This window comes from Ovis canadensis, chromosome 23 (assembly GCF_042477335.2).
Source record: "Ovis canadensis isolate MfBH-ARS-UI-01 breed Bighorn chromosome 23, ARS-UI_OviCan_v2, whole genome shotgun sequence".
NCBI classification, from domain to species: Eukaryota; Metazoa; Chordata; class Mammalia; order Artiodactyla; family Bovidae; genus Ovis; species Ovis canadensis.
Genome location: NC_091267.1, coordinates 73833538 through 73948697, shown reverse-complemented (window position 1 = coordinate 73948697; position 115160 = coordinate 73833538). Strand labels below are relative to the sequence as shown.

Here is a 115160-nt window from a genome sequence, read left to right as displayed (position 1 = left end):
TTCCGACTGTCAGCAAGCCCACGGACTGCAGCGCGCCAGGCCTCCCTGTCCCTCCACTGGCGGAGGGAATGGAAACCACCCCAGGTACACTTGCTGTGAAAATCTCCTGAACTATCATCAGAGTGCATGCTGTCAAATCCAAGTTCACGTGCCTGACCCAGAGGCCAAACAAACCGAAACCTCGGAGTCTGGAGCAGAAAAGGTTTACTGCAGGGTCAAGCAAGGAGAACGGATGGCTCATGCTCAAACCCCCAACTCCCTGATGGGCTGGGGAGAGAAGTTCTTATAGGCAAAACTTGGGGTGAGGGCTGCGGGGTGTCTGACTTTCTTCTGATTGGCAGGCCTGGTGCTGGGCGTGAGGTCATCAGCCTCCACTGGGTGCGGCCTGAGCTCCCTCGGAGGCTCAAGGCTGTTGTTGACCTGCCCCCCTTGCTGCTCTATTGTTTCTGGACCGCTCCTCCTTTGCTTAAGCGTTCCCTCGTGTCCTGAATCAGCCTTTTGGAACTCTGGAAGGTGTAGGAGGCTGAAGGAAGCAAGCCTATTTTCTATAAACAGGAAACAGGGGAATGTGGAAAGGATTTGTACCTGGAGGGCTTCACAGGGTTTCCTGTACAGAAGGTAAAAATGAGTCTAGTTGGAGAAATCTGAATGAGCTTTAAAGGGACAGGGGGTCACTGTGAGAAGCAGCAACGTAAACACCCTTCAGTTCAGTTCAGTCGCTCAGTCGTGTCCGACTCTTTGCGACCCCATGGACTGCAGCACGACAGGCCTTCCTGTCCATCACCAACTCCCAGAGCCTGCTCAAACTCATGTCCATCGAGTCAGTGATGCCATCCAACCATCTCATCCTCTGTCGTCCCCTTCTCCTCCTGCCTTCAATCTTTCCCAACATCAGGGTCTTTTCCATTGAGTCAGTTCTTTTCATCAGGGGGCCAAACTATTGGATTTTCAGCTTTAGCATCAGTCCTTCCAATGAATATTCAGGACTGATTTCCTTTAGGATGGACTGGTTGGATCTCCTTGCAGTCCAAGGGACTCTCAAGAGTCTTCTCCAATACCACAGTTCAAAAGCATCAGTTCTTTGGCACTCAGCTTCCTTTATAGTCCAACTCTTACATCCATACATGACTACTGGAAAAACCATAGCTTTGACTAGATGGACTTTGTTGGCAAAGTAATGTCTCTGCTTTTTAATATGCTGTCTAGGTTGGTCATAACTTTTCTTCCAAGGAGTAAGTGTCTTTTAATTTCATGGCTATAGTCATCGCCTGCAGTGATTTTGGAGTCCCCCAAAATAAAGTCTGTCACTGTTTCCATTGTTTCCCCACCTATTTGCAATGAAGGGATGGGACCGGATGCCATGATCTTAGTTTTCTGAATGTTGAGCTTTAAGCCAACTTTTTCACTCTCCTGTTTCACTTTCATCAAGAGGTTCTCTAGTTCTTCTTCCCTTTCTGCCATAAGGGTGGTGTCATCTGCATATCTGGGGCTATTGATATTTCTCCCAGCAGTCTTGATTCCAGCTTGGGCTTCACCCATCGTGGGCATCTCACATGATGTACTCTGCATATAAGTTAAATAATCAGGGTGACAATATACAGCCTTGACGTATTTTAAAACAGGTGATTATGTGACCTTGCCAAACTGCTGCGGACACTGTGAGGCGGAGCTGGTGCGGGGGGTGGTCAGAATGTTGCCCACATCTTGGCTCTCTGTGCACCAATGCCAAGCAGAAATACAGAGAAAGAGTGGCTTTATTACTTTGCCAGGCAAAGGGGAAACACAGTTAGCTAGCACCTCAAGAACTTTGCCCCCTCCCTGGTGAGTAGAAAGAAGTTATACAGTCAGGCAGGGGTATGTGATAAGGATCAAGACAGTAGCAGTCTCCATTTCTTCTGTAGTTTCAGAAGGGTGGGGTTGCTGACAAGCTTCCCAGGTGGCGCTAGTGGTAAAGAACCCGCCTGGCAATGCCGGAGACACAAGAGACGTGGACTTGACCCCTGGGTAGGAAAGATCCCATTGGTGGAGGGCATGGCATCCCACTCCAGAATTCTTGCCTGGAGAATCCTATGGACAGAGGAGCCTGGAGGGCTGGTCCATAGCGTCGCAGAGTCAGACACGACTTGGCGACTGAACAACAACGAAGGGATGCTTTACTCCAGCAACCGCTCCAGCACAGTCCACCCACGGGAAGAGAGGGCGGTAACAGCAGACGACGTGCACGAAAGTAAGAAGAGGTAAGAAGTACTGAAGAAGGTCCTGTTTGACATCATGCTGCACTGACCTCTAAAGCTCTGACCTTGGGAGACGTCAGAGGTGCCGTCGCTCCTCCTGACCACTAGAGGGTGCTCCGACTTGGTCCTCCGGCTCCAGGAGCAGAGAAACACGTTTGGGTCCTTTGAGTTTGAATGGTTGGGGCAGGAGGGGGCTGAGACCAGAGCCTGCGGGAAGAAGAGGGTGGGGGGCCGGGTCTGGGCCTGCGGCGGGGGCGGGGGCGCCAGGCCAGCCCTGGGGGGACGCAGGCGAGGACAGAGGAGTGGGTCCTGGGGGTCTGGGCAAGGCCCTGGATCCAGACCTGGGCCTTGAGAAATGGTGATGGGACTGCTCTGCTCTCGTCTTCCTTCCGTCGCACAGCTGCACGTTCGCATAACTGCAGCTGCAGCGGCAGGGTTAGCGGCCACATGAGCGGAGGAGCCAGATGGGTGCCAGGAGCCTTACAGCCGAAGGAAGAAAAGGCAGGGGAGGAGATGGGACCGGCCCGGATGGCGGAGAGGAGGGCGCGCGTGGAGGGAGAGAGCACAGGACCATGACGCGGGTGGGGGGCGGGGACGCGGAGGGGGCTGCCCTCGCCTTGCCTTTGCCGGCTGATCCCACCCGCCAGGCAGTGAGGAGTGTCTCACGTCGATGGTACGAGGAACGGGGTCCAGTTTATAATGACGTCCCTCTGCCATGCTTACAGCAGAGACATTGCTGACTTCCTGGAGGAAGTGAGGATCCTACTCAATCCCAGCCTGTAAATAGGACTTTCCCGTAGCTCAAACGGTAAAGAATCTGCCTGCAATGCAGTAGACCCGGCTTCAGTCCCCGGGTCAGGAAGATCTCCTGGAGAAGGGAACTGCAACCCACTCCACTATTCTTGCCTGGAGAATCCCATGGACAGAGGAGCCTGGCGGGCTACAGTCCGTGGGGTTGCAAAGAGTCGGACACGACTGAGCGACTAACACACAACCTGTAAATATGATGAGAAAGCCGCAGATACCGCGGGTGAGGAGGGGTCTAGAGGCCCGGGTTGTTACTGGCAGCTGGCACACTGCCAGGACACACTGAAATGGCCATATTGTCTACGACCGTCATCCAGATACACTAGCGGCTGCCTGTAGCTGTCGAGTGTCACCCCTGCTGATGGCCACGTGATTCTCGCCAGCAGGCTTGGAATGTGCATATTAAAGACGAGGCTAAGCAAAAAGATGGCATTGTTCAACCCATTGCACTGTTAGAAAAGCAGTCTGGATATTTTCTTATGAAATCCTTTGGAGTTTTTAGAATGCTTCAGTTATTTCATTCCAGATGAGGCCGCGTAGTCCATAGATTATACCTGGTTCTACATAAGTAAGAGATTAGACATTGTTTTCAGAGAACACCTTGCTGGTGTAATTAGTCTGTTGAGATTGGTTTATGTACAGCCCCTAAATAAAAATCAGTCCTGAGATGTGCACTAACTTTACAATCATTAACGGTAAACTATCTTAGACTATATGTACTTGAAGACTGTTTTCTACATTTTTAAAAAGACTATGTATACTCTAAGGTGGCGAGAATCACACAAGGGAAAAGTAAATTTGCAAATTCAGAGGAAACACTCACTTTTCCTGGGTGTTTCTCCTTCCCTCTCACTTAGAACGCCTCACTTCTGACACTTCCGGTTGCCAAATGTGTGGGCTTTTTCCTCCAAGACAGTAATTCTCTGACATCAGCTGAGCATCAGCTAGCTCAGTTCTGACATATCTACCTGGAGATGATGTCAGATCCCGGAAGTGAGGGGATTCAGTCCTGGGGGACTGCAGCCCTTCCCAACTTCAGACGCCAAGCGCAGGTCCAGATTGCTGCCTGAGCTTCCCACTGGGACCCCGCGGCTACAAATCAACCCGAGGTTCCTCCTCGGGTTTGATTCGTTTGCTAGAGCAACTCACAGAACTCAGGGACACCGTTTACTCACTGTTCACCAGTTTATTATAAAAGAATACAGAGAAGGAGGCAGTTAGACATTCAAATGGAAGACATGCAGGGGACAAGGCATGTGGGAAGGCGGCGGAGCGTCCACGTGCCCTCTAGGCCCGCCCCTCCCCACGTGCTCACCGTTAGAAAGTTCTTTGAACCCTGCGCTTTGGCAATTATACGGAGGATTCATCAGGCAGGCATGATCCATCAGTAGCGGCATTTCCAGCCTCTCTCCCAAAGTTCTTTGGGGTACAAGGAGTAGGGCTGGAAATTCCAAGCTTCTGATCATGTCTTGGTCTTTCTGGTGACCAGTCCTCATCCAGGAGCCCACCCAGGGTCACCTCATCAGAACAAAAGACACTGCTCTCACCGTGATGTCAGGAACCAGCACCAGAGACCAAATGTTAGACCACAAGATGCTCCCGGTGTTCGTATCACTTGGGAGCTCTGTGCCAGGAACTAGAGGTGGAGACCAATATATACTTTTCCCTAGTATTTCATCCACGTCAACTTGGTTCAAACAGTGATTAGGAAGGACGATGATATGTTTGGTTCAACATGTCTCTTGGGGTTATTTACAGCACATGAAAGCAGTCTGAACGTGGCTCCTACTTCAACGTTTTAAAACAACATTAGGTATAAAGTATGCACCATCCTATCTGCTTGTTTTAAGTGCACAGCTATCACCATAGTTCAGTTTCAAGATGCGATTTTAATATGTAAAACTCAGACATGCTAAACAAAAACCTCACCCTCACTATCGGGCTAGACTGGGATCTTTAGGGGCCATCAGCACCTGGGAGGGTCTGTTTCCCAGTGCTATTTCATCTCTGCCTCCCTCTTAGCGTGTCAGGCACTCAGGGAACAAGCTGAAATATAATCTCTGCCCTCGAAGATCAGGAAGACAGTCATGAAAAGGGATAAAAAAAGATTATTGCATTGCTTGTGGAAGTATCTTCCTGATAGAAAGGCTGTCCTGGGAATCACGGGGCCACATTTATCTCAGCCCCACCCCATGTTCTCGGAGATTTAAGGGTTCAGCTCAATAAACATTTATTGGATATCTGTGCTTGATGCTGTGGGTACAAAGATGAATAACTCATCCCTGCCTGGATTTTAGCAGCGGTAATTCAGCCTCAGGTGACTAAGCATCAGTGTTATTGGTCTGACTGACCTTGTAACCCAGTCCCAGTATTTCAGCCTCCACCCAGGGAGTCGGGTGGCGGGCTGGGGGGTGGGTTACAGCCCCCTTCCTGCACCCTGTCTGATAACAGGAAACCTTTGCTCAGATCCCTCTTCAAAAGCGTTTTCTCAGGGGGCCCTCGCAGCCACCAAACTAAACTTTCAGCTTTCACCCAACGCGAAATCTCCACGCCCCTCTTCTGGCTTGATCTGCCCCCTTCTGCTTTTCACTCCCCAGCACATAATTTCTTGTCCTTGTTTATTATCTTGTGTGTTCTCCGCTTCCTCCATCAGTATGACAGTTCTGTGAGGGTGGGGGTTTGGGTCTGTTTCCTTCTCTGTCCTGATGCGAGGGCTGGATTCTGTGGACAAAGGCCAGCCATCAGGAACATTTGTTGAGTGAGCTCGGGAACATCTGATCCTTACCTGACTCCCCAGAGCCAGGGCCTCATCCTGATAACCGTGGATCTTCAAGGTTTGGGATCTTGAAGACCCTGGTCGCATCTCACTCCCACATGTGGGCAATGCCTCTGTCTGGGGTGTGATGCCTTCCTGAAGCTTCGCCCACTCTGCCTGCCGGCTCTGGCTCTGAACCCCGCACCCCGCCTGCTCCAAGCTGCTTCACTCTCGCAAGCGTCTCACTGAAGAGCCCTCTCTGACATGTAGTTGCCTGTGTCTCCCCTGCCCTGGTGCTGGCCCCCAACTAATCTTAAGAACGGCCTATCCCAGTCTGCCCACAGTTACTTAACCCTCCCTGTGTGACAGCTCTACAAGGTTGGACAGAAGGCAGAACACCCATGATGCAGCGTGAATCCAAAGACCAGCCAGTGGGAATGAATGAGCAAGGGGGGAAGAGTTTACCGTACAACGGGCTGAATGCTTGAATCCTCCCAAAGGATTATTTGGAAAGCAGCTGAAAAGAAAGATTTTAAACATTTTGGAAGAATTACCCACCCCTGAAAGTAGCTTCTTCAACGTAGCTTTTAATGTCACTTTTGTATAACGATAATATTTCTAGGCTAAATTTTTCTAGTAAAATCTTGCTGTATTGTCACTCACCATCCTATTTGAAGCTGCTGGTTAGCATTAGAGCTTTCAATATGCTCATTAGCTTCTCATTAAAGCGACAAAAACAAGGACAAAAAAATTGTTTTCAGGCTCCTGAAGTTGAGCCTGGAAATAAAGACTCCTGAAGCTTTCTGCTGCGAAGATATACGTCTGCTCTTAAAACAGACACACTGCTTTCACTCCTGCCAGGTGTACAACAGAGGATGTAACTTCAGGGAATAGAAGGACGTGCGTCAGCCAGGAGAACGTTTTAATTGGGACCCTAGGGCTGACACCCGTGAAGCTTTATGCTTCTCTTTGACCGATTTCTGCCTGTGCTGAGTGACCGCACATTTGGAAACACTATTAACAGGTTTCATTCAACAGACAAGAAGGGTCTGTAGAGCGCATTGTGAATTTTAGTAGGTCACATAGGGTGCGGCGCAGGCTGTCCATTCCATCCTCTTGGCAGGAGCACTTCAGTGAGATGCGGGAGAGGTCCTTGCCCCCTGGACAAGACAGTAGGGCGTAATGACATCTCTATTCCAGCAGCCGGCAAACCCCAGCAAGCCTGCTTCGCTGGACGGCTAGGGAGCACTCAGCTGAACCCTGGCGAGGGAGACCTAGGAAAGCTGGCGAGAGTCACCGAACAGACTTCGGGATTTCCAGTCTGTGTAGACGTCTCTCCCAGCGACCTTCCTCCTCGGATCTCCTATTCTGAAATCAACACCAGAGGCATGCCTCGATGTTCTTAGAGGAACTAGACATGCAAAGCTTGTCCCTAAGGTAGGAGTTACGTTTCGAGGTGGAGACATAGGGTGGACCCCCAGTTCCCAGGTCCCGCTGGTTCCCACGGCCCTAGCGTGCCCCTCCCCGCTACCCCCGCCCCTCCCCCCACCCCCGCCCCGAATCCTGGGGAGCCAGGTGGCGGGTGTCATCCCGGCTTCTGTGGCCGCATCCTCTCCTCCACCAAAGCAAGGGCCCGCCCCGCCTGGGCCGCAGGAACCCGCAGGGGCGGCCAGAAAGGACCAGCACCGACGCGGACCCGGACGCGCAGTTTCTGGGAACGCGACGGCCTCCCGCCCCGCGCGGCCCGGGCCCGCGCCGCGGACCGGCCCCCGCCGCCTCGCCCCGCCCCGGCCCGCCCCCGCCGGCGGAGCCCGGCCTCCTTCACACCTGACTCGGGCCAGCCCGGGTCCCGCGCGCGCAGGGCAGGGGCCTCGACGCGTCCCCGCCGAGGTTGGGCCCCTGGGGTGCGGCGGGGGAGGGCGGGCAGCTCTTCAGCGCGGGGGTGGCCGGCGATTCCGGACAGACAGGCGGACGGTGCGGGCCCGCGGGGGGTGGGGCCGCCGGGGAGGGGCGGCGCCACGGGGAGCGAGCCGGCCTCCTGGGGCCGGAGCCCGGGCGGGGACGCCACACGCTCCGGCTCGGAGCCGAGCGCTGGCGGCAGCGTCCGGCCCGGAGCGCGGAGGGCGGCCGGGCAGGTGGGGCGCCTCCCGAGGGGCCGCGCCGGGAGCGGGGGCTGCGGGCACCGCCGCCGCGCCCCCCGAGCCCGCCCCGCACCCGGGGCGCGCGCGGGGACCCCGGCGATGCCGCCGCCGCCGCCGCCGCCGCCTCTGAGGCAGCGCCCGAGCCCGCCGCGGGGAGAGGTCGGTGAGTTTCGGTTTGTTCCTCCGCTCTGTCCCTCCGGGGTCGCGGGCGGCGAGGGGAGCGCCAGGGGATGTCTGCGCCCTCGCAGCGGCCGTCCCCGAGCTGGGCCAGCGGGAGCCGGGAGGCGCCTACGGGGACGCGGCGGGGGGCGTCTTCTGGACCCTGGAGCGGGGGGCAGAGCCGCGGGGCGCGGGGGAGGTGCCCCCGGAGTGCGCTTCTCCGAGCGCGGGCGGAGTCGGGCCGGCGGCCGAGGCGGGGAGCGGCGCGCCCGGCGGCTCCGCCGAGTCCTCGGATGCCCTCTGGAGCCCTGGTCCCGGGAGCTGGCCTCGGGCCCGCGCCGCGCGCCCCTGGGTGCACGTGCGTGTGCGCGCCCCGGCTGCGCCCCGACCCCGCGCCCCGACCCCGCGCCCCCCGGGGATGCGCCCCTGGGGCGCCTTTGTCGAGCGCCTTGCCCGCCCCCTGAAGTTGTCGCTGCGGATCCGGCCCCTCCCGGGAGGAGAGGCGGCGGGGAAGGGCCAGATGTTAGGGGTCTTTTGTGCCGACCCCGCGCCCGGAGCGCTCGCTCCGGGAAGGGCAGCGGCAGGACAAAGGCGGCCGGACCCGCGGGCCGCTGCGCGGGAGGCGGCCGGAGCCCCTCCCGCCGAGGGTGGGCGTGGGGCGGGGAGCGCCGCCCGGGGTGGAGAGAGGAGAGACCCAGAGCAGCGGGACAGTGAGCTGGGGAGGCGGCGGACGCGGCGCGGGGCAGGATGCTCGCGGCCGCGGCGCTGGAGTGTCGGCCTGGGCGGGGGCGGCGCGCCCCGCGCCCCCGCGTACCCGGGTTTACCTAGGGCCTTTTGCTCGTGCTCCGCGATGCTGTCCTGCGCCTTCTCTTGTTTTTCTTTCCGATGGGTTGTCGTTGCTAGTTGAGGCTCTAGCCCCGGAGGATAACTTAGGGGCGGGGGAGACTGCAGAGGACCGGGGGGCGGTGGTCACTGATCCTATGAAGACAATTAGGACGCGCTTCGCCCCCTCGGCGGCCCAGCCCGCCACACCCCCGCCTCCTGCACCGGCCCGGTGCCCCGCTCCGCCGCTCTGCCCGGGAGGACGCTTGCGTTTCTTTGCTGCGCGGGTCTAACCCTTCCTGCGTGTATTTCACTGCAGGCTGAACAAAGCTCGGGCTCAGTTGTGATTCCTGCTCGTCAGCCTCTTGCCTCCCAAACGCGTGCCATTTCCACTTGATGTCATCACGCAGAAGGGGGTGAAAGGGCCTCGGGGACGGATGCAGGTAAACCCCGATAATCCGGGTAGGCGCCTGGGTGTCCCCGGGTCGTTTGGGTCAGCGGTGTCTGCAAGGGGCAGCTCGGATGGTTTCCGCGTCACACCATCCATTCCTGTCTGTGTGGAGGAGAGGGCACCGCCGAAACTCCTGGTCCAGAGAAAGAAATTGCAAATGACTTTAAACCTTCCTTTTGAAGAAGTCATTGAGGGCAGGCTGCCTTTGGAGTTGTATAAATTCCACCCGGTTCCCTTTAGGGCAATTTTGATGCAATCGGCGGTTGTATGGGAATGTGGGGTTTGAATGTGTCCGCTTTCCTATCGGTAGAAATTCATTTTGGCTTCAGCCTGTAAACGGAGTGTCCTGCGTTGGAAAGGTATCGTTGTAAGGCTGATTATAAATTTGGCCAGCGCTCTGTTGGAGCATTGGTCACCTGTAGTAACCTTCTTATGAAACGCTATCGCTTCCCCCATCTCTTCTTTGTAATTCCGTTTGAACAGCAGGAGGGATGTGCCAGCAGTTAAGTTACTGGGAGGTGGGTGGGAGGGCTGTTGGGAGAGCAGAAAGAGAAGGGAAAATGGAGCTTCAGCGAAGTTTCCATTTATGTAGCCATGAACCATTAGGCCCTCAGTCTGCTTTTATCTTTAGGTTGTTGGTTCTTTCCCAAAAACTGTGGCCTGTTCTTTTCTTTCCAAGGATAGTTCTGTTTTGATGGCAACCTAACCAGACCTGGGGTTATCTTGATAAGGCTCTGTGAAAGCCTCACCTTCAGATGGCTCAGGACACAGTGGTGCGGGTATTGTGTCCTGGAGAGCAGAGTTGGGGCGTCCTCCGGAAGAAGCAGAGAAGAATGGTTAGGAGTGGATCAGGATTTCTTCTGTAGGCGGAAGGGGTGGCGAGGACTGCAGTCCCCACGCGACATCCGGGGCTCATTCTCTCTCCACCTTCCCCCCGCCCCCAAATCCCTTAAAAAAGTAGAATTTAAAAGCTTCAAAGATCTGCCGTTGCCCTCTAGGGTAGTTTTGTTTGGAAAGGTGACTTCAAAAGGTGTTGGTGATCCTGGCATTTTTTCCTTCTGCGCAGAGCATTCGGGTGTCTGGGAAAAGCAGATGAGTTTCCACCCTGTCCCAGCTGACACAGAGACCTGTGCTTTGGAAAGGTCAGGGGTGTAATGGGGCTAGGGTAGAGGTATTTTGACAAGTGATTTTGATGTCAGCAATAATGCAGGGTGTGTGCCCAAGAGGAAAAGCCACGTGATGGGATAATAAGGACTGTAATAATGCAATAGAAACAGAGGGTGTGGCTTTTTTTTAATAGAAAAAATAAATACCTCACAACATAAAATTCCACGTGGGAAAAACAGCCGCCTGCACATGTAAACGCACGTCCAAGAACAGAGAGCCATGGCTCAGGGTTAGCTTTCACGCTGGTTTTCAACTGAGTCTGGTAATAATTCCTAATCAAGCGTTACATTGATGTTTGACTTGTCCTTTTGAGCGCAGGCTCCCCGCTCCCAGATGTGGGCAGTGGTGCATTTTCGTTTTTAGGTTGGAGGAGCCCTAGAGGTTATAAGACTGGCTTTGGCCTGCAGAGCTGAGTTCTTCCTACATATTCATTGACTTCATTTGGGAGATGTTTATCGAGTACCTGATGGGTGCTGGGCTCCGTGACAGCTGTCAAGGGCCGGCCTGGGGTGGGGTGTGGAGCCGCAAAAGCGAACCACCACCAGGGAGCTTCCGGGGGGACGCAGGGCTGCAGACCTGACTCGAGGCTCAGGGGATGCTAGCGATGGGGGACCAGAGTGGGGTCCTGGGCCTCCGAGGAGGCGGCCCCTGCGGCCGTCCAGCCTCTGCCTGAGTGTTTCTTCACGAGGGCGCTCACTGCCTCGCATGCGAGTGGGCCTGTGGTTGGAAGGGGACCTTTTCCTCACAGTGTTGCAGCCCTGCTGAATTCCGTGCGGACGGTTGAATTTCCCCTGTGTTGGTGGCCATGCTGTTCTCATTGCTCGCTCTCTCAGAGGCTGTTAGTTGCCAGTCTGTGCTGCTGGCAGCCTTTACATTTCAACGTGTTATTTGGGCCCTGCTGCACTTGAATTTTGAAGTAAATTCTGCTTTTCTATCTTAGAAAATGGGGGGAAGGGGGACCTTGGCAGGCTTCAGTCGTTTTGAAGCAGTGAGGTATCAGCAAGACAGATTGGGTCGCACGGCCGTGACGAGTGCCTTCCGGATCTCACGGCTGCACACGGCTCTTTCCGTCCCACGCTGCGTGTCCAGCACGCTCAGCAGCTGGGCCTGCTCTTGGCAGTCCCTCGAGGACCCGGCTTCGTGGGGGGTGGTCCTGGCGGGACCCAGATGAAAGGTCCCCGCGACAGGGCGGGGAGCCCTGGGGACCTCGCTCCCACCAGGAAGTGACTTGACACTGCCTCAGCGGACTCGTCCTGGGACCCCGTTTAACCGGAACCGGCTGCTCCTTGCACTGAACAGGGGGAAACGGGGTCTAGGTGAGCGGCACCAACGACCTTCCTCAAGTGGCCTCACGTGTTCCTACAGGGTCCAGGCTAGGGTGTTGAGAGTTACATGCGTGTGGATCGAATGAACAAAGGTGTGTCTCTTAAAGAATCTGACCCTACCCAAACCTGTTTTTACTAATGTGTTGACGTTCTGTTTGCTAGTAGGATTGCACATTGGTCATCAAATACCAACGTGACAATTGTCTTATCTTTTTGCCCGTTTTGAGTCGTGGTTTATTCTGAAGTGATGGGCCAGGAGGTGTCCCCAAGGCTGGTTCCGGGAGGTTTCTGTGCTGAGCGTTATGTAACAGAGAGGCGTAGCTCCCAGACTCCCTCTCCCTCACCATCTGCCTCTTGTCTAAGCCTTCCTGAGCTTGTTTGGAGCAGCTGAGGGTCAGAAAAGAGCAAGAGTGGGCCTGAATGAATTCATCAGTTAGGATGTTTAGGGTTTGACAGATCCCTTTAGCATAAGTCTGGGACTGAGTGAGATAGTGCTGCTTCTGGTCACTAATCACGTGCTCGAGGTCGTCTTTACAGCCGGCTCTCCGTAGCTGTGCTGCTGTCCGTGAGCTGCAAAGAGTCGGACGTGACTGAACGAAAGCCACTCTGCAGACAAGTGGTGTGGTAAACTGGCCGCTGGCCCCTGAGTCACAGTGACCGGAGGACCTTGGTGTTGACTGAAAGTCCAGAGGCTGCTCTCCAGTCCAGCTCCCTTGAGGGACAAAGGAGCGCACCCACCAGGGCTTAGAAGTGGAGATGAGCAGGTGAGAAACCCGTGGGAGATCGGTGCAGATTCACCCGAGACCCCCAGGACCCAGCAAAGGGCAAGGTGCAGAGTGAGCCAGGGGGGAGTGAAGCCCTCGGGACCAGTCTGGAAAGGTCTCTGGGAAGCTCTGAAATACATGTCTCGATCATGTTTGGCCTCTGAGTTCCTACTGTTTTACTTTCACGGTGAAGTCGGCCATCCAGGTCGGAGACGCTGGTGGAGGGCGTGTGGCTTCTGGCACAGTGGGCCTCGATGTCGTGGAAGCTGGAAGGGAGGAGGTGCTGGGGTTCCAGACCCTTCTTCAGGGCTTTGGGAGCCGCACCGCGTATTCCAGGATGAAATAAGTACTTGTTACATGGTTTAGGGTTTTCTTTTTCCAGTTGACTTACTGCCATTTTTAAGGACAGAGTCCTCCTCTGTAAATGGGACTTGCATTTCCTTTGGGTAGTTATTGAGGCCTGGGATTTCCTGGTGGAGCCCTGATGTGTCTGCTGCGGCCTTGGAGCACATTCTTTGTAGAGGTGTGTGTGTGTGTGTGTGTGTGTGTGTGTGTGTTAGGGGGGCAGTGCTGGGGGATGTCTGTGGTCTGCTGAGAGTGCAGGGGTGAGTGGAAAGGATGCCTTATTTTCCACTTGATTTATAAATCCCTGCATGGCTGAAGCTCATTGCAACATCCTTCGTGGTAAAGGTTATTCTAACACCACATGGGCTTCCTGGGGGAGCAGCCTTCAGGCAAGGGAGGGGATGATCAGATGCAGGTGGGCTGCTGGTGGGAGCAAAGTCACGATGGGGTGGAATCTACGGACACTGTGTTCTGTGCTTGCCTTGTCTCTTTCTATGCCCCCATCCCCATCTTATTCCTGCCTACCAAAGGAAGTGTAACTTTTCTGCCTCACTTTCCGTTAGTAAATCCAGATAACCGCACTTCATGTACTCCTCACTGAGGTTCTACAGGAACTGATGAGATTTGGGTAAAAGCTTTGCGAGATACTGTGGAAATACGTGCTGTGCAAATAGGGTCATTGGTGTTCTGCTGTTTAGCAGATGAACTGGGCGTCTTTAGTGACAGTTCCCACATCTTCCTTGATTTCTCCCTCCCAGCTGAGAACTCTCACGCCTGGCTTTTCCACCCCCAACTTCCTGTCCAACTTTGACTGTCGCTCTGCCTGGCTTGAAAACACCACATTAGCTGGAGTGGTTACCCTACTAGTCCCCCAAATGCTTTCCATAGCCTGTTTCTTAATTCTGGAATATTCTGTGGCCTGCAACGTCCTCTCCCACATGATACCCCATCATTAAAGGTGACTCAGCTCTTAACTCCCCTAAAAGGTTTAACGCCATCATTTCAGTTCACGGTGGTCGTTGACCCCTACAGTGCCCTTTGGCAAAATGGCCTGCCTCTCATCTCACTCAGTATTCCCTCATCCATTCTACAAAGGGCGCTTGTCACGATTGCCCTGTACCATCACCTAAGATTGGAGTGTCTTTTTCTTTCTGTTTAATTGCAGAGAACAGAGGCCCACTCAAGCTAGTTTGTATAACGGGAGATGTGTTGAAAAGATGTCCCAGGATGCCTTTTGTCATCAGACCACATATCACAAGTCATTGCTCAGCTGGGGGAGAGGGTTAGGGCGCAGTTCTTTCCAAGGGGTCTGTGGGCTGGCAGGCATAGAGACTGAGACAGCAGAATTTCAATTTTCTTATAATTTCCTTGAAGATGAAGAGTCAATGAAGTTTGACCCTATTTTGTATTGCCCACCATGTTTGCAGAAAGTAAGGGCTCAATAAATATTAAATCACTGATAGCAGAGAAATGACTTTGACTTATTGGGATAAAGGAATTATAGATGCTTTTGGCCTGTAGAATTAAAGGAAGTTAAGAAGAGGGAAACTAATTTTTAAGAGCTTCCCCAGCTTGCATTAATAATGAGTAAGTGCTGAATTGGATTAGAGCTGCCAGCCTGCAGTGTGTGCGTCCCAGTGGTCGGGAGGCGAACATTCTCACAGAGAGTCATCATTCTAACAAAACAAATCGTCATTGGTGGCCTGTTTTCAACGTGAGTTGGCCTGTTTCTTCCAAAACAACAATAAAACAAACCAAAACACTCTCTTCTTTGGTGACGTACAGTCATAAGCATTAGAACTCGACACCCTCGCAGGCCGGCCCACAGTCTCAACGAGACTGGGTCTGAGTTTGACATGAGTGGGTGGCCCTGGCCCACAGCTGGCTACTCACCTGGCTCCTAGCTCACTTGTGGCCATAAGTGCCTTTGGGAGCGGCATCTGGCTTCCCTCACCTCTTTAGGTTTTGGAATACTCATTCACATGAGAGGAATGCTTGATCATTATGGAGTATGTTATTGTGAAAGAGGAAATGTGTTCAGCTGCTTGGAGGAAATGGCCAGGAATACATTAACGTTAACATGGTGTTCTCCGTGTGACGGGTAATGAATGGAAGGGAGACAAATGTCTCAAAGCCAAAGTGCTTAGTGTGACATTCTTCTGCAGTTGTGCTGCTCTGTAGGTGTGCAGATTGCTTCCTTTGAGGTGAAATGAGGTTGAAAGTGGTTGGCGATCGTGAGGATAGATCTCTGCACTGTGTTTAGAGAATTTCCCCTTTGTTGTGTGAGCCATGAGGATAACCACCATTCTAAGTGAGTGACAGCTGACTCAGCCATGCAGCAGGGAGCCCTCGGGGACTGGGGGAGTGCCTGCCCCTCTCCTCCTGTTCCGTCACGCTCCGCCTCGAGAAGCTTCTGGTAGAGGTCCTTCTAGTCACCTGTGGTGGGGGGGTAAAGTAGCCTTGGAAACACTGAGCAGCAGTAACTGGAGCCTTATGTTAGGTGTGGTCCTGTTTATTACATTCACCCGAATGCTGAGTGTCTGCTGCTTGCCCGGCACGGCGCTGCTCTTCTAACTGAGACCTTGCCTCAGCTGCATGAACGAGCTTCACTCATAACTGGCTTGGTTTTCTGCCTTTTTTTTTCTCCTTGCAGTGGCAAAACTAAAAGTGGAGAGAATAAAAGAAACGTATCCGGTACTCTCCCCTCAGTTCTTGGTCTGTTACTACATATATATATATATGTATACCCACCTTCAGTTCAGTTGAGTTCAGCCGCTCAGTCGTGTCCGACTCTTTGCGACCCCATGAATCGCAGCACGCCAGGCCTCCCTGTCCATCACCATCTCCCGGAGTTCACTCAGACTCACGTCCATCAAGTCAGTGATGCCATCCAGCCATCTCATCCTTTGTCGTCCCCTTCTCCTCCTGCCCCCAATCCCTCCCAGCATCAAAGTCTTTTCCAATGAGTCAACTCTTCTCATGAGGTGGCCAAAGTACTGGAGCTTCAGCTTTAGCATCATTCCTTCCAAAGAAATCCCAGGGTTGATCTCCTTTAGAATGGACTGATTGGATCTCCTTGCAGTCCAAGGGACTCTCAAGAGTCTTCTCCAACACCACAGTTCAAAAGCATCAATTCTTCGGCGCTCAGCTTTCTTCACAGTCCAACTCTCACATCCATACATGACCACTGGAAAAACCATAGCCTTGACTAGATGGACCTTTGTTGGCAAAGTAATGTCTCTGCTTTTGAATATGCTATCTAGGTTGGTCATAACTTTCCTTCCAAGAAGTAAGCGTCTTTCAATTTCATGGCTGCAGTCACCATCTGCAGTGATTTTGGAGCCCCAAAAAATAAAGTCTGACACTGTTTCCACTGTTTCCCCATCTGCTGGGCCATGATCTTTGTTTTCTGAATGTTGAGCTTTAAGCCAACTTTTTCACTCTCCTCTTTCACTTTCATCAAGAGGCTTTTTAGTTCCTCTTCACTTTCTGCCACAAGGGTAGTGTCATCTGCATATCTGAGGTTATTGATATTTTTCCCGGCAATCTTGATTCCAGCTTGTGCTTCTTCCAGCCCAGCGTTTCTCATGATGTACTCTGCGTTTAAGTTAAATAAGCAGGATGACAATATACAGCCTTGACGTACTCCTTTTCCTATTTGGAACCAGTCTGTTGTTCCATGTCCAGTTCTAACTGTTGCTTCTTGACCTGCATACAGATTTGTCAATGCCCACCTTACTTGAACTAAATTCAGTTGAAGTGTTGAAAACATGGAGCTTTTGAAGCAAAATAGTTTGGGTTCAAATACGAACTCTGCCATTATGACCTTGAGCCTTGGTTTCACCTGGAAAACAGGTCAGCCAACCTCATTAAGTAACTGTGAGTATACATGAGGCCATTCCTGTAAAGTGCTCAGCGTGTCGTCCTGCACATCCGAGCACTGCAGTGTGGCAGCTATTGTTAAGGTCTGTTCTATTCAGTATTTACCATCCCCCAGTCGTTGCTGGATTCCAGAAATCTTGGGATGAATAGTTATGGTATAAAGTCAAGGAACTCTGAAGCTAGCCAGGGAAGTACCCCCATCCCTATAGCTACAGCGTTTATATGAGGACTTCTTGTGTACGTCATGTTATTGGAATCTTGTCATGGGAAAGTCTTTGTAAAGCTTTGCTTAAATGGCGTGGTGTTTAAAATGACAGACCTTCTCAGGAGGATGTTGAGGAGGCCACGAGGATCTGAGATAGCCCACAGGCTTTCCTTACAGGGCACCAGCTAAACGTCTTTCCCCGCTGGCCTCACTCAGGCAGTTGAAGGGCCTCCGGTAACATCTGTACCTTCTTTTGCTGGGGTCTGCTTTCTTGGGGGTAGGGAGACCCACCGACTCGTGTCCAGGACGAAGAGGGTACTTGCGTGGAAGGACTTATATTTTAAAAACCAGAACCTGGGGCCAGTTGGTCACCCTACTTCGGGTCCTGTCCTCGTTCTGCAGTCGTCATCTGCATCCTGAAGCAGGCTTTGTTGGTCTTTCACGTCGTTAGAGACACGGCCGTCAGAAGGGAGTGGGCAGGAGAGAACCGGACGGGGGAAGGATGGAGAAAGCCGCGTGGCTGGTCAGCCTCTTTATCCAGGCATCTGCTCTTTGGATAGACTCTTATTAGCGTTAGTATTACTTTAAAGAAGAGAGCGCTCTAATAAAGCCACGAAAGCTGGACAGTGTAAACTGTAAAGTTAATGGAATCTCTAAAAAGCTCCCCCTGGACAGTGGTGTTTGCTGTGCCCGGTAGGGCTGTTGCCCAGAGCTTGGTACATAGTCAACGTTCAATAAATACTTGCTGGAGGAATGCTGCAATCAATGTAGTCTTCAGAAACAGCTTTGAGAGCTGGGTTCCAGTTCAGGCTGGATTTGAGGCTGGGCCCTAACGCTCTGGCTTCCTTATCGCGCTGATATCCCGAGTGCATTTGTTACACCTAGGAGCTTAGGCGCCTCTCAATTTGTCTCTTTTTCCTCTTGGTGGACATGCCGGACACCGGCAGGCCAGCTGCCTTGTCTGCTGCTGCAGCGGGGATGCTTCTGGAACGTGCCCGTGTGTAACCGTGATGGTGGGGTGGGCTGTGATGGGGGCATTTGTGTACACAGAGCTTTCCTCCCAGCGATTGGGAGGGATCTGCTGCTGAGTCTGTTAATTCCAAGCGGGGGTGGGAAGGGGATCAGGCCTGGCTCCGCGGTCCTGGGTGGCAGTGTCCAGAGCGGGGCTTCTGTTGGACGGTGTCCCTCTTTCGGAATCTTCATGACTCATTTGGAGAGTTGGTTGGTGGCAACCTGATCAGGCTCTTAGATAAGCCGTAGATTTTTCTAGTTTTTAGCTGCAGCTTCAAGTGGTAATCCTTTGTTTTCTGTTTCTTCTTGAGAAGTGTTAACTGTTTATCTGGGGATGTTAGGACCTGCAACAAACTGCCAGAAACAGTAATTAGCTTGCTGGTTGCCAGTTCTGTCAATCTCAAGCACAGAGCACCCAAGGGCAATCGTCAGACATTTACATCACCTTCCCATCAGACTCCCGTTTCATCATTGTGTGCACTGAGAGCTCATATTCCCTTATGGGCCTGATAAAACAGATTTCTTCATGGTTTCTTACTTCACCTAAGAAGAAGGTAAGCAGTTTATCTATGGGAGAGGAATCTTTTGGGAAGCAGAATTCATTTATTACAGTTGTGTCTATTTCTACACACAAAATGCTGAATATTAGTTCAGACAGTTAGCGTGTCTTTGCGGAGTCTATAGTTTACTTCTTGTTTCCCCAACAGTGGAGTCAGAGCTCTAAAAAATTAACTGTTCATACACCCTAAGTTTATATCAGAATAATAAATAAGGTCTTTGAGAATTGCATCTCAGGCCAGTCATACTTCCCTACAAGAAGTTCATTGACGTACAAGGAGAAATGTTTCTACTAAGAAGTTAAAAAGAACACTTCGGATTTGACTCCAGACGGATTACACCTTGTTTGTGAAATCTGTCCGTGCAGATGCCAAGCCTCTCTTTAATGTACTCCTTAGAATAGCATCCTCTCGGGGTCAAGTCCAGTCTGCAGTGGAAATTGAAGAAGATGCTGTCCAGACAATTTAGAATTCCTTGTAAATTAGGAGGGCAGTGATAATCAATTTTGAAGTCTAAGCGTGATTCAGCCTCAGTCTTCAGTTGGCTCAGCTTTTGTTTTATCCCTTGTTCCTGACTGACTGCAAAAGGCATCGCCATGCACTTCTGTTTCCACCTTTCATGAACGTGGTCGGCATCGACTTCGCCTGGGCCCGAGGTGCCTCCCCGCAGAGCAGGAGGAAGCGGTTCTGCACAGGCTGACTCTCCTCCGGGTTCTGCAGGCTGCTTCCTTCCCATTTTAACTTCTCTTGGAAAGAAGAAGATTCTGACTTGAAAAGAAGCAGATATCTTCCTTCTATGAGGCTTTTTAGTGCTAGGTGACTGGTGTCGTTCAGTATAATCTGTGGTACAATTAGATACGCTTTGTTTTCCCAGAGCTGGTTGCAGAAAAAAAAGGAGACAGCAGTTTGAGGGAGGAAGAACGTGAGTGAAAAGAACAATGAGGGTGAATGATTGGGTTGGACTGTGGTATTCTTAAAAGTTTAATTTTAGCTTTAAAAATAAGAGCCACCATTGTTTACATGGTGGTATTGGTTTGTGATTAATAGCATCTTGCCCAAGCGAATTGAAGTTGCTGTTAATAATATATAGAACAACATGAAAATCCATCAGGTGCTTTTCTTCCCAAGCTCGGCTGGATTCTACAATGTGTTTTATGACAATTGAAAGGCAGTTTTGGTTGGGGGAGGAGATGGCTACGGTGGATGTGTTTATTATCTGTTTCAGGTGAAGTGCTAAGAGTTTTAAGCATATTATTTGGGAGGGAAGTTTCCTAAGATTCCGGAAACTTATGTAACTTCTTCAAGGCCACACAGTGAATTTACGCCAGAGCCGGGATATGAACCCGGGAGACTGCTGGGGAGCTGGGAGCCACTTCGCAACTGGGATTAAAGATGGGAGGAAGCAGCGCTTTTCTGTTTGTGCTGGGGAGCTGGGAGCCACTTCGCAACTGGGATTAAAGATGGGAGGGAGCAGCGCTTTTCTGTTTTAACCCAGCAGGCTCAGTACAGTGTGATTTAGGAGGGGAGCCACCTTCTGCCCTGTCCTTGGGAACAAGGATGGACGCGTTTGGTCAGCCATCTGCCTGAGTCAGCTGCATGTTGGCTTGGAGGCAGCGTGGTTTGGAGGACTCCCCGACAGGTCCTGTTGGGAAATTTGCAGTGAGGTTTCCGGCTATTACCTGACTTTACCCTGTGCTAACAAGTTCCTATGGAGTCTGACGGTGGGAAGTGTTTCTTTAAAGACCGCTTGACTGACAGCCAGTGCGTGTGGCTGGGAACTTGAGACTTTCATGAACACATTGCTAAAAAACATTGAGCAAACAGGCATTTTTTACTCACCTTCCTCTCCTAGTTCTTATTTTCCCCCCAAACAAAAAGGGAATAAATCATATCCTTTCATATTGGCATTCCTTTGTTTTTGCAGTTCCCTTTTTCCTGGAACCACTTTTTTTGTCCACCTCCCCCTGCCAATAAAAACACAGCTTTCTGATGGAAAACCATGAGTACACGCTTCCTTCAAGACATCTTTCCTGTTCCATTTGCCCTATGGATTCTCCTGCAACTCTCTCAAGCAAAATTGAATTTTCCTTCCATTTTTTCCCTTAAATCCCACTTATCCCCATGTCTGATCATTCTACACATGCTTGCCTCACCTCTCTTTGACTGTAGGACTTTGTCTTGTTTAGGAGCTTGGGTGAGTGAATGGAGGGGCCAACAAGCAGCGGATGGGCAGGCTGTGCGTGGATTGGCTGGGACTGGTGAGAGTGTGTGGTAGTGGGAAGTGGCAGGGGAGGTCCAAGCACTGATGTGTGTGTGGTTCTGGCGACTGGCTTGATGCTTAGCAAAACCTCAGCATTATTGCCTTTTGGGGCTGGTTAACTCTCTGTTGTGGGGAGACCGTCCTGTGCCCTGGGGGACGCATCCCTGCACTCTGCCCACTAGGTGCCTGTTGCCCAGTTATGGCAACCAAGGACGTCTCCAGATGTTGCCACGTGCCCCTTGAGAGTCAGAATTGCCCCAGTTGACACCTGCGGTCCTGGGTTAGTTTCCGCATTGAGGTGGGGCCCCATGACTGGTTCTCACCAAGAGGACGTGTGTGGGAATTAGAGGCGTCGAGAGGTGGGGTGTTCCTGCCCATCGGCTCTCTTCCTGGCCTGCTGGCCAGCTGCAGGGGGCCTGGGGAGAACCAGGAAGCCCTGGGGTACGGGGCAGTCACGGGGGAAGGAGCCTGGGTCCTGAATGACCGTGTGGAGCAAAGCCTCGCATGCCAGGCTGCACTGGGCTGCAGTGTGAAGACGTTAAACCACACGGCGTCAGCCACGGAAGCCTGGGGGCACGTGTTTTGACAGTCAGTCTACCTTCCCTGGGGAATTTCCCCAGTGGCTCAAGGGTAGAATGGTCGGCCTGCAATGCAGGAGCCGTCGGTTCAGCCCCTGGGTCAGGAAGATCCCCCGGAGAAGGAAGTGGCAAACCACTTCCGAATCCTCACCTGGGAAAGCCCAGGGCCAGAGGAGCCATGTGGGCTGCAGTGTGTGGGGTGGAAAGAGTCGGACAGGCCTAGCGACTAAACAGCCGTACCCGCTGCCTCCCTAACCTTCCCTGCCGCTTGGGATTGTGCTGGGGCAGCCGTGCCAGTATTCCAGGCAGTGAGTAAAAACAGAAACTCTAACCGTGGATGATGAGAGTTTGTTTGTTCTTGTGTAGGTAACATCAGTCTTACTGCTAAAATTCTTTTGCTTTCTAAAATTTATCAGAAAATAAGAGGGTGATAAACGTGGATTTATTATTCCACCAGTCTAATAATTCTGACCTGTGAATAACAAGCAGCCCTGAGCTGTAAATATTTTCAGTAAAAAGTAATAAAACATCAGATGTCCCAGCAGTTCTCATTTCCCCAGGTAGGAATATGTGTCTGCAACACAAGTTCAAGTTCAAATGTTTGTGGCAATTTATGTTCACTGCATCTTCATATTGAGGGGCGGGGACTGACAGGTGCTGATACCCTGCAGTCCCAGCTGTCCCCACACCGTTAGTAAGTGGATCGCTGTCTGCTGCGATGGACTTGGAGAACGGACTCACATGTGCGTCTGTGCTGCTCAACACAGTGGAGTCGTGTTCTTCAGAAAGCTGACCCCAAAGGCTCGCTTATCAGACCAGAGTCAGCGCCTCGTACTGGGTTTCCTCGGAAGCCGCTGATTGTATTTGTGGTGTGTCTACGTCGAGCCGCTGTCCGGAATGCGTAAGTCAGACGGTTCCCTTTGGCACTCGTCTGGATGACAACAGCAGGCTTGTTTGCAGGAGACAGCGGCGGATTGTGGGTGAGCCCTTCGTTGGCTGCAGCCTTTGTGTTGGAGTCAGTGGTCTCCGTCTCTTCAGTCCACTGTACAAAGAGCCACCCCTGGTGAATGTCACGTTTCCTGTCAATCAAACACTCCCACTCAGCAGATAGAGCAGATTTGGCTTGTTGACTTTAAGTTGGTAAAGTCTCTCTTTTTTCTAGAAGAAATCCTGCTAGGCATCTTAAGTACCAAATATTTTTGATTCTTCTCTTTTTCATCCCATATAAAACATTTTCACAATAATAAGAATAAGAGTAGCTAATACAGCGTTTTGGTCATCTGATGCCAACAGACGACACATTGGGAAAGTCGCTGGTGCTGGGAAAGACTGAGGGCGGGGAAGAGGGTCCAGAGGACGAGACGGCTGGACGGCATCACCGCTCCAGTGAGCATGACCTCGGGCAAACTCCGGGAGATGGTGAGGGACAGCGGGTGAGGGACAGGGAGGCCTGGCGCGTGCAGGCCATGGGGTTGCAAAGAGGTGGGCACAACTGGGCGACTAGACGACAGGCTGATACAGCTGGCGCCAACTCTGTGCTGGGCTCTTACGTGTCTCGCATACAGTATGTGCCTCATTATTGCAGTAGTCTTAAGGGGAAGCTACTATTAATATCTCTAATTTAATTTCTCCATTTTCAAGAAATTGGGGCTCAGAAAGGCTAAGTGATCTACCCAAGGTCACAAGAGGAGGAGTCAGTGCCAGAGCTGGGATTAGAACCCTGCCGCCGGTGGCTCCAGGGTTTATGTCATAAGCTACTGCGGCACGCTGCTGCAGATTTTCCATTCTGTTAAGATGACTCACTTTCTCTGAGATGTCCTGTATTTTTATGACTTCAACTAACATCTGTATATGATAATTAAAAAGAGTTATTGATGTTATTGCATTATTTTTTGCATGGATTGAGCATCATTTCCTTGCTAAGCTGTCAGCTGATGGTCTTGTGTCTTCCATAACTCTTGGCACAAATGCTTCCTTGTAAGAAAGTGCTAATTTAGAGCATCGTGTTGATTGTTTTCATGTAGGAGGTGGGGCTTCCCTGATGGCCCCACCTGCCAATGCAGGAGACATAAGAGACACGGGTTCCATCCCTGGGTCGGGAAGATCCCTGGAGAAGGAAATGGCAGCCCACTCCAGTATTCTTGCCTGGAGACTCCCACGGACAGAGGAGCCTGGTGGGCTACAGTCCCTAAGGTCACAAAGAGTCGGACACGACTGAGTGACTAACACACACACAGGAGGCTACCTCTGTAGGAGGAAGGACAGCGTGTATGCAGGGGACTCAAATGCCGGGTGGTAACTGGACGAAGTGGCCTTGGAATTCAGAGGGGGACAGATGGCTTCCTGCCAGAGAGTGGCTTCCTGGAAGAAGTGGCATTTAACGATCCCTGGGAAGAGGGGTAGTCGTTTGGACAGGCGGGCAGGTGCCGTGGAGTTCTGCAGCAACAAGGTGTAAGAGAGGGTGCATCTTCTCTTCTGGACAACAAAAGATGCTTTCTGACTGAAGTGGGGAGTAAGCAGGACTTGTAGGGGAGGATTAGAATGGTTGATGGAGAGGCGCTTTGGGATTTATTTGGCAGGAAGCCACTGATGACGTGGGGCCGGGGAGGACGAGGTGTGGAGCTGTGCTCTCAGAAGCTTAATCTGGCCGCGGTGAGTGTGGATCCGGGGGAGGACAAAGGTGGGCAGGCCAGTGGGGGCCAGAGCAGAGTGGGCGGGACGGGTGGACACGGGAGGCGTTCCAGAGCCAGAATCAATAGGATTTCGAAGACCGACTGAATGAAGGGTGAGAGGGAAACAGGTTTCCAAGTTTGAGGTCCTGGGTGAAGAAGGGTGGTAACAAATGTAAAAACTGAGGGGAAGGACCGACGTGGGAGACATCAAGAGTCCACTGTGGAAAGTCAGCAGCGAGGTCAGAGTGCCGCTTGGAGGGTAACCCACATCCACGTGGTCGTTACCAGTCTGAGGTTGAACCATGTCGCCAGTGGGAGAGAGACCCTCTCGAGGGCTGGCTGTGAGAGGACAGAGGTCAGAAGAATGGTGGGAACAAGGGAAAGGTTACCTGGAGCGGAGGATGCTTGAATGTGTTGAAAACGGAAAGTGGTTTGTGACTCTATGTTAGGTAAAGCATCCGCCTGCAGTGCAGGACTTCAGGTGGTGACACAGCTTGATTTCTGTTTATTACTCCCAGACTGGTTACGATTTCTTCTCGATTCAAGATGTTTTACAGACTGTGCGTGAGGATTGCTATCTGTGGGACCCTGCCCGGAATACAGGGAACCTGGTGGAAGACCCTCTCCTCATCTGAGCCGGGTCGCTCTGGCCCCCATGCATGACCCTCTGTGACCCCATGGACTGTAGCCCACCAGGCTTCTGTCCGTGGGACTGTCTAGGCAGGAGTCCTGCAGTGGGTTGCCATTTCTTACTCCAGGGGGTCTTTCCAACCCAAGGATCCTGCGTTGGCAGGTGGATTCTTTACCACTGCACCAGCTGGGAAACTCACCAACCCCTGGCTTGGGGCCAGCCAACCTGCTTGCTCCTGTATTCAATTCTGTCCTATTCTATTCTTCTGGGCTTCCCAGGGGGCAGTAGTGGTAAAGAGCCCGCCTGCCAGTGCAGGAGATGCCGGAGATGTGGGTTTCACTCCTGGTTGGGGAAGGTCCTCTGGAGAAGGAAATGGCAACCCACTCCAGCATTCTCACCTGGGAAATCCCATGAACAGAGGAGCCTGGTGGGCTGCCGTCCACGGGGCCACGAGGAGTCGCACACAGCTGCGCGCACATGCTCTCTGTTCCTCTATCCTACTCCATCCTGTCATTCAAAGTGTAAGTCTTCCTTCAGACCCCTGCTCAGACCCCTTCACGGGATCCCCAGTCATTACTCCAGTGTGTGTGCTCAGTCCTGTCTGACTCTGCGACCCTGTGGATGGGAGCTCTCCAGGCTCTTCGGTCCATGGGATTCTCCAGGCAAGAGCCCTGGAGTGAGTTGCCATTTCCTTCTCCAGGGGATCTTCCCAATCCAGAGATTGAACTCGTGTCTCTTGCCTCTCTTGCATTGGCGGGTGGGTTCTTTACTGATTGCACCCCCTGGAAGCCTTGATAATGGCCCCTAAAAATGACCTTTACTGCCTTCTGTGTGCGTCAGACCTTAGTGCAGGTCCTGGGCGTGGTCAGCTGGGGTCCAAAGGTGAGTGTGGGCTCTCTGAGGGCTGGGTCCACCTTATTCTTCTTTGCACTCTGATGACCTAACTTATTATTTTTTTGACCAGTAAATATGAGTGTGAACTGTTACGCCTGAAGGCAATGGCACCCCACTCCAGCACTCTTGCCTGGAAAATCCCATGGACGGAGGAGCCTGGTGAGCCCCAGTCCATGGGGTCGTGAAGAGTCAGACACGACTGAGCAACTTCACTTTCACTTTTCGCTTTCATGCATTGGAGAAGGAAATGGCAACCCACTCCACTGTTCTTGCCTGGAGAATCCCAGGGACGGGGGAGCCTGGTGGGCTGCCGTCTGTGGGGTCGCACAGAGTCGAACACGACTGAAGCGACTTAGCAGCAGCAGCAGTCTCCTTAGGGAGCAGAGCTCCAACTCTTTTTTGTATTTCCCATGCCCTTTTGGATATCTTCATGGATTCTGGTCGATTAAAGGCAGTGTCCTCAGAAAGTCTCCTCTCTGGGAACACTGCATCTTGACAGCTGAATCTTGTGTCTGCACTCAGAAGTGTAATATGTTAGTCACTACCTTTGACTTCGTTTATACTTGTCTAGTATTGGAAAGACGTAGTGACTATCTTGATACATTCTTCTCTTGATGTGGTGTTAGGTTGTGGCTGCAAGGACAGTCTCAGGGCACATGGCCATGAACTTTTTGTTCAACCCAGGGGTTTTCCCTTTGGGTTTAAGGTAAGATGTTGAGTTAGGTTTTCCGGGAACAAAATAGACTCAGAGCCCAAGTGGGTGCAAATAGTAGTGGAAGCATGAAATTCATTTTTATATTTTTATAAAATGAACGTAATCCGACAAAATTCATTTAGTATGGTATGAAAAATGGTTGTGGATAAACAGAATGAAACTATGCTTATTAAGATAGATTAGGAAAATACTTTGGGGAGCAAAGCAGCTTTAATTTTCCTTTCCTGAGGTTTGTTTACTAATAGAATATTGGCTCCGTCAGCCTCAAAAACTCCTAGCAGGTAGCACTGATTAACTGGAATCTGCTGGTCCGGGCTCTGGCCTGTCTCATTTTCTCAGAAAACAAGCCCGCTTTCTCTGGGTTCCGGAGAAAGAACTTTTACTCCTTCAGAGAGTGTTCAGTGGGCTGCTGATCGTAACTAACTTGTGAACAGTGAGAGTTTGGTATGTTGGAAGAGAAAGAAGCAAGTGAGGGCATTGGCCCCGGTGCTGTAAGAGGTAAGGCCTGCCAGTCTTTAAGTATGGAGACTGCAGAATTGTGGGTAAAGTATTAAATATTTTTGAATTGGATTTGTACTCTTACAAGTGAAAAAATTGCTACTATATACTTCAGTTAGATTCAGTCTCTCAGTCGTGTCTGACTCTTTGCAACCCCATGGACTGCAGCACGCCAGACCTCCCTGTCCATCACCAACTCCCGGAGCTTACTCAAACTCATGTCCATCGAGTCAGTGATGCCATCCAACAATCTCATCCTCTCTTGTCCCCTTCTCCTCTCGCCTTCAGTCTTTCCCAGCATCAGGGTCTTTTCCAGTTAGTCAGTTCTTCGCATCAGGGGGCCAAAGTATTGGAGTTTCAGCTTCAGCATCAGTCCTTCCATGAATATTCAGGACTCATTTTCTTTAGGATGGACTGGTTGGATCTCCTTGCAGTCCGAGAGACTCTCAAGAGTCTCCTTCAACACCATAGTTCAAAAGCATCAATTCTTTGGTGCTCAGCTTTCTTTATAGTCCAACTCTCACATCCATACATGACTACCAGAAAAACCACAGCCTTGACTAGACGGACCTTTGTTGGCAAAGTAATGTCTCTGCTTTTTAATATACTGTCCAGGTTGGTCATAGTTTTTCTTTCAAGGAGCAAGCGTCTTTTAATTTTATGGTTGCAGTCACCATTTGCAGTGATTTTGGAGCCCAGAAAAATAAAGTCTGACACTGTTTCCACTGTTTCCCCATCTGTTTGCCATGAAGTGATGGACCGGATGCCATGATCTTAGTTTTCTGAATGTTGAGTTTTAAGCCAACTTTTTCACTCTCATCAAGAGGCTCTTTAGTTCTTTTTCACCTTCTGCCATAAGGGTGGTGTCATCTGCATATCTGAGGTTATCGATATTTCTCCCGGCAATCTTGATTCCAGCTTGTGCCTCATCCAGCCTGGCATTTTCCATGATGTACTCTGCATATAAGTTAAATAAGCAGGGTGACAATATACAGCCTTGGCGTACTCCTTTCCCTATTTGGAAGCAATCTGTTGTTTCATGTCCAGTTCTGACTCTTGCTTCTTGACCTGCATACAGATTTCTCAGGAGGCAGGTCAGGTGGTCTGACTGTGTACTTGGCAGTCACTGTCTGGTGTCTTGTGAAACTCAAGTCACCCAGTGTAATCCTTACAGTAATTTAGGAACAGGTTTTGTCCCCATTTTTTGGATGACCAAACTGAGGCACAGAGAGATCGAGCATCTTGCTCAAAGCTGCGCCGTCACTGGCAGGATGGACGCTCGGGCAGCGTCGGCGCGCCAGTCCACTGCAATACAGTGACCTCGCAAAACTCTGCAGTATTGGAAAATACCAACAAAAAGCAGCTGCTGTCGGGACTTCCTGGTGGTCTGGTGTTAAAGTCTCCCAGGTGAAGACTTTGCCTTCCAGTACAGGGGGATCAGTTCCTGGTCAGGGACGTAAAATCCCACATGCCAAAGAAAAACGAAATGTGAAACACATTACAAGCAGTGTTGTAACACATTCAATAGAAACCGTAAAAATGGTCCACATCAAAAAAAAATCCAAAAAAAGAAAAAATAACCGCTATCAGAAGCAAAATATACTGACAACAAGCATCTTCAATGAACATAATATTACATATGAAATGCTAAAAATCTAGTTTTCATTTCAGTTACCCTGTGCTCCGGTCAGGATAGAATTGTAATTTATCTTATTATGATAGAATTTATCTTATTATGGCTATTTTGTTTCTATATCAGCAATTCATCCGAAGATTATAGTGCAGTGAGTAACTGCTGAATTATGTGACAGTTTAGGATATTGAGGTTATTTTGAGGGAAGTCTCCTCTGGTGGAATAGTCAGTGCTTTTCCGACATAGGACAAGCTAGAGAGAAAGGAGGCCTGATTATGGATTTGTAACAATTGATGGAAATGAGTAGGTTTTCAGCAGTGTTTTGGCGATTAGAAGTCAGACTGCTCAGAGTTCATTCAGAAATGTACCCATATGTATCAAGGTCATTAGCAATATTTTTTGGCTCTGGTATTACGTTTTTTAAATAAACGTTCATTTCTAGCATGCTGCTCTATGAATCCCCCTTCTGAATGTCGGGAGTGACGGACACTAACTGCTTTGCTGCCCTCCTGACCTCAAGGCCCTTTTCTGGAAGCTCCCTCATGAAAACTTTTGCCTTTTGCCACGAACACTTCACGGTGAAAGGGGCTTATGCCCTCCCGAGTAAACCGTTTCCATTTTATACTCAGGAGAATCTGGGTCTACACGGGGTGAGTTGATAGCCTGAGGTCGCTGCGCTTCAGAGGCGGCACGAGTGAGCCCTGATGGGACCTTCAGCCTGTGCGGCTCCGGCCGCGCTGCGGGAATCGCCTGATGCCCGCTCTGGTCGTCCAGCCTTCCTTCTGGCCGTCTGCCGCCGGCGCACCGCAGAAGCCGCCAGCGCACGCTCACCCCACCACCTGCCGGCCTTGGTTAGGGTTAGGGTTAGAGATTCAGTCCTTGTGGTGTGGAGAAGACGGCATGACCTGGCTCCTGTGGACTCAGAGCCGTATCCCTGCTCTGCTCTTTGTGACCAGCCTTGGGATCCTAGCCAGTCAGTCCGCGTCCTCATCTGGCGGGGTCGCTGCTGTGCAGGTTCATACTGATGACCCAGCGCGTGGTCCACGTGGGGTGCTGGGCGCTGTTTCCAGGGTCATGCACATGTTAGCTCCCCCATTCTCAGAACAAGGCCGAGGGAGGAATCTGAAGTAGGCAGAGACATTTAATGATGTGTTTGAGACCGACAATCAGTATAAATTAGTTGTTTGTTCCTTTTGGGTTTTATGTCCATGAAAGTGAAGCTCACTCAGTCTTGTCCAACTCTTTGTGACCCCACAGACTATACAGTCCATGGGATTCTCCAGGCCAGAAAACTGGAGTGGGCAGCCTTTCCCTTCTCCAGGGGATCTTCCCAACTCAGGGATCAAACCCAGGTCTCCCACATTGCAGGCAGATTCTTTACCAGCTGAGCCACAAGACCCTTTGCTAAAACGTGAGTGCCCTTGCGTAGGGTTACACATTCACCTCCGCAAGGGTGTAGTAGCTAACCCTGTGATTCAGGCTTCTACCAACCCCTCTGAGAAGCGGGTGCAGGGCTTGGGGAGGAGAGCAGAGGGGACAGACAGAGGGAAGGTGAGAAAGAGGACGCAGGGAGTAATGTGAGGCGGCTGGCACAGGCTCTGCTGAGACTTGAGGATGGGTGGTGGGAGGAGTAAGGGGAGCTTCAACACAAGGCAGATACGGAAAGGCCGGGGGCGCTCAGCTCCAGCTGGGCCTCTCTGCCTGGGGTGGAGCTGGTCCCTTACTTTGGCCTGACTTGTTTCTCTCTTAGATCTGAGTGAGTGAGGCCTGCAAACTTTCTGATGGGAAGATAGGACTTTGATCCTTTCCGTTTCTTGGTTAAACTTAAAAGAAGTCTTCTTCTTCCCACATCCTTAAAGGAGAGACAAGTGATGTCCTGAAGCAGAATCTCCAGGCAGTGGCTCTGGGGAGACACACGGGGCGTGACTTTGGGGGGATGGCAGGGGCATGAAGGGGCCTTGCCAGTGGTGAAAAAGCAGGGGTGAGGAACAGCTGGGTCGAGGGGGAGGCTGTTCTCGTCCTTGGGTGGAAGAGACCAGAGCAGGTGAGAGCGCTTGGTGGAGACGGGCTCTGTGGGAGGCGAGCACACACACAGAGGAAGATTTTTTAAACTGCCGTTGCTTGTGTGTGTTTGCAAGAAAAAATCCCATCCTCAGAGGCTGTGATGGTAAAGCTTGTTTGGAGTGCAGAGGCCACGTCACAGCTGCAGTGAAATCTGGCCACTGAAGGCTTCCTGCTGTGCTGTCTACACCCCACCCCACCCCAGCTGTATGATCGTGAAAGCAGGGCACTCGTGTTAGCTGCGGGTCCAGTAAGGTGCTGCTTCCGTATTTTCAGTTCTTTCTTTCCAGGAGAGGCTTGAGAGGGGTGGGAGGATGTGGTAGGAAGGACAGATGGCGAGGCTGGACTCGAGCTGGTGGGACTCAGCTTTTCCCCCGAGTTGAGCTGAGAAGGAACAAGCTCAGCGTGTAAGTCTGTATCACGGAACACAGATGCTCGCCGTGAAGCCCAGTTACACAACTGTTGTCGTGGCTTCCTGTCCAAAGGTGCCTCTGCTTATACACTTTCTCATTTTGTCTTTATTTCATTGTTCCTTGTATTGTTAGCAGCTGAAAATTTGAGAGAAGTTTCACGTTTCTGTGGGTTTCCCTCATTAGAATTTTGTGGTGATGGAAATGGTTAAGACTGGAGTTCCTTGAACTAGTCCTTCCTACAAAGAAATGGAGAGCTTAGGATATTCCTAGAACACACAAGCTTAACCAAGATGTTAGAATGTTCTGAAAACCTTTTCTGAGAACCTGACTTGCTTATGGAAGGTTGCTTTTATGAACAATGGATGCTTTTCAGGTTTTCATTTAATCATTAAAATGGGAACCCTAAGAAGCTCAAGAATGGGCAACTTTGCCTGCTTTTCAGTCCCTTGGGAAGAGGGCTGTGGGCCCTTGCCCTTTCTGTGGAACCGCCTGGAGCGCCTGGTCCTGACCGTCCTGCTTCGCACCCTTCCTCTGCGTAACCGCAAGGCCGCGTCACTTCCATCTCGCGGACAACTTGGAAGGTGCTTCTAAAGCCCATGCTTATCCTGGTGACCTGAGGTGGCCTCTCTGGATGCCCAGGGCAGTGGGTGCCCTGCAGGGTCAGCTAAGGGTGTCTGGGCTGGACTGCCCTCTGTCCTGAGGTCTCCAAGCTGACTCTGAGCAAGCGTGGCTGCTCTTGAGACATTGAGTAAACGGGGAAGAAAAGAGACAAGTTAGAAAGTATTTGGCAAATGCTTCTCCCTGGGAGCAACACCCCTGAACAGAGCGCAGAGAGTTGCTGTGAACCGAGGGGAACACTTCGGGGAAGGCCGACCCGGAGGGCCAGGAGCTTGCTCTGGAGGCCTGTGCTGGCTGCAGGCGAGGTGGAGGGGAAGGGAGCGCAGCACCGCGTGACCCTGCTACCAGGAATCTCCTTGGAGGGGTTCATGGAAGAGACCCCGGGGCATCCAGAATGCCCCCCAGGGGCTCCTTGAGTTCTGAGAAGGTGAGGGAAAATGATTTAATGTAGTGTTTGTTTTAGCTAGGGTATGAGCTGAAGGTTACATTTACATAACGGTAGAGTGTATTTGTGTGTGTTTTCACAGTACCTCGGAGAAATCGCATGCACTGGACATTTGCAGCTAGTCTACAGGGTTGAGGAACGTGTAGGAACATTATAATTAAGCGACGACCACGAGTTGCAATTGTTATTTTCCCTCTCTGTGTTGTCCTGGCATCGGGGTTCATTTGAGCCAAGTTCGTGGTCAGGAATGAACACCTGAATGGTTGGGACCGGTGCTGTGGGGAGTCCAGGCTGCTTTACATCAACTCACCCTTGCAGAAGGGTCAACAGAGGAGCTGTGGGGAGTGGATACACTCCCGCCTTAAAAATGCTGACAGCTACAAACCCCTTGCTTCCAAGTATCTCTATGCCCTCCCTTCTGCTGCCAGGAAGCAACAATAAAAGCCAGTTGGAGCTGGGGATTGTCATCTCTTTGCTTTTGTAACACATGGGTGACTCTTGAGTTCCCCCTCTAAAGACTATCGCTTGCCGATTTAAAATCGGAAACAGACTTGCTTCATAAACCCATTAGCTAGTGAGCAGACAGCTAGGTGTTCTCTCCATCACGTGGTTGCCATGTTTGAATGCTTGATGGAAAAAAAAAGCTCCTTGACAGGCAGAGCTTTGAAAAAGTGCACAAAACCCCTTGCGCGTCTCTTCCTCCCCACTCGTAAGGGTCCTGAGTCAGTTTGGCCCAAGCCCCTGAGTCTGTTGTCTGCTTTGGCTTTGAACATGCTCGTCATGGCACATTCGTCAGTTCCAAAGGTTTAGGGACCACCTTTCGGCGGCCCTGCTGCGCGTGCGGGGGTCGGTCATGGAAGAGCCGGAGCCGTTGCCCCGGAGCCGTTCGTGGATTCGAGGGGGAGACCCACGTGTGCCCCCAGTGAGAGTGAAAGTCACTCAGTCGTGTCCGACTCTCTGTGACCCCATTGACTGTACAGTCCCTGGAATTCTCCAGGCCAGAATACTGGAGTGGGGAGCCTTTCCCTTCTCCAGGGGATCTTCCCAACCCAGAGACTGAACTCAGGTCTCCCGCGGTGCAGGCGGGTTCTTTCCCAGCTGAGCCACAAGGGAAGCCCCAGTGTCAACAGCAAGTCGTGAAAGCAGAAAGTGGGCTCGGGGAGGAGATACCCAAGGGGTCTCGGGGGCCCTCCTGGGAGGAGAGGCGGAGAACAACAGGTGCGTAGTCTGGAGAAGCCAGAGTGCGGGGAAAATGGAGAAGCTGGAAGTGGAACCAAACCGCCCAAGTGTCTGCAGACCTCGGCAGGCGTGCGTGCCCTACTGCCTGGTCATAAGGAGTAAGTCGGATATTCGAAGCTGAGGGTGGCGTGATCAGAGAGACCACAGCGTGGGAAACTGGGCAGAAAGTGTGGTGTGAGTCCTGGCTCTGCCGTGTTCTTGCCCTGTAACTTGGGCAAGTGCATCGAATGTCTTTGCTGACTTGCCTTGTCCTGCAGTACGGGCACCCTGAGGACGCCTTCCTTGGATTGCCCCCGGGTTAAGGCAGCACCATATGAAAGCCCTGGCGTGGAGGAGCACTCCTGAGGGCGGCCTGGGGTCTGACTGGCCGCTGAGGACCAGCATGCAGGGTGGGGGGAGTGAGGGGAAGATTGGAGATGGGGGATCCAGTTTTCGGGCTTTCAGGGTGGTCTGGACCGCGGTTCCCAGGGAGATGTGCCCTGTGGGACCTTGGTCTCTGAGTTCCTTTGGGGGCACGTGGTCAGGAGCATCCCTGCTTCTCCACCCTGGTCAGGGTGTGAACCCTGGTGCTGGCTGCAGGGGCAGACCCAGGTGACATTCTAGGAGGCAGCATAACCTGGGCTGCAGGCAGCTTTGGAAACTTCATATTATCTTGTCTTTTGGACCACAGGGTTTGTTCCAGCTCCCAGTTGTTCCAGCAGGGAGATATGTAATTGACTCTCAGCTGGCCAGCCTTCCTTGCAAACTAAAAGAAAGCTCTCATTTTTAGAGTTTTATGCAGGTTTCTTCCAGGAGGACATGGACAGATACCACATAGATATTTGCCTTAAATTTAAAAAGAGTTGCCTTGGAAATTCATCGGACTGTACGTCTAGACTCGAATGTGGAGAAAAGTCTTTTTTCCGAGGCACCGAAGTATTAGTCCATCCTGAACCTCTCTGAGGCAATAGAGATGCTAAGAACTAGATTCTGCAATGAAATGGAGGCGGCTGGCAGGGGATTATTTAGGACTTGGGTTTAGACGGTTTGCAAAACAATTCGGCAAAGTCTCTGAGGCAGTGGGGGAAAAGAGTATTGCTTTTTTGTGCTGCCAACCAGGTTTGCCACATGGATTAGTAATTTAGATAGGAACAGCCGTGAATCACCGCTCAGCGTTTCACATTTAATTTTATCCTGGAAGCAATTTCCCTTTCAAATTCTCGAGCTGTAGTTATCATTAATGAATTAAACATTATGAAACCCAGAGAACTACTAATTCATTTTGAAATAAGTAGACATTTAAATCTGAAAAAGAAACCTTAAATTTCCTTCAGTGGTGTTTAATATTTTCAAGCTGACAAGATGGGGAGCGAAGGCACTTCGCAGAGGAAATTTCTCAGGGTGGTGAGTGGTGACTCCTGAGGGCTCTGCCCGACATCTTGGCCATGAGTTTGGAGGGGGGAAAGGCACGTTTTCTCTGTGACCAGTGACGGGTGTTTTCCAGAGGGGGAGGATTATAATATATGGAAGAGTCAGCTGATTGGAGTCAGAGCTCTCCATCCAACTCTTCTCCCCAGTGCTTTGTGGCCTAACCCTTTCAGCCCTGTCGTTTCCTGGGGTGCTGCCAGCCCGCTCTGTCCCTGCCAGCTCTGCTCTTGTTCAGTGATGCTTTGGGGAAGGGTCCGGTCCGTCCCATCATCACAGGTTGTTGGACACAAGTCTGCGGTCCTCCAGCCTCTCACTCCCGGAGGTCTGGCTTGCGCAGGGTGATGGTTATGGAAAGGTCCTCTGCTTGCACAGACGATTCTGCAGACGGGGAAACCCCGAATGAGACAGAAGGCCAGGGTTCTTACGTGTTTGGGGTTTCTCCTCAAAGACACTTGACCGATCTGGTCAGAGAATCAGCACATCATGTCCACAGCAACGTCATCTGAACGACTGAAAAAGATAAAGGTCTACTTTTCAAGGCCAACAGATCTGATTCCCTTTGGAACTTTTGTTTGACTTCATCTTTTTTCTTTTTAAGATGAAATTTAGAGCTTTTTTCCTCCCCATTCCCCATGCCTCACTCTCGTGCCTTCTGCTTTGTTAACTGACCTTTGTTGCAGGATGGTCTTTGCATCTGTGATCTTGTGTGAGCCTCAGTTTCCTTGTATGTAAAATGGGAGTGATAATACTTTCCCTCCTTCCCTGTTGTATGAAGATTACACCAGATCGTGGCTGTGAAAACACCCATTCGTGTCCTTCTGTGAGCATGCGAGCACCGAAGGGACTGAGGGCCAGGATGCAGGAGGCAGGGTTTTGGATTAAGTGGGAGGAGTAAAACCTTCCATTTCTGTTGCTCCCACCCCTGCCCTGCTCCTTCCCCTCCTTGGCTCCTGAGTTAGATGGTCTAGGTTCTTAGGGGAAGGAAGGCTCCTTCCAGGGATGCTGGGCCATGTCTGTCTTCCTCCAGTTCAGCCAGGTAGGCGGCCACACTATGAAAGGTGTTCCTGGTCACAAACACGTACAACCAGGTTATATCCCAATCAACCCATCATACGTCAGAAATATCATAGTAAAAAGTGGTTTGAATACACCCAATCTGCTGAACACCGTAGCTCAGCCTCGCCCACCTTAGACATGCTCAGAACACTTCCACGAGCCCACCGTTGGGCAAAACCATTTAACACAGAGCCATTCCCCTCTCCAGAGCATCTCCCCGACCCAGGGATGGAACCCAGGTCTCCTGCACGGCCGGCAGACTCTACCATCGGAGCCACCAGGGTAGCCCCACACAAAACCTGTCTGTAGCGAAGTGTGCCTGTCTCCTGTGATGTCCTGAACGCTGTACCGAGAGAAAGACAGCATGGCCGTCTGGGTACAGGGTGGCTGTTTGCCCTGGTGGTCGCGGCTGACGTGCAGCCGTGCTCAGCGCCACTCGCCACTGCCTGGCGCCACCAGAGAGGACCGGGAGTTGCTCGCTTGGGGAAAGAGCAAATCCAAAATCCAAAGTTTGGTTTCTCCCAAATGCGCATTGCTTTCACTCCCTTGTAAAGTCAAAAACTCCTGAATCGAACCGTCCTCCGAATCCTATTTCCTCCTTCCTCCTTGGTGCTGCGTCTCAGTCAAGAGGTCTGTGAGCCCCCCGTCGTTCGCTTCCCCTTTTGCTTTCCTTTCCTAGGGCTGTTGTAACGAAGTCACACACACCGGAGAGTCTTGTTGTCTCGCACTTCTGGGGGCTGGGAGTCCACGCTGAAGGTGTGGGCAGGGCCACGCTTCATCTGAAACCTGTAGAGGGGCGTCCTTGCTTGCCTCTTCCAGCGTCTGCTATCGCCAGCAGTCTCTTCCTCTGTTGTGTCATCGCCTCCTTTCCTCGTGTGTTTCTTCCCTTAAACACATCGGTGCTCTTGGATTAGGGGTCACCCTGATGCAGTGTGACCCCGTCTTAGCTGATGACGCAGGCAGCATCCCTGTTTCCCAGTGCAGCTGCATTCTGAGCTCCTGGGCTTCGGACATCTTTTTTGGAGACACAGTTCAACCCAGAACATTGCCTTCTCCCCCAGCAGACAGCCTGATGCTCATTCAGGCCACAGCTTCAAGCGTGTTTCAGAGGGCAGCACATGCCCCCCTGGACAGGGACGCAGCTCAGCTTGCCAGAGCTGGGAGCTGTGATGGAGCGTCTCTAATGACTGTGTCGTGAAGCCCCTGGGAACACGGTCTCTGAGAGGAACGCAGCACTTCGGCAGCAGCTTAGGGTTTGAATCAGCACCCAAACAGCCCTTTCCTGCTCTGTTACCAATTTCACTTAAGTCAACTAAGCCTGAAACCCGGAGCTTAGATGGTGCCAGTGGGAAGTGCAAAAGCCCTTCCAGTTTTATTTGAAACAGTTGGTTTTACCAGAAGTGCTCAAGTGGGAATTTGAGCAAATGCCTACCCAGGACTGCTCTGCAAGGTGAAATGAGCTCGAGACGGCTTCTCAACGGGGCACACAGGTGACTCAGACGCCAGGGAGCCCCCCTCAGTAATGGGCTCGTGTCCGAGGGGCATAAGAGCAGGCCGCGTGGCTTAGAAAGTGCCTCCCCGTCCTCTCGCACTCGGTAACTGACCCAGCATAGGGTTTCCTATGAGGATAGGATTCATACAGTAAGAAGGAAGCCAGGTCAGCCTGCATCTGGTCCTGCTTTAGCCCCAGTCTTGCCAGCAGAATCTACGCACATTTCTTATTAAAATGGGATCCCAGGTTTCTCATCTCTGTGTGAAAATAGTGCAATCTGCTGCCTCACGGTGTCTGCAGGCAATTAATAGATGGCCGTGTGCAGGCCACTGGCCGATCCCAGGTACACGGTGAGGATGATGAAGAGGACAGCCTTCACGAGCTCCGTCTCCACGAGTCAATAGACGTTAGGCTCAGAGAGAGGCACTTAAGTAGGAACAAGGTCTGAAGTGCAGAGCAGTGGTTGAGAAGAAGCTACTGATCTTTTCTTAGGGTCAGGCCTGGCCTGGAAGGAGTGCCTGGTAAGGGCCGTGGGCGGAAGTCCACTTCCAGATAAACTGGAGGAGCTGCGGGAGGTCTGTGGGTGGGTGGGAGGGGGGGAGTCAGGGCGGGGTGTGTGTGGCGGGGGGCTGCAGCAGGAGGCTGAGGGGACAGAACTTGAGAGTGCTTCTAGAGTCGCCAGCATCTCAGGACAGGCTCCTGTCCTGGGGTACACGGTGGTTGTACAGTCGCTCCGTCGTGTCCAACTCTTTGTGACCCCGTGGACTGCAGCACGCCAGGCCCCCCTGTCCATCACCAGCTCCTGGAGCTTGATCAGACTCGTGTCCATGAGTCACTGACGCCCTCCAACCACCTCCTCCTCTGTCGTCCCCTTCTCCTCTTGCTTCAATCTGTCCAGCATCAGGGTCTTCTCCAGTGGGTCGGCCCTTCGCATCAGGTGGCCACTGTAGTGGAGCTTCAGTCTCAGCATCAGTCCGGAGTATTTGGAGTTGGTTTCCTTTCAGAGTCACGTGGTTGTAGGGACAGCAGGTCCAGGTGGCTTGAGGGACAGAGAGGAAGCCAGGAGTCCAGTGAGCTTCAGAGCCAAGGGCTAAGGAACCAAGAGAGGGTTCAGGTATAGGCAGCGGAGCCGGGGCAGGAGGTCACAGCGGAGCCAGCCCTAGGAGGGGTGGTCCTGGGGGGCTGCACCAGCACCACCCCGGTGTCTCTGCGGAGGGTGGGGCTGGTCCTGGAAACCGGGGTGGCTGGGTCGGGGGAGGGGATTCTGGCTGTGAGAGAGGAGGGCTGGGACAGACCATGTCTGGGGCAGAGCGTTTGCCTGCCCGGCTCCACTCTGGTCTCTAGCCCTGCTTCATTTATTTCAGTAGATTTAGTAACAGTGAAGACCCCAGAAATAAAGCCAGGCTCCTACCCACCACCTCAGCACAGACTAGAACAGTTAAAAAAAACCAAAAACTATTTTTTTTAACAAAACTATTTTTGACTGAAGGATAACTGCTTTACAATATTGTGTTGGCTCCTGCCAAACATCAGCGTGAATCAGCCACAGGTGTATGTCGCCTCCCGCTTGAACCTCCCTCCCTCCCTCCTCCCCTTCCCGCCCCTCTAGGCTGTTGCAGGGCCCTGTTTGAGTTCCCCAGTCAGACAGCGCGCTCCCAGCGGCCGGCTGTCTCGAATAGAGCAGGGTGTGGTGTCCACGCTCCTCTCCCTGTCCGCCCCGCCCTCCCCCTCCTCCCCCAGTCCCGCCAGGTGTCCAGAAGCCTGCTGTCTATCAGACTGGAGCAGTTTTTGCTGCTGCTGTGTTGTTTTACTTATTTGATCATTTATAATCACGGGGCAAATGCATTACTTTGGCAAACACTATTGAATGTAGATGTTTATACACTTCCACGACAAATTTACTTTTAAACGACTATTGATCAACAGGGCTGAGGCTGAGAGGTGTTTTGCGATATGCTATCACCCAAAAATAGAATGAACAAAGACCCACAGTCAGATTTTTGATTACTGGCCAGGGCCTGGAAGTGGAGAGTGGGATTATTTGCTACTTTCGTGCCTCTGTGTGATTAGAATAGGACCGCGAACGGTAGGCGTGGTTGTTTATAAGAAGTAATAGTGGGTTAGGAGGCGGGCTGCAGGAACAACGATAGACTGCGAGGGACCTGCAGCTGCTTGGAGAGAAAAGTCTCATTTACGTGGCAGTTGGAAATATACTTCATTTTGAATTGAAGTCAAGTCGCTCAGTGGTGTCTGACTGTTTGAGACCCCATGAACAGTAGCCTGTCAGGCTCCTCTGTCCATGGGATTTTCCAGGCAAGAGTACTGGAGTGGGTTGCCATTTCCTTCTTCAGGGGATCTTCCCAACCCAGGGATTGAACCCGGGTCTCCTGCATTGCAGGCAGACTCCTTACTGGCTGAGCCATGAGGGGTCTTTTGCCCTTTTACTTCACTTTGCCCAGATTCAAATCAGAGTATTCTGAGGCCCTAAAGTTCAAAGGGAAAGCCCAGGCAAAATATATGACAGCGTTTGATATAAAAATTATTTAGCTTTCACCATGGAAATGAAATCAGTCAGAGGCACTGGGTGGTGTCCCGGAGGAGTGTTTGAAGTAAGGCATTCGGCGATCTGGGTCATTGTGACTCAACTTTGGGCTCACCTTTCAATATCCTTAAGTCTCCTTTTTCTCTTCAGCAAAATACAAGAATTTCCATTTATAATACACCGTCTTCCCCTTCCAGTATTGAGGGTTATCCAACGAGTCATGCAGAAAACAGTCTTTGAAAACGGAATTGTACAGCTGATGAGTAGGGATTAGCAGCATGAAGGTGAAAAAGTCAGACTCCTTCTCTTTGATACCTGTTTCCCTATGTCAGTTTTAATTATATTCACGGCAGAGTTTTGATAGAAAAATCCTGGTTTTTCCTCGTTTTGCTACTTAATTAATTTAAAACGCTATCCTGAGTAATAGCGGTGTCTCTAGATGAGGGCGGTTCAAACACGGGGATTGTGCGGAAGGATGTTTGTAGACAATGCTTAGGTGACACACTGTTGTGATGATTACGGCTTTTTGAAGATGAGTTTTATAGCAAGTCCTCAATTTTCCTGTCACTTCCCCCACCCCGCCCCGCCCCCCGAGCTTTCCCACTTAAGCTGGTGTATTTGTTCCGTGGAGCTAGCAGCTCAGGGAGCTAAGTCCTGAGAGAGCTCAACAGCTCTTTCAATCAGCTTTCTTTTTTCTGTGGCTGCTTTTCCGGGGTCGAGAGGACAGAGGTCGCCTCCCCTTTCCGTGGAAAGCAGCAAAGTGATACCCTTTCTCCGGTACCAGTGAATCCCTGGGTCAGGGTGACCTTGAATGCTGTGTTCAGAGGCCAGAAGGGCCCTAGTGAAGATGTCTGTGCGGGATCTGAGTCCTGGGAATAACCTCCCCGACCCATCCCTTCCGAGCTGGTGTCCGAGCTGGTGCTCAGGAGGCTCTGAGTGCAAGAGGCAGCAGCAATGAAGGCCCTCCTGCGGATAACCTCTCAGTGCCTCCAGGCCCCGTGGCTTTCCCAGCAGAGGGACCTGGTGATTCCACCGTGTTGGCTCACCAGCTTGCTTGTGTTCTCCAGCTGTCAGCTGTGAAGAGTCTCGGGCGTCAGCTTCATTTCTTCTTTTTACTCACCAACTCAATCAGAATCTAATTTCAGATAGAAGTCAGCCAGTGAATTTTGTTAATGGATCTTTGGAAAGCTTTTACAGTTGGAATTAGAGGAGCCCCTGGAGGTCATCTTAACCAGCCCTCTTCACTGTACAGATGAGAACTCTGAGATTCAAAGAAATTGAGTGATGATGGGTCCAGGTTCTACAGTGAGTCAGTAATCAGAGTCAGGGCGAGGGCCCAGGGCTCCTTAATGGCCTGGAAACACTGTGTGGTCATGTGGAGTGTGGAGTAGGGAGGCCCTGGGAGGGGTGTGCCTCGTGCTCAGTCGAGTCCAACTCTTTGCGACCCCACGGACTGTAGCCCGCCAGCTTCCTCTGTCCACGGAATTTTCCAGGCAAGAATACTGGAGAGGGTTGCCATTTCCTCCTCCAGGGGATCTTCCTGACCCAGGGATCGAACCCGAGCTTCTCGCGTCTCCTGCTTTGGCAGGAGGATTCTTCGCCTCTGCGGTTTGAATTCGTCCACATGACCTTTACAGGCCCTGATTTGCTGCTGTGTTATAGTTGTGGGAACAGAGACAATGAGCTCTCTTAGTCAGGAAAACCATGTAGGTTGCTGGTGCTCTACCAGTTGCATTCTGATGCAAAATGCAACATTGATTTTTCTTTTCTTCACCACTGTTTTCACATTAAATTGAACACAGACACAGGCAAGGTATAAGCTTGGCAGTGAGATTTGCTTAGCTTGTTTATTTCCTCCCATTGTTAAATTGCCTATGATTCAACATCAGGTTCTGTCCTCCATGATGTGTGGGTGAGAGGAGGGGACGGGAGATCCCAGGCTTCACGGTGTTAGAATATCCTGATGACCCAGCTGCAGTCACACTGCGCACCAGGGGACCAGCCATGAGGCTTTAAATACCACCCCCTCAGCCCTCTCTGATGGCTTCCCTGAAAGCTCAGCTGGAAAAGAATCCGCCTGCAATACAGGAGACCCTGGTTTGATTCCCGGGTCAGGAAGATCCCCTGGAGAAAGGAAAGGTGACCCACTCCAGTGTTCTGGCCTGGAGAACCCATGGGCTGCAGAGTCCACGGGGTCACAATGGCCTGGAGAACCCGTGGGCTGCAGAGTCCATGGGGTCACAAGAGTCAGACACGGCTGAGCGACTTCTCGCTTTCAGCCCTCGCTAGCTCTCTCACTCGAGAGAAAGAGAGAAGGAACCGTGGATGATCGCCAAGGGGACAGTGTTCTGTATTTTCTAAGTAGATCGTTTCAAACATGGGGGAAACGGAAGCCCTTCGCTGTAAGGGTCACTGGAGGCTGCTCCTGGTGTAAGTAGGTCTTCTTGCTGTGGTTCAGTCGCTCGGTCGTGTCCGACTCTTTGCGACCCCGTGGACTGCAGCATGCCAGGCTTCCCTGTCCTTCAGTATTTCTTGGAGTTTGCTCAAACTCATGTCCATTGAGTCTGACACTATCCAACCATCTCATCCTCTTTCGCCCCCTTCTGCCCTCAATCTTTCCCAGCATCAGGGTCTTTTCCAATGAGTCGGCTCTTTGCGTCAAGTGGCCAAGGTTTTGGAGCTTCGGCTTCAGCAAGTTCGGATTGTTTTCCTCCTTTAAAACTGAGAGCTGCGTCCCTTGCCTGTATACTTTCTTTTCTTCCTTTGAGTTTTACTGCATTTATTATTCTCTTGCTTCCGTCTTATGCTTTGGCAGTTCGTTCCCCAACCAGGGATCAAACGCACACCCTCTGCACTGGAAGGCGAAGTCTTAACCACTGGGCCACCAGGGAAGTCCTCCTCTCCTATAGACTTTCTTGTGAGGCCAGTCTGTCCGATGGGTCTGTGTAATGGATCTCTGCCTCTGTGTAATGGCTCTCTCTCTCTGTTGGTTCTGCTGGACCAAAGGGAAGGGGTCAGACTCGAGGCAGGCTTACCAGCGAGGGTGCACAGAACTGGAAATTTCCACTCAGCATTCATGGCTGAGGAGCAGTGATAATGACTGGGGCAGAGGTGAAACACTTCTTGTTAACGGGGTGGTGAGAGCCTTGGAAAATAATATCAAACATTGCCTCATCTGGGGAGGCAGCAGGGGTGGCTGCAAGAAGCGGGGCCTGGAATTACGAGATCAGGTTTGAATTCAGCCCCATTCCAGATGGGGAACGCGGGTAAGGCATGCAACCTTGAGCCTCAGTTTCCTTTGAAAGGTGACGATGGTGGGCAGAGGGGTGAGCATCGTGGGGATGGCGGTGACGCGGGCCTGACTCTGACAGACTGAACGTGGGCCCCCAGAGACGTCCTGTTCTAATCTCTGAAATCCATGAATGTTGCCTTACATTGTAAAGGGGCTCTGTGGAGGCAGTGCAGGGTATGGAAACGGAAAGGTCACCCTGCGTTATCTGAGTAAGAGTTGGACACGACTGAGCGACTGGACAGCAAATGTAATCACAGGGTCGTCACAAGGCTTCCCTGGTGGCTTGGTGTAAAGAGCCTGCCTGCCAGTCCTGGAGATGTGGGGTTGGGTCCTGTGTCGGGAAGACCCCCCCCTGGTAACGCACTCCAGTATTCTCGCCTGGGAAATCCCATGGACAGAGGAGCCTGGCGGGCTACAGTCCATGGGGTCGCAAAAGAGTTGTATACGAGTTAGCGACTAACCAGCTTCCTTATAGGAGGGAGAGAGGGAGGCAGCTGAGGATCTGAGGAAGGGCTGTTTCTTATAATCATGGGTAGCCATTGAGAGACTTAGGGAACAGGTCAGAGGAAGACTGTTGGCCCATTGCTGGTGCTCCAAGTGGTCCCCTGGAGTGGACCTGGTTCTCTGATCCGATTGGCTGTGTGGTCAATCATGTGTCAAAGCAGACGGGTGATTGGGCATCTCCATTTGCGAGGTGCCGCGCCAGCTGTTGGGGTCCCTGGTCCTTGCCCAGTTGGAAATCCCTGAGTGCCAGGAGACCTCACGGGTGAGGGGTGGGGCACAGTTGCCACGTGGGCGCTTCAGGAAGCTTGCGCCAGACCCCTGAGCTCGGAGAAGCACTTGGTTAGTTTATGGTTCATGAAATTGTTTATTTTATAGCGTACCTTTTTAGGTGCCATTCACAAACAGATTTCCCTTACTGACATGAGTTCTATCTTTTTTTCATAGAAAGTGGTCTGAAACAAAGTCTTCTTTTCCCAAGATTTTCCTTGGTATGCATTTCTTGTGCCGTAATCAAGCCTGTGGAGCTTGGTCCTGCTTTTCAGCAACTTGGGTTTCGTTAGTGATTAGAGCTACTAATCAAGTTTGGTGGGATCACGACAACCGTGTGTGTTATTTTCAACTCTACTTTTCCAGAAGAGAATTATTTTAAAGACAGAAAAATTCTAGAGAATGCTCAAGGAAAGTCTGTACTTTCACCAGACCCACTTAGAGCTGCTTATGAAAATGATGAGGAGGATGATAATGATGGCAAGGACTGCGATGATTACATTTGCTTTCGAGTGGTTCCTCCATGCCAGTGTCTTGAGGGCTTTGCATGCATGCTCTCATGCTATCACCCAGCAGTCATTTGAGGTCGTGCTTTCTTAGTTTTCACTTTTTACAGAGAAGGGGCACTAAGGCACAGCAGGGCTGGATGTATTGTTTAAGTTCAAATGATGTTCAAGTTCAAATGGCTCGTCAGTGAAAGGTCTAGCATTTTATCTCCAGATGAGTCTGACTCAGACTGGCCTTCCATACTGCTGTATTACTGCCTGGGGAAAAAATCCACAGTTAGGAGGTTGGGAACAAAGATCCTCTGAAGGAGACAGGAGGGATGTATTAGCTAACTCACCTCAGTTTGTCCCTGGCAGGTTTGAATGAGGAAGCATCATATTTGTCCTGGAGTTAGGGACACGGAGCTGCTGAAAAACTGTGGATTGCCTGAGGCCTCAAAGTAAATCATTGATAGAACTTAATCCAGAAGCCGGGTGCTCCTCCGCCTCATTCGATGGGGATTCAGTCTGCTCAGCTGCACAGCCTACAGTGGTTCAGCTGTGTGGATGACAGAGATCTGTTTTTCTTTGGGTCATCTTAAGTCAGAAGTTTAAGAATTTTCAATTTGGAGTCATTTCTAAAGCTTCCTTTTCTTCTTTTCCCGTTTTGGAAAACTGCACAGGCTTTGGTGTCTGCGCGGAAGTTCCTTTGCGGGGCTGTTGGGAGCAGGTGCACATGGCCTTCTGGAACCCTGTGGGCATTTGTTCCGTGACTGGTCACTTACTCTGCATTTGAAACAACTTTGGAAGAGAGAGCAGGGCTCCTGGGACCACAGTCGTGGGTCTAGGGGATTCTTCAGGGTCAACGTCAGGGTGGAAGGAATGGAGATTTGCTAGAAAGGAAACTCTGGCCATACCACAGAGTCCTTCCTTCTCAGTGTTTGGGTGTTGGGTACTGGAGACCATCTGCTTTGGCTAAGGGACCTGGCGCTTAGGTTATGAGCCAGTGAACAGCCCCCCACTCCCTCCAAAGACAGGACCTCCCTCCTAAGGCTTGGCTGCCAAGTCCTGGTGGGTCAGCAGCTCGCAGTGAGAGGAGGTGCGGAAAGCTCAAGCCCCCTTCCATGCTTGTCCCTGGGCCGGACTCCAGGAGAGCCGTGGGCTAACACGGGTGTGCCGGACCTTCCCCCTTCTTCCCTCCGTGCCAGGGTCCAGCCCCGGTGGATCCAGGGTGATTCGAAGGTGGGGACGGAGTCGGCGTCTTTGGAAAAATACATATTTAATCACAGATAGAGAGAGATTAGAAATGGATAGTGTAGTAGGAAGATTAGTGGAGAAAAGGAGGCTGAATAACTTGGACTACGTGGAATAGCATCCATGCTCCAGATGGGAATTCAGCCAGAAAAACGGGAGCAAGAAAGAAGCGACATGGGGGAATCACTCTTTCCGGAAACTGATCCGATTTCTTTATTTTTGGGTTTGCTTATATACCTTTTGTTACACATAGGGATGAATACAGAGTCACGCGGGGGTCAGCAGTCCTGACCTTTATCAAAATCAGGTGCTTCACATAAATATATTAAAAAAAGGTCTTAGGGATATTACATCATCTTCTGGCCATGAGTGAGACCTGCTTACATTTTATGATCCTTTCTTTCTGATAACCAAAAAAACTTATTTCTTCCAAGGGTGTTTTTTCTTAAACCAGGCACCACCCTCCAAATAAAGTTACATTCCTATAGGGTGAGGGTGTAGTGAGTTACAGTCAAGAAAGGAATTTATTCAACCCAAGGTTAACATGATTAGTCTTAAAGGTTAATACTTATTTCTCCTATATGCTTAAAGGTTAATACTTATTTCTTCTATATGCTAGTTATATTCATTATAAGGGTAGGGAACATGGAGATTTAGCAGCAAACATCAACCCAACAAATGAAAATCCTTTCACCAATGCTCCCCTTAAGATCTATTTAGTCTTAAGATATGATAAAGTTACATTCTTACACAGCAAGGACACAGTGATATATAACAAAGTACAGTGATCTATTACAAAAGAGAAAATCCATTAACTCAAAAAGTCTAGTATTGCTAACATCACAAACTACCATATTTCCTTTGCTATATTCCAGATACATTGATTAATACATTCCCAGGTGCCTAAGGATATAGAGGCCTGGCGGCAATCATTGACTCAACAAGAAGAAAAAGTCCTAGGCTAATTAAGACTCTCAAAATACTCCAAAACTCTCTGTGCTGTTTATGGTTGAGAGGTAGTAAACAATCACGTGCCTAAGGCAGTAAGGATAATCCTGTCACACAAGCTAGTCTGTCAGCAGAGAGGTTTGACCTGAGACATCCTTGTCCCACCCAGAGCAGGGAATTGGCAGCAATTATTGACACAACAAATGAAGAGACCCTTCACCAATATAATTCCTAACCAACTATACTAATAATTTTAACTCCCCAAAATAATTTGCCTTTAGTAAGTCTAAAACATCTCGTGCCTCTCAGATTGGGAGGCTGCAAGCAATCACATGTGGCCGGACAAACCTATACAGGCGGGCTAGATAACCTTCAGAGGAGTCCGTAAGCTGAAACACTCTTGTCACGCCCAGGAATTTTTATTGCCTTGGAGCTGCACGTTTACTCCTTCTCAGAGAGAAACGGTTATGGGGGAGAGCCCCCCGTAAAGTCAGAGGTGTAGGTGAGAGCATAAAACAGACTCTGGTTTTGGGGTTAGATGCTCGGGAACAGGGGGTTTCCTGAGGCTTGATCACGCCTTTGCGTATGCCAAGCCTCCTTCCTCATGACCTTTGCCATGGGCGGAATTCCTCACGCTGGCCCCCGGCACCTCCGGATCATTCTCTGATCTTCCCAGATTCTTGGGCTGTGTCCTCTGGGCTCCCTTGCCCCCTGGCTTGAGGTTGAGCCGGGCCACTGTCAGGAGGTGGAAGGACGAGAGAAGAGAGGTGTCAGAACGCGTCTCCTGGCCCCCCTCCGGCCCTGCCTGAGCCCGGTGTCCCTGCCTCTCGCCTGCTGCTGGGAGACGACAAGACAAGCGTTTCCTGAGACTGCTGGCATGCTTCTTTCGCCCTTCAGCCCCGGAGGTGGTGGGGTCTCCCGTGGAGGCTGATCCCTGGGGGTTTTGATAGAACCCGCCACCCTGCACAGCCCCTTCCTTAACTTTCTCCTCCTTAGGAAGACGTAGCCGTGCCCAGCTTCGGCCACACACGGACAGGTCCTTGTGTGTTCAATAGAACGTGGATGCGGCTCACTGTTCGGTCACTGACTTCCAGCTTTCTTTGGGGGAAGATGATGGTCAAGGAGTGGTATTAACTTTTTTCTTTGCCTATGTGTGACATAGAAGGTATGGGTCCTTCAAACGTGGTGTCACTATTAGTGGCCAGAAAAATTGTGGAAGCAATGATATTTCTTGCCAAGTGTTGAAAAATCTTGAAACTAACTGGTGTCGTGGGACAGAGAGAGACTTGGGACAAAGTCAGTGGGACCCTGTTTTTCCTGCCGTCTCCTCAGACTTGAGTTGGCTGATGTAACAGAAGCCCCGAAGCAGTTTTTTAGCAAACCGTCTAGGGTGTGCTCGGCGTGGTTCTGGGTGCTGGGGAACCAAGTAAGAAGAACGGGGAGCTCATGTTCTGGGGGCTTAGACTCCATGCAAAACCGAGTAAGTCGCTTACATGAAGTATTAGAACGTGGTACGTGTCTGGGGAAAAATAACCAAAGTGGGGAAAGGGGATGCTGGGAGCATTGGAATCTGTGCTCAGGCTGGCAGAGGAGGCTGTCTAAGAAGGGGGCTGAGCACAGACCTGCCGGAGCCGAGGGGGGAGGACGCATGGGCGTCTAGGGAAGTCTACGCAGAGGGCAGGGCCCGCCGGGACGGAGGGAGCAGGGTGGGCAGGGGGGTCCCTGGCGCACGGTGGGGTCGGACGGCACGGCGTCCTGCGGGCCCTGCAGGGCTTGGGCTTTGCTTCTCACACGAGTGGTCCTTGTGGAGCTTCTGGAAGGTGGTCACTGCGGCTTCCTCTGACATTTTAAATTTTTCTTTATTTATTCTTGGCTCTGCTGGATCTTCTTTTCTCTGCTGCAGAGGGTGGGTCTCTGCTCTTGTCGAGGAGCTCGGGCTCCAGAGCGTTCAGGCTTCCGTGGTTGCGGTGTGTGGGCAGTGATTGCAGTTCCCGGACTCTGGGGCATAGGCTCAACAGTTGTGCCGCACAGGCTTACTTGCTCCAAGCCATGCGGGGTCTTCCCTGACTAGGGAATGAGCCTGTGTCTCCTGCGTCAGCAGGCAGACCCTGAGCCACCAGGGAAGCCCTTGCTGACTTTTGTTGTCACGCCCTTTGGGCTTTGCTGGTGGGTCAGGTGGTAAAGAATCCACCTGCAACGCGGGAGACCCAGGTTCGATCCCTGGGTGGGGAAGATCCCCTGGAGAAGGGCATGGAAACCCAGTCCAGTCTTCTTGCTTGGAGAATCCTGTGGACAGAGGAGCCTGGCGGGCTACAGCCCGTGGGGTTGCAAAGAACAGAACAAGGCTAAGCAGCTAACACGACTGAGCGGCTAACCTCTGGACGCGGTACTGGGAGCAGGTGGCAGGAGTGAAGAAGGGGACAGGACCGTCAGGGACAGGACCGGTGTGCCAGATGAGAGGGTGGGAGCTTGGACCAAGGTGGGCTCAGTGGAGCAGAGAGTAGATTTAGGACCTTCTTAAAAAGATGAAGGGGGGTAGATGGAATATGAGGTGTGACCGAGAGAGGCGACCCGGAGGATGCTGAGGGGTTTGGCTTGAGCTGCTGGAAGGACGGAGCTGCTCTGGGGACTCAGAGTCAGCAGCGTCAATAACTGAGATGGGGAGGGTTGTGGGGCGAGCGGGCTTGTGGGTGAGCTGGGGCCGGGGGCAAGAATTCCATTCCATGAGAAGTCTATGAGAAACCCCCGTGGTGAACTCAGATGGGACTGTTGTCCAGGTTTGAATGGCAGTTTTTCGTTTCAAATTATATCACCCTTGGTGGCTGGCTTCCTCTGAGGTATGTTTTAGGAGAAAGAAATATTTACACCATGGCTGTAGTGATTTTGAGAGTAAGCCTCAAGGCAGAATATGCAGTGCCTGTATTTTCCATTGATGCAAAACCATCTTTGTGTAGTTAACAGATTCAGGACACTTGTAGGAATTTGTTCTGAGCCAAGAGACTTTTGGCACTTTTACCAGCCTGACTATAACGACACCAAACCTTTTTAGAGAACGCCGCGTGTTATGCCATCAAGCAGAGGGTTTCAAGCCAGCTGCAAAAGCAGACACTCTGCACACGGAAAGCGTTCTTTCAGCGAAGCCGGGTGGCTGGTGTGTTGAAGGCTTCGCTGCCCTTAAGGCGTGTTCTTTCTGTCTAGCGTTATTCTGTTACGTCTTCCTTGTGCTCCCTTCCACTCGCTTCTTTCTCTTTATTTCTGAAAGTTCTGTTTTCTTGTTGGCAATGTCACCGTTGCTCCTAAAGTGAAGTTAGACGATGCGTCCAGGAGAAGCGCCAGTGTTTCTTGAGCAGCTGTTACAGGCTGCCCACCGGGTGCCTGCCTAACCCGTGTAATCCTCAGAGCAGCATTTTGAGATAGGTGTAGGTGTTTTTGCGTATCAGACAAGGAGCCTGAAAGCAGTCAGGCCTGAAGCGGAGTAGCCGCAGAAGTTGAGTTTCTGGTTCTGGACAGTGAACTTCCAAGGCCCAGGGCCCCGGCTCGGGCCAAGCTGAGTTCTCTCTTTGGACAGTTTAGGGCTCCTGGGTGTCAGCGCACCGCTTTGTCTGCTTTCCTACCGAGGAGGGTCCTCAGGGGGCTTCCATTCTAGCAGACGTCGCGTAAGGAAAGACGTGGGACAAGCGTGGCGGGCGGGGGAAGGCTGTGCTCCGAGAGTGTGCATGTGTCCTGGGACCACCTTTCACCCCACCTCAACCTCTCGGCCGAAGAGGTGTCCAGCCAAGGAGATGGAGAAAAGGCTCTTTGCAGTAGGAACAGCACCAAGCGAGGCCTGAGGTTGGGCTGAGACTGGATGAAATGAGATTGTGCGGGCGTAGTGGGAGAGGCGGAGGGGGTAGGTGGGGACGGTCCACTCCTTGGTGCTGACTGACCTGTGCCTTTGGTGGTTTTAGTTCCTGATGTTGTCGCCACTTTTCAAGACAGTCTTTGGGGATTTTTAAAAAAGGCTTAGAAGGATAAGAGCCAACACTGTTGGACTGAGAATTATAAAGTGTGCATTGGCTAAATTTTTTGAGCAGGCTTTCGAGACTAAACGGGCTACCCTGGTGGTTCAGATGGTAAAGAATCGGCCTGTAATTCAGGAGACTCCCATTTGATTCCTGGGTCGGGAGGATTTCCTGGAGAAGGGAATGGCTACCCACTCCCGTGGGGTTGCAGAGAGCTGGACGACTCAGCAACTAACACTTTCCACTTTTCGTGGGACTAAACAACAATGGACAAGCTCACCATATGCAGAGATCACTAGGAGATGGTTTCAGCTGGGAAGGCTGCCAGCCCAGCTGCCTCTGCTATAGGAAGCCGGTGTCCCAAAGAGTAGGGTGTGTGAGTTCTAAGAGGGCAGCCACCCAACCTGGGCAGTGTCTGCAAGTGCAGATAAATGTGTCTACCCATGTAAGGTGAGCTGAGAGAAAAACTGTCAGAACCTGTTGTAAGGGAAGAAGACTTTTTGACTATAAATGTTAAATTTCAGCGCCTAATTAGATGAAAGGTTGATGTTTTCTAGCACAGACGCTCCCATGTGGCTGGTTTGAGTGGCGGCTTGAAAGGCATGCTCTGTATGCCCCGCCGGCATGGGGCTGGCGTGCGGGCTTGGCGAGATAGCTGGCACTCTGAGTCAACTTCATTGTTCACCGAGTTTTATCTCACATCCCTAGCATTTCCCTTCCTCCACAGCACAGCCAGAGCTGTCACCCCTGAAAATGAACAAGAAAATCTTCTTAACCCAGCCTCTCTCCTGGCATAAAAATCCTTCAGCGTCACCAGCATCATTCTGCCCTCAGATCCACTTCTGGCCCCTAGGAGGAATAGAGGGGATAAAACAAATGGAATAGGCCCTTTGTTACTTGCCTTGCATAAACTGTTCATCACTAGGGTGAGAAAGGTGAGTAAATCCCTTTTTGCAAGGCCGTTGGGAATATCTAAAGCGGTCATCAGCGCTTTAAAAACTAGGATAATATGCATTTTGCAAATTCCCTTGAGAGAACAAGTTTCACTGCATCTTACTGCTCTCCTTGGAGGTAAAAGTTTTAAGCACATATGACCCACAGACCTGTGCTTTCAATACTCCTTAAAAAATATATATATATTATTGGAGTCGCTTTATACCTCTTACTCCTCATCACCCTCCAGAGTTACTGAGTAGATGCGAGAAGAGTAGTTTGGCAGACTGTGTGTGCTGGGAGTGTAGGCAAGGGAGCTTCCCTTCCAGGTAAAACGTTCTGCTGTGAACACAGCACACCCAAGCACGCCTCTGACACCGGACAGCGAAAGGAGTGTGCAGAGCCCAGCAGCGCGGGGGTGGCTTATCACGCCAGGCCGTTGCCACGTGAAGGGTGGCGGTAGGGGGTCATCTTTATTATCTCCAGCGTTCTGTTCCTGATGCCTCTCTGAACTACTTGGGATTTTATAAAAGACATTTGCTCATGAGTTTGACTTTGGGTCTCATATGAAATGATAGCCTGATCTGTGCTCTGCAGAGTCTTACTATGCCTTTTAGACACCTAGAATACCATCTAGGGCTTTTTATACCAGAGCGCCATTCCTAAGGGAAGCTGATAACTAATTTGGTGAGGCTTGACTTGAGAAAGCAGTAGAAATGGCTAGAAGTAACACTCGGAACCTAAGTCATTTCTAGCTGGAGCTGGTTTTTCTGTGGGAGTGTGCATGAGTTCTAAAGAAAATAGTCTTACCAATCGCTCAGAAATGGTTGTCCACGTTCCCCTGGTACAAGCCCACGTGAGCCACTCTACCATCCTTTCCGTAGCCGGTCGGCCAGCGCCTAGCCAGGTCTGAGCTTTACGATGCAGGACACTTGGGAGGAAACCCCGCCTCACCCACTCCCGTTCTGAGGAGTCGGGTGGCTGTGCCTGATGGATGCTCAGGACGCCCGTTCGGGTCCTTCCAGAGCCTATCAGGAAACAAGGTGACTGGGTGACGGTCGCCCGGGAAGGCACTCCGTAGCCACGCGTTTAACCTTTGGCCACGAAGGAAGGGTCGGCCAGAGAGGAGCCTCCTGTGGGCCCTGATTTTTATGAAAACAAGTCTCCGGGGAAGCACAGCCCTGTGACTCTTGGCCTGAGTCTGACAGCCGCCAGGCTTATTAAAGAAATGACAGCAGAGACGCAGCGGGCGGGTGGGAGCACGAGGGAGTGTGCTCTGCTTCTGTGTCGTGCCCGTGTCGGCTGTCAGTTAACTTCGCTGCGAGTCAGAGAACTGGGCCGCAAGAGGTCTTTCAGGAAATGTTCCTAATGTGGAATTATTCTGATCCTTATTGTGTCGGTTGAAAAATGGAACAATGGCTTGTTCATAGCACATTGTTCAGCAGGAAAACATGCAGCGATGGGAATCGCTGGGTAAGTAAACAGCAGAGTGACTGTGACAAGATTCGTGGTAAAAATAAATGCAAACCCTTAAAAAAGTAACTGAGTTGAGTTTTATGATTTGCTGTTATTGTCTTTGTTCTGACTTTGAAGTAATACCTTCCAGTGTAGCCCTTGGGTCAAATCCAGCCTGACTTCTGTTTCTACAAATAAAGTTTTATTAGAACACAGGCATTGTGTTGTATATGGCTGCTTATTGTATATGGCTGCTTCCTGTTGCAGTAGCAGAGCTGAATAATTGCAACAGATACAGTCAGATCCGCAGGACCTGAAGAACTTACCATCTCTCCCTGTACAGAAAAAAGTGTGTTCATTTCTATTCTAGAGCATAGCCACTCAAAGCAGCCTTGGTGATTCACTGGCACATTGAAGTCTGAGAAGTAATGGCCTAGGGCATTCTTTATCTGGGGCTTCAGTGATCAGACTCCGTGAAGTGAGGCACAGCTCTCTTTGTGTGCTTATGTGTATTTTTCTGCATCTCTACCTTCTCAGACGTGGAGGGATATGTACCCTTCATCACTTTTTCAAAATCATCTGTAACCCTCCAAAACTGAGAATCATTAGGCTAGAAAAGGGAGGCCTTGACTCAGAATTCATGGGTTCATATTTGCAGTGATAGAACAAAGATCTTACTACTTCACACGAAGAAAAGTCAGGCGCAGCTGGTGCTTCTTGTTTATTTATTCTTCAGCAAAGATGGAAGGTTTGCAGCCCAGCCTAGTTGCAGGCTATGACACTGTGTAACTGTTATTAATGGGTAAGGGATTATTTCATGGATATTGGTTCCTTGAGCCCTAATAGCTATTGTCATATCACATTGTGGTTCTGAAGATATTTATTACCTGACTCTCCCACCTTGGAAAAATGAAAGCTCTAAGGGCCAAAATTATAGGCCTTCGTAGTGACTTTTTATGGATACCCACTAGAAATCACTGCTAGTTAGCCTGACAATGTTATTAAACATCCATCATGTAGAGAACCCTGTAGGAATTTCTAAAAGGCAGAAGATGGAATCTAAAATGGACTGAGGCTGACTACTGATCGCCTTTCCTATGAATGGCTGCTTCTCACGCTCCCTGCATCTTTCTCACCCTTAATCAGGCTCCTGCAGTAGGTACTGGGGCCAGAAGACTTACAGGTCATCTCAAGGTTACCTGGACAGACATGTGCTTCCGGGGATAGACGCTGTGCAGGTCAGTAGAGGGAGGAATAACAGTGATTTAGAAAACCAGGTGTCAGAGGTAGAAAGAGAAAAGAAGCTCGGAACGATCTGAGGAGCACCGACCTTGGATCCAAAATATCACCCTCACAAACCAGAAAGATACTTCGCTTCACAATTGAAATTTTTTTTTTATCCATTAGAGATTAATGTAGGTTAAGTGTTAGGCACTCAGTCGCGTCTGACTCTTTGCTACCACAGGGACTGAAGCCTGCCAGGCTCCACTGTCCGTGAAGTTCTCCAGGCAAGAATACTAGAGTGGGTAGCCATTCCCTTCTTCAGGGGAATCCTCCTGACCCAGGGATCGAGCCTGGGTCTCCTGCATTGCAGGCAGATTCTTTACCTTCCTAGCCACCAGGGAAGCCCCTAGTGTAGGTTTAAGGTGGATTACAATTAAGAATTAAAATATTTTTTGGTGCTGATTTTCAACGAGGGTTGAAGCAAACAGGTGGCTGAGATGCTGGATTCTGGAAGCTGGAATGGAGTTGTGTTCAGTGCAAGCCTGGCTCTCGGGCTGCCTGGGACCCAGGGACTCTGAAAGTTCGCCTGTGAAGTCAAGGAGTTAGAAGCAAACAGTGTGCGCCTAGGAGCGAGACCAAGGCCGACTCATCAGGTGGAACTAGGCGGCTCTGACCCCGGGGTGTGAGGCTCTGGAAGAGGAGGGGGAGCTGTGAGGGACGGACCCCACTTTGCAGGCTCAGGTCCTCGGGGTTGTGGGCTACAGAGAAAGGACAGACCAGTTCAGGCTGCAGGGTTCCAGGAGGCTTGACTGACTGATGCTGAGGATTTTCTACTTCATAGGAGCAAAACTTTGAGCATTCCAGGAGAGCTCTGAGGTCACATATGTTTTCTAGGTGTGTCTACGTACAGGCCCTAGAGTGGAGATGTCCAGGGGCCGTGAGCACACCTACTAGCTGAGTCTTGGTTTCTAAACGCCCTTCTGGGCCTGGGGGAGGGGAAATATAAGATGAGCCTAAAACACCTTTTTGTGCCAGAAAGTAAGGAAGTGCTCAAAGAATGGTGGGGTCGTTTCAAAAGGACATAGCAGTCAGGTTGAAGAAGCTCCCAACAGCCAAACCTGGGTCATTTTCAGCATCAAAATAAACAGCAGTAATGGATCACGATTCATTGAGTAATATAACGTCATTGAATCCATACTAGTATGAATAAAATAAATAAGGAAAATAAGACATTCTATCAAAGATAGATAATAATAAATGTAGAATAAAAGGTAGAATTAACATCGTCACTGGTGATCATCATGGAACGGTTAATTCAGGAAAGAAATAGAAACAATATCAGCGAGTTAAGGCTTGATAAGGGATAGGATTTACGTAGCTTCAGGCTATCTCTCCACAAAATGCTTGTTAAATACAGAGGAGGGATTAAAGAGTAGCTTTACCTGGCGTGCTGCGATTCATGGGGTTGCAGAGTCGGACACGACTGAAGTGAACTGAACTTACTTTGGAGTGATCAAGTAACTATAATCCAATCACTTGCTAAGATAGAAGGGGAAAATGATAGTATTGCTTCTGTAATATCTCCCCTCTCCCCGCAAAAATGTATGACCTGAATCTCTTCCTGAGAAAACAGCAGACCAACTCCCAGGTGGGCCCTAGTGATAAAGAACCCGCCTGCCAGTGCAAGAGATGCAGGAGACACGGGTTCAGTCCCTGGGTCAGGAAGATCCCCTGGAGAAGGACATGGCAACCCACTCCAGTATTCTTGCCTGGAAAACCCCATGAACAGAAGAACCTGGTGGGCTACAGTCCATGAGTCTCAAAGAATCGGACGCGACTTTTGTTTGTTTTGTGCTCCAAAATATAATTGATGGTAATCTTCGGATTGTCAAGGTTATAAAGGAAAGGGAAGACTGTGAACTCTTCCAGATGGAAGAAGAAGGATGAAACATGACATGGAAATACAGCCTGTGATTCTGGGTCCTATCTTTTTGTATTATTAGGACATTTGATTAAGTGTGGGTGTGGTCTGTGGTAGGGTATCAGTGTTAATTTCCTGATGTCCGTGGTCCTACTGCAGTGAATTAGGAAATACGTTGAGTACATGAGGGTAATGGGACCTCCGGTCTGAAACTTGCAAGTGATTTAGGGGAGGGGGAAGTTATTTGGTATTCTGCAACACGGTGGATAGTCATTATGTTTATTGAAGTTGTAGAAGATGGCAACGGAGAAGGCAATGGCACCCCACTCCAGTACTCTTGCCTGGAAAATCCCGTGGATGGAGGAGCCTGGCAGGCTGCAGTCCATGGGGTCACTAAGAGTCAGACACGACTGAGCGACTTCACTTTTACTTTTCACTTTCATGCACTGGAGAAGGAAATGGCAACCCACTCCAGTGTTCTTGCCTGGAGAATCCCAGGGACAGGGGAGCCTGGTGGGCTGCTGTCTGTGGGGTCACACAGAGTCGGACACGACTGAAGGGACTCACCAGCAACAGCAGTTGTCTTTATCACAAAGGCGTATTCCAGTGGGGACAAGAACGAAGGAGTAAATGGGAAAAATCGTCAGTGGAGGATCAAGGAGCATCAACCTATAAAAGGCTCTAACATGGCAAGTGTCCTCCAGGAGGGAGTCGTTGGGAGGCAAGGAGTTGAGACACGAGGAAAGGGTGGATTAAGACCCTGATGGATCTGGATGTGGAGTGAGAGCAGGGGCCTGGGGTGGGTTGGGGGGCAGGGAGGTGGGCTCTGAACAGAGTCTGGGCGCCAGTCTGCATGTTGCCCTCACTGTGCCCCCCAGGGCCGGCCTCGTCGGTGGTGGCTCCTCCAGCCCGTCCTTGCCCGGGTGGCACAGCTGTCGGGGACGCACTCTGGCTGGGCGTAGCTGTTCTGCAGCCAGTTTGGACAGGAGAAGTGGTTTGCCGGGCACTTCAGAAGGATTACAGCAGTTTATTCTGGAAAGAGAGGTTGGTTCAAGCTCACACTGAGATATGTTTCATTTAATCTCAGTTCTCTGAGGTTCATTTCTGTTAACGCTAATGAAAATCTGGCTGGCTCCAAGTACAGGCTGCAACTGGGGGATTTAAGTGTTACTCCTCTGCCTTTGGTTAGGGGGCTGATCTTTGGAGTCCTTTCGGTGATTGCCGCTCCCGCCACTTGAACATGCCCAGTAAGTGAAAAGTCAGACGGGGCTGAAATTGACGGTATAGGATTGTTTGTGTTTTGTGTTAACTTAATTTGTGGAAGATATGGATGCCTAGCGTGTGCTCAGATGCTGCAGTTTACACATAAAGAAAATGCACCGCCTGCTCTAGAGGCCCCAGAGTTTGGGGAAGAGTTGTGAGTGAACATGTGGTTTTAATGCTTCATGGGAAGGATCTTACTAGGGGTTGACAGAGAGCTGAGGGACTGAGGAGGAGAGAGCCTCCGATTTTGCAGAGGTTGTGAAGAGAAACCTTCAAGGCAGGAGGACCAGTGTGTATATTTCCTCAGAGAGGCACAGAGGCACGAACCAGGCCTTGAAGGGCATCCCGGAGCCTGGGGGTGGGGGGAGATGTGATTAACCGGGCTGGATGGAAGGACCCTGCGGGCCAGCCCTGCGGAGTCTCTAGGGAAAGAGTGCGTTTGGGCGCTGTGAGCTAGGAGCTGCTCTAGACCCTTTGCCTCGCAAAATAGAAGCTTAATCAAGACAGGCGCCACGTTCAGTGGGTGAGTTTGCTCTGGATGCAGCAATGAGAAGCACAGATTTCGGTGGCTTGAAATTTATTTTTTCACCGTTCGGGAGGCCAAAAGTCCGAGGCAGGGTGTCCACGGGGTGGTTTGCTTCGAGGATTCTCTCCTCGGCTCGTAGATGACTGTCTTTCCCCTGTGTTTTCGCACGGTCTCCAGAATGCCTGCCCATCCCCAAGTCCCCTGTCTTATAAGGGCATCATCGCATTGGATTAGGGCCACCCTAGTGGGCTCATTTTGCCTGAATCACCTCTTTGAAGACTCTCCAAACACAGCCACACTTTGAGGTGCTCAGGGTCAAGACTTTGATGTTTGAATCTTGGTGGAGTTCAGTCAAGGAGTTTTATTTTTGTGGATCACCATGCTAATTTCTAAAGGGCGATTGGCAGCCTTTCTAAGCTGTAGCTATACTGAGGCTTTCTCTCACCTATAATCTTAGAAATAAAAGGACTAAATAAAATAAAAGAACAGGTGGAATGGGATGAGTTTAACGCTTCACCACGTTTGCAGCATCATGAGACTTCAACCCAGCATGCGCAAGGACATTCTCCTGCAAAATCACAATCATCACACTCAAGAAATTCTCCATTAATTTGGTAATGTCATTAAATAGACAGTCCACATTCAGCAATATCCTTTATCACATAGCATTCCCCCCCACCTCAGTCCTGGGTCACATCAAGGTTCAGGCATTGTATTTAATTACCGCACCTTCTTAGTCTCTTGTGATCTGTTACAGAATGGTCCCCTTGCCCCCTCCCCCCGCTTTCTTTGCCTTTCCACGGCATTGACAGTTCTGAGGAGCCCATACCAGCCCTACATATCTTGCACCCTCGTGGTGAAATTCAAGATGACATTTTGATTGAGTTCAGTCGTTCAGTCATGTCCAACTCTTTGTGACCCCATGGACTGCAACACGCGAGGCCTCCCTGTCCATCAAGACCCTGATGCGGGATTAAAGGCGGGAGGAGAAGGGGACGACAGAGGATGAGATGGTTGGATGGCATCACCGACTCAATGGACATGAGTTTGAGTAAACTCTGGGAGTGGGTGACATTTTGATATTAATAATATTCCATTGCGTCACCACTGAAGGACCGTGACATGTGTGCTGAATTAGATCTTTGGTTAAAGGTGCTGTCTGCCCAATCTGTGCATTGTAAGGATGACTTTTTACCATTTAATAAGCAATCCGTGCGCTGATCCTTTGAGGCAAGTAAATATGCTGTCTTTCAACAACCTTTCACCCAGTGATTTTTAGTATCTGTTGATGGACTTTGCCTAAATCAGGTACTGTGGGAAAATGGGAAAATGGTGTTCTTTAGGTTTAATCAATGGTTTTTTCATCTATAAACTAGCATTTGTTAGTTATAAAACAACAGTCTTCCTCCCTAACTCCTCTCTTTCTTTCCCCTCTCTTTCTTTCTTTTTTTTTTTTTTTTAATTTGAGTATCACTGTGGAGTCACGGATCGTTTTTATAGTCCAATGTCTTGTAAAATGTTCCTTTATCTTAGTCATCTTGGATGACTGGGTGGCATGAACAGCAAATAATTATTTCTCCGTCTGGAAGCAGGGAAGTTCAAGGTCAAGGGCTGGGCAGGTTCAGTTCCTGGTGAGCGCTCTCTTCCTGGTTTGCTGACGTCTGCTTTCTCACTGTCCTCACTTGGTGGAGAGAACGCTCTACCATCTTCCTCGTCTTAGAAAGGACTGATCCCATCATGAGGGCTCCACCCTTACAACCTCATCTCGACCTAATTACCTTCAAGCACCATCACCTTGGGTTTAGAGCTTCAGTTTCAGGGAGACACCAGCATTCAGATGGTCGTTCTTTCCCGTGTTCGGATGTTGCCAGGTTTGCGGCAGTTTGAGCACCTTCAGGCTAACCCTGTGGCTTCTGACACCTCATCACTCTTCCTTGATGAGGCACTGTGGGATGATCCCAGCTCTCACTTTGTATTTTCTCTTCCCTGGACCTGAAATCAGCCATTTCCCAAGGATTTCCGGTTCTCTTGAGTGAGAAATAGCATTTAGAAACCAAGATGTAGGATTGAAGCATGCTTATTGTTACTGGACTGCCATTGTCTCTAGGCTTTTACGGTGGACTAAACTCAGAAACACATAGATACTGTTTTAAAGTGTGATCGTATGCCTGCGGTTCCAGTTTATATTCAGCACCACTGATCCCTTTTTACCTTCCCTGGTTTCAGTCTTTTTATATCCCCTTTTCCTACAGTGTGAAAACCTCCTTTCCTAACAACAGCAATATAATTGCTTATTTGTTTTAGCATGTTGTATGTACAAAGCAGTTTCAGAATTCCTGTTACACTGGCGCCAATACCAGCAACAAACCAGTTAAGTAAAGTTCAGAATTGCTTGACAGGCATCATCGTCGTCATCATCATTCCTAGTAAAGAACGCACCCTCCTAAGAGGGTGCCGCGCGCTTATGTTCAGCAGTTACTGATTATAGCTGTGCTGTCCATCTGAGATCCGTTCCCTTCTTTCTGTTTATATTTGATTTTAGGGTTGACTTTTAACCCCATCTTCTTTAATTTAATTATTGTGAGGGATGTGTAAAATGTTTACATGACCTAAGAGTCACAACTGTATGAAAGATACACTGAGAGGCCGCAGCCCTGTATCCTTTCTCTCCATTGCCACCTGTCCACTGACTGATGACCATTTACATTAATGAATTTTTTCTTTCGTTTGTGTAGAAATAAGCAATAAATTTCTTTTACTCTTACTCTCCCACCTTGCTTTCTTTCCGCCTCATCCAGAGCAGCTCATAGTGTCTTTCCCCTTCTGCGTGGCCACACGGTACTCACTGGGGAACAGACACCAGTTAGTTTCCATGAACGGGGATTTAGATGACTTTTCCTCCAGCATATTGGTGCTGCAGATAATGATGAAATGAATGAACTACCATGTGAACATGTTACTTTGTATTTTAGAGGTATATTTTCAGAGTGAATATTTAAAAGTGGAAGTACTGGGTTGAAGGTAAAGTCATAAGTAGCTTTATAGAGATGACACACTCCCCTCCTGATTTGTTCTCTCAAGAGCAGTGTGCAAGAGTGCCTGTTGGGGTAGATGATTAGAGCCCTTTTTCAGGTAGAGTGAGGAGTTTTTAGTGGCTCTCGGCCCTTATTTGATGACACAATCACCCAGGGAGCTTTTGCAGATATTTGCCTGAGAACCACATACCCCAGAAATTCATTTGTTCGGCCTCCAGTGGACATTATGAGGCACAGATTTAAATTATTTTGTCGAAGTACAAGTTCAGCGTCTAAGTTTAGTCACCGACATAGTGACTCTCTTCTTCAGTGAACTCGCCATTCTCACCGTTCTGGGAAGCGAACTTGCAAGCCTACTGTTAATGGGGGAATCCAGTCATGCTCATGGTTTCTGAACTGCCTACCCGTACTGGTGACCATGTATCCTTAATTTTTCAAAAATGACCTGATTTCAATTAGGTTTCATTCATTCTCCAAGGACTTACTGAGCACTCACTGAATGCTAGCTGTTGCCTAGATACTAAGGAAAGAATACAAGGTCAGGTGCTGTCTTAGGGCATTCATTCCAGTTGGAGGAGAGGCAGGTGGAAGAGGGGCCATTGAGCCCCTCAGTTGGCCAAATACGGGCTGCATGTAGGTTCTTGCCCTTGAGGAGATCCCTTTCCAGTGGGGCAGACACAAGTAAACGAAATATGATCATTATAAAAAGGGCTCCTTAGAGAACGTAGCAGGAGCATCTAACCCAAGCGGAAAGATGAGGGGAGGCTTCTTGGAGTCGGTGGTGGGCATTTGGGCTGAGTGTTGCCCTACTGAATGAGGGAGGGACAGCACCCCAGGCTAGGAGAATGCTGTGTGTGCAAAAGCCCAGCAGTGAGAGAGGAATTAGCTTTTAGAGAAACGCAAGTGCCTCCAAGTGGCTAGAGTGTGGGCTTCAAGCCAGGCACGACAGAAAGAAGATTGTATACGTACCCACAGGCCGCATCATCTGCTCCGGTGCCTGGCGCATGCTAAGTCGCTTCAGTCGTGTTCAACTCTGTGCGACCCCGTGGACTGCAGCCTACCAGGCTCCTCCGTCCATGGGATTTTCCAGGCAAGAGTACTGGAGTGGGTTGCCATGGCGTATAGTGGGTGTTAAATAAATCATTGGATGGCTGATCGCACGAATGATGACTTGCTGATTTGTGGAACGGAACAGTTTTGCATGAGTGTTTCGCTAACCACATTCAAGATAAAAGAAGTTGGTGTTCCCAGTGTATTTGATACTTTATCTTATGAATAAAGTTGATTTTTTTTAATGCAGATGGCAATCAGATTTTGAAAGTAGCCATGATTGGAAAGGGTCACCTGGGTGATATATTGCCCCATTCTGGATTGATGGACAGAAAGAAAAATCTCTTCAAATTGTTTTCACAATGTTCCTGTCTCTTTATCTGCTTATTATAATCCAGCTTCAGGGATAGATGACATTTTAAAAATGCATAGTCCTTTTGTCCCCGAGAGCCCATCAGCTAAAGAAAAACAAACGGGCTAGACTCACAGACAGCGCCCGGGTTCAGCATGCCAGCTGCGGAGTGGCTTCCTCAGGAAGCCGTGTTGTGTGTGAGTCTGGATCGGCAGTCTCATTGACATTCCACTAGACTGGAAAACGAGCAGTTGCAACAGTTCAAGCGGCCATTTGAAGGACAGGAGTTCTGGGGGAAGCTGGATTGAGTTTGCAGCTATAGCAGTGGGTCCCTGTGAATCACCTTACATCTGAATTTCCTTAAGGCTTTGCTCCCTCTTCCCTCCTTTTGACGTAGGTTAAATTTGACCTTCTTTTAACTTACTCGGTGGTTTGAGAGCATTAGAGAATTATTTTCTGAAATAGACTGGCTGTCTCAATAAACCAATGTAATCTGATTCCCATGACCTACATCAGCTAATGGCCAGTGAGACGTCCATTTTCATTTAAATCTGTATTTGTTGTTTTATTCCTATTATTATTATGTCTCTATGAAAAATGTCATAATATGCATAAAGCAAGGAAACAGCTATTTTCTCTGTTGGTAAAAGTCATTGAGTTTAGTAGAAGAAGCATAGAACCAGGAACAGAGGAAGCTGGCTGCCACTGTGTACCTGGCATAAAGATTTGAAATATGCTTAACCATTTCTTCACTTTAAAGAATATCTTGAATTAAGCAGGTATAGATTTACTGTGTTATTAAGGGTTCTCGTAAAATGAGAGCAGAATGACAACAGCTCAGAAATATGAAGCTCAATTACCACTTCCTGGCTGAGTAAGGAAACGACAGCCCCTCCAGTGTTCCTGCCTGGAGAATCCCAGGGCGGGGGAGCCTGGTGGGCTGCAGCCCATGGGATCGAGAAGAGTCGGACACGACTGAGCGACTTCACTTTCACTTTTCAGTTTCATGCATTGAAGAAGGAAACGGCAGCCCACTCCAGTGTTCCTGCCTGGAGAATCCCAGGGACGGGGGAGCCTGGTGGGCTGCCACCTATGGGGTCACACAGAGTCGGACACAACTGAAGCGACTTAGCAGCCGTTGAAAACAAATGCTTGAAAACCAGGCAGCCTAGCATAGGTGGGCTCCATAGAGAGGTGGCTTCTAAAATCCCATCAGTGTTATTTTCTGGTCTGAAAGACTCTGTTTTGATTTGCTTTCTACTTACTAAATGAATGTTTATTAATCAGACTGTTTGAAACTCAAAGAAAGATAGAGGTTGGGTAATTTTAAAAATATTAGCTTCCTGTTTTTAGATACATTTTATGAATATTCTAAGAAAGATAAGTTACAGAGAATTTTTTTCTTAAATGAAACTGGAACTCTTATAGTAAGTTATTCGTAGATTAAATAGACTTGAGGTAACAGGTAGCATCGTCCACAACTATTTGGTAAATGTAATATTTGCCTTAGTGAATTTCGTTAGTCGTTTTCACCAAATAAGACGTATCAATTACTTTATTTAACTGAGCTGCTAGCTTTGGAAAATAAGTATTCTGTACTATAAAGGTTCATCAGTTCAGTTGTCACTCAGTCGTGTCCGACTCTTTGCAACCTCATGAATCGCAGCACACCAGGCCTCCCTGTCCACCACCGTCTCCTGGAGATCACTCAGACACGTCCATCGAGTCCGTGATGCCATCCAGCCATCTCATCCTCTGTCGTCCCCTTCTCCTCCTGCCTCCAATCCCTCCCAGCATCAGAGTCTTTTCCAATGAGTCAACTCTTGGCATGAGGTGGCCCACAGTACTGGAGTTTCAGCTTTAGCATCATTCCTTCCAAAGAAATCCCAGGGTTGATCTCCTTCAGAATGGACTGGTTGGATCTCCTTGCCGTCCAAGGGACTCTCAAGAGTCTTCTCCAACACCACAGTTCAAAAGCATCAATTCTTCGGCACTCAGCTTTCTTCACAGTCCAACTCTCACATCCATACATGACCACAGGAAAAACCACAGCCTTGACTAGACGGACCTTAGTTGGCAAAGTAATGTCTTTCCTTTTGAATATGCTATCTAGGTTGGTCATAACTTTTCTTCCAAGGAGTAAGAGTCTTTTAATTTCATGGCTGCAGTCACCATCTGCAGTGATTTTGGAGCCCCCCAAAATAAAGTCTGACACTGTTTCCACTGTTTCCCCATCTATTTCCCATGAAGTGATGGGACCAGATGCCATGATCTTAGTTTTCTGAATGTTGAGCTTTAAGCCAACTTTTTCGCTCTCCTCTTTCTCTTTCATCAAGAGGCTTTTTAGCTCCTCTTCACTTTCTGCCATAAGGGTGGTGTCATCTGCATATCTGAGGTTATTGATATTTCTCCCGACAATCTTGATTCCAGCTTGTGTTTCTTCCAGTCCAGCGTTTCTCATGATGTACTCTGCATAGAAGTTAAATAAGCAAAGTGACAATATACAGCCTTGACGTACTCCTTTTCCTATTTGGAACCAGTCTGTTGTTCCATGTCCAGTTCTAACTGTTGCTTCCTGACCTGCATACAGATTTCTCAAGAGGCAGGTCAGGTGGTCTGGTATTCCCATCTCTTTCAGAATTTTCCAGTTTATTGTGATCCACACAGTCAAAGGCTTTGGTATAGTCAATAAAGCAGGAATATATGTTTTTCTGGAACTCTCTTGCTTTTTCCATGATCCAGCAGATGTTGGCAATTTGATCTCTGGTTCCTCTGCCTTTTCTAAAAGCTTGAACATCAGAAAGTTCACGGTTCACATATTGCTGAAGCCTGGCTTGGAGAATTTTGAGCATTACTTTACTAGACTGTGAGATGAGTGCAATTGTGCAGTAGTTTGAGCATTCTTTCGCATAGTTTTATGTTTTAAGTAGTTTTGATTAGGTAACATGTCTATACTTGTGTGAAAAGTGAATGTGTTAGTTGCTCAATCATGTCCGACTCTTTTGACTCCATGGATGCAGACCGCCAGGCTCCTCTGTCCATGGGATTCTCCAGGCAGGAACACTAGAGTGGGTTGCCGTGCTCTTCTCTAGGGATCTTCCTGACCCAGGGATCAAACCCAGGTTTCTCCTGCATGGCAGGCAGATTTTTTTACCGTCTGAGCCACCAGGGAAGCTAGCTTTGGAAAATAAGTATTCTGTCCTATAAAGATACACAGGTTTACGTTTCAAGTAGTTTTAGTTAAGTATTATGTCTATACATATGTACTTAACACAAAAAATCCACATATTGTGACTAACAATACCAACTTCCCTACTTACTCAAATCCAAAATACTCTAGGATGACTTAATTCAAACCAAAAAAATATGAAAAGGTTATTGCAAAAGGCATTGGTAGAAATTGTTTTTAAGTGTTGGCCATTACTGATTAACTCAGATGTTGTGACTATCAGTTGTTTAAAAATCTGGCTTAAATATTTTACTTCCCCTAGAATCGAATGTATTTGATGTGATGGAGAAAAATTGCAGTAATTCTGTAACAAAACCAGTTTGACTTAAGAATTGTCTGTCTCTGTTAGTTTCCACAAAATGGATTGGATCTTATGTGACCTATATATATATAAATATCCTAACAGACCATGACACATATATATTGCCACACATGCATGCTATATTTAGAATATGTATTTATATTCTAAAAAGGTTACATAATTTTCAAAAAGGTTTTGGAAGTAAATTGTTCCTTATTTGATGATGAGACCTCTAAGCTTTAATATTTGAAAAGAATTTTTGTTAATTACAGAAGTCATTTACATGTCAAGTTTTAAAATAAAATGAGTTATTGCTTTTATCTGACAGAGACTGTATTTTTACAGTGGTTTTTGCTTTGAAGGTACTTGGTGAGAGTAGGGCGTGAACACCGTGTTGTAAGTTGCTAATTTTTTTTCTTCCCAGCCAGCTTAAATGCTTTGTGCACGGTCTTGGGTATAAAGGTTTGGCTCATTCATAACTTCTCATTTCAGTTTGCCCCTCCTTGGAAAGCTGAATTGTTTCAGTTGAGAGAAAACGAGAATGAGTGAGAGTAGGTTTCCGCTTTAATGCCGTGTCATTTATGAAGAAGTGCCCACCATCTACGGTTGTACCATTTAAAGGCGTGTCTGTTTACAGAGGGACAGGAGCGCTGGTGAAGAAATGAGAGGCAGAGAAGCTGAATCCAGCGTCTCCCTGCGTCGGTTTTATGATCGCAGCCTGGTGTTGAGTGAGAAAGGGATTTACAAGGCCAGGGGTGGCTGTGGGCCCAGAGACAGTCTTCTTGACAACGTGATGCCCTAGTGATCATTTCGGCCCCGCACTCCCCCTTACGGGTATTTGACTGTAGCTTTTCAAAGGTGAAAAGAGTGGGAATACTGTTAAGATTTAATCTCTATAAACTTAAACGTTTGTGATTCACTGTTCTCCTCCCTTGCCTCCATTTTTTCTAGAGGGCCTATTAATGAAAATGCCTATTTCTTTGTTGTCTAATAATTGACTTGGTGAAATATAACTTCATATAAATAAAAGTGTGTGGTAAAGCTAGTTTCCCAATAGTTGTCTAAGCGTCCCGTGGAAGTCAGGACTCCAGTGCTTAGACAGTTTCAAAATGTAGAGTGTACTGGCCTTCTCTGTGGCCTCCAGCCACACCCCCCAGCCCCCAGCCCCAGCCCACCCATTGCATTTCAGCAGGGCCACGCTCCTCAAAGTCGCTACCTCCATTCAGTGGTCTGAACCAGAAGCTGGGTGTCTTTGGCTCGTCCTTCCTCCGCTCTCCCCCTTGCTCTCCTCTCGCACTGCTATCCCATCTCCAAGTCGCCTTCATTTGCTCTTCCCTTTTCTTCCATCCCCACAGCTTTCATTCCAGCCTTGCCCATCCTTTTCTTTCAGCTGAACTGCTGCCAATTCATCCCCACTGCTGGGAAGCTTTAACAAAACAAAAAAAAGTAGAATATTACTCAGCCATAAAAAGGACAAATTCTGAAACTTGCTTTAATTTAACTTGGACGGACCTTGAACGCATGCTTAGTGAAATAGACCAGACCCAAAAGACAAACATTGCGTGATTCCCCTTACATGAGGTCCTACCTAGATAGGTAGTTCCTTGGAGCAAAACGCAGAAGAGAGGCTCCCAGGCGCTTGGGGAATAGGAAGGTAGGGAGTTCCTGTTGAATGGCTATAGGGTTTCTATTTGGGATAATGAACAAGTTCTGGAAATAGATCATGGGATGCATCACCTCTATGAATGTACTCAATCTTACGAATGTACTTCATGCTACATTCTTTAAAATGGCTCAGCATAACCGTGACGAAGCAGTTATGGTTGGGAACCTCTCTCCCTGAGGCTGAAGCTCCAGTACTTTGGCCACCTGATGGGAAGAGCTGACTCATTTGAAGAGACCCTGATGGGGAAAGACTGAAGGCAGGAGAAGGGGATGGCAGAGGATGAGATGGTTGGATGGCCTCACCGACTCAATGGACACGGGTTTGAGTAAGCTCCGGGAGTTGGTGATGGACAGGGAGGCCTGGCGTGCTGCAGTCCATGGGGTCGCCAAGTCGGACACGACTGAGCGACTGGATAACAACTCTCCTATGAAGTCTCCACAAGCCCCCTCACCTCCCAGATAAAACCCAGCCTCTGTGTAGGAGGAAGGAGGGGCCCCTGCCCCCGGTCCTGCTCAGCGCGCCCCCGACCCCCGCCCCCGTCTCGGCCCTGCCTCCGTGCGGCCTGTGTCGCTGCCTGCGCCTCGCCGCCTGGTGACCTTGCGTCTCCCCCGGGGGACAGGAGCTCCGTCGTTAGGACCGGGAGGGAGTGGCCTCGGCTCGGGGCCCAGCTGTCTCCTCCTGCCCTGCTTTAGAGCCGTGCGGCCAAGGTCGTGTCTTGCCCCTTTTGGTCACCGCTTCTTGGCTGAGCTGGGAGCCCAGGGTGGGGGGTTGGCCAGCGCTGCCCCCAGCCCGCCGCCCTGCGCAGGGGCGCCCCCACCTTCTCTGGAGCGCCTGGACACGGTCACGCCGGCTGCGGGCACCGACGGCTTCCCGGGTGCTGGCACGGCCGGTGGGCTGTCCCCGTCCCCTCTTACAGGGGTCCTGGAGCTGCATGCTGGCACCCAGGCGCTGGCCCCGTTCCTGACCACCCTCATCTGCCCCACGTGGAACTCTGCCTCTTGCCTCCGCTGTGTCCTCAGCTTGGAGTCGAGATGCTGTCTTTTCCTGCAGAGCCTGTCCTGGCTCCCCAGGCGGACAGGGGCTCCTTCTCCGTGTCTACCCGATCCTCTACCCCGCCCGCCCCAAGCCCAGGTCACGTGGTCCTGTGGCTGTGAGCAGGGCTTCTTTGCAAGGATGGGCCCCCTGTTTTTCCTCGTCCACCCCTCAGACGGAGAGCAGTGCCTCTTACTCCGCATGTTTGAATGCATGCGTTCATAGCAGTGCTTGTCACTCTAGGGTTTTCTCTGTGAAGTTGAATAAACACCTTGTTTTCAGAAGTTGTGGTCCTGGGACAATCTGAAAGTACCCTCAGAATGTTGCTACTTTCCCCTAAGTCAAAACTCACAGGTAGGGCTTTAAATACACAAACATATTCAAAGATAGAAAGCAGAGCAGTGACTTTAGGGGCTGGGGGTCCGGGTGGGGGTAGGAGGGACAGGCTGGGTGAGGGCAAGGGCCCCTTCGGGTGGTGGAAATAGCTTGATTGGCACAGTGGTTTCACAGCTTCTCACTGGTCAGAACTCATTGAACTGTACTCTTAAAACGTGCATTTTATCATTGATAAATTTTACCTCAAAGTGACTTAAAAATATCAGAAAGCAAGAGGAAAATCTTTTGGATTTATCCTTTGGTTTGGAAGGATGAACTAGTGATTGACAGCCTTTGGTTGCAGCACTGTTCAATATCTAGTTTAGGGGTTTGTACATTTTTCTGTTTTCCTTACCTTGCCTAAATGGAAAATCAGCGCTCACTGAGTTACTGCAGCTGGAAGCAAGAAACAGCAGGAGAAATGAACGGACTGACAGCTGACTCCCTGTGGCGCTTAATTTAGTACTGATGCCTTTAGGGATTCTTTGAAACTTTAGTTTGAGGCTTAATTCATGCGATGAATCACCAATATTGAGGGTAGGTAGGGAGACTGAAGCAATAAACACTCCCTGCTCAAAGAAAATAAGCTCCTGAATGGTTTTTGAATAGACTTACTTAAAGTGATGGCCATAAAACCCACCAGGTTTTTAATGTGCCGTCCTTTTTTCAAATGTTTAATATAGAATGTTCTCCAGGTAACTTGAAGCAACTCTTAAGAAATAAAGGAATTCAAAAAAGAGGCGATATATATATACATTACGGGGCTTCCCTGGTGGCTCAGCGGTAAAGAATCTGCCTGCAATACGCAGGAGCTGCAGATTCGATCCCTGGGTGGAGAAGATCCCCTGGAGGAGGGCATGGCAACCCACCCCAGCATTCCGGCCTGGAGAATCCCATGGACGGAGCAGCCTGGCGGGCTATAGTCCGTGGGGTCACAGAGAGTTGGCCACGACTGAGACGACGCAGCACACGTGTGTCCATGTAGCTGGCTCGCTTTTCTGTGCGGCTGATGCTGACATAGCATTGCAGAGCAACTGGGTGTGCGTGTCAGTCACTAGGTCACATCCAACGCTTAGCGACGTCATCAACTGTAGCCCACCAGGCTCCTCTGTTCATGGGATTTTCTGGGCAAGAATACTGGAGTGGGTTGCCTTTTCTTTCTCCAGGGGATCTTCCCCACCTGGGGATTGAATCTTGCCTCCTGCATCTCCCGCATTACAGGCACATTCTTTACCACTAAGCTGCCTGGAAAGCCTGAAAGCAATTATGCTCCAATAAAAATTAATTTAAAAAGAAATATATCTATTAAATTGGTTTCCATGTGTGAAAATAGGAGAGTCTTAACAATTAGGGTTTTTTTTAAAAATTGAGCCAAGACGTTCTTGCCCTGTATCTCTTTCCAGCCTTCAGAGGCCTCAGGTGAATGGCTCTCTCATTGTGAATCACACGTGTTCTGTTGCACTTTGAAGGGATGCCCGTGTATTTGGGAAATGTATCCAAAAGTCGAACCATCAGCAGAGGCTTCCATACAGGGCTGGGACTCACCTGGCCAAGTTTAAACTTGCTGAGCTACTGCAGGACGATGTGGATGAAAACAAGAATTGTATCCAAAGTTCAGACCATCAGGAGGCATTATCATGGCGTCTTTGTGAGGTTCCATCAGATGCAGGGTTGTCTTTAATCTGGGGCTGTCATAAGGAATTCTGGAACCATCACGTATTTGTTGAAGCAGTAGAGCCACGTATTTCAGTGTGGAGAAGGTTCGGAGCCCTAGCTGTAAGTTCTCACTAATGGCCTTAGTGAATATCTGCTGTTGGTGGGACTAGCAGATGTTGGCCATTGGCAGGGTTCTTTGCTCAGCTCTTTCCTCCTATTGTCTGGGAATAGTCATTTAAAAGGACAATGCAGTTGTAAAGCTGATATTCCCTTCATGTCTTCCTCAAATAATTATGAAAATATTTTGCATTCCGTGGCTCAACAGAAAACTCAGGTGAGACAGCTTATGTTAGAGCAATAAGCTGATTTGAGGATGGGTGTCTCCGGAGTAATATTCTGAATTTCAGGGATTAAGGGCAGAGCTGATGAGAAACGATGTAGGCCTGAGGTCAGCAGATGATGTCCTGTTGGCCAGATCCCATCTGTGGCCTGTTTCTGTAAAGGGAGTCTTACTGGAACGCAGCCTCAGATGCTCTTTGACGTTTGATCTGACTGTTTTGACACTTTGATGGCAGAGCTGAATATTTGTGAAAAAGCCTGCATGAACCCAAAAGCCTAAAAGACGCCTCATTTGCCCTACAGAGGAAGGTTGTGGGCCCTGAAGTAGATGACCTATCATGGGAAAACATTAAAAAAACAAATTGCCTCAAGGTTTCAGTTTGTGCTGGAATTTGTGGTTTGGTAAGAAACAGGCGTGAGTGATTCGTTTTATGAAAATGCACATATTTACCCTGGCTGTTGTCGGGGCCTTCAGAGGTTCTCTGTCCCCTGCACATGAAGAGCAGGGACTGCGGGGGCCCTTGGCAGAGAGAGGCCTCTGCTCTCCGGGGCGCTTGCCCCTCTGACAGCCCCTCAATCCTTAACGCACAGTCTTGGCCCTCAAGCCCTTCACCCCGAAGGTGACCTAATGTGTTTCCTTGGCACTGGGCTGTCTTTAGACTTCGCCTTGCAATACCATCTTAAACTCCGAAATCTCTTGAGCCTTGTGAGCTCAGAACCGCCTTCGCTATCTGAGATAATGCTGGCACAGGTCAGATGGGGTGCTTAATCAAATAAAGAATATTTCTGTGTCCTTCTCGCTGACTCTTGCTCTCCAGTGTCTGGAGTCAGAAGAATAGTGGGCCAGCTTAGGTTACTTGGGCTCCGACATCCTCTGGCCCTAACAGACGATGATAGCTCTTTGCTTAGCGGTTCTGTCTGAGCCCTGTGCGTGATCAGCTGAATCTGTGTGGTCGTGGGGACCTACCTTTGTGACCGTCTGCGCCTTTCTTTCTTCACCATCCCTGGGTGATCAGAGCAAGTGAAGGGGCAGCTGTATGTCTGAGGCCAGTGTTAACCTTAGCTTCTGTATGAGCCAGACAGTTATGCAGGCGTCTCCTCAAGGGACAGTTGGAACCTCACCCTCACCTAGTAGCAAGCTTGGATAACGGGGATATCTTGCTTGAGCTGAGACGGTTAATGATTAGATATAAAATAGTTATTCCTTTGATTATTGCTACAAATCAAAGTTGTGGCTGTTTTCTGTTAGGGTGTTAGCTCTCTTTATACTCATTCATTAAATTCAAGGCATAAAGGAAGAAACTTCTTTTTTAAAAAACGTTTTATTTTATATTGGGAATATAGCCAATTAACAATGTCGTGACAGTTTCAGGTGGACAACAGTGACTCAGCCAGACATCTGCATGTATCCATCCTCCCCCAGACCCCTCCTATCCAGGCTGCCACGGAACAGTGAGCAGAGTTCCCTATGCCACACAGTAGGGAAGAACCGTCTAACGTTTCCTGTTTATTTTAGTTGCCCACTGTAGATGGGCATTTTAGGTGTTATTAGTTTAGATGTCCTTGTTAACGTGCACGGGATCCCTGGCAGCAACATGTACAGGTGATCTGTCCGTATAATGAGAATGACCACAGAACAGACAGCCTGGCGCTGTCATTTGTTGAAAACCCCAGTGTGGTTAGAGTTACCCAGGTCGTGGAGCTGTCTTCCCCAGAAGGGACTCGAGGGACCATCTAGTCCAGTGTCCTTGGAGGAGAGGACCCTGCACTCACCGAGAGGTGACTTGCTTAAGGTAACCCACCTACTTAAGGGCAGAACTGGGGCTAAACGCTTTCTTTCCTGATTCCTAATAGTAGTGATTGGCTGACAGACACTAAAGCAAACAAACCAACAAAGCCCTGTGCTTGTTCTACTGAAATCTGGCTTTAATTCCTAAAAATGTCTTGACTCCAATATGCTTTGATTTTAGATGTCTATCACCAAGTTGTGGATGGGTCCGATTCATCCCTCTTTTCCCTACCTTGGCCTAAAGGAAATACTCCTGAGTGAATGCATCTCTGGAGACTGTGGTTCCGTTTCAGCTGCTTGGTTAGTTGCATTTTTGCAGCAGAAGCTTTGGCGCGTGGAGGGCATGGCACCTAGGCTGTGGCCGTGCCCCTTGGGCCCGTGGTTACCCTGTTAGGCAGTGCTAGCCAGGCCAGTCCCTCGGCTGTGTGGCGAGTCCCCAGGTGACCACTGCCTTCTGGTGGGTCCGCTGCACTGCCTGTTTAGCCAGTGACCTCTGTCCTACCCCACCTGCCTCTGCTACCGGGGCCGATCTGCCTCCAGCCCTGGCACCATCCTTTGCCCCGTACCCCCTGGTCACTCAAGACTTGTTTTTTTGCCACACCACATTGTTTGTGAGATCAGAGTTCCCTGACCAGGGATTGAAGCCGTCCCCCCTGCAGTGGAAGTTCAGAGTCTTAACCACTAAACCGCCAGGGACGTCCCTGCTCAAGACTTTGAAGTAACCATTCTTACTCTCCAGGTTTTCTGTATCATCAAATACTGCAAACCATGATGCTCATGGGAGAAAACAGGATAACTTTTTTTTAAAGTTTGGGCTGATAGAATCCTCATTTGAGATTTGTTAGAGCCCTGAATCCACTGCCTTCTCCATGAAGACAGACAGTTGTTACACAAACTGGACTTTACACGCACTAGGCAATCGTGTCCTAAAAGGGTTGCTCTCTGCTACCAGAGGACCAAACGTCAGCCACACACGTGTCCCCGCCAAGCCATTCCCATTCTTGCCATTAATCAGAGCGTTTGTCAAGATCCAGTATAACTAAATGGTCTTGCCAGTCAAAATGCCAGATTAAATGGAATTGTAATTATTTTCTCTAATCTCATTTCAAATATTTACATTTTCTTGAATAAGTAAATGACCTGTATCAAAAAGACATGCTACTTTAAGAGAGTGAGAAAAGCATATAGTGACTAGTTTAATCTCTGACTCCAGGTTTTTTTCAGTGCGACCATTGAATTTAAGATCCTCATGTGGACCACAGATGGAACCATCGAGTTCAGTCAGACGTAATCAGTATCAGTTCACGTCACAGTGCTGGGGAGAGGCTTCATGCTTGATGCCACGGTCGCAAACCTAAGTCACAGTGTATGAAGAATCGCGAAAGTATGAGCAGGCTAAAACTACCTGGATTGTAGCTGGCAGCTTCCATACCCTGCTGCTGCTGCTGCTAAGTCGCTTCAGTCGTGTCCAACTCTGTGCAACCCCATAGACGGCAGCCCACCAGGCTCCCTCGTCCCGGGGATTCTCCAGGCAAGAACACTGGAGTGGGTTGCCATCTCCTTCTCCAATGCATGAAAGTGAAAAGTGAAAGTGAAGTGACCCCATGGACTGCAGCCTACCAGGCTCCTCTGTCCATGGGATTTTCCAGGCAAGAGTACTGGAGTGGGGTGCCATCACCTTCTCCCTCCCATACCCTAGAGTTTCATATTTGAGGGTTTCATATCTGAGGATACAGAGGGCCAGCATCCTGGGCTATTTTAAATAAGGAGCTTGAACATTCTTGGATCTTTTTTTTTCCTTCTTTAATTCTTGGATTTTGCTGTCCTAGAGGGGATTCTGGAACCAGTCCCCCACAGACACTGAGGGATGACTGGATATATTTTATGTTTTTTTATCCTTATGTGCCTGGACTTCTGAAAGCCACTGAACTATAAAGATTCAGTGTTGAAGACCTTTGCTTTTTACCACCCACTAAATTCATGGGAGCACGTGATCACACCCACACTTCAATAAAGATGCTTCAAACTATGTAGTTTTTTAACAAGAAGAAAGTTTCTTTTGTGAAAATATACTGGTATTGTAAAGCACTGAATGTCAGTTGACCCTGAACAACAATGACAGTATACACACCCCTCTGGTCTTGGCACTTTCCCTCCAAGTCACACCTTCCTCCATTTAGACACATCTCAGTTTCTTAAGCTGTTTTTTAAAACCAGGGCATGAGTTAGCATTGAGTTCAATGATGATTCAGGGCCTTTCATTTGTATATTGTGCAGTTGACATTGTTTATGAGACTGTTTTTAAGTATTTTAAAATTAAGGGATATACTGTTTTTGTTGTTAGCTGCTGTGTGCAGCACACAGGGATCTAAGATCCCTGACCAGGGACTGAACCTATGCCCCCAGAGGGGGGAGCGCAAAGCCCCAGCCACGGGACTGCCAGGGAAGTGCCAGAACTACTGCTTTATGAGGGAAGCTATGTCTGACCATAAGTTGTGTCTTGTAAACCATGTCAGTCCGAGAGGCCCTCCCTGAGCTGCTATTCTTCTTCTTGTGGTCTGCCTGGTTGGTTTCTATGTTTGTTTTTTTAATCTTTACATTCTTTCAGCATAAACTGTGGTGACATTTACAAATCATCCCAGTGTATTTCAGTTGACACCTGCTCCTGTGCCTTCTGCTCAAACGCTCTTTCCTTCTGACTCTGAGTGTTGACTTTGGTGCCGCATATCGCTCCTGTAAGGGCAGGATGGGCACAGACAGGCTGCCCGCGGTGCTCGCGTCTCCTGTGCTTGAGTTTTGAATTTTGAGTTTTTTTTCTAGCTTATGTGGACCCTATTTTTTTTTATAGTTGACTCACATCTTTTGGGTTTATGAAAGGGAGAAAGGGAGATGAAAGAGCGAAAGAATGATTCATCATTAGCTTTGGTCCAGAGCCTCATAAATCTCCTTCTCTTTACCTAACTAATCATCATCATTACTAATTATGAGACAGGAAATAAACTGGAATTCAGAGCAGGCTGGCTTCACACAGAGCAAATCAGCGTGTAAATCAAGAGGCTGTCCTGTCATCAGCATGACTGAAGAGCTGAGCAGGGAGGGGAGGAACTGTTTCCCCTCTGCTTTTGTGTTTGGCCTGTGTTTTAAGGCCTGCTCGCGGATAAAGTTGGAAATTTTAACTTGGATATGTTGAAAATTGAGTCATATAATCTAATTTTAAGGGAGCTCAACACCAATTAAGTGAACGTTACTTGGAACATAAATTCATGAATAAAGTGCGTGTTGGTTTTGTTGAAAAATGGTGGTGCGGCAGGTCTTGGGGCAGAGCCAGGGGACTCCGCGCCTTCCTCCTCCCAGGCTGTGGCTCACGGCCGCCCTTCAGGGGCCAGGAGTGCCCTGGGCAGATCGCGCCCACACCTGGCAGAGTCCAAGTTGGAAGGAAGGAGGCATTGGCACCAGGGCCCCCTTAGCTCTTCACTGCCTGGCCATGCCTGCACTCGCCCTTCAGCCGCAAACCTTCAGCCACATGTGCGTGTGTGTGTGTGTGTGTGTGTGTGTGTGTGTATATATATATATATATATATATATATATATATATATATATATGTATATCCTGGTGGCTCAGACCATAAAGAATCTGGCTGCAATGCAGGACACCCAGTTTCAATCCCTGGGTCAGGAAGATCCCCTGGAGAAGGGTATGGCAACCTATTCCAGGATTCTTGCCTGGAGGATCCCATGGACAGAGGAGCCTGGCGGGCTACAGTCCGTGGGGTCGCAGAGTCGGAATCCACTGAGCAGCTGAGCACTCACACTCCTCACAGTCTCAGGCTGCCTGGAACGTTTTCGTCTGAGGGACGTGCTGGGAGGGGTCCCTGGGTCTCCTCCTACGCCAACCCCATTCTTCTGTTCAGCCAGGCTTAACAGTAAGCGCTCCCTAAGCGTCTGGCTGCCGTCTGCTGTGTCTGTCTCTGGCTGGGATCTCCTCTCTGGAGGTGCCGTCTAGCTCTCTCAGGCCTGGTCCTGACATTGCTCTGCGATAGCAGACCCATGTTCTCAGCTTCCTGTTGATTCTTTAGCATCTTCCTGAGTAACTGATTTCTTAGACCGTCCCAGCACCTCAAATGGAGTCCAGCCCAAACAGGACTCCCCGTATTTCCCTCCACCTCCCCTGTTCCTCCCGTGTCCTGTCACCGTCCTCTCTCCCGGCCTTTGCCTGTTCCCCTTACAGCCTTGTTGTCAGCGAGGCCAGACCCCGCTTGACTGCTGTACGAGCCGGCAGCACTTCTGATCTCTTCATCCTCATCCCCACTGTTGGCTTCAGACACACGCAGGCACATGCACACACACGCACGCACACACGCGCGCACACACACGCGCACACACACTCCTTATCTCTTGTCTAATGCTACAGTAGCTTCCCAGCAGGTCTTTCCAGTCTGTCCTGACCGTGGCTCCCTGACGAATCCCACATCTTCGGCACTTGGGGCTGTCCACAGTTTGTGGTCTGGGGTCTGTGGCCCGGGCCTGGGTCCACTCACCTCTCCCCTCCCTGTGGGCTCTGCTCTCCCTGGCTGGGCCTGCGGGAAGGTGCGTGCAGGTTCTGTGTAAATTTTGTTTCTTTAAAAGGCATCCAGGGACTTCCTGGTGGATCAGTGATTAAGACCTTGCCTTCCAATGCAGAGGTTGTGGGCTCGATGGCTGGTCAGGGAGCTCAGATCCACACGCCTCACAGCCAAGAAACCAAAAACAGAAGCAATAAAGGCTTAAAAAAAAATAAGTCAAAGGTGTCTGTATCAAAGACCTACACTTCTAGCCTAAAACTGTGAAGCTTTTTCTTAGAGATGGCATCTGTAAGTTACTCTTGTGTTAGAAAAACCTAGCCAGTGTCACGGCTAGAGCATAAAAGTAACTCTGTAATTAATTCTCACCTCTTTTCCTTTCCTCATGCTGATTTCTGAACTTGAAACTAACCTGCCCCTGATTTTACCTGTCTAAATCCTCTCCATAATCCAGACTCTTCACTGAGCCTGTTTGATTGCTCCATGCAGCTCCAGTAAGGCAAGCATCACTATATTTATAACTATTTAATTGCATAGCTGTGTAAGCACCTCTAGTCTGGGAGTTTCTTATGGGCGGTGACAAGGTCTTTTGTTACAAAGGACAGAAATAACTGCCATAATGCTTGACACATGGTGAATATTCAGTGAGAATTTGAATGAATAAGTGAATGGAAGAGAAAATATGTTCATGAGTTCATTCTTGCCTAACTTTAAACAGCTTAGGGGTGGTATTTGGGTCTGATTCATCTTATTAATCCACCGGGGCTAGTATTGTACTTTTTGCATGATAGATACTCAGTAGATATTTATTTTTTTTAATTTCTTATTTCAGCTTTATTGAGGTATAACTGACAAAATAGATTGTAAGACATTTAAAATGGACACTTTAAAGTATGGAAATGAGTATGCATTGTGAAAGGACTCCCTACATCTCATTGATTAACACGTCCATCATCTCACATCTTAATCTTTTTTTTTTCTTTTGGTGAGAACATTTTAAGTTCTACACTTGGAAGATTTCTATTGTTCCACAACTGTTTCTTGAATTAGTGGATAGATGAGCAGTTGATTATAATATGTACTTTCTGAATGCTATGTTACTATATTTTATTTTCAATAATTTAAGTCCTCTTGCTATACCAAAACCAGTCCATCCTAAAGGAGATCAGTCCTGGTATTCATTGGAGGGACTGATGTTGAAACTGAAGCTCCGATACTTTGGCCACCTGATGCAGAGAGCTGACTCATTTGAAAAGACCCTGATGCTGGGAAAGATTGAAGGCTGGAGGAGAAGGGGACGACAGAGGATGAGATGGTTGCATGGCATCGCCGACACAATGGACATGGGTTTGGGTGGACTCCAGGAGTTGGTGATGGACAGGGAGGCCTGGCGTCCATGGGGTCACAAAGAGTCGGACATGACTGAGCAACTGAACTGAACCACAGCAAAATATTTTAAAATGTTTCTCTTTTGATTGTCAGCATTAATTTTTATCAGTGAGTATTTCTGACTTTAAACTTTTTCTACATTTTGATTTTGATCTTAAATCGTAATCACCGCAGAGGGGTGTATTCATAATTTCACAAAGGAAATCAGAAAGAAAAAGAAGGTTCTCTTTTTAAGGAAACTGTGAGGGAGGTTTTCTATATCATCAGCGCCTGCTTCTGGGTGCAGGTGGGGATCTAGGACTAGCAATTATTTCTACAACCATGGTTGAATAGTTTTTTCCAGAGTCATCGTGGTTCCATTCAGAACACGTAATTCGGATGCTTTCAATAGGAAATGGTGTTGAGCAGCCTTTATTAAAACATTTGATGGATTCCTTAAACTCCAGTTAAGCTGAACTAAGTTATCCTGCCTCCCGTCAATACCAGAAGGGTAACATTCTTCTCCTCCTCTTTCTTTTTTTTTGGTGAAGGCTGTTTGCCAGTTTTCTTTGGCAATAATACTTGATTATAATCAGTGAATTAATGGTATTTGCTTTTGGTCCTGTTGATGCAGCCCCAAATCATCATGGAATTAAAAGACCTGACTGAAACATACTAGTGATCCTGGGTATTTTTGTGACCCTTACTGCCTAAAGATTCACTGTTGTTATTTGGTGGTTGTTTTTTATTTTTTGACTCTTTTTAAAGCCATTTGACAAAAATTGCCTTGGTTCAGGAGATTTGGTGGAAAAGATAACCTAACCGATACCTGCGTGTGCGTGTTTGGTGGCACCATTTTAATAACCTGTGAGAGAGGAATAGTCCTAACCCACATCCATCCCGTGAGCTGGTTATGTGACATACCTAGATTGGTAGAGGTGCCTGTTATCTGGCAATGAGCACTTACAGAATGGTGAGCAGAGTCAGGAAAAGAAGGTCAGAGGCTCGGAGGAAAGAAATAAAGGAAATGCTAGAAGTTTATTGGAAATGAGAGAATTTCTGCAGCGTGTTTAGAAGAACAGTTCAGAAGAACAATAAAACAGAAACAGCAGGCTCCCTCTGTAGAACATTTGGGCGGCCTTGCTGCCATCTATGGGGTCGCACAGAGTCGGACACGACTGAAGCGACTTAGCAGCAGCAGCAGCAGCAGCAGCATACCCTGTAGAAATACTTGTTTCTTTAGAAATAAGAAAAGTAATGGAGGAGAGGACTCGCTCACTCACTGTCCACTGGACATCGCGGGACGCTTCCAGTCTCAGGAGCGGGAAACTTGTACTCACTTCACCTGACATCCAGACTTTGGAGCGGTGCAGTACGTCCATCTCGGCTTGCTGAAAGTAATTCACTGTGTGTGCGTTTTTGTCTCCTTCAGAAATGCGCACGCCTGAGCATGCTGGAAGCCCTTGAGCGCCTCGACCCCGGGCAACTGCGGCCAGCGCCTGCGGAGGAGGCGGGCTGAGCGCGGACTCCCGCCTCGACGAGACCCGCCCGGGCCCGGCGGCGCCCGCGCTCACCATGGAGACGCCCTCGCAGGACTCGCTGCTGGAGTGCCAGATCTGCTTCAACCACTACAGCCCCCGGCGGAGGCCCAAGCTGCTGGACTGCAGACACACCTGCTGCTCCGTGTGCCTGCAGCAGATGCGGACGAGCCAGAAGGACGTGCGCTGCCCCTGGTGCCGGGGCACCACCAAGCTGCCCCCGGGCTTCTCGGTGTCGCAGCTGCCGGACGACCCCGAGGTGCTGGGCGTCATCGCCATCCCCCACGCCTCCGAGCACACGCCGGTCTTCATCAGACTGCCGAGCAACGGGTGCTACATGCTGCCCCTGCCCGTCTCCAAGGAGCGCGCGCTGCTGCCCGGCGACGCGGGCTGCCGCCTGCTGCCCGGGGCCCAGCCGAAGGCGGTGGCCGTGGTGAGCGTCCCCGCGGCCGAGCAGCAGCCCCTGCAGCCCGCGGCCCCGGGCGAGGCGGCGGCCGAGGAGCCGGACCGGCGCGGCGCGGCCAAGAGCTCCACCTGGTCCGGCGTGTGCACCGTCATCCTGGTGGCCTGCGTCCTGGTCTTCCTCCTCGGCATCGTGCTCCACAACATGTCCTGCATTTCTAAGCGCTTCACTGTGATATCCTGCGGCTGAAGGGGCTGCGGGCAAGGCTCCGTGGGTGCCCGCTCGGGGCTGAGCAGCTGTTGGTGGGGGGATCGCAGCGAGAAGGCGGTGGGGTGGGGGGGGCCCGCTGACCCCGGGGAGCCGGGTGCTGGCCCCGGGGCCCTGGGCCGCCATTTGATTATCCGCAGACAGACACGAAGGGCAGACCCGCGGTCCCCGCGGGAAAGCAGGCAGAGCGCTCTGATTCCTGGTGGCGACAGCTTCGAAGACGGTTGCATGCATCCTCATAATCACCGATTAAATGGACTGTAATTTATCATTTCTCCAAATCATGTTACGAGATAGACCTATTCTACTTAGACGTTAAACTGTTGGAAGTGCATACCGTGTGATCTCTAAATGTGGTCGATTAAAACAAAGATGCTCTGCATACAAGTAGAATTAAACCTGAAAATCCATGTAAAAATTCAACTGCAACATGACGTGCTGGTTTCTTTCCTTTTTCTTTGAGAAAATGAGACCCTGTCTCCATTTAGTTGCTGTGACTCTTTATACCTCGCTGTGTGTTTATTAAACCGAAGGCCGGACAGGGGAGCAATAACCTGAGTAATGGTGAGAAATGCCTAATCCCACAGGAAACCTACATGCCAATTTTCCTCAAGCCATCTCACAAAATAAGAATTTTCAATGTAAATATTGTGTATTTGTGTGTGTGTGTAATTTGATTTACCTCAGGTTTCGAATCTTTTCAGAAGAATCCCGGGAGTAAGACTTTGTAGGCATGAGTGAGTCCAGAGTCTGAAACGGCGGCCACCTTGCGGCCACCTGGACCCCCCCGGCGAGGTGGCACGGCCGTGTCACTTCCATACTTGCTCCTCTCTGTGTGTGCAAGTCCTGTATTCTGTAAGGCACAAACGGAGAATACGGAAGATTCTGCCTTTTCTTCCAGCTTTGATGTGTTCTAACAGCTGTGAGTGTTGGTGATTGCTGACAAACCTGGGCTGGCATTTGAAGACAGCCCATGCTTCTTCCTTGAAAGAGGTTGCTCCACTAGAGTTAGACCACTTCACATTCCAGGTTCTTCTTGTTGGTAGAAGTGAGGTTTTCTCTTGTATTTCAAGATATGTTTTTATTGAGAAAAATGGCAAGGTGAACTAGCAATTCATATTCCCAGTTTAAGTGGACCAGTTCATCATAAATTCTCAAATGTTCTTAAATGTTTAATGGCCTACAGTTGCTCATGAAGAAAGATCTGCTGGTTTTAAATGACACGTTCTGTGCCTGAATATGTGTGCATTCAGACAGAGCTGTGAGCTTTACAGTCCTAGTTTCTTTTATGGAATTCATGAAGCAAGTGGTGCGTGCCAAGCCCCCCTGCCCCCGCCCCATTCACAGATATGTCCATGTTCCACTGAATTCCTGAAAACGGGACAGAAAAATAAGCAGTGACTGCCTCCAAAATGTAAGGCTAGAAATAATCCTTAAGACTGAGGTAATTTAATTTACCTACATGCTAACTTTTACCTTCAAGCAGCACAAAGTATACACATTAAAGTTATGGCATTAACTGAGATAAAATGGCAATATAATGAATCGAATCCCAAGCTAATATTCATTGACATGAGAATTTGATGTAAAAATATGAACTTGGGTTTTTCAGATCTTTCAAATTTGTCATTAGCCCTTTAGGAAATGTATTTGAAATCTCAAACTAGAAATTAGGTTAAAATGCCATTTTATTGTGTAAGCTATTGGGCATTATACAACAAATAATCTAGGATTTGTTTGGTATTAATAATTTAGGCATCATATTAGCTGGATACTATCCTCTGTTATGTAACCTAATATACTGTTGGGTTAGTTTCAATTTCTCAGACTCTCCCAGGCTGCCGTGATGCATGTCTGACCTAATTTCTATTCCTCTTGGGGAAAAAACCCACAGAAATGTTACACTAAGTATTCTGCATTTCAGATGGACTTTACCCTTGCAATGCTAAGTCATGCCGTATTCAAATTATTTTTGTGAATGATATCTACATATGTTTATGTCCTATATGACATGACTAGCCCTGGAGTGTAGTGTGATAGAATTTTACATGGTCTGTAGGTTATATATAGACACTGACATACGTGATGATACTGTGTTTCTTAGCACAAACCCATAGAGTACAAATGTCCACATACTTTTTACTGCAAAACAATCCCAAGTGCAGTTTAGCAGTGCAAAATTAATTGGCTCTATGATAGATTCTTGACATTACAATTTAAGGTACAATAGCAACCCAAATCAGAATTTTTGTGTGAGTCTTACTGATGTAAAGCCATTGTTTAAGTGGATTCTGCCTGCTGGTTATTTATTTGTGTACCTGCTTATCAGCGTGCAATCCTGTGTGTGAGTGTGTGCATGTGTGTCCACGTCTCAGCCTGCCGGATAGAATTTTATAGGCTTAGTGTTGTTTAATGTTATTCGGCATCCACTGCTCCGGCCCTCTGGCACTTACTCATGACCCTGAGAACACGTCTACCCCATGTGACGCAAGCCCGGTGACACCATCAGCCAGAACTCACAGTTCACATCAGTGAAAAAACTCACAACGGAAAGCACAGGAAGTTGGATCTGAAAGCAACCTCTGGTGGCTTGATTTTTTAGATGACTCCACTCAGGCCCACAGAGATGCAAGACAGTTTGTTCTGCAGCAAAAGGGGGACCAGGACTTTGCACGGCAGTTTCCTCCTGCTCCTTCCTAGACCTGTCGCCATCTCTGTTGGGCTACGATCTCCTTTCAGGGTGGATGAATACCCTTTACTAACTCAACTGTTGTTAAGGTCTTTGTTTTTGTAGATTTATATATTCGCTTTAGTTAGCATCTACCTCTCTGGGAAATGAAAGGAGGGTTGATTTAGGGATGAGTATAGCCAATTAAAGAGAACATGTGATCTGAATTTTTTGAGTTGCAAAACATCGGTTTCCCCCCTGCCTCCCACTTTATCTGTAAAGGGCAGTGAGTATTGTGTAAATAGTAAACTCTAAGAAGCATGGATTTTTCTTTATTAATGATCTTGACATACCCAAGAGAATGCTGAATATGCTAAGTAGAGTCAAGTATGCTATCAAAAAGCATTGTTTTTGGAAAATTTTGTACAATGACCTGAGGCATAGGTTGTGATGAAGAGGCAATAGGTTCTCAGTTCCAGTCATACTTTATGATCAGAAACCTATAAGATATTTCCTTTAAGAATATAGTTAAGTTCCAATCATACTTTATGATCAGAAGCCTATAAGATATTTCCTTGAAGAATATAGTTAAGTTTAATCTTGCACGTGACTTAAGAGTGGTTATTGATGGTTAAACCTTGTACTGGTGTAGCCCTTGGGATCTTCACAATTGGTGCTGCTCAACAGAATGTTCTGTGATGCTGGAAATGTTCTAGAGGTTATACTGTCCAATACAGTAGCCACATTGGTTACTGGGCAACTGAAATGAAATTAGTCTGAATGAGGAACTGGATTTTGTATTTTAAGTTAATTAAATTGATGCCACTCACATGTGGCAAGTGGGTACCATTATTGGACAACGGAGTTCTGGAGGGTTGTGCAGTAGGATCAAGGTGTTAGTAGAGTAAACGGCAAGGTGGAGAAGACAACTTGTGGTTTAGTAACATGCAGTTGACTTAAATTTTTTTTTCCTTTCTGGGCTTAAAAATAAATGATCTCAAGTATGACAGTAAAAATGCATTGATTGCCCTTTGGGGTTATTACTTAGATACTCTGGGCCAAGGAAAAATCAGTGAAGCTTAAAAGAGTGCTTGATAAAGCCCCTTTTCTGGGATCATTAGCTGCATGTGAATCTATTGTCCAAAAATAGTAAGTAGTTAGACAGTAGCTGTAAAATGTTTGACCTGCATGACCTGTATTGTGAAATTGTGTTTAGGGTCTTGTGGCCAAAAAGCAAATGTTATAGAAAAAAAGAAAGCAGCCTAATGAAATCCCTCTTCACGTCCAGCATCTTACTCAGACTTCATCACTGCCTTAGGACGGTGTGCACTGTGAGAGCAGGCAGGTTTTGCAGTGTTCACAGGCAGTGTTTGTTTGCCCTTGAAGTCTGCCAGCTCATCCTTGTATTTGAGGGGGGCATAGGTGGGCCTCGTTTTTCAGATGCCAGACTAAAATGTAGGTACTATTTTTAGAGTGAGATTTGACATTGTTTTAATCTTTTTTTTTTTTGTTATCACTGAAATAATTGAAGATTTGAAACCTTGCACAGTGACACTTTGTTTGACATCAGGAAAATGTTGCCCATGGAATGTGAAGACCTGAAGGTTATTAAAGTTACTAAGATTGCTTTTTAAGTGAGTAAAGGGAAGCAGAAAATTCAGTTTGAGATATATTTTCATTGATTAGACTCTTCCTGATCGTATTTATTCCAGTCTAGATTTTGATTTAAAGCGCTCTCGTAGTTTTGTTTGGAATCTTGCAGTGTGTCTAAAGTGGTTGGCCTGCTTTTTATTTTGTCCAAAATAATGTTAATCAAATGCATTTGTTTCAATTTCGCAGACTTTTTCAAATATAGAACTTGTCAATAAGCAGGACTCTTTAGTTCATCCTTAAAAATGATTACATTTTTCTGCCCAGTAATAGATTTTCTTTAGGTTCATGAGGAAATTAGAGGTCCAAAGATGGCTGGTATGGGAGGAGTGAGATGCCAGTGGCCTGAGCTCCACCTCCCCTTAGAAAAGCGATGCTGCCAACTAGCCAGCATTTCGTTTCCGCACGAGGAGTGTCATCAGGCAGGTAACCTGTCGTCCTTGACCCAGAAGGAGAAGCTGTCCCTTACCGTTTTCATCATTCTCAGGAAAACGTTAGCCACAAAGCAATCCTTACCAGGACGGGAACTGCAGAGGAGGATGAGGCGGTCAAGATAACTCAGTAGCTGTTTGAAAGTGATAGTCTGTTTCAAGAGATGATGACCAGCTGCTGAATTTTGTTAAACATGAACCATTTCTAAAAAAATAAGTGGAAATTCAAGCCATTGACTTTGTTGACACAGTTGATTCATTGTGTAAAGATATATATCTATACATATAGGTATAAATATATACATATATATAGGCACACAATTTAGCTGTAACTGAAGCTTAAAAAAATCAAGTAAAATGTTTGTCATGTTCTCCAATGTGGGTTATATAATGTTGAATTTAGGTATTAATTTTTCAACAAATGCTATAGGCCGCGTCCATTTTGTTAAACCAGCTATCTTTGAGCGTGTCTATATAACTCAGCTCTCGAGACTTCATATATATGAGGAGGTGAGTTCTACCATATGAAGAACATTAGTGGGTGGGGCATTTAGTTTCTGTCTTCCAAATGACTTATTTTTTGGCTCTGCTCAGGTGGTCGCAAGTAGAGCACCATTATTCTTGAACTCTTGCCATATGGCTCCATTTTTCTGCACAAGTTTCCTTGCACAGTCGGGCCAATGATTTTTTTTTTTTCTTTCAGGATTCACTGCCTGGGGTATCCCTCTCTCTGTATCTCACTTATGATGTAGTGGTGCTTGAAAACACTCATCTCGTTAGCTGGACTTTATTATTCTAGTCTAAGGTTTTTGATACTATTCATATTATGATCTTTTTTAGAGACAATCAGTGATATTTGGGGAAAAAAGTACTGAGGGGTCTCTTGAAGTCTGCAATAGCATGTGTTTTTCTGAGAGATGTTCTCTTAGAGCTGGCCTGGTTCTTCTAGAACACTGCTGTCAGCCCATCATGGGATGCAGGGCTGGTAGCCCCTGTGAAGGTCTTCTCTGCTCTCCGTGGGCTGTATTATTGGATTATTCTAATAAGAGTGTTCCAAAGGGAAGCTCAGTTTTTAATTTGACATTTGCATTTTGAGAATCCAGAAGTAGACTTTTGGATATGATGGCAGTGAAGGAGCATGGGCTGAAAAAGGAGGAAATAGATGAGGCAGGTGCCCCTTGAAGGGAACAAGTCGAGGCATCTATGTCATCTCTCTTTAGAAAGTGGGCGGACACAGGAGCTGGTGTCTTACACTGCGCTGCGGAAACTCCCGGTTGCATTTTCCTGGCCGAGAGACGAGTGGACTCTTAGGCAGGCCCTGTGTGGTGGAGGTGGGGATGTGACCTGGAGTCTGTAGCAAAAGAGAGGCAGGCACGCCCAGGAAGTGAGAAGACAGCGGCACAAAGGGACGAAGCCCTAGTGAGACTATAGCTCCTAAACCAAACAGAAGCTGAAGGTCAGTCGTGGCAGAAACCAGCTGAAGAAAGAACACAGAAGAGTGGGAATTAACTTAGCCAAGCACAATGTGTCATTCCAGTATGGCCCACCGAACTCAATTCAGGCTGTGTCAGCTGAAGACATGGGAAGGTGCTCAGCTGATGGGAGCGTCCGAGGAGGCCCTGCTGGGTGTCAGTGGGCACACCATACAGTTTTAGGACCTGCCCTCGGGCAGGCGGTTCAGTCATTACAGACCAACTCCAATGATGTCCTCTTACCTGAGGAGTGCAGAGCCCACGCCTGTGGATGTAACCTGACTTGAGTAGGTTAATAGTATTGGGAAGGCTCGTTCAAGAGCCTTTCGGTTTCTCTCCTGGTTGTGGTCATTCCTTATATTTTTATTCTGCCACTAGTTCCCGTTTCGCCCCACTGGCAGTTGCAGGAGGCTGGTTGCAGCCTGGGACGGTTACACGCTCCCAGCATAAGCCACACAGCTGCTGCACTGAGGCCCTGCCCCTTGGACGGCTCCGCTGGTGGGGTTCCTGGCCTTCTTGATAACTAGTACTCCAGTCAAATGGCTAGGTTAATGCTGCTCAGAGGCTGTTAACTCAAGTCCTTGACATGTTTCACTTATAATTCCGTGGATTATTTATTTTAGAATCTTTTTTAAGGGGCCAAACAGCCCTACAGATAAATGAGCTGCTGGGCTGTGTAGAGAATGTTGTCCAAATGTTGCCAAATACTGACTTCATAAGGGGGATATCAAGCTGCTGTTTATAAATCTGAATGTCTTAAAAGCATTCTTGCTTGCTGTCTCTGTTGTAGGTGGTGTCTTAGCAAGTCCTGAGTTTTTCCAATGAACCCGATTTTAATATATGGTATTTTTGTATGCCAATCTGGTGTCTTGTCCTTTGTATATGTGGTGATGTTGATTTTATGACTACTGTTAAAACACATTTGCTATGATTAAAATTCATGAAATGATTTCAAATAGACTCATGTGTTGGTTTTCTTCCCCTCAACCTCACGAAGAGAGAAAAAAAAAAAAGGCTGGCTGGAATTTTCATCATCAGAGACTCTAAGAATTTTAATAGACTTGGGTCATAAAGCAACAAGGAGCTCCTGAGCCAAGGATTTTAAGTGGAGGTGACCTTCAAGTGGCTCCTCTGAGAAGCTAAAGAATGCATTTTAATGAGTAAGTCCAAGTGCGTTTTGTGCAGTTGGGGTTTTTGTGACTTCTGGTGGCCCCACCTTCATCCTGTACCATTTAGAAATGATGCTGTTTGGACCATCTTTATGTACCTTGTGCAGAACAATTTCATGCAGGTCCCTGTTTAGTGAAAAGTACCGTGACCTGGTCTCTTGGCTCTGTGTCTGGAAAAGTACCTTTTAACACATTTTTCCAGTGATTAGGACTCTGCATGTTCACTGTCAAAGGTTCAGGTTAAATCTTTGCTTTGGGGGAAATAGGATCCCACAGGCCACCAAAAAACAAAGCAAAACAAATGTTTTCTTCAGTGGGACAGAGGGTGTTTGCAGAGCCTTTTTTTTTTTTTTTATAAAAATCATTCTGTCTTTGAATAACTCAGTATCCTATCAGTGAACTGCAGTTCAGTTGAACAGGTGACCTAATTAAGGGGTTATCAATGATCGGGTATGCATGAATGCTAGTGTTGCTATGCCCTGGCTCTCTGGGAAATTTAAAAAGTGATCCTTATTAAGTTTAAACTTGAGAGATTACTGTGCTTCAATGTCCATTTCTTGTACCAAAAAAGCAAGATTTTTAGAGAGTCCAGATGTTTGAAACTATAAAAGTTGAATTAGCATATTTGAATTTCTGGTGTGGATCTCCCTGATCTCGAACAGAGGGTGTGTGCGCGCGCATGTGCGTGCGTGCATGCGCGTGCGTGCTGGGGCCAGCGAGGGATTCCTTCTTATTGTTAGAGCCGCTTGCTCTTGCTTGAGCTTTTGTATCAGCTAGAGAGAGTTGACTCGAAGAGGGCATTGAAGGCATACAAATGCTCTTAGCTCCTCCAGGAGTTTGGCCAGGACTGGGTCCCATCTGGAGTCTGATCTAGACTTCTCTGCAGACTTGATGGGGGCCAGGGCAAGGCAGAGGGGATCACGGGAGAGCCCTACGTGTGCGCCTCATCTGGGGATAGCCCACGCCCGCAACCTCTTCTGATGACACTGTTTGGGCGGCCCGGGTGGCCTGCCTGCAGGGGCAGGACTGGAAGGACAGGGTGGGCCTGCGTCAGCTCCGAGACCCTTGCTGTCCTCACCCTCGCGCTGTGACTCAGGGGGACTGAGTGTGAGAAGCCCAAGGTCCCAGGGGCGCGGCGGGAGTGGGGCCGGGCCGGTGTCCACCGCAGCCAGCCTCACCTTCAGTCCTCGCGTGCGTCACCCCTCCAGCTATCAGCCACATTTCCTGAAATGAGGGCCTGTCCATTCACCACTGCATTGGTTTTCTCAATACTTTTGTTTCCAGGGATGATTCTTGCAGGAGGAGACCGTGTCCAGCGTCCGCGGCGGAGCTCACGGCCGCGAGGGTTGGGGGGGGCGGGAACCAGACGAGCCGCTGCTTTTCTTTCTGTAGGTTTGAAAACTTCTGCACAATTTTACCTGACCCAGAAAGTGACGCAGCTGTGATTGGATTTGGCCTCTCTCATTCCCCAGACGTACTGCTCCCTGCACTCCCATCTCCCTTCACTCTGTTATACTTGACAAATGATTGTTGGTATTATTATTTAAAAATTTTACTTTTTGTTTTATTTCTGCCTGCGCTGGGCTTCGCTGCTGTGGGGATTCTTCTCTGGTTGCACTGGGCAGGGCTGGTCTGCAGGCGTGGGGTGCAGGTCCTCCTGGTGGTGGGCGCCCCGCGGGGCCCAGGGGCTGCAGGCTTCCGGACTCTGGGCGCTGCGGCTCTTGGGCTCTCTGGCACAGGCCCGGCGGCTGTGGCGCGTGGGCTCAGTTGCTCTGCAGCACCGGGGATCCTCCTGGATCCAGGGTCGAGCCCGTGTCTCCTGCATCGGCAGGCGGGTTCCTAACCCTGGAGCCACTGGGGAAGCCTTGTTATTTTACCATTATTCGCTGGAGTAGCTGGGTGTGCCGATGCACATGTGTGCAAGCATGCCTGTGTACGTGTGTGCACACACGCACATATATGAACAGTTCAGAGACTCTTGGTATAGATTTTTTCTTAAGGTTGAAAAAGTGAAGATGTTTAGAGAAAGAGGAGAGAAAAGCACTCAGGTTTGGCTGCAAGGAAAGGCGAGCGTGGGTAGAGTCAGGAGAGAAGTGAGGAGAGGGGACCGCCCCTGCAGCCGCCCTCCCTTCGCTCAGAGCTCCCAGACGGCCCCCGAGCACTGGGGCTGCTGAAAACAAACGGGGTGGGCACGGGCCCCAGTCCTCTTGAACCTCACAGCCTAGTAGCGAGGACAGGCATTAACAAACAACGCTTACGTGCAAAGCAAAGGTTTGGGCTGAAGCAGGAAGGTGGGTGGGCTGAACTGGTGGGTTCGGGGTAGGAGATGTAGTCCAGAAAAGGCAGATCTGAAGGATAAATCGGGGTCAGTGAGGACTGTACGTGGAAACACTTTCAGGAAGGGACAATAGGAGACAGAGGAGATAGCAGGGCTTTTATGGGGACAGAGTTGGCTCTTCTTGTTAGGCCCCCGCCGCGGGAGCACTAACTCGTGCCTGCTGGACTGTGACTGATGGTATTTCAGGATGACACCCCGGTCCCTGAGAACATCCTCCAAGGAGCCCTGGACAAAAGCGCAGGCGTGCGGTCCACCCTGCGGGCAGGCATCTTCACCTGTCATCGCCGCGTGGACATTCCACCTCTTTGTGCTCACGCGATACACTGTGATTTCCCGCTGCCTCACCACGTGCAAAAGACGACGTGGGGCTTGTGTCCCGACACTGTTATTTGTTTCAGAATCAAACGGATTCAGAGTCCGGTACTGCTGACAGCCTAAGGTAAGAACTGATAAAACCATTCCCCAAGTTATACTTTGAGAGATTAGCAGGTGTTATATGAAAAATGTTCTATGATTTGAATAGATGGGAAAACACCAGGTTAAGTAGGTTTTCTACAAAAGAAAATTGTAGAACTTTTCAGATACTTAACATATGTATTAGTTCTCTGGAGAAATAGGACCAGTAGAATACGTGTGTGTGTGTATTCTGTCTCTCTTGATATGGACCCTTGAACAACACAGGGGTTAGGGGCTGACCCTCCACTCATTTGAAAATCTGTCTGTAACTTTAGAGTCAGCCCTCCGTATCTACAGTTTCCCCATTTGTGGGTTTAACAAACCCTGGATCACCAGATCGTATAGTACCCTGCTGCTGCTGTTACTGCTGCTAAGTCGCTTCAGTCGTGTGCGACTCTGTGCGACCCCTTAGATGGCAGCCCACCAGGCTCCTCTGTCTATGGGATTCTCCAGGCAAGAATACTGGAGTGGGTTGCCATTTCCTTCTCCAATATAGTCCCCTAGTAAACATGTATTGAAAAATCTGTGTATAAGTCAAAACCCTTGCCTTTCAAACATATAAGTGTATGTGTATCTACATGAGGTCTCTCTCTCTATGTACACACACACACACACACACACACAGAAACAACGTATTGTGTACACATATATGACTGCTGCAGTCCGTGGGGTCACAAAGAATCGGACACGACTGAGCGAGAGAACTGAACTGATATGCGTATCAGTTACGCACCCAGACCTCCGTGTGTATACACAGATCTGTACGTCCGCACGTGTCATCTAGAGAGAGGTTTACTTGAAGGAACTGCAGAGGCGGTGGCAGGTCCCTAATGCTCGGAACAGGCTGCAGACCCAGAGAAGAGCTGATAGTGCAGACTGACTCCAGAGGCGGCCTGCTGGCAGAATCCCCTCTTCCTGAGGGGTAGCCAGTCTTTTTTCTCTTAAAATCATCAACCGACTGAATGCCCCTCAACTCCACCCACAGTACAGGGAGCAAGCAGTCTGCTTTATTCTCATCAGTTTACTGATTTAAATGTTAATCTCCTACAAAAAATACTTTCACAGTAACATCAAAACCGATGTTGGATCAAATATCTGGATACTGTGACCTACCCCAGCTAACTCATAAAATTAACCATCATAAGATGCTCAAGGGCCTTGCAAATCTGTAAATGGGGAATGCAGTGCACATCACTTAGCCCCAACTTAGCTGAGTAAAAAACTCATTATTTGCAGAAAATCTATTAACATCTGTTAGAACACAGTTTGGGGAATTCTGATCTTGAAAATGATTCACAATTTTTATTTACCCCACATCATCAAAATCTGGTTTTAAAAATGCATTAAGTGCTTATTATTATGTAATAAGGCTTTCCAGGTGGCTCAGTGGTAAAGAAATCACGTGACAAGCAGGAGACACATGTTCAATCCCTAGGTTGCGAAAATCCCCTGAAGGAGAAAATGGCAACCCACTCCAGTATTCTTGCCTGAAAAAGTTCCATGGACAGAGGAGCCTGGCAGGCTGCAGTCCATGGGGTTGCAAGAGTCGGTTGGACACAACTGAGCACACATTATGTAGTAAAATTAAAACAGTAACTCATGTTTGCTTTTTAAATTTTAAAACAATTACTTTACATACAAGTGTTAAATAAGCCAGTGTTTGTATTAGATTTACCTTGAGAGTATATTGTGAGTAATCTGCATGCTAAAATTCCATGTACTGCCCACATTACCAATGAAATATTCTCACATTAGCCAATCTCAGGGAGGAGTGTGTATACATCTGCTGTGATAATAAGGGATGGGTGATTCATACTCGAACCAGTGCTTAGAGACCAGAGAGAGTTTGGAAAATGATAGCCTAAAAATTCATACATATTCATTACTACGTACTGTGGGGTTAAAAACAACCCACAACAAACTAAATTGATAATGATGAGCAAAACGAACAACAATTTGCTATTAAGAAGCAAGAAGAGCAGCAATTAAAACCATGATCATTCAAGGCAGTGCTGATAATGAACGCCCATCCTTCCCCCAAATGGCAGGAATTCGGGTATTTGCATACCCACGTGTGCAGCAGAAGCCCTGCGCTGTTAATAAAACACAGAATTAGTAAAACACTGAATTGGAGCCATGCATAAACTCGTTCAGCTCGCAAAAGCACTAATTTCAGTTTTAAAATACGGAGCTTATCGAAACACATAGAGGCAGTTATTAATGAGTTGCTCTCATTCAGGTATTTAAGGAAAAGTTTTGGGCTTGGAGGAGGCCAGCCATGAGGAAGACCTCTTGGCCCCACAGTGCGCAGAGGCCATACTTTGAGAACCACTGGGTAGAGAATTAGGCAAACAAAGGAATTTACAAACATATACAAGACAAAATTAAAATTTTTTTTCCATTTCATAGAATATTATTTTAATTAGAAATATAAATTTCACAGAATGAAATCAGTAGTTGTAATACAGTAGTCTCTGATTATCATCGAAGGAGTACGTTCCAGACCCCCAGTGAGAGCCTGAGGCCATGGGTGGCGCTGGACCGTGCGTAGACTGCACTTTCTGGCACATACCCGTCTATGGTAACGTTTCATCTATGAACTCGGCACAGTAAGAGATTAACAACAGCAACTAATAATAATGGAACAATTCTGTTATTATTATACAGGATAACAATAATATAGAACAATCGCAACTCCGCACTGTAAGAAATGTTATGTGAAAGTGGTCTCTCCTCTCTGTCTCAAAATACCTTGTTGCACAAAGTTAGTGCCGTTTCCAACTTCACTAAACATTTATCAAGCACTGTGGCCATACCTTTTGCAGTGTGAGATACAACAGGAAGACTATCACAAATTTTTTTCCTTCTTCACAATTTCATGGATAGATTTATTCTTACTGTAGATCTCAGCGACCTCAGCATACCTTTGCCTGTGAAGTTGAAGATTTTTGCCTTTTCACTTAAAGCGCGTTATGGCTTGTCTTTGGCACATCTGAATTGCCAGCATCGTGACTCTTGCCCTTTGGGGTCATTGTTAAGTAAAATAAGAGTCATCTGATCAGAAGCAGTTTGATACTGAGAGAGTCGATCCGATAACCGAGAAGGCTCCTAAGTGGCTAGCAGGCATGGTACACTGGACAAAGGGATTCAGGCCCCGGTGCCACTGACCCGGGAGATCCCACTGACCCTGCCTGGGGTCTGTCCCTGGTGGGCTGGGGAGCTGTCCATGCTCTGCACTCGCCATGCACCCAGCGCCTAGTGGAGCGATCATTGCTCCACGGGGAGGGGCTGAGTGGAGGAGGGTGTGTGTCACCTGTCTGCTGAGATGACTCAGTGACCCTAGGCTCCGTGCACCCTCACCTTTGGGACACCCGGGGTGGGTGGGGCTCTCTTCTTTGCAGAGCTCATCACTTTCTTCACTTCGAGTCTTCTGTTGCGCTGGAGGATCGTTCACTTTCTCCTTCCTGCCCATCAAACCCGTTTTAATGAGTTGTTCCTGTTCAGCTGTCTTCCTGCAATAAAGTCATATCCTCTTCCTTGAAATGTTCCTGCTCAAGGCTGACTGGCTTGGCAGCTTCGCTTGCTAATCAGAATCCACTGATGCCAAGTCTGCACCAACACTCTCACTCTGACCACCTAGAGATGTGTGTGTCCCTCCTAGTCCATTTACAGGAATATGTGAGCACGCTGTATTCTGTTGCATTACATTGAGGCATGTGGTGTGTGCTGAAGAGGAGGGGGCATGGTCTGGGTAAGGATGAGACTGGATTGGCGGTAACATCCAAATATGACGTGTCTAGTTTTCCCTACTGCTGCCAATGTGGTCTTCCAAACATGGTTTGTGCTCAGTCGAGACTTCGTATGCTGAAGTAGAAAATAATCCCAATTACAAGGTCACACTTTATCCTCCCAGCTGAAAGATCTAAAAAAGAAAAATGCAGTTTAGGCCAACTTAAATATATAAACTTTTAAAGGCCTAGATGTCAAATACTTCCTTTATTTGTTTATTTTTTAGGCCACACCACACAGGTTACAGGATCTTAGTTTCCTGGCCATGGGCAGAGCCTGGGCTCCCGGCAGTGAAAGCGTGGAGTCCTAACCACTGGGCCACCAGAGAATTCCCTGAATGTTTACTTTGAACGTAATTGGCCTTAACTGTACAATACATTTGAAGTTTTTGTTGATTTTTCTCTTTTGCCTCTTAAAAGAACAGCTCTCTCGGGTGACCTCTTAAGAGTCTAAAACTGGCAGTTTCCTCATATGATAATGAGGGTGATAAAGACGATTTATAGTGCTGTCGTAAGAATTAAAACAGTTAATACAAACAGCGGCCTTAGAACAGTGCCTGGTATACTGTGGGGTCTCAACCAAGCGTGATTATATGCCTGGGTATGTGTGTCCCTAGCTCATGTGTCTAAGCCAAGCAGAAACTCGCAGTCGAAGTATATTAGGAAAGACAATAAGGATGTGAAAATGGGCTCTACTTCCTGCTGTCCGAAGGGTGACTTTCTGAGGCGTAACAGCCTTCTCTTCTCTTTGGGCACGTGCAGTAATTGCCAAGTAACTGCCACTGTCGCTTTTAAAAAGACCTGCAATGCAAATCTCAGTGGAAGGCTCTAGAAATATAAGCTGAGTTGAGGCTACGGAAGAAGGCAGTTGGAAGATAAGGCCTCAAAAATAATCATGACTATCTCTCTGTGAAAACATGACCCGCTTTATTTCTTGAACATTTTCATGCCTTTTGAGTGAGTTTTTTTTTTTTCTTTCTGCTCTTCTTGCTTTTTCTGAAACAAAAACCTGTCTCTCATTTCATGACAGTCTCCACTTTGCTCTCTTCAAGACTGAGTGACTTTAGGTGTGTCTAATGCGACTGGATTTATTTGAGAAGCTCAAGCACTAATTTGTTTATTCCATTTACTTCGACAGCACGCCCATTACCCCAGGATTCTGAGCGCATATAAATGATCTGCTCGGGGTTGGCAAACAAGAGCTGGTGATGGATGGGGAGCGAGCAGACAGTCTAAAAGCATTCGTCAAAAGGGCTCTTCCGTCCCAGAAATGCTTGGTTAAGCAGGTTGGTCTTGCAGTTTGCTTGGATCCTGACATTTTAGGTTCGCGCTGCTTGCTTTTTATTTGACAGACACCAGGAGGAATCCCTGGGTGAGGGGGGCATCAGAAACAGGCCCTCGCAGGGCCAGGGTGGGAACCCAGAGGTGACGCGTGCCCCTGACCACTCGACAAAGCCCTGGCCGCTGTCTATGCCGTATTTTATGATTCACAAAGGGAAAGGCTCTGGGAGGTGGATGAATCTGTGTGCTTTGGAAGGTCTCTAGGAGGTCAACCTGCTTCGAGGTCTCCACGAAGAGGGGATCAGAAAGGAACAAACCAGAGAGGAACCCAGCTTGAAGATCCACCAGAGGTTCCCACTCAGGAGAAAGGCGCTGACATATGAGCCAGTGAAGAGCAAGGAGGATGCCGGCCCTGGGCCTCCTTTCAAGTCCCTCCTCAACTCAGGAGGCAGCTCGCTGTCCTCGTCACTCGCTGGCTGTTGGCCTTGGAGCAGGTCACGTCCTCTCGCCGCACCTCTGTTTTCCTATTTGTAAAGTGAGGAAGTGGACCTGCAGTGAAGAGTCCTCCCAGGGTGAACCCCTGGGAGGCAGCAGGGGAGGATCAGGGTAAGAATGGCCAGGCCAATCAGGAAGTGCATGTTTTGCCAGCTGAAAGGGGTTCTGCTAGAGGAAACGAACTCAGGGTTTACTCCGCTGGGTGATTCCTAAGGTACTTTTTCTCCAGCCAGGCTTTCCCCACTGATGCAGTTGGGTCTAGGTTCCAGATTTCAGCAGTCTCTCCCGTGAAGGTTCAGGAAACAAATCGCCAACATAAGGAGGTCCAACCAGGCCATCCTAAAGGAAATCGACCCTGAATATTCATTGGAAGGACTGATGCTGAAGCTGAAGCTCCAATACTCTGGCCACCTGATGGGAAGAACTGACTCACTGGAAAAGACCCTCATGCTGGGAAAGATTGAAGGCTGGAGAAGAGGACGACAGAGGATGAGATGGTTGGATGGCATCAGTGACTCAAGGGACATGAGTTTGAACAAACTCTGGGAGATAGTGAAGGACAGAGAAGCCTGGCGTGCTGCCGTCCCTGGGGTCACAAAGAGTTGGATATGACTTAGCAGCTGAACAACAACCTTCCTTAAGGCTGTTTGCTCTGCCAACTTATGGGGTGGGAGGGGCATGGGGGGTGGGGGTTCATTGTGTCTCGAGGCCATTTTCACAAAGACTGTTGGGATAAAGGGACTGATTTTAGAAAAGCATCATCAGAACAGTGCGGCTTTGAGTAGGGTGCTCAGCCCAAAGAGCTCTCTAAACGGAAAATACCCCTTTCTGCAGCAAGGAAACAGAGACCTGCTCATTTAAATACAGGTGTGGGATCAGCCAGATTTGATTCTGAATGGAAAACATCTTTTGACATTCCCAGTAGGTCTGGGAGCCACAAATAAATGATGAACAGAGCAAGAGGGGAAGAGATGACTTTGCCTTTTTGAAGGGACTCATGTCAGGGATGCAGGTGAGTGGAGACTCCAAATGCAGCGAGAGTGTAAATGGGCTGAACACCAGCTCCCCTCCCAGCGTGGCAGATGGCAGAGGAGACTGAAAGAAAATGAAGCCTAAAGGGGTCACCAAATGCTTTTTGGTTTCCCTTAGTGATCAAGACAGATCTTCATGGCCCAATCAGCCTTTCCATCTAACGTGGAGACTTTATAGATATTTATTTACTTCTGCAGCAGGGAGAGAAGTCACCCCTTGAAAAAAAGTCAAAATGTCAGTTGCTCAGGCATGTGTCCTACTCTCTGTGACCCCCAAGGACTGTCGCCTGCCAGGCTCTTCTGTCCATGGGATTCTCCAGGCATGAATGCTGGAGCGGGTAGCCATTCCCTTCTCCAGGGGATCTTCCCAACCCAGGGATCAAACCTGGGTCTCCCACATTGCAGGCAGATTCTTTACCGTCTGAGCCACCAGGGAAGGCCCCATAAATCCTTGTTATTAACTGTGCCAGGGGCATCTCCGGTGGGTCAGTGGCAAAGAATCCGCCTTCCAGTGCCGGAGACTCAGAAGATGTGGGTTTGATCCTTGATCAGGAAGATCCCCTGGAGGAGGGAATGGCAACCGACTCCAGTCTTCTGTCCATGGAAATCCCATGGACAGAGGAGCCCGGCAGTCTATAGTCCATGGGGTTGCAAAGGGTCAGACACGACTGAGCGACCAAACAGCTTCAAGTGTGCCAGAGCCGTGTGCAAATAAGTGGGCTCACTGCTTGTTGAAAAAACAAACCAGAAATAGCTCTGCACTCCTTTCCATCTGTGTCTAGATCAATGGGCCAGAGAATTCCACAAACTGCTAAAACTTACATTTTCCCTAAAATTTTCCATTCCCCTGACAGAGAGCCCACTGCCAGGCAGACTTTCACTTCCTGGGGATCCCCAAACAGGGAGATTGCTTTGGACTATGATGTCATGGATGGGGAAGCCTGGCATGCTGCAGTCCACGGGATCAGGAAGAGTCAGACACGGCTGAGCAACTGAACGGCAGCATGACGTCCTGGGGTGGGATTGGAAGGCACCCCTGGGCCAGAGTGAGAAGATTTGCGTCTAAGCTGAGCCTTCGCAGCTTGGTATCTGTGAGGCCCTGGCGGGGGGTGGGGGGAGGTGGGGGGTGGGGTGGGGGGGGGAGTTAAGTTCACTCACTTGATGCTCAGTTTCTTCATCTGTTAGGTGGGCTAATAACACTTACTTACTACCTCACATAGGTACCCGGGGCAGCAAACCTGATGGGAAGTTTGTGAAAATGACTCGGAAAGCTTGAACACAGGTCATATGTTAGCGACAGACTTCGGTTACAGACTTCGGATGCTCACCGGGCACCTGCTGAGTGAAAAGACTGTGCAGGCCAGAAAGAATAACAAAGACGCACTCCATCTGCTTACATTTGTTCTGCGTCCTTGCCACGAATGCCACAGTTCGGAAGCTTTTCAGGAGATTCCCGTCGACATCAGCCAAGGCTGACGCCCCTGCCTTCTGCTCGGTCTCCCCCGCGAGCTCCGCACCCTCTTCCCTGAAGCTCCTGCGTCCTGGAGCCTGACTGAGGGGCCCTTCCCCGGCTCCGCCTCGTCGCTGGGACCGGGTCCTGGTCCAGCAACACGCAGGGCCTCTCCAGCGGGTTCGCAGGCCGCAGCGGTTAAGGGTGCTCCGCGGCCCGCCGCTCTGCCCGGCCCGGGGCTCCCACGCGGTTTCGCGGGGTGGGCGGCGCGGATGGCGGGAGGGCCTCCCGGCCGAGGGGGGCGGGTCGGCGGCCGCCTCTGGGCCCCGGCGCCGCGCTCGTGGAGGACCCTGGCCCGCGCGCCGCTCTGCGCTCCGGGGGTCCGGGGAGGGCGGCTCGCCGCGGCCCTGCGTCCCGCCGGCCTCCTCGCTCGGGGTCGGCTCTGGAGGCCGCTGGTGGCCCTGGGGCTTCCTGGACGCGGAGCCGGGATTTCCGCCCCCGCTGCCTCCGCTGTCTCTCCCACCCTTGCTTCGTCCCTTCCAGGTCTTCCTCTCAACTTCCCTCCTGACGGTTGTCACTGCGACCCTTCCTGCCTGGGTGTGTTCTCCGCTCCCAGCCTTCGGTGTGAAGACAGGACGGGGCCACCGTCTGCCCCGCGGGGGACGCCTGGGCTCCTTCCCTGCCTCTAGTAGCCCAGGATCGCTCTGTCCCTGCGTAGTAGAGAGTCAGTGTTTACTGACAAGGACTTAGTCACGGAAATTATTTAGATTATTTAAAAATTACTTGGAATATATATATATATATATAACGCACATATCGTATATGACCAGCCCTAGCCAGTTTTCGAGAAAACGAAATTACTAAAAGTCTTCAGAATAAATGGGTGTGCAGTGTTCGTGTATGCTTGTGAACAACACCGGATATTAACACACACTCATTATTACCATGGTTTTTCAGATGAGGATTCAAAAGAACAGAACGGTCAAATAACATTCCTGGAGCCGTACAAGTGGTCAATGGTGGTGCGTGTGTGCTAAGTTACTTCAGCCGTGTCTGACTCTTTGCGACCCTGTGTAGCCCGCCAGGCTCCTCTGTGCCTGGGATTCTCCACGTAAGAATGCGCAGTGGGTTGCCACACCCTCCTGCAGGGGATTGTCCCGACCCAGGGATGGAGCCTGGATCTCTTCTTGCATTGGGAGGTGGGCTCTTTATCACTAGTGCTGCCCCAGTTAATGGTGGTGCCAGGGTTCAAATCAAGATTCTGTTTGTTTAAGAGGATTAAAGCTTTGAATGTTATATCCTTAGTGGGTTTTATGCTAAAGCAATATCCTTTTTTGTATATGAAAGTGAAAGTCACTCAGTCATGTCTGACTCTTTGCGACCCCAAGGACTACATAGTCCATGGAATTCTCCAGACCAGAATGCTGGAGTGGGTAGCCGTGCCCTTCTCCAGGGGATCTTCCCAACACAGGGGCTGAAGCCAGGTCTCCGACACTGCAGGCGGATTCTTTACCATCTGAGCCACGAGGGATATATTTACCACTAAAATAGGGAAAAGGGTGAAGGAAACATGGGGAAAAGAGCAAAATTAAAAGTAGAAGAGGTACTTGCTACAATGTAGGTGGACTTTGAAACCATTATGCCACGTGTTACAGGGCAGACGCAGAAGCAGGGAGGTGCCTGACTCCACTCACCCGAGGGGTCCAGAGCAGCAGGTTCATGGAGACGGCAGTGGAACAGAGACTCCCAGGGACGGCGAGGGAGGAATCAGGAGCCACGGTTTCATTGGTACTGGTTTCTCTTTAGGATGACGAGAAAGTTCTGGAAATGGAGGCTGGTGGCTGCACAGCAGCGTGAATGTACTGAGTGCCCCTGACGGCACAGCTTACAATGGCTCCTGACGTGAATATGGTGTCTATTTTCCCATCACTGAAAAAAGAAATAAAGTGTAAATGAGGAGGAATGCCGTAACAGTTTCATAATCCTGGACAAGAGCTTTCTCCCAAGGCAGCCAGAGAGGCCTCAGGCATGATGAGGGCTCTGCCATTTGCTCTCGGCAAACAGAGTTTCATTAATCACAGCCCACCCCCTTCCACAGCTCTGACCAACCTGGCGACTGCAGGGGACAATTACTGTTGACAGAGCAAAATTAATGGGGGGATGCATATCTTAAAATCCTCTCAACAGCAAGGAATTATGCAAAGCAAATGCGTGACATCTAGGATCAGTTTAACCAGGGTTAAATACATTCTGCATGGAGTAAAACCAGAGCCGCTTGAAACGCAGAGGCTCAGGGCCAGGGGAAGAATGGACTTCCCTCCAGCTGCTGGCCTCACCGGTCAGAGTGCAGGACAGTCGTCCCCCTCGGCCAGAAGTTGCTATTGTTGCTGTTTGTTTGTTTTTTGGCCGCGCTGTGTGGCATGTAGGAACCTTAGTTCCCCCGACCAGGGATCAAACCCATGGCCCCTGCACTGGAAACATGGCGTCTTAACCACTGAACCACCAGGGAAGTCCCCAGAAACTGTTCTCTTTGACCGGCAACCCTGTTTATCTTGTCGGTGTTTAAAAATATGGTTATTTCTTCCAAACATCTGGGTTTCTAACTTTTCTTGAATAATCTGAATAATATCCTGGTCCCTGCACACCTACACAGCAGACAGGCACGTGGCCTTAAGGTTTCTCTCCTGTACTGGCGTCACTCAACTCACACTATCTGCTCTGCCCCGTGGAATGCGAGCTCCTCTCTCACATGCAAGTCTTAGCCTACCTTTCTCTCACCTAGGGAAGGCTGCAGGGAGCATGATTTGGAATAAACACTTTTTGTGAGTACCAGTGCGTGGCAGGCGCTGTGGGAGGTAGGACTCGGTGTGATTGCTGTACAGTTTGTACTCCCCAGAGATTTTACAGCCATTGGAGGGGGTGGAGACTATGCAGGCTATAATCAAGGTTCAATGTGTTTTTATAAAATAGGAGTTCAGTTACAGACTAGCAACCACATGCCAGGCTTTGTGCTAAGCACTTTTCATAATTTATTCAACATTCACAATCGCAGGCTTCCTTGGGTCTCAAAATAGACAAACATGGAGGTGGGACTCAGAGAAGGTAAGCGGTCTGCCCAAGCTAACACAGCTAGGAAGCAGCAGGGCTGGGCCCAAACCCAGTTCTTCGCCTCCAAGGCTGTGCTCCTAACCATGGTGGCCCGCTGACTTCTCTAAATGGAATAACATCACAACAGAGTTGTAACCAAGAGGTGAGTCCACTACTTGGGAGAAGGAACGTCAAGGAGGGTGTGGCATCTGACCTGGGCCAGATGACCTTCAATTACAGTTGACCTTCGAGAAGGGTGGGGGTCGATCTCTGTGTAGTTTATAGTTGGTCGTCCCCATCTGCTTCCTCCACACCCGTGGATTCAGCCAGTGGCAGACTGTATAGTGTTGCCAGTAGCACTGACTCTTGAAAAATGTCCACATACAGGTGGACGCATGCAGTTCAAACCTGTGTTTTTTAAGGGTCAACTGTACTAGGACTCACGGAGAGGGCATTTGGTAATGTCCAAGTACAAGCAGGTGCAGAGTCAAAAAGGCATAGCATTTGCTTGGGGAGGACAAGAAATCTGTGTTTGGATAGAATTGCTGGATAGAAAGAATAGAAATAAACCAGGAAAGAAAATCTGAGGGCAGATCACAGGCGGTCTTAAATGCTAGGTAAAGGAGTTTGAGCTTGCTGGGAAAAAAGCAATACAACTTTTAAGCAGAGTAGAAAGAGGGAAGCCCGTGTCTTAGAATAAACCAGCCAACTGTGTGAAGACCAGGTGCGACTGGGGACCGTCTGGTCAGGAAGACGGATCAAGAGGTCTGACGACGGCAGTGGCGGTGGAGTGTTAAAGCGGGAAGGAGCAGTCATTTCAGGGGTAGAATGGGTGGTATTTGTAATGAATATGGGAGGGGACGGGAGGGGATTGGGAAGAAAGAATAACAGATGACTCAACCTGGTGAAAAGTCTAGATAATTCTTTATTTTCTTACAATTTATAATTTGTTGCTTTTTCTAACACTTATCTTTGATCCCCAGACAGGAGTCAAAAAAGGAATTTGACTGCAGTCTTTTTGGTGAAATTCAATGAATGCCAGTGGAACAAAGCTGCTCAAATTATGAGCTGTAAAGCTTCAAATCTCTTCTCCCAGTGAAAATCTCATTAGCCTGCCATTTGAAAAGTGGTACATTCAAATCTGACTTTGGTTTGTATGGTTTGAACCCTTTAAAGTGATCATTTTTTTTAGGAGTATAGCAGGAAGCCTGAAATTTCAATTAGATAAGCCAGAGGTTTACCTGTTGGAGGAGAGAAGGTATTATCTTTCTGTTGCTAGGTGATGGGTCTCTAAAGCAATCGTTCAGTCTTAGAGGATCAGAGCTCTTTTAAAATTCCTTTTCTTTTGAAAACAAACATCAATTTCAAACCAACCCCAAAGGCCCTGCTCTTGTTCTGTAAGGAATAAAGCAACCTGTCATAAATCCACCAAGCTTTCCGCTCACCCCTTCCTCAAACTAGAGAGCCCCGATTTACATGAATGGCCAGCTTTCCTGTAAACACAGGATATGGACAGGAATAACGATGACCAAGATCAGTGCTAAGAGTCATCGCCCCTGCTTTGTATGCTTCACGGCATCGCAGTTCTGTGATGTATGTACTACTTTTCTCCCTGCTGATGGGTGGTGTGATAATCAGTTTGGTCAAACACGAGTCCAGATACTGCTCTGAAGGTACATTTTAGATGTGTGCACGCTCAGTAGTGTCCGACTCTTTGCAACCCCATGGACTGTAGCCAACCAGGTGCCTCTGCCCATGGGGTTTTCCAGGCAAGAATACTGAAGTGGGTTGCCATTTCCTCCTCCAAGGGATCTTCCCGAATCAGGGATCAAACCCTCGTCTCCAGTGTCTCCTGCATTGGCAAGCAGATTCTTTACCACTGTACCACCTGGGCATCCCTTTATAGATAAGTGAAAGAGGAGAATGAAAAAGTTGGCTTAAAGCTCAACATTCAGAAAACAAAGATCATGGCATCCGGTCCCATCACTTCTTGGGAAATAGATGGGGAAACAGTGGAAACAGGGTCAGACTTTATTTTTTTGGGCTCCAAAATCACTGCAGATGGTGACTGCAGCCATGAAATTAAAAGACGCTTACTCCTTGGAAGAAAAGTTATGACCAACCTAGATAGCTATTCAAAAGCAGAGATATTACCTTGCCGACTAAGGTCCGTCTAATCAAGGCTATGGTTTTTCCTGTGGTCATGTATGGATGTGAGAGTTGGACTGTGAAGAGGGCTGAGTGCCGAAGAATTGATGCTTTTGAAGTGCGGTGTTGGAGAAGACTCTTGAGAGTCCCTTGGACTACAAGGAGATCCAACCAGTCCATTCTGAAGGAGATCAACCCTGGGATTTCTTTGGAAGGAATGAGGCTAAAGCTGAAACTCCAGTACTTTGGCCACCTCATGCGAAGAGTTGATTCATTGGAAAAGACTCTGATGCTGGGAGGGATTGGGGGCAGGAGGAGAAGGGGATGACAGAGGATGAGATGGCTGGATGGCATCACAGACTCGATGGACGTGAGTCTGAGTGAACTCCAGGAGATGGTGATGGACAGGGAGGCCTGGCGTGCTGCGATTCATGGGGCCGCAAAGAGTCAGACATGACTGAGCGACTGAACTAAACTGAACATTTAAAACAGCAGACTTTGAATAAAGTGGATTATTTGCCATAATTTGAGTGAGCCTCGTCCAATCAGTTGAAAGCCTTAAGAGCAAAAACTGAGGTCACCCTCAAAGAAGAAATCACCCTCAAGAATGCAATGCAGAAAGCTTGCTTGAGTTTCCAGCCTGCTGCCCTGGACAGCCCTGACTTAACTTCAACATCAACTCATCAGAATCCAGCCTGCAACCTGTCCTACAGATTTCAGACTTGCCAGCTCCCACAGTGGTGTGAGCCAGTTCCTTGCAATCTCTCTCTCTAAAATATCTGTGTCTGTATCCATATCCACATATCTATACATATTGGTTCTATTTCTCTGGAGAACCCTAGTATAGGTGGAGAAACTGAGGCTCACATGGCCTAACTTGTTCAAGGTTACACAGATGATAAGTATTAAGTGGTAGAAGCAGGGAGGGAGAGGAAGTGAGGTCTGCCCTCCTAATGAGTGGACTATACTCCTCCTGTCCAAGGATAGAGAGTTACTTGTAAAAAAATATATTCAAACTCAGTAACAAAGCCCAGATGAAACAAAATTTTAAATGTAATTTTCAAATAAAGAGATGCAGGTGCTGGAGGAGATTCTTTGGGTTTTTACCTACCTCGTTATACTTGCTCTTGGGTTTCCGTTATGACTCAGATGGTAAAGAATCAACCTGCAATGCAGGAGACCGGGGTTCGATCCCTGGGTTGGGAAGATCCCATGGAGAAGAAAATGACAACCCACTCCAGTATTCTTGCCTGGAGAATCCCATGGATGGAGGAGCCTGGCAGGCTACAGACCATGAGGTCACAAAGAATCGCACACAGCTTAGCAACTAACACACACAGTTGCTCTTAGTTCTAGTCTGAGTCGGCCCAGGAGGTATATTGCTCTCTTTCCTGAACCTCTTTCTTGATCCTGGTCTCCGTGTGGTCCAGATCTGCACCCTCTCCCTACAAGTGGTTCTAACGGTGATTCCCTCATGCTTTTGGCTCAAGGGAGAGGATGATAGTGTAGGCTTGAGTTCTGGGAGAGAGAGATTCACAACAGAATCACAGACAACATTCTCTTCTCTTAGAAGTGCAGCGGTTTGGTTCCCATGGAGGTTAGGGGTGTATATGAAATTTATGAAGCCACGTTAAAGTGGCTTAAGATCTCCAGGTGCCAGACTGCATGAAGGGTAGTGATGCAAGAAGGTACATTCTTCCCCAGACTCTGTTCACTGGGGACAGTGAATAGATTGAGTGTATCTGAGTGTTTATGGATTTGGGGCCCAGGAGCAAAGAAGGGAACTTCTCTTACAGCATTTTCTGGGAGATTCTCACCTAAAAACCTACATCCTGTAATGGGATACTGGGGTAGTTGCTTGCACAAAGGGCCTTAATAATTTCCTTTTCTGCCCTCTCACACTGACTCTGGGCTCGGGTGTGCGAGTTGCTTTGGTCAATGGGACACAATCACAGACTCACACAGTAACTGAACACTGGGCTCGTTCTCTGTTTTGTGGAACCCTGAGGCCACCATGTGAAGATGTCCAGGTTAGCCTGCTGGAGGATGAGGAGTCGCATGGAGAAGAGACGAGCCACTCCAGCTATGGGGGCTCTAGACGAACCAGCCAGTCTTCCAACCACCAGGCTGGTGAGTGGGGCCCTCACCAGGTGACTGCGGCGTGTGAGAACGCCCAGCGAAGACCAGCTGAGCCAACTGAGAAGACGCTCCCAGCTGATGCTGGGAATTGTGAGCTAAATGGGGGTGCTTTAAGCTCCTTCTTTTCAGGGACGTTTGTTATGCAGCATAAGCTAACTGATAGATACTAGTGCCCTTCAATAAATAAAGACAGCATTTCCTCTTAACAAGTTTATAAACATGTCTATCAGCTTCAATAGACCCAAGATATGCAGGAGCTGTTAGCCTTATGGAAGGAATTTGAATTCATTTCTTTTCTCTATTTTATCATATGGACTTTCCTGGTGGCTCAGAAATGGTAAAGAATCTGCCTATAATGCTGGTTTGGTCCCTGGGTCGGAAAGATCCCCTGGAGAAGGGAATGGCTACCCACTCCAGTATTCTTGCCTGGAGAATTTGAAGGACAGAGGAGCCTAGTGGGTCACAGTCCACGGGGTCACAAAGAGTCAGACACAACTGAGCAACTAGCACTTTCACACTTTATCTGATTTATGATTTATGCTTCAACAAGCCAACTGTTATAACACACTGATATCGAAGCATAGCAGCTTTCTCTAAAGTAAAATTTCAACAATTAAGCATATTTCATAATGAAGTTTAGAGTTTCCTTTGTATCTTGATCTCAGTGTGATGAAAGGCCACAGTAATGTCAATATCAATAATGTTTAGAATTTACATAGTATTTCACGTTTCCAAAAATATCCAACTGTTGTTAGACAATTTCAATAATCTTTTTGAAAGTGGACATGTATTCTAATATGCCACCAGAATATAAACTCTATAAAAGCAGTTCTATTGCCTATTTGGTTCATTAATCCTCCATAGCACCTAAAACCTGGAACATAGGAGGTGCTTAACAAATATTTGTTTAATTAAAAAATGAATGAATGATTAGGGACCCAAAAGACTTGATTAAGCGTGTAGCTGTCTTTTGGATGGTGTAAAACATTTTTTCACATTTTCTATTCTCTAACAAATGGATTTCTGCCTTCACTCTACTTAATTATCTTTCCAGCAAGACCACTTATGCTAAAATATTAAAGTAACTTCTTTTTAGAACTAATATATTAATTTTTCTTCGGTTCTGAAAATTATCAATCATTTTCAAAGAGTTCTAGAAAACCCACTGTATTATCTCTATTATATTATCTCTTTATATATTTTCTAATCTAACAAGGAAGAGTCCTCTAAGACCTGTAATAACTGATAAGGCCCCTGGTCACGCAATCTGAAAGCACAAACATGACGGTGAGCAGCGTCATCTTCATTGAGTGAATGCCAGCCCACTCTCAAGCATGGGCTGTCACTTTAAGGAAAGGTATTGGGAAAACCTGAAGGACTTTGGGCTGTGGTTTAATCAGAAATTATTTTTTAAAAGGCTGTTGAGTCCCAGTGGTGAAGGCGATGATAACACAACTGAATCCTTAGTCCTGCTTGCATATGTGAATCACTCTGGGCATTGAAAAATATTCTATATGATATATGGGTGTGGTTTGATGTTGTCAGTGTTCCAGATTTTAACTATGCTAACAGGTGTATATTAGGAGCTTCTGTGGTGGCACAGATGGTAAAGAATCTGCCTGCAGTGCAGGAGACCCAGGTTCCATCACTGGGTCGGGAAGATCCCCTGCAGAAGGAAATGGCAACCCACTCCAGTATTCTTGCCTGGAAAATTCCACGGACAGAGGAGCCTGGTGGGCTACAGTCCACAGGGTCCCAAAGAGTCAGACATGATTGAACAACTAACAAACACATATGGGGACTCTGCTCAGTTTTTCCGTAAACCGAAAACTGCTTCAACAAACAAAGTCTATTGATTAAAAGAAAGCAAACACACAGAGACACACACGCACAAACACTGGGATACTGATAGCTGATCCGCAGGGCATATGAATCAACATTTCTGAGGTTGGGGCCTGGGTATCTGATTTTTTAAAGTTCCCTAAGAGGCTTTTAATGTCCCACCAGCATTGTGAAGAATTGCCTTAAAAGGACGGCAGCTTTTCTGAGTGTGTAAATAGCCCCTTGATTGCAAATGGGTAAAGAAACTTGATTTTGCTTTAAAATGTCTATGAGATCTCGAGTGGAAACGGTATACAGAGGTGCTGCAGGTCCAGAATCGAGCTCTTGTCTGGAAACAGCAAAGGACTGCCAAGCGATGCATTGATCACTGTTGCGCTTATCTGCCAGTTGCCTAAAGAAAGCCTGGCTGCAATCAGCCATCTCCATATTTTATTAGAGCTGCAGCTGCCTGTCAGTACAAGATAATGGGCTTGAATATAGCAACTATGAGCATGAGGAGTTCAAGGAGGCTACCTCCTTCCCCCAACTCGTGTACAGTCAGCTAGCCCGGGGGTTGGCTGAGGGTCCTAACTGCGTTTATAACCAAGCATCCTTTACAGTAAACTGCAGCTTCTAAGTCGCTTCAGTCGTGTCCAACTCTGTGTGACCCCATAGATGGCAGCCCATGAGGTTCCCCTGTCCCTCGGATTCTCCAGGCAAGAACACTGGAGTGGGTTGCCATTTCCTTCTCCAATGCATGAAAGTGAAAAGTGAAAGTGAAGTCGCTCAGTTGTGTCTGACTCTTCATGACCCCATGGACTGTAGCCCACCAGGCTCCTCCGTCCATGGGATTTTCCAGGCAAGAGTGCTGAGGTAGGGTGTCATTGCCTTCTCCTAATAAACTGCAGACAGGATCCTAATTAATGAGCTCGATTCATCGGAAGCAGAATCCACCTACTGTGTAAGAGGGACGTGTATCCATCAAGCCAAGTGAAACGCGGGGCCTGCAGAACCTGTTAACGCCATTGAACGTCTTTTATCGGAGGCTTCTAGAGCACTTTATAAACATTAACTCTCACTGCACTCTTGGGAAAGTTACTGATAACAAGCCGGCGATCGAGCCGGTAAGCTTAGCCTATGATTTCTCCAGGAGATCTGGCTGGCAGCAGCAGGGTGGGGTCTCGGGGGACCCTCCGGGTTCTCCTCACAGTCCTGGGGGTGGGGTGGAGGAGGATGGCGGGGGGCCTGCGGATTGGTGCGGGAAACAAAGTGTAGAAACTGGGTGCTTCCGGTTCCAGCTCAAAGCGAATCTCAGCTTTCAGTGTCTCCATTGCGAAATGAAGATGAGGCATCTTCTTCCCGGTTTCAAATGACTGTTTGAGAGAGATGATCTGTCCTTTTCAGGGACTCTGCTTGCTCCTTCCAGCCTTGAAGTGTGGTTCCCGCCCACCCCCGCCCCCAAGCAAATCCAGTATGGAGGCTAGGGTAAAGGGTCAGCTAGATCAGAGTCCAATTTCTACTGTGCGACCTCAGGCTAAGGACTCAGCTCCCCTGGGCCGGAGTCTGCCCAAGCCCCCAGATGGGGTTTACAGTCAGCACCACTCAGAGGACCGGGATGAGGGCGGAGACGTGGAGCAGGGCACGCTCGCCAGGATGCTGTGCGTGTGCGCGCGGTGCGGACTCGTGCCCTCTGCAGACAGTGGCGAGAGCGCAGCTCTCCGTACATGGGACTGCTCTGCCTGTTTGGGTTTCCCTGAGGTGGCAGCGTGAGGATAGAGTAGGGAGATGGTTTAGGAGCCCACTGGAGTCCAGTCAAGGGGGCCCGAAGGCCTAGACCTGAGCAGCGGGCGGACCTGAGCGCCGTTTGGGCGGCGGCGCGCTGTTCCGGGGGCCGTTTGCGCCTGTGTGGGGTCTCGGCCGCCGCCTTTCGGCTCCTGTTCTGACCCATCCACGGGTTTCCCAGTATTTTCATTTCCTAAGTCCGCTGCTGCAAAGTACCACACACTGAGGGCTTCACACACCAGAAATGCCTTTCTCTCCCAGTTCTGGAGGCTAGAAGTCTGACACCAAGACCGCTCCTGACGTTTCAGGGAAGAATCTGTTTCCCGTTTCCCTCCCGGCTTCTGGTTGCTGCCGGCAACCCCTGGCGTCCCCTGATCTGTACACACATCACTCCCGTCTCTGCCTCCGTCTTACGTGGCCTTCCTTGTGTGTCTCTCAGTGCCCAGATTTCTCTTCTTATTCGGGCACCAGTCCCTGGATTAGGATCTGATCCAATGGCTTCATCCTAATTTGATGACATCTTCGAAGACCTATTTCCAAGTCGGCTTACGTTCACAGGCGTGGATCCTGGAAACAAGAGGCTATGCCGACACTCTCCAAGAGGGCGGATCACAGCGCTGATAATTCAGCGGTCAGCAGTGTCCTTTCACCTTCCAAAGTTTACTCCGCCACCCCCTAATTGCCTTCTTCCGCCAAGCAGTGTGGGAAGGGATGGGGATCTTAGCTCACATGATGATGTAAGTCCCTGAGGAATCGAGTGAGCCAAGTGTTTGAACTTCAAAAATAGCGTCAGTCGCTCAGTCTGTCCGACTCTTTGCACCCCATGGATTGTAGCCGGCCCGGCTCCTCTGTCCATGGAATTCTCCAGGCAAGAATACTGGGTAGCCATTCCCTTCTCCAGGGGATCTTCCCGACCCAGGGACCAAACCCAGGTCTCCCGCATTGCAGGCAGACTCTTTACCATCTGAGCCACCAGGGAAGTCCTGAACTTCAGAGGGGCTCTGAAAACCTGGGTCAGCCTCCAACAGGCTTCGGAGGAGACGAGGAGTCCTCAACCAGCCCTTCCTGGCAAACTTCAGCTGACTTCCTCCTCGCTACTTAACAGGGCTTTGGGCCATTAGGACTGATGCCTTATCGTCTAACCACAGATGTTTTTCCCCGGACTTCTAGAAATAACTTATCACTCTTGCTGATATTAAATACACACTTTTACAACAAACACAGTTCGAATGCTTCAAAAGCAGCTTTGAGAGCATCCTCAGCACCAGGATTACTACGTCCTTCCGAAAGGCGTATTACCAATGACTGGCAATTGACTCAAACTTTTTTCCAAACACACAGAAAAGAGCACCATTAAAATATTTCTTTTTGACACACAATTAAACTTATCAGTGACCTCCCAGCTGGGCAGAACATTATAAAGTTGCCTCTCAGGGGCACTGGCCTACCTGAGGATTTCCTCTTTCCCCAGATCAGTAACATGGACCTGATTATAGCCAGAGAGAAATGGGCAGGAGAGAGAGGGAGAAGTAGGAGATGGCGTGGATTTTCTGGCTGGAATACTTAACGGCCATTCTGACATTTCAACCAACGGTACGTAGGTGAAGGAGTTTGTATGTGCGTGATGGGGAGGGGCCAAAATGAGTTCACATGTAAGCATGTTGAATTTGAAATGCATCTGGGACATCTAAGGGGAGCAGTCCAGAAGACCAAGAGCTCTGGGTGCCAAGATCTGGCGTGAGATCTCTGCTGCATGTGATGGAAAAGGCCAGAAGAGTTGCAATCACTCAGAAAGTGTGCAGAGTGGGAATAAAAGAGAACTCGGGGTGGCTCTGGGGTGGGGGACCCAGCACTCGCGAACACAGGGGGAGCGGCCGCAAAGGCCTTGAAGAGGAGTGGGGGGTTGAGCCCTCCGGTGGCAGGTGAACGGGGGTCGCTGTGACCGGAAGAGGGGCAGAAGCAGTCTAAAGGAGGAGGGGGGGTGAGGTGGGAGAGCCGGCTGCTCGGAGCGCCAGCTGGGTGAGAACTCAAAAGCATTTTAGGAAAGGGCTGGCTGCCGAATGAGCCAAGAAGATACGAGTCTGAAGACAGTGTTTGGGGACTGAAAAAGCAGCTTCCATAAAGTGCACAAAGCTATTTGAAGAATATTGACTGGAAAGTGGTGAGAGAGAGAGAGCTGGGGGAAGAAAAGAAAAACAAAAAGCAAAATAACCGGGCTTGAGCGTCCAGGAAAGAAAGAGACAGAAGGGTGAATGCAGTTAAGGCCTGAGAAGACGGGAGACTGCGGTCAGAGGCTTGGACTGGGGTCATGTCTTTTTCTTTCTTTCTTTTGTTTCGCTTTTTAAAAAAATATTGGTGAAATACACTTAATATAAAAGTTACCATTTTAACCATTTGAAAGTATACAGCTCAGTGGCAGTAAGTGCATTCACGTTGTTGGGCAACCATCACCACCATCCATGCCCAGAACTCGCCTCATCTTGCAAAATTGAAACTCTTCTTGTTAAGCAATAGCTCCCTCCTTATCCCTCCCCGCAGCCCCTAGAAACCACCATTCTGTTTTCTGTCTCCATGAGTTAGACTATTCCAGGTACCGCATGTACACAAAGTCATGCAACATTTATCCTTCCAAGACTGGGTTACTTCCCTTTGCATAATGTCCTCAAGGCACATCTATTTGTAGTGGATGTCAGAATTCCCTTCCTTCTTAAGGCTGAATAAAATTCCATTGTGTGTATCAGTTCAATTCAGTTCAGTCGCTCAGTCGTATCTGACTCTTTGCGACCCCATGAACGGCAGCACGCCAGGCCTCTCTGTCTATCACCATCTCCTGGAGTTTACTCAAACTCATGCCCACTGAGTTGGTGATGCCATCCAACCATCTCATCCTCTGTCGTCCCCTTCTCCTCCTGCCCCCAATCCCTCCCAGCATCAGGGTCTTTTCAAGTGAGTCAGCTCTTCACATCAGATAGACGAAGTATTGGAGTTTCATCTTCAGCATCAGTCCTTCCAATGAACACCCAGGACTGATTTCTTTTAGCATGGACTGGTTGGATCTCTTTGCAGTCCAAGGGACTCTCAAGAGTCTTCTCCAACACCACAGTTCAAGAGCGTCAATTCTTCGGTGCTCAGCTTTCTTTATAGTCCAACTCTCACATCCATACATGACCACTGGAAAAACCATAGCCTTGACTAGATGGACCTTTGTTGGCAAAGTAATGTCTCTGCTTTTTAATATGCTGTCTACGTTGGTCATAACTGTTCTTCCAAGGAGTAAGCGTCTTTTAATTTTATGGCTGCAGTCACCATCTGCAGTGATTTTAGAGCCCAAGAAAATAAAGTCTGACACTGTTTCCACTGTTCTCCATCTATTTCCCATGAAGTGAGGGGACCAGATGCCATGATCTTAGTTTTCTGAATGTTGAGCTCTAAGCCAACTTTTTCACTCTCCTCTTTCACTTTCATCAAGAGGCGTTTTAGTTCCTCTTCACTTTCTGCCATAAGGGTGGTGTCATCTGCATATCTGAGGTTATTGATATTTCTCCTGGCAATCTTGATTCCAGCTTGTGCTTCATCCAGCCTAGCATTTCCCATGATATACTCTGCATAAAAGTTAAATAAGCAGGGTGACAGTATATAGCCTTGATGTACTCATTTTCCTATTTGGAACCAGACTGTTGTTCCATGTCCAGTTCTAACTGTGTGTGTATGAAGTGAAAGTGAAGTCGCTCAGTCATGTCCGACTCTTTGTGACCCCATGGACTATAGCCCACCAGGCTCCTCCATCCTTGGGATTCTCCAGGCAAGAATACTGGAGTGGGTTGCCATTTTCTTCTCCAGGGGATCTTCCCGACCCAGGGATCGAACCCAGGTCTCCTGCACTGGAGGCAGACGCTTTAACCTCTGAGCCACCAGGGAAGCAGCCAACTGTGTGTGTATACCACGTTGTATTTATCCATCTATCTCTCAGTGGACACTTGAGTTGTTTCTAGCTTTTGGCTATTGTGAATAATGCTGCTATGAACACAGATGTACAAATATCTCTTCGAGTCCCTGCTTTCGGTTATTTTGGGTATGTAAGAAGGTATATAAGATGTAAGACGGCATCAACAACTCAATGGACATGAATTTGAGCCAACTCCAGGAGATAGTGAAGGACAGGGAAGCCTGGTGTGCTGCCGTCCATGGGGCTGCAAAGAGTCGGACATGACTTAGCAACTGAACAGCAAGATCACTTCTTTTTCGGCAGGTGTCACCTATATCCAGACATCAGCCCAGCAGCTCTTTCACAAAATCTTAGTTATTTCAGTGAAAGCAGTCGAGATCCTGCTGCTATTGACATTGCCTCTCAAATTATAACACCGAGGCTACATGTTCTAATTCCATTACTCATAAACTTGATGCTACACATTATATATAGACCATAATTCATTTTTAGAAATTGTCGTCATAAGGTGACTGTCATAAAGCAAGTTATATTTTCGCACAGGAACCATGTTAAAATTGGGGGTTCCATTTTTGATCCAGAATGTAATATCAAATAAATAATGGCTAGGCAAAATATGTGCTATAAACTCAAATATATAAAACTATTAACCTCTACAATTAATTAAAATAACAGTGCCTATAAATTGGTAATAAATGCACAGTGTACATTATACAACAGGCTCTCGATGGGCTATAAAGTTCACTAATAGCACATAAAAATTATGTGTGGCCACAGCAGAGATGTGAGCTAAAATAGAAGCTGAAATTCACTTTAAATCATAAATTAACAACATTTCTATGTGTTTTGTTAGGTAATGGAAGAAGTTTCTCTGAGGGATGTTTGTATTACAAAGCCCTCATGGTAGCTTCAGAGAGCAAGTCTTGGGTTATATAAATAGTGCTATTTGCAATGGGGTTTGGAGGAAGGAGAACGGACTGGGGTTCAGTCCACTTGAATCACACCAAGTTGCTTGCTATGAGCAAGGCAATGTTCAAGGGCAGACTTAGTGCCAGCTGAGGTATTGGGACCTCAGCATCTTTAGCTGTTGAACGAGATGCTGGAGCGACAACCACCAGCTCTAACCCTCCATGACTGCATAACCCGAAGGGCTTTATGAGGACGATGTAGTTAGCCAGGTTTCTTGAAAAGCCGTCT

At 48.8% G+C, this 115160-nt stretch overlaps 1 protein-coding gene and 1 long non-coding RNA gene across 11 annotated transcripts; both read left to right on the top strand.

Moving 5' to 3' along the window:
* Positions 1 to 7486: 7486 nt before the first annotated feature.
* RNF152 (ring finger protein 152) lies at positions 7487 to 81457 on the top strand. Of its 10 annotated transcripts, none has more exons than XM_069569125.1 (3): positions 7487 to 7686; positions 9238 to 9361; positions 80036 to 81457. In XM_069569125.1, the coding sequence occupies exon 3, from the start codon at positions 80179 to 80181 to the stop codon at positions 80791 to 80793; it is 615 nt and encodes a 204-aa protein (XP_069425226.1). In that variant the 5' UTR covers positions 7487 to 7686; positions 9238 to 9361; positions 80036 to 80178; the 3' UTR covers positions 80794 to 81457. The 10 variants fall into 10 exon arrangements, with proteins under 10 accessions (XP_069425226.1, XP_069425229.1, XP_069425233.1 ...); XM_069569132.1 differs by having other exon boundaries at positions 7631 to 7686; positions 9238 to 9380; XM_069569127.1 differs by lacking the exon at positions 7487 to 7686 and adding an exon at positions 7829 to 8096.
* A 16987-nt stretch (positions 81458 to 98444) lies between these two features.
* LOC138428134 (uncharacterized) lies at positions 98445 to 101003 on the top strand. The gene is made up of 3 exons (XR_011252291.1): positions 98445 to 98675; positions 98811 to 100151; positions 100696 to 101003. It is a non-coding gene; the product is annotated as an uncharacterized lncRNA (long non-coding RNA).
* Positions 101004 to 115160: the final 14157 nt, after the last annotated feature.

Coding starts and splice junctions, on each gene's coding strand:
- RNF152 (XM_069569125.1), top strand. CDS start 80,179: ATGGAGACGCCCTCGCAGGACTCGCTGCTGGAGTGCCAGATCTGCTTC.